The sequence below is a fragment of the Dendropsophus ebraccatus genome, chromosome 2 (assembly GCF_027789765.1).
Source record: "Dendropsophus ebraccatus isolate aDenEbr1 chromosome 2, aDenEbr1.pat, whole genome shotgun sequence".
In the NCBI taxonomy this organism is placed as follows: Eukaryota; Metazoa; Chordata; class Amphibia; order Anura; family Hylidae; genus Dendropsophus; species Dendropsophus ebraccatus.
In genome coordinates this window covers 91,095,680-91,239,858 of record NC_091455.1, presented here as the reverse complement: position 1 = coordinate 91,239,858, position 144,179 = coordinate 91,095,680, and the positions used below count along the sequence as shown (strand labels likewise).

At 44.0% G+C, this 144,179-nt stretch overlaps 3 protein-coding genes and 1 pseudogene across 14 annotated transcripts; 1 reads left to right on the top strand and 3 right to left on the bottom strand.

Annotated features, from left to right (window-relative positions):
- Nucleotides 1-2,698, bottom strand: part of LOC138784153 (thiopurine S-methyltransferase-like) — a 15,818-nt pseudogene extending 13,120 nt beyond the window's left edge.
- A 3,288-nt stretch (nucleotides 2,699-5,986) lies between these two features.
- LOC138783352 (thiopurine S-methyltransferase-like) lies at nucleotides 5,987-27,682 on the bottom strand. 3 transcript variants are annotated; one of them, XM_069957956.1, is made up of 9 exons: nucleotides 27,606-27,682; nucleotides 18,935-19,059; nucleotides 18,310-18,402; nucleotides 18,075-18,207; nucleotides 17,599-17,651; nucleotides 14,917-14,991; nucleotides 12,775-12,860; nucleotides 11,169-11,213; nucleotides 5,987-6,272 (listed from the first exon to the last, which is right to left on the bottom strand). In XM_069957956.1, exons 2-9 carry the CDS (start codon nucleotides 19,048-19,050, stop codon nucleotides 6,151-6,153), a joined length of 723 nt encoding a protein of 240 aa, XP_069814057.1. In that variant the 5' UTR covers nucleotides 19,051-19,059; nucleotides 27,606-27,682; the 3' UTR covers nucleotides 5,987-6,150. The 3 variants fall into 3 exon arrangements, with proteins under 3 accessions (XP_069814057.1, XP_069814058.1, XP_069814056.1); XM_069957957.1 differs by lacking the exon at nucleotides 27,606-27,682 and adding an exon at nucleotides 26,264-26,285; XM_069957955.1 differs by lacking the exon at nucleotides 27,606-27,682 and adding an exon at nucleotides 23,499-23,660.
- Nucleotides 27,683-46,881: 19,199 nt separating this feature from the next.
- Nucleotides 46,882-84,553, bottom strand: LOC138783351 (thiopurine S-methyltransferase-like). 4 transcript variants are annotated; one of them, XM_069957951.1, is made up of 9 exons: nucleotides 84,316-84,553; nucleotides 77,733-77,857; nucleotides 70,774-70,866; nucleotides 70,537-70,669; nucleotides 68,725-68,777; nucleotides 65,013-65,087; nucleotides 61,028-61,113; nucleotides 49,985-50,029; nucleotides 46,882-47,134 (listed from the first exon to the last, which is right to left on the bottom strand). In XM_069957951.1, exons 2-9 carry the CDS (start codon nucleotides 77,846-77,848, stop codon nucleotides 47,013-47,015), a joined length of 723 nt encoding a protein of 240 aa, XP_069814052.1. In that variant the 5' UTR covers nucleotides 77,849-77,857; nucleotides 84,316-84,553; the 3' UTR covers nucleotides 46,882-47,012. The 4 variants fall into 4 exon arrangements, with proteins under 4 accessions (XP_069814052.1, XP_069814054.1, XP_069814051.1 ...); XM_069957953.1 differs by lacking the exon at nucleotides 84,316-84,553 and adding an exon at nucleotides 84,189-84,276; XM_069957950.1 differs by lacking the exon at nucleotides 84,316-84,553 and adding an exon at nucleotides 79,307-79,397.
- On the top strand, nucleotides 84,342-130,559 carry KDM1B (lysine demethylase 1B). 7 transcript variants are annotated; one of them, XM_069957949.1, is made up of 21 exons: nucleotides 84,342-84,412; nucleotides 87,631-87,745; nucleotides 89,151-89,278; nucleotides 89,679-89,768; nucleotides 89,871-89,982; nucleotides 90,663-90,779; nucleotides 102,029-102,067; nucleotides 104,336-104,531; nucleotides 104,641-104,819; nucleotides 105,512-105,688; nucleotides 106,628-106,702; nucleotides 116,634-116,771; nucleotides 117,742-117,913; nucleotides 118,023-118,150; nucleotides 120,328-120,459; nucleotides 121,517-121,591; nucleotides 123,187-123,303; nucleotides 123,753-123,878; nucleotides 125,055-125,177; nucleotides 126,640-126,792; nucleotides 128,819-130,559. In XM_069957949.1, exons 2-21 carry the CDS (start codon nucleotides 87,653-87,655, stop codon nucleotides 128,900-128,902), a joined length of 2,454 nt encoding a protein of 817 aa, XP_069814050.1. In that variant the 5' UTR covers nucleotides 84,342-84,412; nucleotides 87,631-87,652; the 3' UTR covers nucleotides 128,903-130,559. The 7 variants fall into 7 exon arrangements, with proteins under 7 accessions (XP_069814050.1, XP_069814043.1, XP_069814049.1 ...); XM_069957942.1 differs by having other exon boundaries at nucleotides 89,673-89,768; XM_069957948.1 differs by having other exon boundaries at nucleotides 84,394-84,417; nucleotides 89,673-89,768.
- The last annotated feature ends 13,620 nt before the right edge of the window (nucleotides 130,560-144,179 follow it).

The window sequence follows — 144,179 nt, the reverse complement described above, 5'->3', positions numbered from 1 at the left end:
AAGCTCCTGTGTCCCCCCAGTCCTCCTCCTAGTCTGTAAGCTCCTGTGTCCCCCCAGTCCTCCTCCTAGTCTGTAAGCTCCTGTTTCCCCCCAGTCCTCCTAGTCTGTAAGCTCCTGTGTCCCCTCAGTCCTCCTCCTAGTCTGTAAGCTCCTGTGTCCCCCCAGTCCTCCTAGTCTGTAAGCTCCTGTGTCCCCCAGTCCTCCTAGTCTGTAAGCTCCTGTGTCCCCCCAGTCCTCCTCCTAGTCTGTAAGCTCCTGTGTCCCCCCAGTCCTCCTAGTCTGTAAGCTCCTGTGTCCCCCCAGTCCTCCTCCTAGTCTGTAAGCTCCTGTGTCCCCCAGTCCTCCTCCTAGTCTGTAAGCTCCTGTGTCCCCCAGTCCTCCTAGTCTGTAAGCTCCTATGTCCCCAGTCCTCCTCCTAGTCTGTAAGCTCCTGTGTCCCCCAGTCCTCCTAGTCTGTAAGCTCCTATGTCCCCAGTCCTCCTCCTACAGACTAGGAGGAGGACTGGGGGGACACAAGAGCTTACACACCCATACTCCCTATAGTGGGAACCTGTTATAGCCAGAAACTGTTCCAGTGGTGATATTAGGTCTGTACGTGCCCCCACTAGCTTCACTCTCCATTATTCATAAAGATTTAGGGGTATTGTACCGGACATAGGAATGCTCCCCGATCATACTCCCTTTTTATAACTTGTCATAAAACCTGATGCACTGAGTATAATGCACCAGTGATAATACCTGATAAATATAATTCAGTTAAGCCTTATAAGGAGAGGGGGCCCACTCTTGAGGTCTGTGCACTGGGTCCACCAGTGTATTAAAACGGCCCTGGTAGTATGCCAATGTTATCCATCAGCGGCCCTGTACCACCTATTACCACTTACATTGAGATTAATATGCAAGTGCAGTTTAGTTGAACTAACCTTAAATACTTTAGCTTCAGGAATCCCAGCTACAGCTTCTTCAGTGTAAGGAATATCATGTTCAGCAAAAAATCTTTGAGTCCTATTTCACGGACGTCCACCCCAACAATGTTATGGACCATGTCTGCCAGCCTAGGATAAGCCAGGGTCAAAAGATACTACTTATTAAAAGGATTCAGACTATTGCTTGATTTAAGTACAGTGGAACCTTTGATTATGAGCATAATTTGCTTAGGGAACGTGCTTGTAATCCACATCAAAGCATATTTTCCCCGCAAAAAATAATTGAAACGTAGTCGATTCATTCCACAGACCCAAAATAAGGAAGGTAAGGTCTTCTGTATCAATAAAGAACACTGCATCTGTAAAGAACTCCCTAAGTGGCTGAAAACCTGCTGGTGCTGGTGCCAGCAGCGTGGAGTAGCTGTAAAGGGGTTAATTTAGGGATCAGAGGAAAGCAGCAGTGATGTGGTCCGGCACTGGAGAAGAGCCAGAAGGCATCCAATCACCAGCAGAGTTGATCAGGTAGCAGTGAATGAGAGGGCTTTCTACCCAGTGCAATATAGCGATAGGGACAAAAAATGAATTACAATTTTTTAAAAATTGTTAGCTTGTCTTGCAAAAGCTCTTAAACCAAGTTACTGGTAATCCATGGTTTCATTGTACATGCTTTTTTAAGACCTTGACACCATCTGAATTTACCACTTATATCTACCGCTTTGCCACAGAGAGGGAAAAAGATGTTCAGTTTGTCCTACCATCTTGCATTTCATTTTTAAATTCTGCTTGTAACCTGTGTTTAAAAAAAAATAATAAAGTTACCAGGTTAACCATGTAATGTATACAATAATAATACTGCTAAGACATTCACTAGAAGTGGATCCATGACACCTATGGCGGCTTACACCTCCACTTCAACTTCACTATAAGAAACTTGATTTCTTAAAGTGTTACTGTCGTAAATTTATTTATTTTTTTTTGCAGAAATCAATAGTCCAGGCGATTTTAAGAAACTTTGTAATTGGGTTTATTAGCCGAAAAATGAATTTTTATCATGAAAAAGCAGTTTGAAGCTCTCCCCCCGTCTTCATTGTTCTCATATGGAGAGAGGGAAATAAGACACCAAAACAGGACAACAAAGAGTTAAGAGGTAATCACCTGGCTATCTCCTCTGACAGTCAGCACTGACCCCTCTGACCTCTGAATACCCTATCACCCAGCTCCATGTTTGTGTAATCCTTTGTTCTCTGCTCCCTGCTGCCGGCTAACTCCCTCCTTCCTCCTTCCCTCTCTATAGAACAGACAGGTTTTGTCTGATGCAACAAGTCACAATTTCCTGATATTTTGCAGTGGATGAGGGGGGGGGGGACATGGGAAAAGGCTTTTTGAATGCAGATAATGGCATATTTGCCTAATAAACCCAATTACAAAGTCTCTTAAAATCGCCTGGACTATTGATTTCTAAAAAAAAAAATTTTACGACAGTGACACTGAGTGCAAAAAAGGTTCCAAGCTGTTGCAAAGTCTCTAAGTACCATACTGATCAGGAAGTGCCCAGGACTCCCATGCAGTGTAACTATAACATTTATAGCTGCATAAAGTTATAACACACTGTTCTGAACAATCAGCGTCAGATACGGGTGTAAATTATTTTCATGAAACCCAATGTCTCTTGTCTCCCATTTCTTCTGGTCTTCATCTGAAAGAATCATGTTCTGTTTTGTTTCATTAAATTTAGAAGGATGAGACATAATTTAAAGCTAATAAAAATAAAGATAAAATGTTACCATGTAAAGTATTCATTCTGATAAACCTCAAATGAAATTTGTCTTGTAAGGGAATCAGGTTCCTCTGCTATGAAGGAAAAGGCTGTATCATTTGATGTGCTTTCACAAAGGATTTGCAGACCTACAAAAGCAGAGTTGCTTATATAGTGGCAGGAATGAGATTTTCCTCTGGGTTTCTAGTTTTGGGTATCTGGGCAGTGAATAACTTCCTTTGGTGTAGATTGAGTTTCACTGGATCTGTGCTGGGAGATACTTCAAGTGCTAATGCAGAATAGAGGTAAATATAGCGGTACTGGTGTAGCTTAGCATTGAGCAGTGGAGAAAAGAGGAGAGGAGTCTGTTGTGAGGGTCCCAACCCAGGGTAGTAATGTGCTCTGCTGGAACTTTGGAAAGAAAAATACTTGAGAGATACTTGTGCCTGTGTTTCGACTACACTGTTGCTGACCACTTTCTGCCCTGCAGTGTCGGGGTACCAGTCCTACCAGGGTGACAAAAGCCCCAGCCTTGGTTACCTGGGAGTGGCTAAGTGTCCGAAATTATCCGGCGTCACCCGCGCTGCGAGACTTTTGCTCTATCTGGGTCAGTTCCTCTGTCTTAGGATACCACCCTGCACTGTTTAGAGAGGTTTTCGGTGTGGGCTGGGATGATCTTCGACTTTTGGGGTCTAACACTGTATGGTGTAGATAGTTAGCCTATAAGAACTGAAAGTGTTTGGTTGCTCACTTCACACTAGACTGTCCCGGACAGGGGCCCTGGCTTACTTGAGCAGGGATGCCTACTCTGTGTCGTCCTTCCCAGAAACAGAGGGAAACTGACGTTACACTTCCTTCCACCAAGTGACAACTTTCTACAAGCGTGTGCAAGAGTCCCTGTGAGTTGTGAAAAAGAAAGTGTGCAGAGAAAGAAGCATAGGTAGAAGAGAAAGAAGTATCTCCATTGGGCCACAAGATCACACAATACAGAAAAACAGTAACCCTGTGTTCACTACAGCTGTGCAACAGGACACCACATATTTATTGTACCTTATTGCCAAGCACTATATCTTCTCCTTGTATTGCACTGAAGTCTACAATAAACTGTTCACTTGTTTAAGAACTGGACTCTGTGGTTACTCCGTCCTAACACCTACACCTGCCCTACCTTCCAAGACTAGTGGTATACCACTCCTGGCTACTGTGACAAGTGCCTAGTCGGTACACCTAACACCTAGCCCCCAGCCAACACCTTGTGGGTTACTGCACATAGATTGTATGCTGCCATCATATCACCTCCATTGTGCACCGTATACTGCCATATCACCTGCAGTGTGCCCTGTATACTGCCCTCATATCACCTGCAGTGTGTGCTCTATACTACCATAATATCAAATCATGTGTGCCCTGTATATTGCCATCATATCACCTGAGATGGGCCCTATATACATCCATAAAATCAGCTGCAGTGTGCCCCATATACTGCCATCATGTCACATGTTGTGTGCCTTGTATACTGATATCATATAACCCACTGTGTGCCCTGTATACTGATATCATATAACCCACTGTGTGCCCTGTATACTACCATATCACCTGCTGTGAACCCTGTATACGTCATCATACCACCATCACTTGCTGTGTGCCCTACTGTATATACTGCGATCATATCACATGCTTTGTGCCCCGTATATTGCCATAATATCACATGCCATGTGCTCCGTATACTGAATACTGCCATCATACCACCTGATGTGTGTCCCGTATACTGCGATTATATCACCTGCTGTATGGCCTGTATACTGCCATATCATCAGATGCTATTTGCCCATACACTCGTATCATACCACCTGATGTGTGTCTCGTATACTGCCATTATTTCACATGCTGTGTGGCCTGTATACTGCTATAATATCAGATGCTATTTGCCCGTATACTGCTATCATACCACCTGCTGTGTGCCCCATAAACTGTGTACTCTCATCATAGCACCTGCTGTGTGCCCTGTATATGGTCCTTGTAGCACACACTGTGTGCCCTGTGTACTACCATTATATCACCTGCATTGGGTCCCGTATACTCTCATCATATCACATGCTGTGTGCCCTGTATACTGTATATATTGTAGTTGTAGTACAATATCTGAAGACTTGGGGCCAGTCTTTTAAATTTTGCCCAGGACCACACTGAAAGCAGCCCTGGACATGCAGATGCACACACCTGTGGCTGTATGGTGTACAAAAAAAAATACAGCGACTTTTTAAACAAATTTTTTTTGTTTTATAAATGGCGAGAACATCGTCTAAAGTGCATGTCATCTTATTTTCATGTAATTTGGAACGCCTCTCCGAGTTGGGCTAATCCTGTTAAAATAATATAGCTGACAGCAGAGAGGGCAAAAATACCTTTTGTGACTGACAGACTTCTTTTTCCATCTCTGTCGCATATTGTACATATTAGATGAGTGTTCCCGAACATGTGGCTCTTTAGATACTGAAAAAAACTCCAGTATTTTAATACCAAAGACTGTTTGGGCATGTGGGGAGTTGTAGTCCTGCAGCATCTGAAGAGCTTAAAGTTGGAACAGTGTATTAAGACCCTTTTACACAGGACCATTATTGGCACTTCCCATTCGTTGTGAATCTTGCAATTCTTTTGTTGCCATCATGCACCATGACCAAGCCTTTGGTTTTGGCCCAAAAACAATCCCACTTGGGTCAAAAAGTACACCTCAACCACCAAACTACATGCTAAGGTTAAAACTTCCAGATTTAAGTTTTGTCACACAGTCTGCAAGTAGCTTCAGGTTTATCTGTCAAAATGACGACAGCTATAATTACGGATCCGTATTTTTTGCGGACGTCATGTACACAACGGCCGCAAAAAATTGGGTTTCCATAGACTTCTATTAGTGTGCCCATGCCTTTTTGTCCAGATATACCCACCCTACCATTGCTGACAATTTGTTGTTTAGGTTACTGATCACCACTGTGCTCTAAAAGCAGTGTTCGTACTGATAGAGTGTAAATATATAGGGATTTAGGGGGAGATTTATCAAACATGGTGTAAAGTGCAACATGGTGTAACGTGAAACTGGCTCCTGAAGGGGCACAGGGACAGGTAAGTATCACTTCTTTATTATGCTTCCACCACCCCCTGTCCTCCCTGTTTGTTTGTTTTTTTATAAATTTGGCTGGACACCAACTATCTTGATGTATTGTAGGTCATACGGATAAAAAAAATTATTTAAAAACAGACATAACAACATATCCAACATAAACATATTATAAATAATAGCCAAAACTGAGGAAATATAATTTATTGCTATTAAAAGTACCAGATGTGTGAGTTATGGTCTGCTTGTTGATCATCTTAAGAGGTAGTGACAAGGGGGTCAAAACAAGAGGTAAAAATTATAGCCTGGGCACCAAATTAACAGGTCTGTATTTAAAAAATAATTGTGGCTGATCAGGACTTCAATTTTTGTGTGACAAGGTAGAGGTTTTCAAAGTATAAATCTAGTCCCCACTGTTTCTGCTTATCGGTTAATGCATCAATCTTCTTCAATAGCTTAAAAGAACATGAAGGACCTGAAAAGTACAAAAAAAAAAAAAGAAAAACATAGTTTTAAAGGGATTTTCAAGGAAAATTCACAATAGGCCATCAACAGCTGATTGGGTGGTGGGTGTCTTCACTCCACCAAACTGAACAGCCATTCAGCACAGTGCCCAGATGTAAACAGCGTATAGAGGCGTAAGCCCTGGCTCCGTACATTCTGCAGTGGTGGTGCAGGGTTACTGCATCACAGCTCCTATTTGCGTCAATGGGAGGTGTGCTTCGGTAACTCGGCATGTGCACTACATAATATACAGAGTCAAGTCTTTTGGCTGTGTACATTGCTTACCTCGGAGAACTGCAGCTGTGCTGTGTTTTACTAAACTAAATAACCCCAATCCTTTTCACTTCATTCTGGTTGACCACCACTGAGCCCACTCAAGCTTTGTTTTTCTTGCACACTGGTGTCCAAAATAGCACAAAATGATCCACATGCATTCTGACTAAAAATAAAATTACTGAAATTATACATAAAAACTATCTGAAGGAGAAACTTGTTTATAGCAACTAATCACAACCCAAGGTAGCACTCGTCTCAGGAACTTCTGGATGGTCAGCCAGCAGGAGTGCCCATTGTATCGAGAAGACTACACCCCTAATGATTATATCAACAAGCAGGAAATAGATAACTGTTTATCTATGACTATCGAGAAGTTCTTGAGACAGCTGAATGGTGCACTCAAGACCAGCACGTCCATGTGAAAAAACGCCCTAATGTGAACTGACCTATATGTTCCTAAGAGGATTGTTTATTAAAACGGACTTTAATGATCAGAATGTCTGGATGAAATTAAGTTTTGCTCAATAATGAGTGTTTGATACATGTTGAAGAGATGTACAGTACAAACCGCATACAAATAGTGATGGTTGCGTTGGTGTTTAATAAAATACTAATTTTGAATGATGCATAAGTTTCTTATGACTATTTTCAGGGAACTCTATGTTAAGTGGAAGCAATAAGGGATATTTCTATCTGTGAAACTACCTGACACGGCTAGCGTTTTGTACAAACTATCATTCCTAAATTCTTTTAAAGGTCAGTATTTACAGTAACTTTACATTTCATTGTGTCAAACTCATTTGCAATGTAATCATCAGCTATTACTGTTGGCTGCACACCCAGTCTTTACACATGGCACTGGGTGGCTGATGGACCACCTGACTGAACCTTGTAAGGACCAGTGCACACTGAGCAAATTCGGCGGAATTCCGCTTGCCTCAGTGTCGAACAGACACTCTATGGAAGGGCTTGCACGCCTCCACTCTCCTCCGCCCTGAGAATGGACATGTCAATTCTTTGAGCGGAGAGTCTCTGTTCGACACTAAGGCAAGCAGAATTCTGCCGAATTTACTCAGTGTGCACTGGCCCTGAAGGGTCAGCAAAGAAGCACTAATTAGCAAAGTTAGGACCCTTTCAGTACCTCCCATTGTTCCACGTAAAAGAGCCCTCTTAAAGATAATATCCTGGAGTCAGGGGCGTAGCTAGGGGTTCAGCCTAGGGGGACGAGTGAGTCTGAGTGGGCCCCCAACTAATTATGTTACCCATAGGGAACCTTGGCAGACGACAATGTTTTCTGAATAACAAAGGCTATAGTCTACTACATTACTCATAGTGAATAAGGATTGAGAAAAGTTATAGAGGCTTCTACATTTCACATATAGAACCATGTAAAAATTAAAAGGGTTATCTAAGGTTAGAAAAACATAGCTGCTTTCTTCCAGAAACGGCACCTCTCTCTCTCTCTCTCTCTCTATCTATCTATGCCTCAGTCTGGAGTGCACTCTAAGTACTGGTGTAGGAGATTGGCTAAAATGTCTCCTCTTCAATAAAATTCAAGAAGTCGCAGCACATCCAAATCGTGCAAAATCCGTGTATTTATTTCATGGTAACAAAATTAGCCAGTGCAACGTTTCAGTCTCAAACGAAACGAAACGAGACTGAAACGTTGCACTGGCTAATTTTGTTACCATGAAATAAATACACGGATTTTGCACGATTTGGATGTGCTGCGACTTCTTGAATTCTATCTATCTATCTCCTATCTATCTATGTATATAAAATAGTGGGTGGCAAAATCCAGCACACCCAACCCTTAAGGCCCTATTCCACCAACAGATCTGACAACAGATTATCTGCCAAAGATTTGAAGCCAAACCCAGGAGTGGATTTGAAAAGAGGAGAAATCCAGTCTTTCCTTTATTACCTGTTCCCTGTTTATAGTCTGTTCCTGGCTTTGGCTTCTAATCTTTGGCAGATAATCTGTCGTCAGATCTGTTGGTGGAATAGGGCCTTTATCTCTACCTGGCTGGGACACAGAACGGCCGGTCTGTGAAAGGTTAATCCCGGATGATCTTCAGCGCCGCAGAGTTCTGATTCGGGGGCATCAGTGCGGCCAGAGCCAGGTGCTCCATAGCGTGCACTGACAGGGTTTCCTGCAGCCGCTATTCAGTGAATAGCAGCTGCGGAAAACTGACATGGGATCCCTTCAGCCTGCAGCACTACACAAGTTCCGTGGAAATCACGGCCGTTGTAACAATGGCCGTGAGTTCCATGGAACTTATTACGTAGTGTGAACATAGCCTAAGGGGAGGTAAAAGAGGGAGATAACACACTGGAGGTGACACTGTTAGGGCACAGATAGGACACATTGTATGTTGCTGTTTAGGGGGGTAGATAATAAAAGGACCCACCATGCTGCACTGAGCTCTGCACAGGGGAGGGGGGCAAAGTTGTTGGCAGAAACCAATAAACTTAGAACCAGTTGAGTGAAGCTGCTGCCTGTACAGAGATGCCCAGGCTCCAGCATCAGGACGGGGGCTCTCTGTACTACCCCTCACTCTGTCTGCCCTCTACCACCTACAGCACACAGCAGCAGCCTGACATACACACAGATGATGATGGTCACTCACTGTCAGCTGCTGCTGCTCCTCTTCAGTCAGCCATACACCTGCTGGCAGCCATCCAGTTGCAGGATCCTCCGCCTCTCCTCACATGGCTGCCCCTCCTCCCCTCCTCACACACAGCACTATGCAGAGCAGTGTGTAGCTGAGGGGGAGGAGCTACAGCATGTGAGGAGACAGGAAGAGAGGAGAGAGCAGAACATCCCCGGCCAGGGGCAGCATCAGGTGACTGAGTGGGGCCCCCAGGAGCAGGGGGCCCGCACCTGCCGGGCGCTGATGCCGTCTGGGGGCCCCTACAGACGTGTTAAGGCTGTCTGCAAAAGCAATAGCTTCTACAGACAGCATTAACCGTCTGGGACCTCAGTGGGCCCCTGCCTGAGTGGGCCCAGGGGCCACTGCCCTCCTTGCCCCCCCCTAATTTTGCTTCTGCCTGGAGTATCTCAGTACAAGTACATTTACAACACATCATATTGCAAAGCTTTGTAAGGGCTTAGGGTCCTCTTAGATGAAAAGATTCGTCAGCCGGGGGGGGGGGGGGGGTGTCGAACGTGCGCCAATCAGCACTTGTTTGCAGTGCCTTTACATTGCACAACAAATTGAGCTGCAGGCTGCACAGACGATCCTTGTTTCATTCGTACAGCCCTTAAAATTGACAGCACAAATATGTATATATCTATGCTGTCACTTTCTAGATCACAAGCAGTGTGAACTTATTATCCACACTGCTTATGATCCATCTGGCATGCCTCTACAGTCCTCTGGCTCCTGGCTGCATCTTCAGGCCCCACCACCTCCGGCTAACAATCATTCTGGAGAAGGCAGGCCCGATGATTTGGCAGCGGCCAAGGACGGGAGACATATGTCGGATCACAAGCAGTACGGATGGTAAGTATACACTGCTTGTGATCTAGAAACCCAGAGCACAGATATATACATATCTGTGCTGTCAGTTTCCTTTTATTGTTATCAGCACACATTATCCTGTTTACACAAGAAGATGTGCAGCAGATCACAATAAATTTCAAAGCTTGCTCAAAAGACTTGATTAGCCGAGGATCGGGTGTTTCCACAGTCCTCAGCTGATTGCTGTTACTTTTCCAGGGGCCTATTATTGGCCTGTGTAAAAGGCCCTTTAATCCTGTCAAACTAACCTCTCAGCTTGTAGGAGATAAGTTCTAGAATGGACCCAGATGATTCTTTGGACAGAAATAACAAAAGATTCATACTTCCCCAACCCATGCATTTAATCTTTGCCAAGGGTCAGGAAAAGGTTAAAAGGAGAAGTCCGGTTAAATTAAAAACTTTTTCAGCTGGCAGGAAAGAACTTAAAAGGGAACCTGTCACCCTGGGCAGCCCCACTGAACCCACGCCACTCCTGGACAGGGCCCCGCAGCATACATACCCGCTCCTGTGTGTCCCGCTCCCAGTGCCGGTCACGCCGCATAAATGAGTGGAGAGGAGTCTGAATCTGACTCATCTCTGCGGTGGGCCTGAGACACGCAGGAGCGGGTATGTATGCAGGGCCCTGTCGAGGGGTGGGGCGAGTTCAGGGGAGGCTGCTCGGGGTGACAGGTTCCCTTTAATAAACAAACGTTACTTATCCATCCTCATGTCTCCATAGCAATGCCTTACCTCTTTGGGACTCCAGACAGGCTACTGGATCTCCATTTTCTATAAGCCAGGTCATGAAAATATCAGAACTCGAGGGAAAATGAGTTCTGGCCGGGGTCCAGGAGCCTGTGATGTGGTGGTTTGGGGGCATGGGAGGAGTTAAGTAGCGCTTGTTTTATGTTCCCCCCTGCCTGCTGGAAATTTTTTAATTTTGCTGGACTTACCCTTTACCTATGGAAAGTCTTGTAGAATAAGTTGTTGCTACACAAATAAAGTAATTATTATTCATTTTATTACAGCGCACGGTATTGTCATAACCAATTACATATTTTATCAAGTTCACATACGGAATTACTCACCAAGTAAATTTTCAAGATCAGATTCAGGCACATAAAACGGAGGGCCTAATTGGGGGAGAAAAAGAAAGAAGACAAAATATGTTTATTTCTCCATCATGTGAACATGTGTGCCACTTACCTGGGAAAGAGATGGCAGAGATGCATTATGAATAGTAAGCAAGTCAGTGCAATGTTATATCTGTAAACCTTGGGTCCTAGCATTTAAGGGGATCTTACTTTGACACAATGCCTACTTTAAACATTGCAGACCAAGTACATTCCTCCATGGCAATGGTATTCCTTGAAGGCAGTGACTTCTTAAGAAAGTAATGCACCTTCCACATAAATATTAACGGGAACCTGTCACCGCGGGCACAGAGCCCGCTTGACCCCCCGGTTACTTACCCTTTCCAGCGACTCCCCCTCCTGGAGCCGGTCCCAGGACAAAGATATCAGGGCCTGAAGTCATGCGCACGCTGCAGAGATGAGTCTGATGCCCATAGAGAATGACGGCTCTATTCATTCTTTATGGGCATCGGACTCATTTCAGGTCATTTGCATACAGCGCGCGCACGGTTTTGGGCGCTGATATCTTCGTCCCAGGACCGGCTCCAGGAACGGGACTCGCCAGAAAGTGTAAGTATCCGAGGGCTGCATCGAAAGGGGGGGGGGGGGGGGGGGGGGGGGTCAGGCGGGCACTGTGCTCGCATCCCCAGTGACAGGTTCCTTTTAAGAAATGCCTAGAGAAACTCCATATTAGATGTGGTATCTGTTACCAATACATTAGCTTCAATGGATCGCAGCTGTCTTGGGAACACATGTGGACCCACATTGTATTTAGTGTATTGGGAGTTCATACTGCATTTCTGTGTGTGTATATATATATATATACATATACATATACATACATACATACATTTTATACTGTTGAAAGAAATACAATATAAAGCAATGTTCTATCTGTAAACCTTGGGTCCTAGCATTCAAGGGGATATTACTATGACACATAATGCCTACTTTAAACATTGCAGACCAAGTTCATTCTTTCAATAATATTTCTTAAAGGCAGTGGCCTCTTATTTTCAAATACTTCTATTGGTTTGTAAGTTACAATGCTATACAACTGTGGAGTAGTTTTTTTTTTTATCAGATACATTTCTATTGACATATTTCACATTGTAAGGTTACTTTTAGTTTGTCAAAGAGTACAGTGACAAAAATGCAAATTAAGTACTGTCAAAATCCCTAAGGACCATTATAAAACAGCACAAAAAACAGCATTAAAATTAAATCTTGCCGCAAAAATATTGAGAAATGGCTTGAGACACTCCACATGAGATGTGGTATCAGGTACCAAGACGTTAGCTTCAATGGATCAAAGCTGTCCTGGGAACACACATGGACCTACAGTGTATCAAGCTGGGTTCACATATATACATTGTATACTCTCGGAATACATTATAATGAAAAACTAATTGCAGTGCATACATTTTTTCTCTTGTATACAAAAGCCATGTTGATTATATTTTTCTAAAAGGCAAAAAAATAAATAAAAAAACGGTGGGACAGTTAATATCAGCCATATAATATCAGTCATAAAGAACATACAATTTACATGTGTTCTCACCTCCATGCAACTTGGGGTCATATTCAACAGTTACAAGTAGGTAATGACAGTCCTTAGCCATTAGTGACAACATCATTGTTGCATAACTGTGGAAGGAAGAATAAAGTAAGCATGTCGGATGATGGGACAGGAGCCAGCGCCCTTAAAATCTTTAAATAAAAAAAGATTCAGGTGTGCAAAAAATTTTTTTTTAACTCACTCACTGTACTTAACAGGATAACTTAAATTTACAGACCTAATTATAATGCTGTTCTAATACACACCTTTTCCTTTGCAAGACAGACACATTGTCACATTACCTCTGTACAGGCACAGTACAGCAGCATCTTCTCCCGCTGTACTGTGCATGCGCAGCATAGCAATGCCAGCCCCTGGGTGACGTCAGCATGCAACGCTTTCCAACACGCCCAGAGGGGCATGATTACAGCGCCAGAACCTGCCCAGGACCATGACTAGCTGACCCAGACACACGCCCGGATGACTACTTAGCTGGTAATTTAAATACAGTGCGGGAGATTATTAAACTAAGTTTGCGGTTTATATGTACATGGGAATCAGGCTACAAGGGTATGTTTGGGAAGCGTGCTTAGCTTTATGGTCCTTTTTAACGTGATTGGTTCCCTTTAATGGTGCGTTCACACCTACAGGATCTGCAGCTGATTTTCTGCAGCAGATTTCAGTTAAATAACTGAACACAGCATCAGATTTGATGCTGTGTTCAGTTATTTAACAGAAATCTGCTGCAGAAAATCAGCTGCAGATCCTGTAGGTGTGAACGCACCCTAAGAGCGTTTTGCAAGAAGATCTCACAGTTTTTCAAAATTGGTTGGTTTAAGAGCATTGCTTTGGTTTAAGAGCTCACTGTACTGCGTGGGAGGGAAAGTCGGGGAGGGGTATGGTCTTCATAGCGCAGTCTACAGCACTGTACTCTGACCCAGGAAGTCTCCCTCACCTTCCAAATCATAGCAGATCCACTTTAGGCTGGGGCTTGCATCAGGGGACAGGACTATGGAGGTAATCTCTTCATAGCTGTAACCCCTCTCTCCCTGGTCAGAGAGTGCTGCATTTATGTGCCCACATATAGCCTGATCATTCCATCATGCAGTTTCTGTCAGCCCTGGTGCTTCCAATACTCTCCACTCCTTTACTGAGCCTGCACTTACACTCAGCTATGCACACTGCTATAATGTGTCTGCACTCACACTCAGCTATACACACTGCTGCTAAAATCTGCCTGCACTCACATTCAGGCATTCACACTGCTGCTATTATGTGCCTGCACTTACACTCAGCTATACACTCAGCTGTTGGAATCTGAGATAGCAGGCACCTGAACATAAAAACTCTGAGCAGAGGTCACTGTGCAGATACAAAGTAAGCTTTGCCAACCAACCAGTAGCAGCTTAATGTAACAACAGTGACCTGTGTGTAAGGGCCCTATTCCACCGGACGATTATCATTTGCATAATTGTTAATGATTAACGATCTCAAACGACCGCTATTGCGAAAGACCTGAAAACGTTCACTCATTTCCATGGAACGATAATCGTTACTTATGATCGTAATTGCGATAGTTTTTCTTTGCTATTTATTCGCTATTGCGTTCGTATCTATTGCGAACGACCAAACGATGTCTTATTCAATGCGAACGATTTGCGAACGAGCGACGATAAAAATAGGTCCAGGTCTTACAAAATGATCAACGATTTCTCATTCGGTCGTTAATCGTTAACTGCATTTCAAACGAACGATTATCGTTTAGATTCGAACGATTTAACGATAATCTAAACGATAATCGTCCGGTGGAATAGGGCCCTAAGACAGAAAAAAAAATACAAATGGAAAATACAACCATGACTTTTATACAAGAGTATTTGTGACAAAAATCTTCCCCACTGTCCTCATTGCTGACTGATGGCTGTCATTGTACACAGGCTAATACAGAGGCTGATATCACTAAGCCATTTCTCCTACAATAGTAGTACTTTGGACCTCAGCTCTTGAGGAATGAATGCCCTGCTTACAATTCTGAGTTTATTACATTAATAGTTACCACAAAACAAGATGAATGAAGTAAAACACAATGCATAATTTAAATATATCAACATTGTAATAATGTTATGACTAGATATATTAACTAACCGTTCTCTGTCTCTCGGGTTTACAGCTACCATTGCTCCTCTATCCCACATTCCATCAAACTTTCCAATCACTGACCTACGAAAGACATATAGAATTTCCACAATCATGCATAAATATGTCCAATACAAAAAGAGAATTCACCAGGCACTACCTCTGCTGCCCGGGCAGTATGACACACTAGTAAATGAAAAGGTAATACTTAAAGCAGTACTTACAGTGCTCAGCGGCAAATACTAACAAGATAGCAATATAGCAACAATCCAAAAGTTAGAGAGAAGCCGCGGCAACTCACCACTCTGCAGAATCATCAACTTTTATTAGGTATTCTTACTGCAACAATACAAAGTCAGTGTAGGGTGAGGGACAAAAAACACACGTGTGCAAACAATGACGATTGTTTTGTGCGCCAAGCGCACTTCATCTGGCTGCTGCTGCCGTGGTTATGTTGTCAGCGTGTCTAAATAGGCGTGCTCTACAGTTAACCTAGCAACATGGTAAACAAATATAGTGAGACAATTTAAAAACATCTTAAAAAACAACAAAGTTGTCCCCATTATCTCTCAGTGGACAAACTATTCTGGCAAATTTCAAAACCCCTACATTGCTGCCATGAACCTCTCTTATGTGCTCAATTAACCTAGGGGCTCCATTTTCTGTTCTCAGTGCTCACGAAAACAGGTACTAAGCTGACAAATTGTTCTCTCTATATGATAATGTCCACACAAGAGAATAGATCACATACACCAGGTATGATGATTTACAAGTGATTAACAGGTTTTACTGGCCAAGGTTTACCTCCTAGCACAATATTGTTGGACATAGCATGCTGATTACACCAGGCAGATGAAGTTTGCTAATGCTGTGTTTACACAGAACGATCATTCAAATTTTCACGATAACGATCGCATTCGAGTAATAGTCGGCTGGTGTAAACAGAGCGAACGATCAAGCGACGAGCGAGAAAACGTTAATTTTGATCTTTCAGCATGTTCTCAAATAGTCGTTGGTCGTTCACTGAAAATTTGCAGATCGTTTTGTGTAAACAGTCTTTCACCAATTCACCCTATGTGTGAGATAGGCTTAAGTGATCTTAAAACAATCGCAATAACGATTTTTTCAAATGATATATTGTTCCTTCTAAACGCAGATCATTACAAAAAACAGTTATTTCAAAATCGTTAAACGTTCGATTGGCCGAATTATCGTTTCAAGTAAACGCAGCATTAGTGCACAAAATTATCGTCACTGCACGTATGTGTGTTCGTCCTCCCTCACCCTACACCAATTTTGTATAGTTCCGGCATGAATACCTAGTAAAAGAAGAAGATCCTGCAGAGTGGCGAATTGCCTCAACTTCTTTCGTCCTGGATTGTTGCACATAAATATGTCACATGCTTAACATAATTTATTGTTTTATGTATGAGTTAAAGTGTATCTGTCATGACATATAAAAAAAAAAAAAAAAAAAAAAAACACCCCCACCAACAAATATATAAAGGGGGGAGAAAAAAAATCACCTGCAGGCAGGAATGTGTGGGAACATACTAAAGAAGATATACTTACCCATCTCTGTGCCTCTGTAGCACAGCCCCCCCCTCCCCCGCAACAGCCTCTATTTTCTCCCAGCTTCCTGGTACATCACAGTCCAGCTCTGCACTGTCAAGGCTTGACTGATGGATTACCCACTCAGCCAGTCAGTGACTGCAGCAGTGTACCGCCCAAGTCACTGATTGGCTAACCAGACAATACATCAGCCGGGTCATGACAGAGCAGCAGCTGGAGCTGAAGGAGTCCGCCGACTGTCAGAGACTGCTGTGGGGGCACAGAGATGGGTAAGTATACATTCTCTATTATGTTACCACACACTCCTGCCTGCAGGTGATTTTTTTATTTTCATGGTACTACTCCTTTAATGCTTGAATTATGTATACTGTCCATTTTGATTTTAATTTAGCTGCTCATGCTTCTACATTATACCATAAGATGGTGGGCAAGCCCTAAGAGCTGTTGAATTATTCATCTGCACAGTTACAGCAGTGCACATTTGTGGACCCACTGACATCAATTCTTGCATTTGGTCTCTTTTTTTGCTGATACTAAAGACCAAATGGCCTTAGTGGTGAAGCCTTGACTGCAATTTTACAGTAAGTGAGACGCTTTGTTGTTAAATGTACAGGATTGTATAGAAAATATAAAAAAAACAGGCAGAAAAAAATTAATTGCAAAGATGTAAGGAAGTACATCACCTCCCTTGCTGACTTAAAGGTGAATTCCAGCCAAAATGCTAAATATAGTGCAGGCAGGGGGTTGCTAGAACATAATAAAGAATCAATACTTTCCTGTCCCTGTGCCCCTGCAGCGTCATGTCACAGGCTTCAGATTCCCCCGATGCTGATGCTGTCACGCCCCAGTCACTGACCGGCTGAGCCGGCATTCCTGAGATGGGTCATGACGTTGCAGGAAGTCTGTGGGTGTCTGTGAGCAGTGATGCAGGGCTGCAGGGGCACGGAGATGGGTAAGTATTTGATTCTTTATCCCTGTCTGCAATGTACTTTTTGCTTTGGCTAGACTTCTCTTTTAAAATTACTTAATGGTTATGACTGTGGCCACTTAAACATTTTACATATATATTAAAATAAGTGTTCAGACAGCCTGTAAATAATCTTATGGAATATTACTTACTCAGATATGTCGTAAATACTGCAGCAGTACAGAGAAATATTCCCAGATGCACTCTAAAAGCAAAAAATTATGGATATTATACAGTAAATAGAGTTTGCACATTGTGGAAGAATACTGTTGCTGACATCATTCTACATTAAAATGTGTTTTTTTCTCTCTCCAAGAACTGCCACTATCAGATGCCCAATAAGGGCAAATCGGTGATCGCTGACACAGCCTACTAAACATTGTTCCAGCCCTTGCTTTAAAAAGGTACTCCACCTGTTGTGTCTCTGGGTCCCCTGCTAATCGTAGCCACCAGAGACGACCCTGTCTCTGCAATGACAGCCCCCTCAGCCAATCACTTGCTAAGATGGGACTGCACCGCGATCAGTGTTTGGCTCAGCAGGTTGTCTGTTTTGCTGCCATTCATGCTGAACATGCACTGTAAAGTCAATTTGAACACAGCCCAACCTGCACAAAAAGGGTTTACTAACCTTAAATACTTTAGCTCCAGGAATCCCAGCTACAGCTTCTTCAGTGTAAGGAATATCATGTTCAGCAAAAAATTCCTTGAGTCCTAGTTCACAGACGTCCACCCCAACAATGTTATGGCCCATGTCTGCCAGCCTAGGGTAAGCCATAATCAAGATTCAACTTATTAAAAGGAATCAGAAGATTACATGACTTAAGTTCTTGATATTATGAGAGCGTCACACTTTCTGCATGTACCATTTCATATCTACCGCTTTGCCGCAGAGAGGGAAAAAGATGTTCAGTTTTGTCCTACCATCTTGCATTTCATTTATGAATTCTGCCAGTAACCTGTGTTTGGAAAAAAAAAAAAAAAAAAAAAAAAAAAAAAAAAGGAGATACCAGGTTAATATAATACTGGTAAAGGCCCTATTCCACCAACAGATCTGACGACAGATTATCTGCCAAAGATTTGAAGCCAAACCCAGGAGTGGAGTTGAAAAGAAGAGAAATCCAGTCTTTCCTTTATGACCCATTCTCTGTTTATAGTCTGTTCCTGGGTTTGGCTTCAAATCTTTGGCAGATAATCTGTTGTCAGATCTGTTGGTGGAATAGGGCCTTAAGACATTGACTAGAAGTGTATTCATGACACCTGCAGTGAGTTAAGGCCCTATTCCACCAACAGATCTGACGACAGATTATCTGTCAAAGATTTGAAGCCAAACCCAGGAACAGACTTTAGACAGAGAACAGGTCATAAAGGAAAGACTGGATTTCTCCTCTTTTCAAATCCACTCCTGGGTTTGGCTTCAAATCTTTGGTAGACAATCTGTCGTCAGATCTGTTGGTGGAATAGGGCCTTTAGACCTACACAGATACTTACGGGTGTATATTCTTTTCGTGAAACCCAATATTTTTTGTTTCCCATTTCTTCTTCCAGTCTTCATCTGAAATAACTCTGTTCTGTTTTGTTTCACTGATTTTAGAAGGATGAGACATAATTTGAAGCTATAAAAAAAAAGATGAAAGTTACAATGTAATGTAATGTAATTGCAGTGTTCATGGCCTACCGACAGGTCATGTTTTGAAGATGTTCCATAAAAAGAACACCTGTAACACCTGTACCTGAAGCACTGAGTATAATTATATCATCTGTGAAATACTAAGGAAATCCTCAAAACATGACATGACCATGGTGGGCCATGCGGAGTGGAGTTGAAAAGCATAGCTGTAAAGTATTTACACTGATAAACTTCTGATGAAGTTTGTCCTGTAAGGGAATCAGGCTCCTCTGCTATGAAGGAAAAGGCTGTATCATTTGATGTGGAATTAGCAGTGCATCAATCATTCCATAGTCTTTGTGCAGCGTCCCAGCTCAGGTGTGCCACTAAGATTTTTTAATGCACCTGGGCAAAGTAACTCACTCAGGTTCTCACAGTGGGATGAAGGAGAAATGTATTGTTTGTTTTTCCCCACCAGGTTTCACTGCTTTATTTACTGTCTATATTGTATTGAGCACAGCAGAAGGAAGCATTTAGTTAAAGGTTATTTGTCACATGTCGTGTTTTCTCCTGTCACAGGTGTAGGTCTGTTTCCCTCTTCTTTCTGCCCATTTCCTCTCCTCTCTCCAACACACACAGCCCCACTAATCCTAAACTAGGTAGGGGAACCCTATTAAAAAAAAAGAAAAAAAAAAAAAAGCTAGTTCCTGGTGGGAGGGTCTTGGTTCTTTTTTTTTTTTTTCAGTCAGTCAAGAGAGACACACAACGAGAGAAGTTCCTGCTGCAGTGGAGTCAGGGCCTGGCTCAGGCCAGGAGCCTTGTCAGGGAACAAGAGACTTACCCTATTCTTTGTTGCTGTTAACGATCGCTAGCATGCAGTGATAGACCCCTCAGGAGGGGGGACGTCCTCTAAGGCAAACCTTGTCCACACCAGGGATACCTTCTACACTACACAGGGCACTATACCTGAGTTAGGTACTGACCCCAGTAGGACAAAGCAGCAGTTCAGCCTACGTATTCTACTGTAATGCACGGCTATTCTGAAAAGTCTGCTCACCCCAGTGAAGGGACAGAGTACACTGCTAAATTGGACAGGGCCCTCAAAATGCTCCTCTGCTTTACCTTGCTGTTACATCTTCTCTTTCTACCTCCTGCCTGCACCTGCAGTCACCAAAAGTGTATCATCCTGCATTGCACTGAAGTTCTTACAAATAAACCGAGTTACCCTGGTTAAGTAATTATCCAACCTCAAGTGCAGTGCCCATTTGTCGGGGGGGGGGGGGGGTTAAAACACCAACCCTGGCCATAATGACAAGTTCCCAAGTGACCCTATATCCACAGAGCTGCCACACCACCACCCAGGCTACCCTGGCTCACAGCATTTGCCTTCACAAAGGATTTGCAAACATGTTGCTTATGTAGCATTTCTATCAGTGAAAGAAATCTGGTGTATCTGGTTTTAAAGGGGAACTCTCAGCAGGTTTGTGCAAACAAACCTGCTGATATCCCCCTGCAGCTGCGTACCTGCTGTTTTCAACGCTGGTCTTCTTTTTCTGGTAGCTCCTGCAGTTTATGAGCAGTTTGATCAATAGCAAATATGCTAATCATCTTTTAAAAGCACTGGAGGCGTTCACCACCCCACAGAGCACCCCCCTCCCTTGGCCCACTCGCCAACTCCCTATGCATATTGCTATATGCATATTCCAGCCATTTTTAATGCACATGTGCAGGATGCATATCATATACTGGGTCGAGGGGAGTGCTCTGTGATGCAGAAGAACACCTCCAGTGCGCCTAACAGCTTTAACCAATCTGCTCAAAAACAGTGAGAGCTACAGAAAAAAGCAGACTGCCGCTGCAAACAGCAGGTACGTAGCTGCAAGGGAATATCAGCAAGTTTGTTTGCGCAATCCTGCTGATAGTTTCTCTTTAAATGCAAAGTATAATTACTGTATGTAAATGCAAGACCATGTGATTTCTTCTATTTTATGTCATTTACTGATATGTACTGTACACAATTTATTGGTTTGATCACCTCTGCGTGGTACATCTCCCAGAAATCTATGATAATTACATGGAAATTAAAAACCATTCACAGTTTGTCACATTTACAATTCTAGTACAACCCAGTGAAATATAGGAATATGCCTATATTTTATAGATTTTAGTTTTTAGCACAGGATGCACTGACCATGGAAATAACATTGACAGTCTAAAGTACAACCGGTTCTGACCAATATGAATAGAGGGAAAAGCAGATTCATAGTTTCGACTCAAGTGGAGACACATAGCATCATAGAAGCAGATGAGGCTGTGGCCCCTTCATTGTAATATAGTGTAAATTATGAAACAATCTCAAACAATCTCAATCTATGGCATATGTTTAAAGCGCCATTTATATAATACACTTATGTTACAGTACTGGTTTCTGTTGTTCACTCAGTATCTACTATTGCCCATTAAACTTTGCCCTGCTTTTCTAGTTCAGTGGCTATACTGGTTTACTTAACCCTTGCCTCTGCAGCCTGTTTTGGCCTGAATGCCTAGGGCCCATTTTATAAATCTGACCAGTCTCACTTATGTAGTTTTAACTCTGTGATGCTTTTAATTATCCTGGTGTTGTTCTGGGATTTCCTGAAATATTTATCTTTGTGTTCTTGGTAAACTTCTGTTGATGCACTAGTTTTTTTGTTTAAAAATAAATAAAAAAAAAGTGTGAAAATTAGAAAAATCTGCATTTGTTTTTATTAAAAATTCTCTTAAATTCACTAAAAATGATAGTCATGCCATGGAAATGAAATATCACATCTACAACATGTCTTCTTTATGTTGACATCTTTTGATGAAGGTTCTTTAACTTTTTTAAGGATGTTAGAGAGCTGTGAATTTTTTTATTTTTATTTAAAGCAACTTTGTGTCCACAGTCTGTCCCCCCCAAACCACTTGTATCTTCGGATAGCTGCTAATAATCAAAGATCTGTCCTGGAGTCTGATGCGCCCGCATCAGAACTCTACGGCCATAAAGATCATCCGGCCGGTACTGCAGTATCTGCCAGGATGATCTTTGCAGAGACCGGATGCTCCATGGCCCGGTCAGGTTACGGAGCGACCGGACTCTTACGCCATGTGAACATGGCCTTATAATGGAAGAATGTGTATATTTATTTATATTTTTAAATGTTTTAATTTAATATGTATTTGTGTAGTGGGTTTTTTTTGTCCCATCATTGGACAAAACCATTTGATCAGCTGATCACATATAAATAATACATTACAGCACACAATCTGTGCTGCAATGTATTATATATGAGCTGTCAGTTTCTCTCACTGACAGCTCATGCTATCAGGCTCCTGCCTTAGTGCAGGGGCTTAATTGTTACTAAGGGCCCTATTACACCAAAAGATGTCTGACAGATTATATGACAGATTTTTTCAGCCTAAGTCAGGAACAGACTATACACAGAGATCAGGTCGTAAAGATAAAACTGAGATTTCTCCTCTTTTCAAATCCATTCCTGGCTTTGTCTGAAAAAATCTGTAAAATAATCTGACAGACATCTTCTAGTGTAATAGGGCCTTAAGCCAGCAACCCAGAGGCACCGGACGGCTTCTGGATTGCCATGGCTACCTTGCCCGAACTGCAACCGTGGCATCTATGGATTTACCTGGTGAGGAGTATGGCAGCCGCCTCCCACCACCTAATTGCCGACAGGTACAGCAAGGAGAGGGAGCACATGATGTGTCGGCACGTCATGACGCAGGAACTACCCGATTCTATGACGAACCAAAGCGTCATTTTGCGTCAAGGGATTATTCAGCGTTAAAAAAACATGGCCACTTTCCTTCAGAGACAGCACCACTCTTGTTTGCAATTGAGCTCCATTCTCTTCAAACTGAGTTGCAAATACCCACCCAAACTAGAGACAAAAGTGGTGCTGTACCTTAAGAAAGTGGCCATGTTTTTCTAACACCGGACACCCCCTTTAACAGTAGTGTTTAGAGAACCTGTCAAAATGATCAGGCAATGTCAGAACGTTAGAACCCAAATGCTCAGCTCAGGGAGACCTGGAAAACATTCATACAGCCTATGGCTGTATCCATGTTTTCATCGCAGCCCTAGGGTGGCATCCAACTTTAGCAGCCGCACGGAATCAAATTCCGGTTCGGGTTTGGACAACAGTGCCGAATTCTAACAGGTTCGCTCAACACTACTTAACAGCTTATAGCCTGGAACTTCTGCATTATTGTGGAAGTGATTAGATAATGTCACAGAGTTGGGAACTTCACATTGGCTCAAACCTGCCTACATAATATGTTGAATACTGAAAGAAGTTTCTATAACATAGCACACTGAAATCTATTATTTGTATGTGCACATCTGTTACATTTCCTCTACATATGCATTTCTGTCCACATCTCATATAGTTCTGGTCATCCTAATCCTACCTGTGAGTAGAGTGCAAGGATAAGCTGCTTTCCCAGCAGAGGACTTCCAGTAGTAGACAACAAATTACAGCATGACGACAAGATACTAAGTAAAATGCTAGATCCTTCCCCCTTCCCTTGGAATGCATGTAGTGAGCTAGTCACCATGAATAATCATTTTCGAAGTCTACTCAGGGTATAAAGGTTTTATAGAAAAAACGTGTTCCAGTGTACACAGGGAGTGTGCGCACCTGAAAATTACAACACTTTTCCCGGTTGGCAGCGCCTATGAAAACACGTTACCAACCCTTATCTAAGGATAAACACTAGAGATGAGCGAACCTTGAACATGCTCGAGTCGATCCGAACCAGAACTTTCGGCATTTGATTAGCGGTGGCTGCTGAAGTTGGATAAAGCCCTAAGACTATGTGGAAATCATGGATATAGTCATTGGCTGTATCCATGTTTTCCAGACAACCTTAGAGCTTTATCCAAGTTCAGCAGCCCCCGCTAATCAAATACCGATCGTTCGTGTTCGGATCGTCTCGAACCCGGTTTGCTCACCTCTAATAAACACTGATATGACTTGTTTCTAAAGTCACAGATGCACATACAGTGCCATGAATGACACTCATCCCCCGGGTACACGGTAATTATCAGTACTTTTATGAAATTTAAGAAGCATAATGCCATAACACAACTTGTGAAAACAAGGATAAAGAAACGCCTCTCTGAGTTGGGAAAGTTGAATTTTGCTAAAAATAACGTAGATAACAGTTGGCGGCTAAAGATACCTTTTCTGACTGATAGAAATCTTTCTCCATCTGTCAGATTCAGTACGTTAGATGGGTGTTCTCCAACATGTGGCTCTCCAGATGTTGCAAAACTACAACCTCCAGTATGTTCATGCTGAAGGCTGTTTGGGCATGTGGGGAGTAGTAGTTTTGCAGCCCATGGAGAGCTTCAAGTTGGGGAACATTGTATCGAAGTCCTTTTACATGGGCCAATATTGGCCAGCGATCCTTGGCTGATTGCATCTTTTGTGCAAGCTTTAAATTCTATTAGTATCAGTTAGGACTGGGAAATTAGGCAAAAAATAAAATGTCAGTTTATAAAAACTTTTGAACGACTCTCGATTTAAATCTCTTTTTTTTTTTTTTGCTAAATAAACAACATTTTTCTCCCTGCAGCGTCAGATACTATTTTAATGATATTTCAGACCACTGTATTGCTTCCCAGTGTAACAGAGCACCCCCCCATACCCCATATAAGTAGTTTTCCCAAATATGTGACACTCTGGGCCCCCATATGATATAGGAGATCTTGTTTGTGCCTCCATTTAGATAGGTTGTAGTAGAGGTGGTACAGTGGATAAGGAGTGTAGTAGTACTGGTTAAGATGAGGGTTGTAGTAGTACTACAGGTATAGATGAGGGTTGTAGTAGTAGTACAGGTACAGATGAGGGGTGTAGTAGTAGTACAGGTATAGTGGATAAGGGGTGTAGTAGTGGAGGCATAGTGGATAAGGGGTGTAGTAGTACAGGTACATATGAGGGGTGTAGTAGTAAAGGTATAGTGGATAAGGGGTGTAGTAGTGGAGGTAAAGCGGATAAGGCGTGTTGTAGTACTGGTTAAGATGAGGGTTGTAGTAGTACTACAGGTATAGATGAGGGTTGTAGTAGTAGTAAAAGTATAGTGGATAAAGGGGTGTAGTAGTGGAGGCATAGTGAATAAGGGGTGTAGTAGTACAGGTACATATGAGGGGTGTAGTAATGCAGGTATAGTGGATAAGGGTGTTGTAGTGGAGGTATACTGGAGAAGGGGTGTAGTACTGGTAAAGATGAGGGATGTAGTAGTGGAGGTATAGTGGATAAGGGGTGTAGTACAGGTAAAGATGAGGGGTGTAGTAGTTGTAGTACAGGTATAGATGAGGGGTGATTTAGGGGTGACTGGGGGAGACTGAGGGGCACTGGAGTGAGACACTGAAGGGGACTAAGGGGGAAGGGTAACTAAGGGGGAATGGGGTAAAACTGAAGGGGACACTGAAGGGGAATGGAGTGACTGGGACAGCTGGGGGTGATTGGAGTAGGAGAGCACATACACCTCCTCCTCTCACCTCCACACACACGTTCCCCTCCTGGCTAGACATGGAGGTCCCGAGTCTCTGGAGGAGGCCACAGGACTACATAATAAGGTGATCGCGTCACATACCCGTCATGCGGCCCTTAAGGGGGATCAGAGAGGGCTCCCGGCGTGAGCCCTCTCTGCAGCCCGCGGTCCCCGGTTGCTATGTGTAGCCAGGGACCATTGGTATTAGCCACCGCAGCCGATCAACGTGGCCGGCTAATTAACTATTCAAATGCTGCATTTGAATAGTGTATGTGGCCCCTCTCCTTGGTGTCTAGTGGGGGATCTCCCCCCCCGCAATGCGATCACAGAGGGGAGATCCGTTGAAATGAGCCGGCCGGGCCCAGCGTTGGAGTGACGCTGATCAGGACTCGGCAATCCATTTAGATGGTCTGCAGAAGACCATTATAATACCTATTTGAATCAGCAGTCCTTGCAAATGCGAAGAGTTACTGAAACACATTTGTAATCCTGTCCACAGTTGCAGGTCCGCCATTACAGACAGGGTTTCTGATGTGTGAATCTAGCTTTGGCTTTCAAGGCATGATGGGAACTGTAGTTTTGTAAGAGCTGAAGGGACTGAGTTAGACACCTGTGGTCTAGAATGTACCCTTTTCTTTGTGTTTCTCACAGCAGGGGATACAGTCTAGCGTGCTTACAATTAAAATGTCCAGAGTGTATCCTCTCTCCGGAGCTTCTCACTGCAGGTTCTGTATACAGGGGTGAGAGGATTGGTGCCTGTGTCCCCTGTATAGAGACAACAGATGCCACACACACACACACCAGTCCTCTCCACCTGTATACAGGCCACACACACACACCAGTCCTCTCCCCTTGTATACAGACCCCACACACCAGTCCTCTGCCCCTGTATACAGACCCCACACACCAGTCCTCTCCCCCTGTATACAGACCCCACATACACACACACACACACACACCAGTCCTCTCCCCCTGTATACAGACCCCACATACACACACACACACCAGTCCTCTCCCCCTGTATACAGACCCCACATACACACACACACCAGTCCTCTCCCCCTGTATACAGACCCCCCACACACACACACACCAGTCCTCTCCCCCTGTATACAGACCCCACACACACACACCAGTCCTCTCCCCCTGTATACAGACCCCACACACACACACCAGTCCTCTCCCCCTGTATACAGACCCCACACACACACCAGTCCTCTCCCCTGTATACAGACCCCACACACCAGTCCTCTCCCCCTGTATACAGACCCCACACACACACACACACACACACACACTAGTCCTCTTCCCCTGTATACAGACCCCACACACACACCAGTCCTCTCCCCCTGTATACAGACCCCACACACACAAAGTCCTCTTCCCCTGTATACAGACTCCACACACCAGTCCTCTCCCCCTGTATACAGACCCCACACAGCAGTCCTCTCCCCCTGTATACAGCCCCCCACACACACACACACACCAGTCCTCTCCCCCTGTATACAGACCCCACACACACACCAGTCCTCTCCCCCTGTATACAGACCCCACACACACACCAGTCCTCTCCCCCTGTATACAGACCCCACACACACACCAGTCCTCTCCCCCTGTATACAGACCCCACACACACACCAGTCCTCTCCCCCTGTATACAGACCCCACACACACACCAGTCCTCTCCCCCTGTATACAGACCCCACACACACACCAGTCCTCTCCCCCTGTATACAGACCCCACACACACACCAGTCCTCTTCCCCTGTATACAGACTCCACACACCAGTCCTCTCCCCCATATACAGACCCCACACACCAGTCCTCTCCCCCTGTATACAGACTCTACATACACCAGTCCTCTCCCCTGTATACAGACACCCCACACACCAGTCCTCTCCCCCTGTATACAGACCCCACACACACACACACCAGTCCTCTCCCCACTGTATACAGACCCCACACACCAGTCCTGTCCCCCTGTATACAGACCCCACACAAACCAGTCCTCTGTCTTACTGTGGATATTGGCGCTCCCTTTCCTCTGAGCAGACACCACTGAATAGTGCAGTAGATCACTGCTTCCTGCTTGTAACCTACACAACTACGCCCCTTCTTAAAGAGGCCCGCCTCTCTTTGCTGACATCACACTGAAAGGAGGGGATATACTCTAGCATCTTTGTGCTCTAGCTTGTAGGTAAATACAAGCTGTATTTAACCCCTTAAGGACCAGGCCTGAAATGGCCTTAAGGACAGAGACAAATTTTATGAATATGACCAGTGTCACTTTATTCATTAATAAGTTGGGAATGCTTTTACCTATCCGGCTGATTCTGAGATTGTTTTCTTGTAACATATTGTACTTTACATTTCTTGTAAAATGGAGTCGATACTTATAACGAATCTTTATGGAAAAAAAACAAAATAACGTGAAAAAATTTGAAAAAATGCATTTTTCCAACTTTGAAACTTTTCTGCTTATACAGAAAATGGTTATGCCACATAATATATATATTAAATAGCATTAGCAACATGTCTACTTTATGTTGGCGGCATTTATTAAACTATCTTTCATTTTTTTTAGACAATAGGAAGCTTAAAACATTAGCAGCAATTTTCCAAATTTTCAGTAAAATTTCAAAATCAGATATTTTTAGGGACCTGTTCAGGTTTAAAAGTGTATTTGAGGGGACTGTATGTTAGAAAGCCCCACAAAGCACCCCATTTCAGAAACTGCACCCCCTAAACTCTGCAAAAGCACATCCAGAAAGTTTTTTAACCCTTTAGGGGAGTCATTAAAATAAAAGCTAAGTGTGTAAGAAATTTGAAAATTTTAATTTTCTATGCAGAGATTTTAGTGTAATCCAATATTTTTCATAGTTGTAAACCTATTCCCAGAGAAATGCACCCCAATATTTATTGCCCCGTTTCTGCAGTTTATAGAAATACCCCATATGTGGACCTATTGCGCTATTTGACGCAATTACAAGCCTCAGATATAAAGGAGCGCCTAGTGAATTTCAATGCCTCCGTTTTTTTTGGTAATTTTTTACTGTACCACTTCAGGTTGGCAGAGGCTCTGGGGTGCCAAAACCTTAAAAACACCCCTAAAGGGACACCATTTAGAAAACTACACCCCTCAAGGAATGTAACAAGGGGTGCGGTGAGCATTTGGACCCCACAGGTGCTTCACAGATTTTCAGAACAATGTGGTGTAAAAAAATCAATTTTTTAACTAAAAGAAAAAAAACACCAAACATGTAGCGCAGTTTCTCCCGACGGAAATACCCCACATGTGGACATAAAGTGCCAAGCGGGCGCAGCACGAGCCTCCAAAGGGAAGGAGCGTCAATTGGCCAATTGGAAGCTGAATTTCACTGGAATGGATTTCAAGGGCCATGTCGCATTTACAGAGCCCTCGAGCTGCCAAAAAAGTAGAAACCTCCCACAAATGACCCCATTCTGGAAACTACACTTCTCAAGGAATCTAACAAGGGGTGCCTTGAGCAAATGGACCCCACTGGTGACGGGCACAAATGTGAAACAATGTGACGTGAAAGGAAAAATTTTCATTTTTTCACATTCAGGGTACAAATGTGCCTGTCATCAAGGGGTCCATATCCTCATTGCACCCCTTGTTAGATTCCTTGAGGGGTGTAGTTTCCAGAATGGGGTCACTTGTGGGGGGTTTTCACTGTCTTGGCAGCACGACAGCTCTATAAATGCGACATGGCGTTCATCATTCATTCTGGCCAAATCCAGACTCCAAAATCCAAATGGGGCTCCTTCCCTTTGGAGGCTTACCCTGCACCCGCATGGCGCTTTATGTCTACATGTGGGGTATTTACGGACTCAGGGAAAATTGCTCCACACATTTTATGTTTTTTTTAATCTTTTAACCCATTGTGAAAATGAAAAATCAATGATTTAGTGTAAAAATTAAACATTTTTTATACTAAATGTTGGTCTAGCCTTGATTTTTTCTATTTCCACAAGGGGTTAAAAAATAAAATGAACGCAAAACGTGTAGGGTAATTTCCCCTGAGTATGAAAATACCCCACATGTGGACATAATGTGCCATATGGGCGCAGGGCAAGCCTCCAAAGGGGCAGAGCGCCATTTAGAGGCTGGAATGGAGGATGGAGGCAATGTCGCAATTACAAAGCTCCTGTGCTGCCAGGACAGTAGAAACCCCCCACAAAAGACCCCATTCTGGAAACTACACCCCATAAGGAATCTCACAAGGGGTATAGTGAGCATATGGACCCCACTGGTGACGGGCACATATGTAGAACATGTGCCGTGAAAATAAAAAATCCCATTTTTTTATTTTCACGGCACAAATGTGCCCGTCACCAGGGGGTCATATCCCCATTGCCCCCCTTGTTAGATTCCTTATGGGGTGTAGTTTCCATAATGGGGTCACTTGTGGGGGGTTTCTACTGTCCTGGCCGCACATAGGCGTTGTAATTGCATCGTGGCATCCTCTAATGGGAATGTCGGCCATACCTATTTAGCTGGGGAAAAGGGACAATTCTAATTTATTTGGAGGTATTAGGCCAATTATTAGTTTATAAGGTTGAAAAGGACAGGAGTCCATCAAATTCAACCTGTGTTGATCCAGAGGAAGGCAAAAAACCCTCTTGAGGCAGACGACAGTAGCCTCATCACTGGGAAAAAATTCCTTCCTGACTCCATAATGGCGATCAGAATAATCCCTGGACCAACGTGACCCCTGAAATAGGAATAAGGGATAGAATTTAGATAATGTAGAACTCCAATGACGTGTGGTACGCCTTGAAGCGATCCTGTATGCAGAGGCCGGGGTGATCAGGACAGGTGTCACACTGGAAAATGGTGTCCTTCCTGATCCCACTGTTACCCCACACTCTGCACTTCTTCTGGGGTCTCCTGTTTTCCAATGTGGGGGACGTCATCTGGAAAATGTTTACCTGGTGCGATACGGGGTCCCACATATCCAGAAGCGCTGGGTCCGCTCCATGGCTGCTAAATATTAGGGCTCTATTACTGCTTCTGATATGTTCGGATTGTGCCGCAAGCTACAGTAGCTCGGGCACCGAAGGATCGGAAGAGGGGGTGCTGGTATAAAAGTTATCCCCGTACAGGCGGTAACCTTTATCCAGCAGTGGGAAGATCAGTTCCCGAACGATCTTCCCACTAATTCCGAGGATGGGGGGGGGGGCATCTGGGGGCAGGATTCGGGTGTCCCTTCCTTCATACACTCTAAGGGTACGTGCACACTGCGGAATGGCGAAGGATAACCCTTTGTGCATTCCGCAGCTGGCACCCACCGGCGGACTGATGCAGGTGTGCGTCTCCGCTCGTGTCACACTCCATTCTATGCACGGGCGGATGCCATCGTCTGCCCAAAGAATGAACGTGTTCATTCTTTGGACAGACGACGGAATCCGCCTGTGCATAGGATGGAGTCTATGACACAGGTGGAGACGCGCCTGCATCAGTCCGCCGGTGGGTGCCAGCTGCAGAATGCACAAAGGGTTATCCTTCGCCATTCCGCAGTGTGCACGTACCCTTAGAGTGTATGAAGGAAGGGACACCCGAATCCAGCCCCCAGATGCCCCCCCATCCTCGGAATTAGTGGGAAGATCGTTCGGGAACTGATCTTCCCACTGCTGGATAAAGGTTACCACCTGTATGGGGATAACTTTTATACCAGCATCCCCTCTTCCGGTCCCTCGCTGCCTGAGCTACTGTAGCTTGCGGCACGATCCGAACATATCAGAAGCAGTAATAAAGCCTTAATATTTAGCAGCCATGGAGCGGACCCAGCGCTTCTGGATATGTGGGACCCCGTATCGCACCAGGGAAACATTTTCCAGATGACGTCCCCCATACTGGAAAACAGGAGACGGTACTGGCGGAAAAGACGTGTCTGGGGGGCAGCATACGCTACTCTACCCCCAGACACGTCACCGGATGATGAGGATGAATGGAGGAAAGAAGGATCCCCCCATTCATCCTCACTGGCTGTTTCAATGTCGGAGGCAATAATAGCGTATGCGTCCGACGCCGAAAACACCCTGGGGGCCATCTTTATACGGGGACTAGTATATGGGGTATGTAAATGTGTACTGGTGTAGTGTAAAACTTTATTTCATGTAATGTGGTGTAGTGTAGTGTTTTTTTACGGGGGGGTTTTGACAGTAAGAAAAAATATACCTACGCCAAGAAAGGAGCTGCTGATAAATGCTGCACTTATGTGCGGCACTTATCAGCAGCCAGTGGCGGTAGGATATAGGGGGGGAAAAATGCCCTACGGCAAAAAGGAGGAGTTGCTGATCAGCAGCGCACTTACGTGCGATGCTGATCAGCACTCAGCGGCGTTAGGGAGCATAAAAAGGAAAATAAAAAATAAAATAAAAATTTAAAATCTTTTTAACTCAAAGCAACTGATCAGTGAATAATATTCACTGATCAGCCGCTAGGGGGCAGTAGAATGAAGCTGCCGGAGATGGCCGAGGCCCGCCGAAGCCCGAAGACCCGAGTACTTCCGAAGATTCCCGACGCAAGCTTACCGAACCCGGAAGCAAGCCGACGAAGACGCAAGGACGCCGTGGACCGCCGATCGTCGCTCCGGATGCCGGAATCAGGTGAGCATGGTGCACCTACACCCCACACACCTGTTCTGCACCCCTGCGCCATCTTTTCCCCTGACACTAATGGCGATTGGTGCTGTCTCGGACAGCACCAATCACCATTGCTTTCCGGGTCACCGGGTCACCGATGACCTGGAAAGCTGTTTCCAGCTGCTATCGGCTGATCTGTATTGATCAGCCGATAGCAGTGATCGTCGGCACGGGGGGGGGGGGTTAATCACCCCCCGTGCCGACGAGCAGAGATGGCCTGCATTATACATTATAGCAGGCCATCTTCCCTGAACCCTGTGTGTGAACACACAGCGATCGGGGAAACATCGGGCGTAAGTGTACGCCCCTTTGCGTTAAAGCCCACCCTGCGGGGGCGTACACTTACGCCCGATGTCTTTAAGGGGTTAAGTTTGTCTGTGTATGTGTAGTGTCTGTCTGTATGCCTGTAGCAGAGATGTTTGTGTATGATATGCTGTAGCAGCGGTGTGTGTTTAATGTAACAGAGCTGCATACCTCCCAAGTGTTTGGAGGGACAGTCCCTACTTTGGACCCACGTCCATCTGTCCCTCTTTGCCACTTACATGTCCCTCTTTTTAACCTAGGAATGAGGTTGGCATTAACCCTTAGAGGACCCGGCCAATTAAAATTTTTTTTCCTCCTTGTGCTTAAAAGGCCATAGCACTTGCATTTTTCCACCTAGAGACCCACATGAGCCCTTATTTTTTGCACCACTAATTGTTCTTTGCAATGACAGGCTGAATTTTTGCATAAAGTACACTGCGAAACCAGAAAAAATTCAAAGTGTGGTGAAATTGAACAAAAAAAACAACATTTCTTTTATTTGGGGTTTTTTTGTTTTTACGCCGTTCGTCCTGGGGTAAAAGTGACTTGTTATATATGTTCCTCAAGTTGTTAAGATTACGACGATATGTAACATGTATAACTTTCATTGTATCTGATGACCGGTAAAAAATTCAAACCATTGTTAACATAAATATGTTTCTATGTTCCTTACAATCGCTCCATTCCCAGGCTTATAGCGCTTTTATCCTTTGGTCTATGGGGCTGAGTGAGGTGTCATTTTTTGCGCCATGATGTGTTCTTTCTATCGGTACCTCTATTGCACATATGCAACTTTTTGATCGCTTTTTATTACAATTTTTCTGAATTTGATGCGACCAAAAATGCGCAATTTTGCACTTTGGGATTTTTTGGCGCTTACACCATTTACCGTGCGAGATCAGGAATGTGATTAATTAATAGTTCGGGCAATTACGCACATGGCGATACCAAACATGTTTGTTTATTTATTTATTTGTTTATTTTTATTTATAACATGGGAAAAGGGGGGTGATTCTGACTTTTTACTAATAACAACACTTTTATTTTAATTTTTACACTTATACTAGAAGCCCCCCCATTACGGCGCTTACCCCGGAAGGGGTAAGATTGTGGATCGCTCCTCCGGGACAACGCTCCCCACTAGACACCAGGGAACGGCTGCATTCAGTAATCAGATGCAGCTGTCAACTTTGACAGCTGCATCCGATTACTGTATTAGCGGGCACGGCAATCGAACCGTGCCTGCTAATACCCGTGGTCCCGGGCTACGAGCGGCACTTGGGACCGCGGTGGTTCAGAGTGCGGCCGCCGCGCGGCCCCGCTCTGAACGCAGGGAGGCAGCCCTGGACGTACGGGTACGTCCAGGGTCGCCTAAGGGTTAATAAACTTTTTATGTTGCTTTACAAATTGTCTGTTTTCTTACTGTATATTAGCCCCAAATTTGCATATTATTCCATCATGTAGTGCAAGTTAGATCCTAAAAATTGTTATAATCAGATGAATCAAAAGACATTACGGCCCCTTTCACACATCTGTAGGTGTCACCTATCTGACAGTGGGTCTCTGAAAATACAGATAGTTACTGAAACAAATTTGTAATTCTATCTGCAGTTGCGCATCCGCCATTACAGACAGGGTCACTGATGTGCAAATGGGACCTAAGGATGCATCCACACATACAGGATCTGCTGCAGATTTGCAGATATCTATGTAACTAAATGCATCAATCTGCAGCAGATGCTGTATGTGTGAATGCATCCTAAAATTTAAAAGTATAGAAACGTCTATAAAGTTTTCCTAGACTGAACCACAAGTGTCCCTCTTTAGCCGTCCAAAAAGTTGGGAGGTATAGAGTTATGTGTGTATAATCTAGCAGACAGGGGCGTAGCTAATGTCTCCTGGGCCCTGGTGCGAGAGGTCAACTTGGGCCCCCCCCCCTTTTCACGACCAAGACTGATATTACCAATAACACCAGCCTATAGGAAAAGAACATTTTATCACCATACATATTACCGCCATACTGTTATTGACCAAATCCTGTACACTGAGACCAATATTACCAGTATATAGGAAGGAAATATTACCGCTACACCACACCCACTACCATCACCACCATATTGTTACTGACCAAATCCATACTGAGACCAATAAAACACAGTACCAGATAAAAGTAACAAATATTACCACCACATACTGACTAACACCACCGCTGCTACTGAATAATCCATTGTACACAGATCACTATCACCTCATCCAGTCATATAGAGGCTGACCCAGCCCTACACAGGCTCTGTACACCATATACATTATAGTGCAGTTATATCAGGTGACTCACAAGGGGCGTCTTCTCTGATCAGAGTCGTTTTAATTTTCTCCTCCATCCGTCCTGGGCCGTTATGAGAACTTCTCCGAGCCACGAATCCACAGAATCTGCCAGACAAACATATTAGGCTCCTCACTCCATTAGGCACCATCCTTATCTCTCTACTAAATGCACATCTGTATTGGTCCCTATATGCCCTCATTTAGTGGGTAGGCTGACACTATGTGATCCCCCTTATAGTACATGCCCCCCTCTGTGTAGCCTCCTTATAGGCCCTCCCCCCTTACTTATACCCCCTTATAGATGGCTCCCCTCTCCCCCTCCTTATAGATGGCTCCCTTTCCCCCCTGCTTACAGATGGCCCCCCACTCCCCGATAGATGGCTTCCCTCTCCCCCTCCCTTATAGATGACTTCCCTCTCCCTCCCCCTCCCTTATAGATGGCTTCCCTCTCCCTTCCCCTCCCTTATAGATGACTTCCCTCTCCCTCCCCCTCCCTTATAGATGGCTTCCCTCTCCCCTCTTCTTAGATGGCTTCCCTCTCCCCCCATTATAGATGGCTTCCCTCTCCCCCATTATAGATGGCTTCCCTCTCCCCTCTCTCCCATTATAGATGGCTTCCCTCTCCCCCCTCCCCCATTATAGATGGCTTCCCTCTCCCCCATTATAGATGGCTTCCCTCTCCCTCCCCCCATTATAGATGGCTTCCCTCTCCCCCTTCTTATAGATGGCTTCCCTCTCCCCCCCATTATAGATGGCTTCCCTCTCCCCCCTCCCCCATTATAGATGGCTTCCCTCTCCCTCCCCCATCATAGATGGCTTCCTCTCCCCCTTCTTATAGATGGCTTCCCTCTCCCTCCCCCCATTATAGATGGCTTCCCTCTCCCCCTTCTTATAGAGGGCTTCCCTCTCCCTCCCCCCATTATAGATGGCTTCCCTCTCCCCTCTCCCCCTTCTTATAGAGGGCTTCCCTCTTCCCCCTCCCCCATTATAGATGGCTTCCCTCTCCCTCCCCCCCATTATAGATGGCTTCCCTCTCCCCTCTCCCCCTTCTTATAGATGGCTTCCCTCTCCCCCCTCCCCCATTATAGATGGCTTCCCTCTCCCCCCCTCCCCCATTATAGATGGCCTCCCTCTCCCCCCTCCCCCATTATAGATGGCTTCCCTCTCCCCCCCCATTATAGATGGCTTCCCTCTCCCTCCCCCCATTATAGATGGCTTCCCTCTCCCTCCCCCTCCCTTATAGATGGCTTCCCTCTCCCCTCTTCTTAGATGGCTTCCCTCTCCCCCCCTCCCCCATTATAGATGGCCTCCCTCTCCCCCCTCCCCCATTATAGATGGCTTCCCTCTCCCCCCCCATTATAGATGGCTTCCCTCTCCCTCCCCCCATTATAGATGGCTTCCCTCTCCCTTCCCCTCCCTTATAGATGACTTCCCTGTCCCTCCCCCTCCCTTATAGATGGCTTCCCTCTCCCCTCTTCTTAGATGGCTTCCCTCTCCCCCTTCTTATAGATGGCTTCCCTCTCCCCCCCATTATAGATGGCTTCCCTCTCTCCCCCCCCTCCCCCATTATAGATGGCTTCCCTCTCCCTCCCCCATTATAGATGGCTTCCCTCTCCCCCTTCTTATAGATGGCTTCCCTCTCCCTCCCCCCATTATAGATGGCTTCCCTCTCCCCCTTCTTATAGAGGGCTTCCCTCTCCCTCCCCCCATTATAGATGGCTTCCCTCTCCCCTCTCCCCCTTCTTTTTTTATATTCACTTTATTTTTCATTTTTCACCAAAGATAACAAATCAATTATCAAACACTATACTTCATATAAAATAGTATTTCAACCCCCCCATTCCACATTTCCCACCCCCACATCTGCAAAAAAAAAAAAAAAAAAAAAAAAAAAAAAAAAATATTTAATAACTTAACTTACTATTGTCCCATATTATGCCATCTCTCATATTTATCACTACATGCACGCCACATCCCAAATGTTGGTACCAATGATGTCATCCAATTTCGAACTATTAACAACCTTGCATAGAACATACTTCTAATAATTTTATTCTTTACTCTCCTCCCTTTTTTAATCCCAGTAGTATCTCCCAATACTGCCAACTCCGGCGCCGGCTCCAAATCATAATTCACATCTTTTGAAATTTGAGATATTACTTGCTCCCAGAATTGATTTAAAGCATCACAGGTCCATAGCATATGTATAAAGCCAGCTCCCATTACTCCACATCTCGGACATTTATCGTCTCTTCTTCTCTTTATTCTGTATAGAAATGAAGGGGTGTAGTATATACGATTAATAAGATTAAACTGAATTATTCTATGGTCACCAGACTTTGATACTAATCTAGTATTACGTATTATGTCTAACCATTGGTCGTCTTCTAACAATCCAATTTCTTCATGCCATTTTTCCCTATTTCTAACCCTTTCCTCCCCATCATTATTTAAGTACTCATATACCGTTTTTAGCTCTTTTTTTTTTATTAAATTTGTTCTTAACTTCTCCACCAGAATATGTGTACCAGAAAAAACCTTGCCCTTCTTACGCAGAGTGGTCATTAAGGCGTCCTTTAACCTATAGTAATCAAACCAACTTCGTTGTTCCAGATTAAATTCCAACTTAACCTCTTCCCAGGGTTTGACTCCTTCTTTTCCTCTCCTAATATCCTCTACTATATTTATCCCTGCTGTCTGTAACGAACTCAACCTCCCGATTTTCATCACTTCTGGAAGATTACAATTTCCCCAAATGGGCGCTAAATCCAAGACCCCTTCCAACTTTAAACACTTTTTTAACTCACCCCAAGTTTTAACAAGAGCCTTAATCATTATCATTTCCTGATATACCCTCTCCTCTAAACAACCAGATTCTAATATCTGGAAAATATCCATTTGTTCATCCCAATTTTCCCCTTTTATACATTTTAAGAGTTGATTATGCTCTGACCTAATAAGCCAATAGACCTGTGATGCCAAAAAATACTTTTTTATATCTGGAAGTCCTATACCACCCTTTCCCCAAGGAGGGCAAAGCTTCTCAAGTTTTAGCCGTACCCTTCTTCTTCCCCAAATGAGAGCATTAAAGATCACCCTTATCCTTCTCACATCTTTCTCTTCTAACCAAACCGGAGCCGCCGCAAACAGATATAGCAGCCCTGGGAGAACCACGGATTTTAACAAAATAACCCTGTCAGCTCTAGACATAGGCAAACGCTGCCAGATATTTATCTTTTTCTCCATAAGGTTTACTGCCTTTTTTATATTTAAATAGTTGAAATGTTCAATATTTCTAGATATTTGTATCCCTAGATAACGGAAACTCTCATCTTTCCCAAGTACATGTAGCGATCCCAATGACATTTCAAAATCATAATTCAAAGGCATCAACACAGACTTTTTCCAATTAATTAAAAGACCAGAGTATCCCCCCAACTCTTCAATAATAGCAATAACTCTCGGAACCGCCACTACAGGGTTCTTTAGGAACAATAGCAGGTCATCCGCATACAATGAAATCCTGTCCCCTCCACTCCTCGCCCCAAAGCCTTCTATAAGTACATCAGATCTTATCTTAATAGCTAACGGCTCAATCCCTAGGGCGAAGAGTAGAGGGGAGAGGGGACAACCCTGCCGAGTCCCCCTACTAAGCTTAAAAGACCTTGACAAAACACCATTTACACTAACTGCTGCTCTTGGATCCTTATATAACAGCTTCACCATGTTGATAAACTTATCCCCGATACCAAATCTTCTCATTATTTCCCATAAATAATCCCACTCCACCCTGTCAAACGCCTTAACCGCGTCCAAGGACAGGATGGAGTGGGATTCCGGTACTCTAACTGACTGCATGTTCTCATATACCCGTCTTATGTTGAACCTAGACATCCTCCCCGGTACAAAACCTGTTTGGTCCTCATGAACTAGAGTACCAATCACTTTTCCAAGCCTCAAGGCTAGAACTTTTGCATATAGCTTCACGTCTGCATTGAGAAGGGAAATCGGTCTAAATGATTCCAACTCTAATAGGTCCTTATCGGGTTTAGGTATTAAACTTATAATAGCTTCCCCCATAGAAACAGGTAACTCCCCCACTTCAATAGATTTTGTTATGATTTTATACAGTCCTGATATCAAAACGTCTCTATGCGCTTTAAACATCTCATACGGAATACCGTCCCCACCAGGAGACGAACCCCCCTTTACTCCGTCCAGGGCCTCATATAGTTCCTCTATTTCTATCGGAGCATCTAACTTCTCCCTTAAATCCGTTTCTAACTGCGGAAAATCTATACCTTTTAGGAAGATTTGTAAACTTTCCAAACTACTTTTATTCTCAGATGTATATAAGGCACTGAAATAATCTCCAAACTCCTCGGCAATCTGTAATGGCTGATTCATAACTTTCCCATCCCTCCCCTTAATTGCAACAATTCCCCTATTCCCCAACTGATTCTTAATTAGTGCCATCAAACTCTTGTTTGGTTTACCTGCTCCCAGAAATCTTCTCTCCTTCGTAAAGGATAGTTGATTCCTGGCTTTTTCAAGAAGAAACAACTCCAACTCACTTTGTGCAGTTTTTAACCTATTTTCCCAATCCACCGTACGACTATTTTTAAACTCTAATTCCATACTACTAACCTGTTCCCTTAACTTCTTCTCCTCCTCCGTGAAACCCTTTTTCATTTTACATATAATTCCAAAATATTTCCCTTTAATAAGTAATTTCATTGTTTCCCATACTGTGAAATCTGAAGCTGACCCCCAATTTATATCCCATAAATCTTTAAATTCTTTATCTATCCCCTCCTTCTCTTTAATTAAACTTAACCAATGTGCATTGATTCTAATCTGTCTAGGTGTTCCAACTATCCTTTTCCCAAACTCCACTAATACAGGTGCATGATCAGATATACATCTACTCAAGTGTTCCACTCTATATATTTTTTGTGCCATTAAGCCATTACAGATCGCCAAGTCAATCCTGGACATTGTCCCTGCAGATTTATTCCAACATGTAAATTCAGATTTTCCTGGATTTCTTTCCCTCCAGATATCTATCAACCCTAGTTCTCTTAATAACCTATAAAGGGGTGTATTTCCCCTTTCACCATCCCATGTTCCCTTCCGTATTCTGTCCAGGCTCTCATTCAATACCATGTTAAAATCCCCCATCACTAGGGTCGGACAATCATCTTTCGTCCTACAATACTTAAATAACTTTTCCAAAACTATTGGTTTAAATGGGGGTGGAACGTAAATAAATGCTAAAATATAAATTATACCTTCTACTTTACAATGAAGAAACACATAACGCCCTTCTGGATCGATTTTTTGATCTAGCAGAGTCCAGTCCATCTTGCGATGTATCAATACCGATACTCCCCTAGCATAATTAGAATAAACCGCATGGTACTGATATGAACACCAGAGTTTAGTCAAAACCCTGGTGTTGTCTACCACCAAATGTGTCTCCATTAAACAGATGATTGCGGGGAAAAAAGCCTTTAAATAGTTAAACATCGCCACCCTCTTAACCCTATCTGACAGTCCCCTAATATTCCATGCTATAACTCTTATCATTATTCTATCCTATTCTTAAAGCACCTGGGGGCAAACAACAAAAAAAAAAAAAAAAAAAAAAAAAAAAACCCATACCTGCAGATGACCCCTTCCCCCCCTTCCCCCCCCCCCATCTCCCCACCACCCACCCCACCCCCTCCCCTACCCCCTACCCAATACCCACCCCCCATACCCTTTTCGGTCTGGGGAATCACCCCCACTACCTCTTAACTGGAGCACATTAACAGAGCAGGACCGTGGCAAACAAAAACTAAATACTCAATATCTCACCTAAACCCCTTCCCCTCCATCCATTTTACTACTTCCCCAGGGGTATCAAAAAACCAACTCTTTGCATCATGCATGATCTTGAGTTTTGCAGGAAACATTAGCATATATTTGATCTTATTTTCTCTTAAACATTTTTTAACTTCCACAAATGACATTCTTTTTCTCTGCGTTTCAAATGCATAGTCGGGAAATATCATTACTTTCACGTTGTTGATCCTTAAATCCTCAATCTCCCTTCCCCTTCTCAAAATTACTTCCTTATCACTATAACAAAGTATTTTCACTATGATTGCCCTAGGGCGACTACCAGGAGGTGGTGCTTTATTAGGTATTCTGTGCGCTCTCTCTACGCAAAACATACTAGAGAGATGTTCTTTCCCTATTACCTCTAGCAACCACTTTTGTACAAATTCCACAGTATTTTTCCCTTCCTGTCCCTCTGGGATGCCAACAATACGCAAATTACTTCTTCTATTTCTATCCTCCATTTCTGTTATTCTAGCCTTCAATTGTGCATTCTCTGTAACCATAGTGCTCACTTCACTCCTCACTCCCTTCATTTCATCCTCTAAGTTACTGATACGTTGCTCTGCTTCTTCAAATCGCTCTCTGAATTTATTTAGATCATTTCTAACAATTGAGATCTCCGTACCAATACTTCCGACCTGAACCGCTAATCCTGCTATTGAACTGTCACATTTTTTAATGGCTGCAAGTACCTCTCCCAACCATTCTGGTGGTTCCTGCATTTCTTTCCCCTCCATCACCTCCCTTGTAACTAGATCTTGACTTTCCTCATTATTCCCCTTAAGCGATAATCGTCCCTTGTTAGGCATTGACGGTGAGCCAAACAGTTTATCCAATTTCCCTACAACTTTCTGTTCTTTACCTTCCTTGATGGGGCTTCCCCCTTTTGCATTTTTAGCAGCCTTTTTCATTCTCTTTTACTTTTTTTTTTTTTTTCCCTTAGCAAAACCCAAGCCAATAAACAAATAAATAAACAAACAACCCTCCAAATACAACCAGGCAGCACTGGACCCCAATTATTATCACAGTCTTCAGATGCTTAGTATGTTTAGCGTAATTAGCACGATAGTAAAATCCACTCTGCCTTTTGAAGCAAATGTTCCTTTGTCCAGAAATCTAATGTTAGTTATTTAAACTCTGCAAGGTATTTTGCTACAGTTAATATTTTACATCAGATAGGTTAGTTTGGATATTCTCTTCACATAACTCAGTCACTCCAGAATCAGAAAGATGGTTAGAAAAATCCATAACACAATTGCAAAGAGTAAATCCTCCCTTCTAGTGACTAGTAATAAAACCAGTCATATATGGGAGAGAAAACACCTTTAACCATCCGAGCCTGCACTTGAAAGAATCTTTGAGCCGAATTCAATCAGTCATATACACTTTTTAGTCTTCCCAAAGAGGGAAAGAAAAACACATTCAAAGACAAATTAATTCCAGGGCTGTAACACTGTTACCCTCCCATGGGCCGTTGCCCTGCCGCTTGGACGCTCTCCACAAAATTCTGCAACCACGCTGCTGTGGAATCCGCTCTCCCCTTCAGACAACTGTATCAAGGCGCTGCGGGCTCCTCCACGCACACTCCAGGTCAGCTCCAATCAGTCGCCGCCGTCCACCGCTCTCACCAGTGCCGGCTACGACCAACAACAGCCCACCACTTCAGTGCCTTTCTCCCTCGCAGCGCCTGTCCTGTCTTTCACTCTAGAAGCGACTAGACCATCGTCCCACGTGTATCGCTTCGGGGCAGCGTTCCACCTCTACGTCCCGAGCAGGCTGCACGAGACTCGGCTTTACGGCTTCAGCTGCATCCCGGATCATCCACTCCAGACCTCGCACGCGGTTACGTCCACCGCTGCCACCGGACGACGCTCCGCGCCCGGGGTCCGAACCTCCGCCTCAGTTACTCCGGAGAGCCTCACCGCCACCTAACACAGGACACAGAGAGCCTCCAGCGCACGGCTTGTGAATGCCTCAGAGGTTAGTAGAATCACCACAATTCACCGCCCGCCATGCACACCGGGATAGAGTTTGCGTGCACCACGGTCCTGCTAGCTGGCGTGACGCTTACTCACGCCTCATGCTCCTCTCCCTCCCCCCATTATAGATGGCTTCCCTCTCCCCTCTCCCCCTTCTTATAGAGGGCTTCCCTCTTCCCCCTCCCCCATTATAGATGGCTTCCCTCTCCCTCCCCCCATTATAGATGGCTTCCCTCTCCCCTCTCCCCCTTCTTATAGATGGCTTCCCTCTCCCCCCCTCCCCCATTATAGATGGCTTCCCTCTCCCCCCCTCCCCCATTATAGATGGCCTCCCTCTCCCCCCTCCCCCATTATAGATGGCTTCCCTCTCCCCCCCCCATTATAGATGGCTTCCCTCTCCCTCCCCCCATTATAGATGGCTTCCCTCTCCCCCCCCCCCCATTATAGATGGCTTCCCTCTCCCTCCCCCCATTATAGATGGCTTCCCTCTCCCTCCCCCCATTATAGATGGCTTCCCTCCCCCCCCCCATTATAGATGGCTTCCCTCTCCCTCCCCCATTATAGATGGCTTCCCTCCCCCCCCCCCATTATAGATGGCTTCCCTCTCCCTCCCCCCATTATAGATGGCTTCCCTCTCCCTCCCCCCATTATAGATGGCTTCTCTCTCCCCCCCCCATTATAGATGGCTTCCCTCTCCCCCCCCATTATAGATGGCTTCCCTCTCCCCCCCATTATAGATGGCTCCCCTCTCCCCCCCCATTATAGATGGCTTCCCTCTCCCCCCCCCCATTATAGATGGCTTCCCTCTCCCCCCCCCATTATAGATGGCTTCTCTCTCCCCCCCCCCATTATAGATGGCTTCCCTCTCCCTCCCCCCATTATAGATGGCTTCCCTCTCCCCCATTGTAGATGGCTTCCCTCTCCCTCCCCCCCATTATAGATGGCTTCCCTCCCCCCATTATAGATGGCTTCCCTCTCCCTCCCCCCATTATAGATGGCTTCCCTCTCCCTCCCCCCATTATAGATGACTTCCCTCTCCCCCCCCATTATAGATGGCTTCCATCCCCCCCCCCATTATAGATGGCTTCCCTCTCCCTCCCCCCATTATAGATGGCCTCCCTCTCCCCCCCATTATAGATGGCTTCCCTCTCCCCCATTATAGATGGCTTCCCTCCCCCTCCCCCCCATTATAGATGGCTTCCCCCTCCCCCCATTATAGATGGCTTCCCTCTCCCTCCCCCCATTATAGATGGCTTCCCTCTCACTCCCCCCATTATAGATGGCTTCCCTCCCCCTCCCCCCATTATAGATGGCTTCCCCCTCCCCCAATTATAGATGGCTTCCCTCTCCCTCCCCCCATTATAGATGGCTTCCCTCTCCCCCATTATAGATGGCTTCCCTCTCCCCCATTATAGATGGCTTCCATCCCCCCCCCCATTATAGATGGCTTCCCTCTCCCTCCCCCCATTATAGATGGCTTCCCTCTCCCCCATTATAGATGGCTTCCCTCTCCCCCCCCCCCCATTATAGGTGGCTTCCATCGCCCCCCCCCCTTAATAGATGGCTTCCATCCCCCCCCCCGCCCATTATAGATGGCTTCCCTCTCCCCCATTATAGATGGCTTCCCTCTCCCTCCCCCCGTTATAGATGGCTTCCCTCCCCCTCCCCCCATTATAGATGGCTTCCCCCTCCCACCATTATAGATGGCTTCCCTCTCCCTCCCCCCATTATAGATGGCTTCCCTCTCCCTCCCCCCATTATAGATGGCTTCCCTCCCCCTCCCCCCATTATAGATGGCTTCCCCCTCCCCCCATTATAGATGGCTTCCCTCTCCCTCCCCCCATTATAGATGGCTTCCCTCTCCTCCCTTCTTATAGATTACCCCCCTCCTCTCCCCCCCCTGTGCACAGCAGATAACAAAAAAAAAAAAAAAACTCACCTGCCATCCATTCCCACGTCGAACCTCTCGCCTCCTGGTCCGGTCCCCGACTGATGCGCGGCTGCCGGGGGTGTCCCGTCCTATCCCCGGCAGCGCCACGCATCAGTGAACTCCCTGTACGCCGGGGCTGGGACTTTTGGCACAGGAAGCGTCTCTGATGTGCGCTTCCTGTGCCGGAAGTCAGGGCCCCAGCCGGCATAGGGAGCTTACTGATTCGACCGCTGCGACCCTGGTAGCTACGCCACTGCTAGCAGAGCTGGGTGTGTATGATTGATATATCAGGTGTGTGTGTATAATGATACAGAACTGGGTGGACATAAGGTAGCCCTGTCATTTCAATAAACTTTGACCCCTTCACAGCCTTAGGGTCCATTTACACAGAAAGATTATCTGACAGATTTGAAAGAAGCTGCCAGGAACAGACTATAAACAGAGATCAGGTCATAAAGGAAAGCCTGAGAATTTTTCCTCTTTTCAAATCCATTCCTGGCTTTGGCTTCAAATCTTTGGCAGATAATCTGTCAGATAATCTTTCTGTGTAAATGGACCCTTAGGGTGCCTTCACACCTACCGGATCCGCAGCGGGTCTCACTTCTGCGAATTCGTAGCGAGAACCGCTGCGGATTCGGTACCATTCACCCCTATGATAGCACATACTCGCAGCGGGATTGACATCCCGCTGTGAATATGTGCTTTAACCCCCCGCTGTCCGCAGACCCGCCGGCGCATCCCCCATCCTCGGCCGCATCAGCCCATCCCCGGCCGCATCCCCCATCCCCGGCCACATCCTGCAGCCCGCCGCCGCCCGCATCCCCCATCCCCAGCCGCAACCCCCCATCCCCGGCCACATCCTGCAGCCCGCTGCCGAGAGCATACATTACCTGCTCGGCGGCGTGGCTGCAGTGAGGCTCCCGGCTCCGGTCCCACTTAGCCCCTGCGGCCGGGGATGGGGGATGCGGGCTGCTGGATGCGGCCGGGGATGGGGGATGCGGCGGCAGGGCTGCGGACAGCGGGGGGTTAAAGCACATATTCACAGCGGGATGTCAATCTCGCTGCGAGTATGTGCTATCATAGGGGTGAATTGATACTGGATCCGCAGCTGATCTCACTGTGAATCCGCAGAAGTGAGATCCGCTGCGGATCCGTTAGGTGTGAAGACACCCTTAGAACATCAAAGAAATTAAAAGGCATGATTTTTTTTTCCTGTTTTCAGTTGTCTAAATCAGGAGTGCGTCTTAAAAATTGAAAAATACTGTTGATGTATGCACACACACCAGTCAGTTATGGTTGGTAACCTAGAAAAGAACCCTAAACAAGGGGAGGAAACGAGCAGCATATCAGCAGAAGGAGACAAGTGTTCTAAATTAATCTAGTTGAAAAACTATTACATTTCACACGTCCTACAAGCTTAGCTTTATTAGTTGAGATGGCAATACTCCTTTAAGTACCTGAAATCATTCATATTTCTGTTCTAAAGTTAAAGGAGTACTCTGGACAAATGTAATAAAAAAAACTGTGAGGGCAAGGGGTGGGAGGGACATAATAATAGAGTTATATTTTCTCATCAGACTTTGGTTAAGCAGGGATGTGATGTCACAGGTCTCCGAACGCCAGGAGACCAACCAATGACTGTGTGTGGTGGCACTGTGGCACAGGGACAGGCAGGGCCGTATTTACCACTAGACACCCGTGGTCCGGTGCCTAGTGCAGCACCTTGCAGGAGGGCAGCACCAGGCAGCAGGGGGACAGAAAAAAACTAATTTTTTTGTTTTTATTTTTTTAGTTTCCCTCCTCCCGTTCAGACTTGCCAGTAAATCTGGTGTCTTTTCCAGGGGGGTGGGGGGTATGGTGGTATTGGTCAGGTCTGGCATCACCAATTGGAGCGTAAAGATGGGGCGTCTTCAGGTTTAGTGCCTAGGGCAGCAGCAGCTGTTAATACAGCCCTGGGGACAGGCATCAATTCTTTATTATATTCCCACCACCCCCTGCCCTCTTTGTTTTTGTTTTTTTTTAGATTTGGCTGAAATACCCCTTTAAACAACACTTTCACTGAGACAACAGCCATCTTGTAAAGCAAACAGCTTACATGTTTCTAAAAAAGACATGACAATATATCCACATTATGAATAATAGCCAAAACTGAGGAAATATACTTTATTGCTATTAAAGTACAAGATAAGCGACTTATGGTCTGAATCATCTTAAGAGGTAGTGACAAGATTGGGAAGATGTAAAATGAGGTAGAAAATGGCAGCTTGGACACCAAATTAGCAGGCTTGCACTTCTAAAACAACTACAACAATAACAAAAAACTGGTGTGGCTGATCAGGACTGCAATTTTCGTGTGACAAGGTAGATGTTTTCAAAGCAGAAATCTAGTCCCCACTCTTTCTGTTTATCAGCTAATGCATCAATCTTCTTCAATAGCTTAAAAGTACATGAAGGACCTGAAGAGTACAAAAACAAATAACAAAACAAATGTGAGAACAAGTCAGAAAGTAAATGCCTGTTAGGAGTATCCTGCCCTTTTCTGTTTTATGTACATGGCTGTTTCACCATCTCCCATTCAATCGTGTAAAGTAAATGTGCATCTTTAGACCTCACCTGGAGACCGCAATTTTATTGTAACATAGTTTTTAAAGGGGTTTTCACACGCTAAAATTCACAGCTGATTGGTGGAGTGGAGGCACCCAAACCCCCCACTGATCAGTCATTCAGTACAGCTAAAGCACCCAGATATAAACACAGTGTACAGAGACGTAAGCCTTGGCTCTGTAGGTTCTGCAGTGGTGGTGCAGGGTTATTTATTTACTTCAATGAGAGGTGTGCTGTAGTAACTAGGGCATGTGTGCTACATAATATACAGAGGCACATCTTTTGGCTCTGTACACTGCTTTCCTCGGAGCACTGCGGCTGTGCTGTTCTTTATTTCTAAGAACATCACCGTTTTTTTCTAACTTTTTTTATAAACTATCTGAAGAAAAAACTGTCTTTGTTGCCTATCAGGGGCTTCAGTAGGAATAAATGTCTGGGGCCCAAATTTCTGGGTCTCTGTATCACACTGCCTGCACCGGAAGATGAGAAAGGAGAATGGCAATCACCCGATCACTTGGGCACCCGCCACCAAAAGATGAGAAAGGAGAAAGCTGCGTGGATGCATTTTTTGTTTTCCCGGTGAGGGCATTGCACACTGGAGACTTTACACAGGAGGGGGCCATCTTTAATAGGGGGAATATACACAAGAGGGGGCCATATCTACTAGGGGGGGCTATACATAGGAGGGGGCCATCTATAATAGGGGGACTATACACAAGAGGGGGCCATCTCTACTAGGGGGGGCTATACATAGGAGGGGGCCATCTATAATAGGGGGACTATACACAAGAGGGGGCCATCTCTACTAGGGGGGGCTATACATAGGAGGGGGCCATCTATAATAGGGGGACTATACACAGGAGGCGGCTCATTTATATTTAGGGGGACTATACACAGGAGGGGCCATCTCCAATAGGGGGACTATACACAGGAGGGGACCATCTATAATAAGGGAGTTAAACAGGTGGGAGCCATTTACAATAGGGATATTACACAGGAGGAGGCCATCTACAATAGTGGGACAAGACAGGAGGGAGCCATCTACTATATAGGGTATGCACAGAGGGTGCACTGATGCGATCAAGCTCCGCCCTCTAGGGTCCAGCGTCAGTGTGCCTGTGCACTGGGTAAGGACAGGTTGGGTGGACAGCCCAGGTTACATTCAGAACCTACTAGATCGGGCACTATTGGGAAACTAACTGCTATTTATACCACTAATAGTAAGTATATTCTTTTTGTATTTCTTGTGTGCTGTATTTTTGGATAATAACATGTATTAGTGCTGTTTCACCATAGGTGTAGTTAGCCTTAAATGTTTTATAATATTGGATTGTGAAATAAATTAACCGTTGGAAACAGACCCTGCGCCTACTGTTGGTGTGCTTTTGAAGTTTGGATGATCCTGACATCACCCTGTCTGTGGAACCATGGCTGATATTTTATATGTGCTGTTAAGTGTTAAGTGGTTGTGGTATAACACAACCTGATTAGGTGAGCCTTGATTTGGGGTCACATTGTTTCATCAATATGGTACCGAGCATAAAACCCGATTAGGCACTCTCCCTGTTTCCTGTTTTCCTATCTCTGATAATCAACCAATCGCTGTCACTTTTGCATGGGCCTATTATTTGTCGCAGGAGTGTTTCCTGTGTAAAAGGCCCTTTAGTCCTCTCAAATTAACCTCTTAGCCTGTAGGATATAAGTCCTAGAATAGACCAGATGAGTCGTTGGGCAAAAGTTAAAAGAGATTTAATAAGCCGAGCGTTTGCTTGTTTGTTGGCTGATCACTGGCCCTTTAACATGGGACAGTATAAAACATAGTGGAGATGCTGAGCATCTAAACAGTTAAATAAGCAGCATCAGAGTCAGCATTACCAGTGATGCAGTTCATTACCGACGAGTGCCAGCTACAGACAGCAACTGGTACTTACCGGGTATGATGTAGGCCTGGCGTCATACTTTCCCAACCCGACTTGGCAATTCATGTATGCCAAGGGTTGGAAAAAGTCAGGCAAAATTGAAACTTTTCCAGCAGGAAGGGTAGAACATAATAAACAAGCACTACTTATCCGTTCCCATGATTTTACAGCACTGCCTTACTGTTCCTGGACTCCCACCTGGCTACTGGATCTCCATCCCTAGTGACATCACGACTCACCCACTCAGTCAGTCAGTGACTGAAGCAGGACATAGTTTCAGTCACTGATTGGCTGAGTGGGCAGTCCATCAGCCGGGTCCGGTATTTCCCCCGAAGTCATAACGACATATAAACTCAGGGAAAAATGAGTTCCCCCCTGCCTGCTGAGGTAAGAATTATGTTCCCCCCCTGCCTGCTGAGGTAAGAATTATGTTCCCCCCTGCCTGCTGAAAAAGTTTCAATTTTGCCTATGTAAAGTGCGGTAGAATAAGTTGGTGCTACACAAAGAAATTATTATTATTATTATTATTATTATTATTAGGGATGGTCTGAACCTGCCGAGGTTCGGGTTCGTATGAACCCGAACGCTCGGCAGCAGATTCCCGCTGTCTGCCCGCTCTGTGGAGCGGGCGGATACAGCGGGAGGAACGCCTGGAAAACTGGGATACAGCCTATGGTTCGTACCATCCATAATAATAATAATAATATTAATTATTATTATGTGCACAGTATTGTCATAGCCAATGACTTCCATTTTACCAAGCTCACATACGGAATTACTCACCAAGTAAATTTTCAAGATCAGATTCAGGCACATAAAACGGAGGGCCTAATGGAGGAAAAAAAGAAAGACACAACACACTTATTTTTCTATCATTTGAACAGCCAGGTGCAAGAATGTCACTTACCTGGGAAAGAGATGGCACCAGATTGCATTATAAATAGTAAACAAGTCAGGGAAACGTTTGAAGAAATGTTCTATCTGTAAACCTTGGGTCCTAGCATTCAAGAGGATATTACTTTGACACATACTGCCTACTTTAACCCCTTAATGACTGCGGGCGTAAATGTACGCCCCCGCAGCCCGTGCCTTAATGCAAATGGGCGTACATTTACGCCCGCGGTTTACCCGATCGCTGTGTGTAAACATACAGCGATCGGGTAATGATGGCTGCTATAAATCATAGCAGGCCATTATAGCGTGCCGACCATTGCTGCTATTGGCTGATCAGTTCAGATCAGCCAATAGCGGCGATCTTTAGTTTTGCGGGTCATCGGTGACCAAGAAAGCAATGGCAGTCGGTGCTACCTGAGGTGTTCAGAGCAGATATTGGCCCCATACTTGATCCTGGCGTCCGGATCGCTGTCTTCCGGGTCCCACGGCGTCCTGTTCTTCCCATCGTCTATCTTCAGCTTTTTTCGGCTCCAGCGTCGTCTATCTTCGGCTTTTTCCGGCTTTTGTGTCCTACTGCCCCCCTAGCGGCTGATAAGTGTATATAATACACTTATCAGTAGCTATAGGGTTGTAGAGAGTTTTGTAGAGAGCACGTGCGATGCTGATCAGCACTCAGCGGTGGTAGGGTGCGTAAAGCGCAGCTGATGGGCTGCTGATCAGCAACTTCTCCTTTTTGACGTAGGTTTTTTTTCTATATCCTACTGCCACTGTCTGCTGATAAGTACCGTGCATAAGTGAGGCATTTATCAGCAACACCTTTTTTGGCGTAGGTTATTTTTTTTCTTCATGTTAAAAAAAACACGTAAAAAACACTACATTACACTACACAAAATAAAGTTTTACACTACACATTTACATACCCCATATACCAATGCCCATATAAAAATGGCCCCCAGGGTGTTTTCGGCGTAGGAGGCATACGCAATTATTGCCTCCGACACTGAATCAGCCAGTGAGGATAAATGAGGGGGAACTTTTTTCCCTCCATTCATCCTCATCATCATCCAGTGACGTGTCTGGGGGTAGCATAGCATACGCTGCCCCTCAGACACATCTTTTCCGCCAGTACCTTCTCAATAAGAGATCACGGTATGGCGTGAAATTCTACAAACTCTGAGAGTACCTCTGAGGATTTAGGCTATGTGCACACTGCGTATCAGACCGGCCGTTCCGTGACCCCGGCCGGGTCACGGAACGGCCGGTCTGTGGCCCGATCATCGCGGCCGGTACTTAGGTGCCGGATGGATGATCCATCCGGTCGCAGAGCTCTGATGCGGGCGCATCAGCGTGCGCCCGCATCAGAGCTTCCCATAGTGCACAGTGAGCCTGAGCCTGAGCCGCTCGCTTCACTGTGTGAACTGACAGGGCTTTCTGCGGCCGGAATTCACTGAATTCTGGCCGCAGAAAACTGACATGTCAGTTATTTGCGGTCCCGTATGGGATCCCGGCCGGAGCGCATACGATCAGTGGCGGTCTTCGGCACCAAGCACCCCAAGCGATCGCTTGGGGCCCCCAACATCCAAGGGGGCCCCCAAGCCCCGCTCTTGTGCTCAAGACCGCTGGACAGCTGCCCCGCTCGCTGCTGCCATCTGAACTGTAACTATGAGCACTCGTAATGAGTGCTCATAGTTACATGCAGCAGCACTGACAGGGCGGGAGACATTGGCTCCCTTCCTGTCACTCACTCTTGTGGCCGCAGGAAGGGTTTTCCCTGCGGTCACAAGTGGCAGCTTTGTCCTTGTGGTGCCGGCGCTCCAGTGACATCACTGGAGCATCGGCGCCAGGACAAGGGGAATGTGGTCTCTTGTGATCGCAGGGAAAACCCTTCCTGCGGCCACAAGAGTAAAGAGAAGAGGAGACGCCTGGACCCAGGTGAGTATAAGTGTTTTATTGTGTTATATACTATATAGGAGAGGGAGCACACAGGGGTCTGTTTAACTGGGGGAGTGCACATCGGGGGTCTATATAAATGGGGGGAGCACACAGGGGGGCTATATAACAGGGAGAGCACACAGGGGGCTATAGACTACTGGGGTTTCACAGAGGGGTCTATATACTATTGGGGGCAGCACACAGGGGGTCTATATACTACTTGGGGCCACAGAATGGGGTCTATATACAACTTGGAGAGCACACAGGAGGTCTATATCCAAGTGGGGGAGCACACAGGGGGGCTATATACTACTGGGGGAGCACACAGGGGTCTATATATTACTGGTGGGGGCACACAGGGGATCTATATACTACTAGGGGATCATACAGGGGGTCTATATACTACTTGTGAGGCACACAGGTGGTCTATATATAACTGGGGGAGCACACAGAGGTCTATCTACTACTGGGGCAGCACACAAGGGGTCTATATAATACTGGTGGGGCACACAGGGGGTCTATATACTACTGGGGAACCACACAGGAGGTTTATATACTACTGGAGGAGCACACAGGGGTCTATATCCAAGTGGGGGAGCACACAGGGGGGCTAAATACCCCTGAGGGAGCACACAGGGGGCCTATATACTAGTAGGGGAGCACACAGGGGGTCTATATACAACTGGGGCAGCACACAGGAGGTCTATATACTTCTGGGGGAGCACACGGGGGAGCTATATATAACTGGGGGAAGACACAGGGGTCTATATACTACTGGGGGAAGCAAACAAGGGGTATATACTACTGGGGGAAGGACACAAGGGGTATATACTATTGGGGCAGCACACAAGTAGTATATATTACTGGCGGTAGTGCACAAGGGGTATATACTACTGGGGGCAACACACAGCGGTCTATTGTTTTGGAACGTGTGTCGAGGGGGGGGGCCCCAGACATAACTTCGCTTGGGGCCCCAGAAATGCCAAGACCGCCCCTGCATACGATGTGTGTATACGTTCCGGCCGGGCTCCCATAAAGAAACAGGCATTGTTCCACCGCGCCAAAAGTACGGTCGTTGTTGCCATCGGCAACAACGGCCGTACTTTTACGTAGTCTGAACATAGCCTTAGGGTAAGTGCACACTGTGGAATGGCGAAGGATAACCCTTTGTGCATTCCGCAGCTAGCACCTGCCGGCGGACTGATTCGGACACGTGCATCTCCGCCCGTGTCATAGTTTCCATTCTATGCACGGGCAGATTCCATCGTCCGTCCAAAGAATAAACACGTTCATTCTTTGGACGGAGGGCGGAATCCGCCCACGATCCTCTGGATCAACACAGGTTGAATTTGATGGACTCCTGTCCTTTTAAACCTTATAAACTAATAATTGGCATAATAACCTTTAAATAAATTAAAAATTGTCCCTTTTCCCCAACTAAACAGGCATGGCCCTCATTCCCATTAGAGGCTTGCCATGATGCAATTACAAAGCCCCTGTGCTACTAGGACAGTAGAAACCCCCCACAAGGGGTGCAAGGGGGATATGGCCCCCTGGTGACGGGCACATTTGTGCTGTGAAAATGAGAAAGAGGTATTTTTTTATATTCACACCACATCTTCTACATATGTGCCAGTCACCAGTGGGGTCCATATGCTCACTGCACCCCTTGTTAGATTCCTTGAGGGGTTTAGTTTCGAGAATGGGGTCACTTGTAGGGGGTTTCAACTGTCCTGGCAGTACAGGGGCTTTGTAATTGCGACATGGCCTCCATCCTCCATTCCAGCCTCTAAATGGCACTGTGTCCCTTTGGTGGCTTGCCCTGCGCCCATATGGCACATTATGTCCACATGTGGGGTATTTTTGTACTCAGGGGAAATTACCCTACACGTTTGGCATTCATTTCCTTTTTTAACCCCTTGGGGAAATGGAAACAATCAAGGCTAGACCAACATTTAGTGTAAAAAAAAATTAATTTTTACACTAAATCATTGATCTTGTCTTGATTTTTTCATTTTTACAAGGGGTTAAAAGATAAAAAAAAAACACACACAAAATGTGTAGAGCAATTTACCCTGAGTGCGGAAATATGTGGACATAAAGCGCCATGGGGGCACAGGGTAAGCCTCAAAAGGGAAGGAGCCCCATTTGGCTTTTGGAGGCTGGATTTGGAATGGATTTCAAGGGCCTTGTTGCATTTAAAAGGCCTCTGTGTTGCCAAGAGAAAAAAACACACAAAACACACAAAATGTGTACAGCAAAATACCCCACATGTGGACATAAAGAGCCATGTGGGTGCAGGGCAAGCCTCTGAAGGGAAGGAGCGCCATTTGGATTTTGGAAGCTGGATTTAGCCATAAAAGATGGTAAATGCTATGTCGCATTTACAGAGCCCTTGTGCTGCCAAGACAGTAGAAACCTCCCACAAGTGACCCCATTCTGGAAACTACACCCCTTAAGGAATCTAACAAGGGGTACAGTGAGGATATGGACCCCTTGATGATGGGCACATTTGTGCCGTGAAAGTAAAAAAAAATTAAAATATTCACATTCACGTCACATTGTTCCACATTCGTGCCCGTCACCAGTGGGGTCCATATGCTTACTGCACCCCTTGTTAGATTCCTTGAGGGGTGTAGTTTCCAGAATGGGGTCATTTGTGGGAGGTTTCTACTTTTTTGGCAGCTCGAGGGCTCTGTAAATGCGACATGGCCCTTGAAATCCATTCCAGTGAAATTCAGCTTCCAAAAGCCAATTGGCGCTCCTTCCCTTTGGAGGCTCGTGCTGTGCCCGCTTGGCACTTTATGTCCACATGTGGGGTATTTCCGTACTCGGGAGAAACTGTGCTACACATCTGGTGTTTTTTTTCTTTTATCGCCTAGTAAAAATGAAAAATTGAAGGCTAGAACAACGTTTTAGTGTAAAAAAAAATATTTTTTTCTTTTTCACACCCCATTGTTCTGAAAATCTGTGAAAATACTCACTGCACCCCTTGTTACATTCCTTGAGGGGTGTCGTTTTTTAAATGGTGTCCCTTTAGGGGTGTTTGTTATGTTTTGGCACCCCAGAGCCTCTGCCAACCTGAAATGGTACAGTCAAAAATGGCCAAATATAACAGAGGCGTTGAAATTCACTAGGCGCTCCTTTATATCTGAGGCTTGTGGTTGCATCAAATAGCGCAATAGGGCCACATATGGGGTATTTCTATAAACTGCAGAAACGGGGCAATAAATATTGGGGTGCATTTCTCTGGTAATAGATTTATAATTATGAAAGATATTGGATTACAGTAAAATGTCTGCACAGAAAATTAAAATTTTCTAATTTCTTACACACTTAGGGGGAGATTTATCAAACTTGGTGTAAAGTGAAACCGGCTCAGTTGCCCCTAGCAACCAATCAGATTCCACCTTTCATTCCTCACAGACTCTTTGAAAAATGAAAGGTGGAATCTGATTGGTTGCTAGGGGCAACTGGGCCAGTTTCACTTTACACCATGTTTGATAAATCTCCCCCTTAGTTTTTATTTCTGTGTCTCCCCTAAAAGGTTAAAAAACTTTCTAGATGTGCTTTTGCAGAGTTTGGGAGGTGCAGTTTCTGAAATGGGGTGCTTTGTGGGGCTTTCTAGCATACAGTCCCCTCAAATACACTTTTAACCTGAACAGGTCCCTAAAAAAATCTGATTGTGAAATTTTACAGAAAATTTGGAAAATTGCTGCTAATGTTTTAAGCTTTCTATTGTCTAAAAAAATTGAAAGATAGTTTATAGATAATTTATGTGGCAAAACCATTTTTTGTATAAGCAGAAAAAATTCAAAGTTGGAAAAATGCAATTTTTCATGTTATTTTTTGACAGAGACAAATTTTATAAATATGACCAGTGTCACTTTAGTCATTAATAACTTCGGGATGTTTTTACATATTGTACTTTACATTTCTGGTAAATTGGAGTCGATATTTATAACGAATATTTATGAAATAAACCCAAATAACGTGAAATTTTTTTTTTTAAAAAAAAGCATTTTTCCAACTTTGAAACTTTTTTGCTTATACAGAAAGTGGTTATGCCACATAAATTATATATTAAATAGCATTAGCAACATGTCTACTTTTTGTTGGCGGCATTTATTAAACAATATTTCATTTTTTTTAGACAATAGAAAGCTTAAAACATTAGCAGTGATTCTGTGCAGTAATTTTATTGTAATCCAATATTTTTCATATTTATAAACTTATTACCAGAGAAATTCACCCCAATATTGATTGCCCCGTTTCTGCAGTTTATAGAAATACCCCATATGTGGCCCTAATGCATTGTTTAACGGAACCACAAGCCTCAGATACAAAGGAGAGCCTAGTGAATTTCAATGGCTCCGTTATATTTGGTCATTTCTGACTGTACCACTTCAGGTTGGCCAGAGGCTCTGGGGTGCCAAAACCTAAAAAACACCCCTAAAGGGACACTATTTAGAAAACTAGACCCCTCAAGGAATGTAACAAGGGGTGCCGTGAGCATCTGGACCCCACAGGTGTTTCACAGTATTTCAGAACAATGTGGCGTGAAAAAAGAAAAATGTATTTTTTACACTATAAAGTTCTAGCCTTTAATTTTTCATTTTTACAATCGGATAAAAGGAAAAAAAAACACAAAGCGTGTAGCGCAGTTTCTCCCGAGTACAGAAATACCCCACATGTGGACATAAAGCGCCATGTGGGCGCAGGGCAAGCCTCCGAAGGGAAGGAGCGCCATTTGGATTTTGGAGGCTGGATTCGGCCAGAAAGGATGATGAATGCCATGTCGCATTTACAGAGCCCTCGTGCTGCCAAAACTCTGGAAACTCCCCATAAGTGACCCCATTCTGGAAACTACACCCCCTTTAAGGAATCTAACAAGGGGTGCAGTGAGCATATGGACCCCACTGGTGACGGGCACAAATGAGGAACAATGTTACGTGAAAGGGAAATTTTTCATTTTTTCACTTTCACGGCACAAATGTACTCGTCATCAAGGGGTCCATATCCTCACTGCACCCCTTGTTAGATTCCTTGAGGGGTGTAGTTTCCAGAATGGGGTCACTTGTGGGGGCGTTTCCAGTGTTTTGGCAGCACGAGGGCTCTGTAAATGCGACATGGCGTTCATCATCCATTCTGGCCGAATTTAGCCTCCAAAATCCAAATGGCGCTCCTTCCCTTCGGAGGCTTGCCCTTTTTTTTAATCTTTTAACCCCTTGTGAAAATGAAAAAATCAAGACAAGATCAATGATTTAGTGTAAAAATTAAGCATTTTTTACTCTAAATGTTGGTCTAGCCTTGATTTTTTCCATTTCCACAAGAGGTTAAAAAAGAAAATGAACACAAAACGTGTAGAGTAATTTCCCCTGAGTACGAAAATACCCCACATGTGGACATTATGTGCCATATGGGCACAGGGCAAGCCACCAAAGGGACAGAGCGCCATTTAGAGGCCATGTCGCAATTACAAAGCTCCTGTGCTGCCAGAACAGTAGAAACCCCCCACAAGTGACCCCATTATGGAAACTACACCCCATAAGGAATCTAACGAGGGGTGCAGTGAGCATATGGACCCCACTAGTGACGGGCAAATTTGTCGAACATGTGCCAGGAAAATAAAAAATACAATTTTTTTCATTTTCCCGTCCCAAACGTGGCCGTCACCAGGGGGGCATATCCCTGCTGCCCCCCTTGTTAGATTCCTTATGGGGTGTAGTTTCCAGAATGTGGTCACTTGTGGGGGGTTTCTACTGTCCAGGCCGCACAGAGGCTTTGTAATTGCATCATGGCATCCTCTAATGGGAATGGCGGCCATACCTATTTAGCTGGGGAAAAGGGACAATTCTAATTTATTTGGGGGTATTAGGCCAATTATTAGTTTATAAGGTTGAAAAGGACAGGTGTCCATCAAATGCAACCTGTGTTGATCCAGAGGAAGGCAAAAAACCCTTGTGAGGTAGACAACAGTAACCTCATCACTGGGAAAAAATTCCTTCCCGACTCCATAATGGCGATCAGAATAATCCCTGGATCAACGTGACCCCTGAAATAGGAATAAGGGACAGAATTTAGATAATGTAGAACTCCGATGACGTGTGGTGCGCCTTGGAGCGATCCAGTATGCAGAGGCCGGGGGGATCAGGACAGGCGTCACACTGGAAAATGGTGTCCTTCCTGATCCCCCTGTTACACCACACTCTGCACTTCTTCTGGGGTTTCCTGTTTTCCAGTGTGGGGGCGTCACCTGGAAAATGTTTCCCTGGTGCGATACAGTGTCCTTCATATCCAGAAGCGCTGGGTCCGCTCCATGGCTGCTAAATATTAGGGCTTTATTACTGCCTCTGATATTTTCGGATCGTGCCGCAAGCTATAGTAGCTCGGGCAGCGAGGGACCAGAAGAGGGGGTGCTGGTATAAAAGTTATCCCAAAGAGGTGGTAACCTTTATCCAGCTAAGGGAAGATCAGTTCCCGAACGACCTTCCCACTTGTTCCGAGGAGGGGGGGGAGGGGGCATCTGGGGGCTGGATTCGGGTGTCCCTTCCTTCATACACTCTAAGGGTACGTGCACACTGTGGAATCACGACAGATATCCCTTCACGCATTCCGCAGCTGGCACCCACCGGCAGACTGATGCAGGTGTGCGTCTCCATCCGTGTCATAGACTCCATTCTATGCACGGGCGGATTCCGCTCTCCGACCAATGTGTTCATTCTTTGGATGGACGATGGAATCCGCCCGTGCATAGAATGGAGTCTATGACACGGGCGGAGACGCACGCCTGCATCAGTCCGACGGCGGGTGCCAGCTGCGGAATGCACAAAGGGTTATCCTTCGCCATTCCACAGTGTGCACGTACCCTAAATCTGTAAGTGTACCCTGAGGTACTCTCACAGAGTTTGTAGAATTTCACTGCATACCGTCATCTCTTATTGGGACGGTACTGGCGGAAAAGACGTGTCTGAGGGGCAGCGTACGCTACGCTACCCCTAGACACGTCACTGGATGATGAGGAGGATGAGGATGAATGGAGGAAAGAAGGATCCCCCCATTCATCCTCACTGGCTGTTTCGGTGTCGGAGGCAATAATAACATATGCGTCCGACGCCGAAAACACCCTGGGGGCCATCTTTATACGGGGACTAGTATATGGGGTATGTAAATGTGTTCTGGTGTAGTGTAAAACTTTATTTTGTGTGGTGTAATAAAGTGTTTTTTTAAGTTTTTTTTGATAGTAAGAAAAAATATACCTACGCCAAAAAAGAAGCTGCTGATAAATGCCACACTTATGTGCGGCACTTATCAGCAGACAGTGGCGGCAGGATATAGGGGGGAAAAACACCCCTACGCCAAAAAGGAGGAGTTGCTGATCAGCTGCGCACTTACATGCGATGCGGATCAGCACTCAGCAGCGTTAGGGCGAATAAAAAGAAAAAAAAAATTTGGAAAAAAAAATAAAACTTTTTACCCCAAAGCAAATGATCAGTGTATAACATACACTGATCAGCCGCTAGGGGGCAGTAGAATGGAGCTGGCGGAGATGGCCAAAGATGGGGGCGACGGAAAAGCCCGAATAGCCGAAGATTCCCGACGAAGACCGAACGAACCCGGAAGTGGCGGCGACGAGGAGAAAAGGACGCGCGGGACCGCGAATCTTCGTTCCGGAGGCCAGGATCAGGTGAGTATGGTACACCTGCACCACACACACCTGTTCTGCACCCCTCAGCTACCTAGCTGAGGGGTGCAGAACCCGGCCGAACAATTTTTAACTGTTAGATCGCCGTGATGGGTCGGCCGGTACTGGCCGGCCTATCACGGTGATCGTGGGGGTGGCATCGGCGCCATCTTTGTTGGGGACATTAATGGCGATTGGTGCATTGGTGATCAATTGGTGCATTGATCGCCATTGCTTTCCGGGTCTGCAGGTCACCGATGACCCGGAAAGCTGTATTCAGCTGCTATGATAGCAGAGATCGTCGGCATGGGGGGGGTTAATCACCCCCTGTGCCGACGAGCAGAGATGGCCTGTTATACATTATAGCAGGCCATCTTCCCCGACCACTGTGTGTGAACACACAGCGATCGGGGAAACATCGGGCGTAAATTTACGGACTGGTGCGTTAAGTACCAGGCTGCGAGGGCATAAATTTACGCACGATGTCGTTAAGGGGTTAAAGATTCCTTATAAGTGTCGACTCCATCTTACCAGAAATGTAAAGTACCATATGTCACGAGAAAACAATCTCTGAATCAGCCATATAGGTAAAAGCACTCCCAAGTTATTAATAAATAAAGTGACACAGGTCATATTCATAAAATTTGTCTCGGTCCTTAAGGCCATTTCAGGACGGTCCTTAAGGGGTTAAACATTGCAGACCAAGTACACTCCTTTATGGCAATGGTATACAACATTGCAGAAACCTTTTCTTTTTGTGTGTCTGCATTTAACATATACAGTTTATACTGTTATCAGGAATGAATTATAATAAAAAATAAATTGCAGTGCATACATTTGTTTCTTGTATACAAAAGCCTAGTTAACTATATGTTTCTATACAGCAAAGGAAAAACAAAACAGTGAAACACAAAAAACAATCATCTAAAACTGTTGGACAAGTAATATCAGCCGTTACTGATCAATTGATAACAACATTATTCTTGTCCATATTTTTCTAGATTGCAAACAGTGTCTATTTAAATATAATTTAAAGGAATAAAAGGGGTTGTCCAGCGGTCAGCCTTTTCTGACTGCAGAGCCCCCACTTCTGAGATGAATTTATCTGTGGAGTGACAGCCCGCTCAGCCAATGACTGGCTAGGGGGCAGTCCCATCTCAGTCAGTGGTTGGCTGAGCGGGCTGTCACTCCTTAGACAAGTTCGTCTCTGAGGTGGAGACTCTTTAGTCAGGGGGGCAGAAGTACATAAAAAAATGGCCAACCGTCGGACAACCCCGTTAAGACACAAAGAACATACATTTTACATGTGTTCTCACCTCCATGCAACTTGGGGTCATATTCAACCGTTACAAGTAGGTAATGACAGTCCTTAGCCATTAGTGACAACATTATTGTTGCATAACTGTGGAAGGAAGAATAAAGTAAGCATGTTAGATGATAGGACAGGAGCCAGCTGTCTAAAAATCTTTAAAAAAAATATTCAGGCAAAAAAGATAATATCAACTCACTGACTGTGCGCACAGTGTTTTTGTATTATTTCTTGCTCAATAAGATAACTTGAATGTACAGACACATTGTCACATTACCTCTGTACAGGCTTTTGGCGAGTAAACATAAGCACAGGGCCGTATTTTCCACTAGGGAGCACCAGGGAGCAGGGGTAAGGAAACAACTTTTTTTTTATTTTTTCATCTCCCACCTCCCATTCAGACTTGACAGTAAATCTGGTGTCTTTTTGAGGAGGGGTTATGGTGGAATTATTCAAGTCTGAAATGGCAGTGTTATCCAGTCACAATATGGCGGTATTGTTTAGGGCTTGTATTGCAGTGGTAAATGTGAGCTATGACCTATCAATCCTGTGGTAAGAATTCCCTCAGACAATATGCAGACGACTCGAATCATTGATTCAATGTGGAAATTTGTTTATGTTTTAAGTAGTTAAAAACCATGAAAAACGTGATTCTGAAACCACTCTTCCCCATGGCCTCCAAGATGGGGCGTTTTCAGGTTTAGTGTCTAGCAGTAGTGGATTATAATAGGGGCGTTTCGGGCGGCAGCCCGGGGCCCCGAGCTCCTGGGGGGCCTATGACCACCCAAAAAGACTTATACTTTCAGTGGTGTACTGTCTTTTGGCTACACTTCCGCCATGATTTGGAAAAAAATCACTGTTTTTTATGGCAATTTTGCACAAATCAGGACATCATGACATTATCTGTCCTGTACTATGAACGCCAGGCAAGTGCTGCCATAGTTACAGTGGGGTGGGGGCAGGGCAGTTTCTAGGTCATTTTGGCAACAGGGCGAAACTTGATAAAAGCGCCCCCCCCCCCCCTCTCCCGGACCTTACTTAGTTCAGCCCTGGGGTAGGAAGGGGGGCATTTATCAAGACTCGGGTTGCTAGGAAGCAGTGTTCTATTGTGAATACAAAATCATCATACAGTGAGTCCAGGTGACGTCTTCTTTGATCTGAGGCGTCACTTTCCTTTTCCTCTCCATCTGGCCCAGACCACCATGACGTTTTCTTCCAGCTACAATTTGTCTCTTCAGAACCTGCCAGATAAACATTTCAGGCTCCGCACATTTCCAGAATTTCCTTTCTCTTTTCCAACTCATAAGGTCCCAAACTGTGGTAATTCTGCAGTTTGGTGCAGTAAAGTCAGTAGGTATGTGGGTTTCCCCCTGTGTGTAGGATTCCCTACTGTGCCCCATATAGTAATAATGTCTCCTGCTGTGCATCCATATAGAAATAATGTCTTTCTGTGCTCTCCCCCATTGTAATAATGCCCCCTGTGCTGTGTCTCCATAGTGATGATGTTCCCCTGCATTGCCCCAACACAAAAACAAACCAAAATTCTCACCTAATCCTGGTATGGAGCTGGTCTTCCTCTCGTCTGGCTCTCTGCCCTCCTTTCCAGCCCATCAGCTGGAGGATCTATCTGCTAGAGAGACTAGGAGGTGATGCTTGGGGCAGTGATGGGGAGATCAATGGGGTTTACAGGGAGGGAGGGTTTGGTGGGTGCTGGCTGGTGCCGACATTTAGCCCAGAGCTTAGTGGCGTCCGGGGGAAAGGGGCAGAGCATTATGGGCCCCTGGGCAGAGCTATGAACTGTTGCCCCCCCCCCTCCGCTGACCAAACACCCCCAACATTGCAATCCCTCCCATCTTCCCAGCTACGTCTGAAGCCACTGTACTTCTTCCCCTGGACCTGCCCCACATAGAAGCCAATCACCCCCAAAAGTGCCTCTTAAAGTAACCATTCCCCCCTCATAAAGCCCCATATAGTAGCCAGTCCCCCCATAGTGCCCCATACAGTAGCCTGTCCCCCCATAGTGGCCCATACAGAAGCCTGTCTCCCCCCCATAGTGCCCCATACAGTAGCTGCTCCCCCCCCATAATGCCCTCATATGGTAGCCTATCTCCCCCATAGTGTCCCATATAGTTGCCAGTCCCCCATAGTGCCTCATATAGTAGCCTATCTTCCCCATAGTGTCCCATATAGTTGCCAGACCCCCATAGTGCCTCACATAGTAGCCTGTCCCCCTTAATGCCCCATATAGTAGCTTGCTCCCCACATAGTGCCCCATATAGTAGCCTGTCCCTCCATAGTGGCCCATATAGTAGCATGTCTCCCCACAGTGCCCTATATATCCATACAGTAACCCCCCCCCCCCCCGCCTTCCCAATTGTGCCCCCACCAGGAAAACAGTAATTCACCTGTGCTGGCTCTCCAGCAGCTCCTCTTCCGGCAGCACAAGTTCTCCTGTCATGCTTCAGCAGAGACAGCTGGGTACAGAGACGCTGCCTGTGCCTGGGTGTCCCTGCAGATGAATGACAGAGGCTGCAGGTCATATCCGGCACAAGCAGCGTCCCTGTACCTTGCTGCCTGTGCCGGAATAGGAGAGAGGAGCCGCTGGGGAGCGGGACAGGTGAGTTGACCCTGGTAACCCCCCCCCCCCCAGATCTCAGCATAAGATTGTAGCGCCCCGGCCGCGGCGCTAATTGGTGGCTGAGGGCCGCCACCGGACTAAGCGGCAGGTAGTCTGGCAGTGGCCCTTAGCCTCCAATTAGCAGTGCTGCGTGAGTATGAGAGGACGGCGCTGGGTGAGTGTAGGAGGGCTGGGCGGTCAGCGCCCTGTGCGGTGGCCCGGCCCGCCCGGTCCTAGAAATGGCCGTGGGGGGCAGGTTTGGTGAACAGCCCGGGGCCTATGGTAAAGTTAATCCGCCCCTGGTGCCTAGGGCAGCAGCAGCTGTTAATACGGTCCTGCATAAGCAGTCATATGTGATAGACGTTCGATCATAATAAAATATATAAAGGGGTATACCAGTGAGTATGCACTATTTTTTACAATGGAGTTGGGGTACCATATATATACCTGCCTTGTTCCCCTGCTGCTGCCATTTCCTGCTTCTTTTAGCATGTTGACTCTCACTGAAATTCCTATTGAAACTTTCTTTTAATACAGAAACTTTTTGTCCAGCCTGTTGGAATCTAAGATAGCAGAAACCTGAAGATAAAAACTCTGTGTGCACAGGTCACTGTGCAAGTATGAAGTAAGCTGTGCCAATTATGAAGTGGCAGCTTAAAGGGGTTATCCAGCGAAAATATTTTTCTTTCAAATCAACTGGTGTCAGAAAGTAAATTAGAAATCTATATAACTTTCTGACACCAGTTGATTTGAAAGAAAAAGATTTTTGCTGGATAACCCCTTAAATGTAACGACAGTGACCCGTGTGTTAACAGTAACAATTTCCTTCTTTTTTTTTTTTTTTTGTTAATAAAATATGAGACAGATAAGAAAAGATTTAAAGTAAAATTGAAAATACAACCATGACTTTTATACCAGTGTATTTATAACAAAAATCTCCCCCACTGTCCTCATTGCTGCCTGCTGGCTGTCATTTTACACAGGCTAATACAGGGGCTGATATAACTCAATGCTTTGAGGCATTTTTCCTAGTAGTACTTTGGATCTTGGCTACTTTACTGCCAGTCACTCTTTTAATTTTATTTGTTATTTTATTATTTATATTTATAATTATAATTCTTATTTTAGATATAATTTTATTTGCTGCCAACATACTCTGCAGTACTTTACAACTAAGGGGGTACATACAGAATCAATAAACATGTAGCCATCAAGTCAAACATAAGGAACAAATTCCCTGCTTACAATTCTACATGAGTTTGTTACATAAATAGTGTAAAGCATGCAACAATACAAGATGAATGAAGTAAAACACAATGCATAATTTAAATATATAGATATTGTAATAATGCTATGACTAGATATATTAACTAACCGTTCTCTGTCTCTCGGGTTCACAGCTACCATTGCTCCTCTATCCCACATTCCATCAAACTTTCCAATGACTGACCTATGAATGACATATAGAATTTCTACAATCATATGCACATAAATACGTGATTCCCATTTCACATGATTAACATAAGTCATTGTTTTATGTATATAACTTAAAGTGTCACTGTCTAATTATTTTTTGCATAAATCAATAGTACAAAGAAGAAACTTTGTAATTTGGTTTATTAGCGAAAAATGCATTTTTTTTCAGGAAAAAGCAGTTTGAAGCTCTCCCCCCTGTCTTCATGATTGCCTATGGAGAGGGGAGGGGTTGAGGGAGATGAGGCACCAAAAAAGGACAACGAAGAGTTAATGTACAGCTACATCACCAGGCTATTTCCTTTGACGTCAGCACTGACCTCTCTGACCTCTGAATATTTGCTTCACACAGCTCCCACTGTGAAATCCTTTGTTCTCTGCTCTCTGCTGGTGACTAATCTCCCTCCTCCCCCTCCCCTCTTCATAGAACAGACAGGGCCCCTCTAATGTAAAAGAGTCGAGATTTCCTGATAATGAGCAGTGAATGAGAGAGAGGGGGGGGGACTTGGGAAAGTCTTTTTGAATGCAGATAATGGCATATTTGCCTAATAAACCCAATTACAAAGTTTCTTAAAATCGGCTTTTAAAGTGTACCTGTTACGAGAAAAAAATAAAACCGATACAGCAAATATATAGTTAAAGGAGAAGTACCAATAAAATAAAAAATTCACCTGAAGGCAGGGGTGTGTGAAAACATAAAGAATGTATACTTACCCATCCCTGGGGCCCCACAGCGCCGCTCTCTCTGCTCCCTGACAGCCACTGGATGTAATTTTCTCTCTGCAACATCATGGCCCAGCTGATGGACTACCTGCTTAGCCAGTCAGTAACTGCAGCGGTGCCCCACCCTATTCACTGGTTGGCTGAGCGGGCAATCCATTACCCGGGCCATGATGTTGCCACAGCAGATGCTGCAGGAGACCAGCAGCTGTCAGAGAGTGATAAGGAAGCTGCAGCGGCACAGAGAAGGGTAAATATAAATTCTCTATTATGTTCCCACACACCCCTGCCTGCAGGTGATTTTTTATTTTCACTTTGCTTTTCCTTTAACCCCTTAAGGTCAAAGCCAATTTTCGTTTTTGCGCTTTTGCTTATTCCATTTTAAGTTTAAAAGTCAACAGCGCTTGCATTTTTTCACCTAGAGACGTATATGAGCGCTTATTTTTTGCGAAACCAATTGTACTTTGTAATGACAGGCATTATTTTTCCATAACATATGCTGCGAAACCGGAAAAAAATCATTTGCGCTGTCAAATTGAAAAAAAAACTAATTTGTTTTGATTTCGGGGAGTTTTGCATTTACGCCGTTCGTCCCATGGTAAAACTGACTTATTATGCATGTTCCTCAAGTCGTTACGATTACTATGATATATAACATGTATAACTTATATTGTATCGGATGACCTGTAAAAAATTCAAACCGTTGTTAACAAATATACGTTCCTTAAAATCGCTCCATTCCCAGGCTTATAGCGCTTTTATCCTTTGGTCTATGGGGCTGTATGAGGTGTCATTTTTTGCGCCATGATGTGTTCTTTCTATCGGTACCTTGATTGCGCATATATGACTTTTTGATCACTTTTTATTACATTTTTTCTGGATTTGATGCGACCAAAAATGCGCAATTTTGCACTTTGGAATTTTTTTGCGCTGACGCCGTTTACCGTGCGAGATCAGGAATGTGATTAATTAATAGTTCAGGCGATTACGTGTGCGGCGATACTAAATATGTTTATTTATTTGTTTATTTATTAATTTATATTTATAAAATGGGAAAAGGGGGGTGATTTGGACTTTTATTAGGGGAGGGGATTTTTTATTAATAAAAACACTTTTTTACTTTTTTTTTTACATGGACTAGAAGCCCCCCTGGGGGGCTTGTATATAGACAGCACTGATCTCTCATAGAGATCAATGTTGTGTATATACACAGCAAAGATCCATGAGATCGGTCATAGATTACTATGGCCTGCTGCAGGCCATAGCAATCTATTGCCGAGCCGGGATCAGCGTCATTCCGACGCTGAGGCCCGGCACGGGCAGAAGAACGGATCTCCCCCCTGCGATCGCATCGTGGGGGGGAGATCCGACCCACTAGACACCAGGGATAGTGTGCATAAAGCACTTCAATGCAGCTGTCAGGTTTGACAGCTGCATTGAAGTGCTTAATTAGCCGGCGCGGCAACGGGACCCGCGCCGGCTAACAGAGGCACTGCCTGGCTGCACATGTCAGCCTGGATCAGCGCCGTTCAGAGCGGGGTCCCGCGGCACCATGACGTATCAGATACGTCATGGGTCGCTAAGGGGTTAATGCTTGAATTATGTATGCTGTCCATTTTTATTTTTAGCTCACTGCTCCATCAGTCCGATTAGTGCCTCATTGTGCTGTTCATGCTTCTGCATTTAACTCTGAGCCAATTGGCGGGCTCTAAGCAGTTAATTTACTCATCTACAGCAGTGCACAGTTGCTAGCCAATCAACATCAACATCAACTATCTTTACTAGGCCAACTGACATCACTTCCTGCATTTGGTCTCTTATTTTGCTGTTTCTAAAGACCAAATGGTCTTAGTGACGAAGCCTCGGCTACAGTTTTCCATTAAGTGAGACGTCTAGTGGCCAAATGTATAGCATTGTAAAGAAAAATATAAAAAAACTGACAAAAAATTGACAGAAGTTGCAAAGATGTAGTATATAAGCTCCCCTGCTGATTTAAAGGGGTGCTCAAGCATGGGGGCACTTTCTGGGGGGGACCGGGAAGGAGGTGGCTGAAATAAAAGACGTCCACTCACCTCCCCGGTTCCAGCAGCGGGTCACTCATCGCGGCGCTCCGGTCCCCGGTTCCCGGCCGCTTCCTGGTGTCTGACGCCGCCTGAGACGTTACGTCTCAGGGCCGCTCAGCCACTCAGTGAAGGAGGCGGGATCCGAGCGGACCTCAAACGGATCCCGCCTCTTCACTGAGTGGCTGAGTGGCCCTGAGACGTAGCATCTCGGGCGGCGTCAGACACCAGGAAGCGGCCGGGGACCAGAGCGCCGCGGTGAGTCACCCGCCACTGGAACCGGGGAGGTGAGTGGACGTCTTTTATTTCAGCTACCTCCTCCCCGGTCCCCCCCAAAAAGTGCCCCCCCACTGGATAACCCCTTTAAAGGTGAATTCTAGCCAAGACAATAAATAAAGTGCAGGCAGGGAGGTGTGGGAATATATTTAAGAATCATTACTTACCCATCCCTGTGCCCCTGCAGCGCTGCGTGACTTACTGCCGCTGTGCACCAGTTTTAACACTTCCAGTGTCATCACAACCTGGCAGGAAGGACCTGGTCAGTCAGTGACTGCATTCCTGAGCCGGGTTGTGATGCTGCAGAAGATCAAGGGGGACAGTGGGAGTCTGTGAGCAGTGATGCAGCGCTGTGGGGGCACAGGATGAGTAAGTATTAATTCTTTATTATGTTCCCGCACAACCTCTTTCTGCACTGTACTTTTTGTCTTGGCTAGGCTTCTTCTTTACAATTACTTATTGGTAATGACCGTACCCATTTAAATGTTTTACGTATACAGTATATAATAAAATGAGTATTTTGACAGCCTGTAAATAATCTTAAGGAATATTACTTACTCAGATATGTCGTAGATACTGCAGCAGTACAGAGAAATATTGTCAGATGCACTCTAAAAGCAAATTATATGGATATAATACATTAAACAGTACAGTTTGCACATTGTGAAAGGATACTGTTGCTGACCTAATAATTCTGCATTAAAATGTTTGTTTTTTTCTCTCCAAGAACTGCATTAAGCATAATGGGGGAGATTTATCAAACATGGTGTAAAGTGAAAGTGATCAGTTACCCCTATCAACCAATCAGATTCCACTTTTCATTTGTCAAAGAGTCTGTGAGGAATGAAAGGTGGAATCTGATTGGTTGCTAGGAGCATGTCATTTCCTCTTTGGGGGCTGGGTTAGCTGTCTATTGACTTGGTAACCTGACCCCCAGGAGATATCATCTGCATCATCTCCATGTACCTGTGCTGCTTCCATAGACTTTCATGTGTCCCTGAGCCTAGGTTTCTGTAACGTGAAAGTCATAGTTTTATCTCTGCTTGCTGTCAGTAAATGCAGGCATATGTACCTGTCTTTGTGTCACAGCTCTGCATATTATAAGTGTTATAGCAGTTCTTTTTTTTAAATCAGATAATTTTTTATTAAAAGTTTTTTTTTAAAGATGTTCTTATAGATGTTCTTAGAGTCTGGATGGAACTAGAATGTTTTCATTCACAGTCAGCAAGCAGAGATCTAAACCTACAGTAGACCCCCAGGTAAACACATGCCCTTTATGCAGCACATAGCTACACCATGCGTGCATCAGCTGCTACATCATCAGCTAGTATGGAATACATACTGGGGTGATGTGATGCAAAGTGATCAGTGGAAAAAAAAGTGAAAGTAAACACAGTACTTCTACTGTGTGTAGTAATGACAGCAGTGGGCAGGAAAGAAAGCTAAGGAGGCGATTGTGCAAACAGTTTAATCCGGAAAATGCATGATGGGAAAGGTAGTTTCCTATCTTGGATATAGATTGGCTTTGAGAAAAACGTGTAACTCAGGAATGGCAGCAGCTAGAAAGACAGAAGACGTCTCAAAATACTCAGGGGGACTTGGTGAATAAGACCAGATAGCATTTAATTTTTTCATTCTTATAGCCCTTTTAATATAAAAGTACAACTCAATTAAAGGGGTACTCCGGCGGGGGGCTATTTGGGGATCTGGCTGGGGAGGAGGTGGCTGAGGGAAACGACGTCCACTCACCTCCCCGGTTCCAACGGCGGGTCCCGTATCGCGCCGCTCCGGTCCCCGGCCGCTTCCTGGTGTCTGACGCAGGCTCGAGACGTGACGTCTCAAGTCCGCTCAGCCAGTAAGTGACAGAGGCGGGATCTCAGCCTCTGCCTCTGACTGGCTGTCACTGACTGGCTGAGAGGACTTGAGACGTCACGTCTCGAGCCCGCGTCAGACACCAGGAAGCGGCCGGGCAGCAGGGACCAGAGCGCCGGAATACGGGACCCACCGCTGGAACTGGGGAGGAGAGTGGACGTCGTTTCCCTCAGCCACCTCCTCCCCGGCCAGATCCCAAAATAGCCCCCTCGCCAGAGTACCCCTTTAAGCTAAAGCGGTAATTGTTATTCCAACAAGAAGAAAGCATGCTCACACTTCTTAGGACCAGACATATGCCAAAATAGTGTTTTTTGGGATACATATGCGTTGTATACATTAACATTTTTCCACTTTTTAACTGTACCAGAAATCATGGTCCTCTGTGGTTTTCAATACTTCGGCCTTTGTTTAGCCATAGGTGTAACATAAACCTTGGGAGACTTATGCACTGAAAAGTCCGTATGAACACAGCCCAACCTGCACAACTAACCAACTAACCTTAAATACTTTAGCTCCAGGAATCCCAGCTACAGCTTCTTCAGTGTAAGGAATATCATGTTCAGCAAAAAATTCCTTGAGTCCTATTTCACAGGCGTCCACCCCAACAATGTTATGGCCCATGTCTGCCAACCTAGGATAAGCCAGGATCAAAAGATCTTACTTATTAAAAGGAATCAGAAGATTACTAGATTTAAGTTTTTGATATTATGAGAGCGTCACACTTTCTGAACGTACCACTTCATATCTACCGCTTTGCCACAGAGAGGGAAAAAGATTGTCAGTTTTGTCCTACCATCTTGCATTTCATTTATGAATTCTGCTAGTAACCTGTGTTAAAAAAAAAAAAAGTACCAGGTTAACCATGTAATGTATACAATCATATAATACTGGTAAGACATTGACTAGAAGTGTATTCATGACACCCACGGAGAGCTAGACCTCCACTTCACTATAAGTAACCCCAGTGCACCAATCCTCACCACCCCTGGCCAGCCCGCTCCCCTGATATTCATTAGAAGGAGAAAACTGGTGCACTGGGGGTGGTAGTCCTGCCCCTAGTGCACCAAAATGCCTAATTACCATAAGGACTAAACTCTTAAGTTAAGCACCACATGCGCAGTAGGTACATGTCAGTAGGTTACATTCTTCTAAGCTGCTGATAGTTTCCTTTTAAATGCAAAAAAAAAAATGTTTCAAGCTGTTGCAAAGTCTCTATGTCCTATACTGATCACGAAGCGTCAACGACTGCCAGGCAGAGTGATATTTCATTTATAGGTGCATAAGGTTATAACTAGAGCTGAGCAAAGCAAATCACGCTGTCAATTTGCTTCATTTTGTGAAGCAAATTCACAGTGTTTCGTTAACAAAATTCAGTAAACATGGCGGCCACACATTAGGTTACAGTATTGTCTTTTGGAGGGAGCATAGGATAATTCATAATCCCTTTCGGCCCGTCCAATCACCTGCAAGCCCCACTGTGATGTCAGCACCTCTCCCTCACTTCCTATATAAGGTGATTCATTTCCTAGAGGCTGTATGTGTAATGGAGAGCAGGATTGCAGCAGGGAGTTAGTGCTGTATTATGAACATATTAACATATTAACATTTTACCAGCTGGAACAACCTAATAATAGGATGTGTAAAGTAAGCAAAACAAGTGATCAAGCAGAAAAGGAGAAAAAAAAAGAAAAGAAAGGAAAACAATAACAACAACAACAGTCCCATGTACGGGTCTCCAGGGGAGAGATATATAGGGGCCAAAAGTGTCCATGTATCAGGTGACGAGCCTCAAGAATATGAATACAAGTAAGATACTGAATATGAGTAAAGTTGATACTGAGAAGTAGCCATCATTTAACCCTTTAACCCTTAGGGGACACAGCCAGTTTTCATTTTTGCGTTTTCGTTTTTCCCTCCTCGTGTATATAAGGCCATAGCGCCTGCATTTTTCCACCTAGAGACCCAAATGAGCCCTTATTTTTTGCGCAACTAATTGTACTTTGCTAAGGCAGATGTAATTTTTGCCTAAAATGTGCCGGGAAACCAGAAAAAAATTATATGTGTGGTGAAATTGAAAAAAAAAACGCATTTCTTTTATTTGGGGGAAATGTGTTTTTACGCCATTCGCCCTGGGGTAAAACTGACTTGTTATGCATGTTCCTCAAGTCGTTACGATTAAAACGATATGTAACATGTATAACTTATATTGTATCTGATGGCCTGTATAAAATTCAAACCGTTGTTAACCAATATACGTTCCTTAAAATCGCTCCATTCCCGGGCTTATAGCGCTTTTATCCTTTGGTCTATGGGTCTGTGTGAGGTGTCATTTTTTGCGCCATGATGTGATCTTTCTATCGGTACCTTGATTGCGCATATAGGACTTTTTGATCGCTTTTTATTACAATTATTCTGGATTTGATGCGACCAAAAATGCGCAATTTTGCACTTTGGGATTTTTTTGTGCTGACGCCGTTTACCGTGTGAGATCAGGAATGTGATTAATTAATAGTTCGGGCAATTACGCACGCGGCGATAGCAAACATGTTTGTTTATTAATTTATTTATTTATTTTTATTTATAAAATGGGGAAAGGGGGGTGATTCAGACTTTTATTAGGGGAGGGGGTTTTGTGTTATTAAAAATACTTTTTTCTTTTACTTTAGACATATACTAGAAGCCCCCCTGGGGGGCTTCTAGTATATGCACTCTGATCTCTCATAGAGATCCATGCAGTATAGTTATACTGCATGAATCCATGAGATCGGTGTTCTATTACTTTTGGCTGCTGCAGCCAAAAGCAATAGAATGCCGAGCCGGGATCAGCGCCATTACGGAGCAGACCCCGGCCCGGTATGGATGCAGGGATCGCCCCCCCGCAATCGCGCCGCAGGGGGGCGATCCCCCCACTAGACCACCAGGGATGTATAACCGCAAGTATTTAGAAGCAGCTGTCAACTTTGACAGCTGCTTCTAAGTACTTAATTAGCGGGCACGGCGATCGGACCGTGCCCGCTAATAGCCGCGAGCCCGGGCTACTCGCGGCACCCGGGATCGCGGCAGTTCAGAGGGTGGTCGCCGCGCGACCCCCCTCTGAACTCCCATAGCGGCACGAGGACGTTAAATAACGTCCTGGTGCAGCTATGGGTTAAGGACGGGGCCACTTTTCGTTTTTGCGTTTTAGTTTTTTCCTCCTTGTGTTTAAAAGGCCATAGCACTTGCATTTTTCCACCTAGAAACCCACTTGAGTCCTTATGTTTTGCATCACTAATTGTACTTTGCAATGACAGGCTGAATTTTTGCATAAAGTACACTGCGAAACCAGAAAAAAATTCAAAGTGTGATGAAATTGCAAAAAAAACAAAACCGCATTTCTTTTATTTGGGGGGATTGTGTTTTTACGCCATTCCCCCTGGGGTAAAACTGACTTGTTATGCATGTTCCTCAAGTTGTTTTGATTAAAACGATATATAACATGTATAACTTTTCTTCTATCTGATGGCCTGTAAAAAATTCAAACCATTGTTAACAAATATACGTTCCTTAAAATCGCTCCATTCCCAGGCTTATAGCGCTTTTATCCTTTGGTCTATGGGGCTGTGTCAGGTGTCATTTTTTGCGCCATGATGTGATCTTTCTATCGGTACCTTGATTGCACATATATGACTTTTTGATCGCTTTTTATTACATTTTTTCTGGATTTGATGCAACCAAAAATGCACAATTTTGCACTTTGGGATTTTTTTGCGCTTACTCCGTTTACCGTGCGAGATCAGGAATGTGATTAATTAATTGTTCGGGCGATTATGCACGCGGCGATAGTAAACATGTTTATTTATTTATTTATTTACTTTTATTTAAAACCTGGGAAAAGGGGGGTGATTCAGACTTTTATTAGGGGAGGGGGCTTTTTACTAATAACAATACTTTTTTTTTTTTTTACATATATACTAGAAGCCCCCCTAGGGGACTTCTAGTATATACACTTTGATCTCTCATTGAGATCTTTGCTGTATAGTTATACAGCAAAGCTCAAAGAGATCGGCACTCGTTTGCTTTCGGCTGCTGCAGCCGAAAACAAACGAGTGCTGAGACGGGGACGGCGCAATCTTAGACACCAGGGAAATGCTGCATCCAATAATTGGATGCAGCTGTCATGTTTGACAGCTGCATCTGATTACTGTATTAGCGGGCACGGCGATCGGACCGTGCCCGCTAATACCCGCGATCCCGGGCTACAAGTGGCACCCGGAACTGCGGCGGTTCAGAGCGGGGTCGCCGCGCGGCCCCGCTCTGAACACCTCTTACGGGCGCATGACGTACGGGTACGTCATGCGTCCTTAAGAGGTTAAGAGATACTCTGGAGGGAGTGAGAAAGGGGGATGTGAGAATCAGTGAGATTGGGGTCCCGTGGGGGACACTGAATTTTAAGTGTACCCAACGATCCTTTCAGGTCTTCCTTCAGATACCACGTTGACTGGGTAAATGGATGCAGTATATTTTGAATTTCGGAGTGTGAGAAATAGGTGGCAACAAAGCGTCTCCATTTTGGCTGGACAGTATACCAAGTCAATGGGTGCTGGCTGGGCATTAAACCAAGTCAATGCGTGCTGGATGGGCAGTAAATCAAGTCAATGGGTGCTGGCTTAGCAGTACACTAAGTTAATGGGTGTGCATTATACCATGTCAATGGGTACTGGCTGGGCAGTGGATGGGTACTGGATGGGTTCTGCAGTGGAGTCTCAGTGCTGCCTTTCAATTGCTGACTTTCCTGACATTCCTCCAAAAGATCTTCAGGGTAGAGCGGCTGATACTCTGGGGGGAGTGCTAGGCTTGACAGAAGCTCTCTTGCTGATGGTCCTTGCTGCTGAGACATGACAAGACACAGGGCAGAGGAAACGTCCTGTCCTTGGCATTAATTGGTGTTGGCACTACTATGTGAGGACCCTTCTGAAGAGTGCTGACTCCGGAGTTGTCTACTGACAGCTGTCGAGCTTGAACTTTAAAAGATCTTTTCCACAATACCAGGCTGGCTAGTATTCTCCTGATGCTGGGTCTTACTAGAAACTGGAACCTTAATCCAAGCCTGTTGGGATTGCCACTACCATGACCACTGAGTCGTTCCTGAACTGTTACCAGACTGCAGGTCATGCTGGGTCAGTACATCTACATTAAAATCCAAATGAAATACATTGAAATCGAAATTACATTTGCACTTATATTGGTGCCACTTAAACTAATGACAAACAAAAATGTGCCAAACAGAAGGGCAGTCCTGGTGGAAATTCCTGAACAAACTAAAGCCCTTGTCCTGATGAGATCATAAGCCCTCCTCCTGATGAGGTCATAAGCCCTCCTCCTAAAGACGCCCATGTGCGAGCGAAACTAGTTGGGGGGCTATGCGACTTATTTTTAGAAAACCTCACTATTATTCCATTGAGTTAGCACTAATATATGAGATAGTCAGGTAGACTGCAGCTACTAGTGACTACCCTGTTACTTAAAGGGGCTACAAACATTATATTTAGCAGACTAAAGTTGGGTGTATTTTTAAATTCAGCAAGAATACAGATATACTTTTTATTAGAGAGCCAATAAAGGCTATGTTTTATATATGGAGGGCATTTTCAGGCTAGTGGCTCTTCATGTAATGGTGCGTTTACACAGATTTATCTGACAGATTTTTGAAGCCAAAGCCAGGAATGGATTAGAAAAGAGGAGAAATCTCAGTGTTTCCTTTATTACCTGTTCCCTGTTTATAGTTTGTTCCTGGTTTTCGGTTCAAAAATCTGTCAGATAAATCTGTCTGTGTAAACACACCTTAAGGCTATGTTCACACTACATATATTTCAGTCAGTATTGCAACCAAAACCAGGAGTGGTTTAAAAACACAGAAAGGATCTGTTCACACAATGTTGAAATTGAGTGGATGGCCGCCATATAACGGTAAATAACGGCCATTATTTCATTATAACAGCCGTTGTTTTAAAATAACAGCAAATATTTGCCATTAAATGGCGGCCATCCACTCAATTTCAACATTGTGTGAACAGATCCTTTCTGTGTATTCAATCCACTCCTGGTTTTGGTTGCAATACTGACTGAAATTTACTGACTGAAATATACGTAGTGTGAACCCAGCCTAAGGCTATGTTCACACTGCGTATATGTCCGGCCGCATATTTTCGCGGCCGGACATATACGCGGTAAACTCCGTCCGGAGATTTACGCTACTTGCGGCCGGCTACGTACGGACCGCGAACTTACGCCCGTAGTCTACTTACGCTTCCCGAGCGCCCTACGTAGCGATCTGACAGCGGTCTTTTACTTGGAAAGCTTTGCCTAGCCCCGGACACCCCACAGAACCTTTTGGATCGGCACAAAAAGCCGCAAAAATGAAGAAATCACCACTACGTACGGGACCGCATGTAACGCTACGGGCGTAAGTTACGGCATTTTCGTCCGCAAACAATGGTCATTTTTTACGGCACCACGTACGATCCGGGCATAAGTTCGTACGTAGTGTGAACTGTGCAGCCGTACATCGTATACTTTCCATTGTACGCAAACTACGTAAGTCTCCGGCCGCTTATTCACGGAACTCGCTACGGCCGGAAACTTACTTAGTGTGAACATAGCCTTAGTTTGCTCACTTAAACTAACGGGATACAAAGGGTGCCAAGGGGAGGTTAGAGGGTACTTGAAGAGGGATTGGAATGTGTTAAATGGTTAATTAGAAAGTTTATATATGTTATGCCGCTGTTCCACTAAGCTCCACTGTCCATGGCGGAAATTGAATGCTTGACTGGCTGATTGACAATTTTTTTAAATTGTCATTTCCCAATTTTTGACACTGTAACAACAACATCTATTGAAAAAAATTGCTAGTCTGTAATAGTCCCAGTATTGTAGCTACTATAGTTTGGTTGTTTTATTAAAGCGTAACTGTCATGTTTTTTTTTATTGCAGAAATCAGTAGTATAAGCGATTTTAAGAAATTCTGTAATAGGTTTCATCAGCCAAAAAAGCCTCCTTCTGTACTCAAGAAGCAATCTCCCAGCCTCCCCCCCTGACTTCTTATCTGTGCATTATCAGGCAAACACGTATTCATTACAGAGAAGCCTGTGAAGACGGCTCTGCTCTCTCCATTGTAAGCCTATGAAGGGGGGAGGGGCTGAGGGAGATGAGGGAGCAGGAAGAGGTGACATGAAGGTCAACTGTTTGTAGACTCTCTGGGCACCTAAAACGCTAAATTCAGGTGTCAGAAAGGTCAGTGCTTATCTATGAAGTTACTGAGAGAAGATTGCAGGGTGTTGTGCTGTGCAGGACTGCTCTGTGCTCAGTCACTCCTAACAGCCCCTCCCCTCTCCATAGCCACATAATTGAGACAGAAATCCTGCTTCTTCTGCAGTGAGGGGGGGGGGGGCGCTGGGAGATTGCTTTTTCACTACAGAAGGAAACTCTTTTAGTACATAAAACCTATTACAGAGTTTCTTAAAATCGCTTGTACTGTTGATATTTAATGTTTTCAGAAAAATGGCCCTGAAATGACAGTTACGCTTTAAACTTTGTTTGCTTTCAATTCGCAAAACGAGTTTGCCCAATATTTCGAGAACCGTGCAAAACTAATTTTCGGCTGCTTTGCTCATCTCTAGTTAACACTCTGCTCTGATCAATCAGCGTCAGATACTTACGGGTGTATATTCTTTTTATGAAACCAAATATCTTTTGTCTCCCATTTCTTCTTCCAGTCTTCAACTGAAAGAACCCTGTTCTGTTTTGTTTCATTGAATTCAGAAGGATGAGACATAATTTGAAGCTATGGGAAAAAAAATGAAATGAAAATGAAATCAGGTTCCTCTGCTATAAAGGCAAAGGCTGTATCATTTGATGTGGAATTAGCAGTGCATCAATCAATCAATAAATCAATAAATCATTCCATAGTCTTTGCTTTCAAAAATGATTTGCAGACCTACAAAAGCAGAGTTGTTTATATTGCATTTCTATCAGTGGCAGGAAGGTGATTTTCCTCTGGGTTTCTAGTTTTGTGTATCTGGGTTTAAACGCAAAGTATAATCGCTGCATGTCTTCTCTTTTATGCCATGTACTAATATGTAGTGTACACAATGGGGGACATTTATTAAGTCCGACATTTTTTACGCTTGACTTATAAATGTCCCCGCATCTCCGGCGCTACGGACTGCGTCGGTGCGCACAGCAGAAAACCTACGCCACCTGAAAGGTGGAGTAGGTTTTCGGCGTATCTTTTAGTTTAAACAATGATAAATCGCACGGACTCTGAGTCTGCGCCCCCCCGTTCTGCCCCCTCCACCTCCCCCCCCCCGCCCCCCCGCCCCCCCCCCCCCCCCCCCCCCCCCCCCCCCGCCGGCGCACCCGGCGGAAAGTGGTGATTTGCGAATATTTTATTCGCAAATCGCCCCTTTCTGCAAAAAAATACACCTTTTTGTGTTGATACATGTCCCCCATAGTATTTGTTAGATCACCTCTGCATGTTACAGAAATCTATGATAATTACATGGAAATTAAAAGCCATTCACAGTTTAAACTGAAGTGGAAACACATAGCATTACAGAGCAAAAAAAAGCAGCCTGTGGCCCATTCATTCTAATATAGTGTTACTTATAAAACATTCTGAATCTATGGCATAGATTTAAAGCACCATTTATATAATGCACTAGTATTACAGTACTGGTTTCTGTTGTTTACTCTACTATTCCCCATTCCACTTTGCCCTGCTTTTCTAGGTCAGTGGCTATACTGGTTTAGTTAACAGTAGTGTTGAGCGAACCTGAATGCTCAATGTTTTTTTCTGCCCTAGGTGTCCTGGAAAACATAGATACATCCATAGAAATAGGGCGGAATCCAAATTCTGCAGCCACGGGGAATCAAACGCTAAGCATTCGGGTTTGGATAAAATTGCCGGGTTTTGACAGGTTTGCTCACACTACTTAACAGCTTACCAACCATAGCAATCTCATTGATGTTATATACGCTTGGGAGGTTTAGGGCCGTCTAGGCATGAGTATACCATGGAACTGTAATTAGCTTCTGCATTATTGTGGGAATGTCACACAGAGCTGGGAACTTTACATTGGCTCAAACCTGCCTACATAATATGGTAAATACTGAAGGAAATTTCTATAAAATATAGCACACTGACATCCAATATTTGTATGTGTACAGCACATGTACACTTGTTATTCATTTTTGTCAAAATATCATACAGTTATGGTCATCTTAGTCTTACCTGTAAAGTACAGTGCAAGGATAAGCTGCTTTTCCAGCAGAGGACTTCCAGCAGTAGACAACAAATTACAGAGACAAGCCACTAAGTGAAGTTCTTGATCCCTCCCCCTCAGGGGCGGATTAACTTTATCATAGGCCCCGGGCTGTTCACCAAGCCTGGGCCCCCCACCCCACTGTAACTATGGAAGCACTAGCCTGGCGTTCATAGTACAGGATAGATAATCTCATGATGTCCTGATTTGTGCAAAATTACCATAAAAAACAGTGATTTTTTGCAAATCATGGCAGAAGTGTAGCCAGGAGACAGTACACCATTGAAAGTATAAGTCTTTTTGGGTGGTCATGGGCCCCCCAGGAGCTCAGGGCCCCGGGCTGCCGCCCAAAACGCCCCTATTAGAATCCACTACTGCTCCCCCTTCCCTAGCAATGCATGTAGTCAACTAGTAACCATGAATACTCACTTTCCAAATCTACTCAGTGTATACAGGTTTTATAGAAAAACATGTTTTAGACGCTCTGTTCGGTGTACACGGGAAGTGTGCGCACCTGAAAATTACAACTAAAGCTGGGTTCCTATTGCATTTTTGCAATCCATTTAATGGGAAAACAGATGCAAAAATGGATGCATTTGTGTACATCCATTTTGATCCGTTTTTCATTGACTTCCATTATAAAAAAAAGGCTCAAAACACTAAAATGTTGTTCACCAATTGACCTGTGGCTGTGTGGTGTACAAAAAAAGTCAGATTTGGAATAGCTTCTACATGGTCATTATTAGTACTTACAGGAGATTTAATAAGCAAAATGGCAGAACACAAATTGTGAAAAAAGAAAGATGTAGCACACAGCTCCACAGTGACTTTATAACAAAAATGTTTTGTTCAATAAATGGCGAGCACATTGTTTAAAGTGCTTGTCTTCTGATTTTTGTTTCATCTGGAGCAGCAGAACGCCCCTCTTAGTTGGAAAAATTTTATTTTGCTAACCCTGAAAAAGTATTATAGATAACAGTTGGTGGGTAAAGATACCTTTTTCCTCTTGTCAAATACAGTATATGTTAGATGAGTGTTCCCCAACGTTTGTCTCTCCAAATGTTGCAAACCTCGAACCCACAGTATGTTCATACCTAAAGCTGTTTGGGCATTTCGGGAGTTGTAGTTCTGCAGCATGTGGAGAGCTTTAAGTGGAGGAACATTGTATTAAGCCAGGAGTTCTGCTTACCTTCTGCAAATAATCTGTAGCACTCAGTAGAAAATGCCCGATCCTCGGCTGATGGCATATTTTGTGTTGCTTTTGAAAATTTATTGATATTGTGGTGTACCACACGGGTGTTGCTATTGGTTACGCCCTTCATAAAAGCCTGTACTTTTCAGAGTAAGTGGTAATGTAATAGTACCAGATTTTTGCCACAAGATGTTGTTATTGCAAGTATGTATACCTAGATATTGCATGGCTGTGATACACAAAGGGTTATTGTTTGTTTGTGTACCACATGGATCTGCACACCAATGAGAGTTCTTTCTTCTCTTCACCTATCATCTCTCTCTTTAATTTTTTATATGCACTCCTAACCCACTCAGAGCACACCTTACAAGCGCTGTAGAAAGGAAGTCACATGGGTAGAGGAAGTGTAGGGTCATTTGCCTTTAGACTCTGTAGAGGTAGGAGGCTCCTCACAGTTTTCTCTCAAGCAACCTCACGACACACTATGCAGTGTTAAGCTTCCACTAGAGAGGACAAGTCAGGGAGCATCCTAACCCATGCCGTGGACAAGGAAGAACTCAGTGCAGGACAGTATCCAATAAAGAAGTAAGGAGCTGATCCGGATAGAGCAAAGTTGCTAGAAGCCTATGAACTCTATCTCGCAGCGCGGGTGTCAGCCTCTCTACTCTTCTGATCCTCCCTTCTACTTCTCCTCACGCAACTCAGTCAGCATGACTGTACAACTCCTTCTACTCTCAGTGCAGATCCCATGCTGTTAGCAGTGTAATTCTTGGTCTGGAGCACCGTTAGGAGCACTGCTCCGCCCCCATAGCGCTTGATTAAAAAACCCTCCCCTAATAAAAGCTTGAATTACCCCCCTTTTCCCTTTTTTATAAACAAAAATAAATAAATAAATAAACATGTTTGGAATCGCCGCATGCGTAATCGCCTGAACCAATAAATTATCATATTCCTGTTCCTGCACAGTAAACGGCGTAAGCGCAAAATTGAGCACTTTTGGTCGCATCAAATCTAAAAATGACACCTCACTTAGCCCCATAGACCAAAGGATAAAAGCGCTATAAGCATGGGAATAGAGCAATTTCAAGGAACATATTATTTATTTATTTATTTATTTTAAAAGCCATCAAATGAAATAAAAGTTATGCAAGTTACATATCATCGTAATCGTACTGACTTGAGGAACATATATAAGAAGTAAGTTTTACCCTATGCTGAACGGCATAAAAACAAACCCCCGCAAATTAAAAATATTGTGTTTTTTTTTTTTTTTTAATTTCAGCACACTTATAATTTTCTTCTGGTTTCATGGCATATTTTAGGCAAAAATCCTGTCTGCCATTGCAAAGTACAATTAATGGCGCAAAAATATGGGCACATCTGGGTCTCTAGGTGTTATTAGTGTTGTTTAATTAAGCTGTATTGGATGTGCAGCCTTTTTGTGTGTGTATGCTGTTCTTGGGTTAGTGTTGTTTATATGCATAGGCTGCACTCGGTTATTTAGTGTGGTGCCCACTCTATTGTTCTTAGTTTTTTCTTGTGGTGACTGCTTTCGCTATACATACTGTAGCGTGTAATAGGTCAGTGGATTTAAAGCTAAAGATAGGTTAGAGATGTAAAATGTATACACTGTACTCAGGGCCGGCCTTAGGGTAAATGGCGCCCTGTGCAAAACCTTTTTTCGGCAACACCCCCAGCCATACACACAACTACCCCCCCCCCCCCCAGCCATACAAACAACTACTTCCTCAGCCCCCAGCCATACAAACAAGTAGCTTCCCAGCCATACAAGCAACTACCCCCCCCCCAGCCATACAAACAAGAACCCCCCAGCCATACAAATAACTACCACCCCAGCCATACACACAACTACTCCCTTAGCCCTAAGCCATACAAACAACTACCCCCCAGCCATACATCAAGTACCCCTCCCAAGCCATACAAAAAACTACCTCCAAGCCATTCACACAACTACCATCCCAGCCATACAACTACCCCCCAGCCATACAAACAAGTACCCCCACACACAACTACACCCCCCACACAACTACAGCCCCCAGACAACTACAGCCCACCCCATAAAAAAACTACATCTACCTAGCCCCACACAACTACAGCCCCCAGCCCTGCCGAGTTCTTACCAGAGGGTTGTCCGTGGCATGACGTCACCAGGATTGCTGATTGACTAGATTTGCATTCTGGGTGACGTCATGCTACAGCGCCGCGCAAAAGAGTGGAGGAGAGGAACTAAACACTTCAGGAGGAGGGCGGCCAGGGGCGCTTCGGCAGACAGCTGCACACCTAACTTATTCTGCGTTTACATGGAACGATTATCATTCGAATTTTTGCAATAACGATCGCATTTGAGCGATAATCATTCCGTGTAAACACAGCAAACGATCAAGCGACGAGCGAGAAATCGTTAGTTTTGATCTTTCAACTTGTTATCAAATCGTCGTTTGCTAAAAATTCGCAGATCGTTTCATGTAAACAGTCTTTTAAAGATTGACCATATGTGAAAGATGGGCTTAAGCAATCTTATAAACGATCGCAATAACGATTTTTCTTACGATTTTTCTAACGATTTATTCGTCTAAACACTGATTGTTATGAAGACCAAATTGTTGCTTCAAAAATCTTTAAACGATTGATTGGGCGAATTATCGCTTCATTTAAATGCAGCATATGAAATAGAAGTTAGATGTGCGGAAGGAATGCGGCTCCGTCAGACAGACAGCACATCTAACTTCTTTTTCTAAGTAAGGTGTGCAGCTGTCTGTCGAAGCGGTCCCTGCAAATAATAATGATACTACTACTACTACTACTAATATTTATTTGTATAGCACCATCAGATTCTGCAGCGCTTTCTTAAATACATAAGTACAGAACAGGTAATATTTATAATACATTATACAATAAATAAGTAAAATAAAATAGAATATGATACAACCAGTTATAGAGACCTGCTCACGAGAACTTACAGACTAGGAGGACTGGCGGTGACACAAGGGGCACAAGGTGCTTTATTTTTGCCAATGTTCCAGTCATTGAACATAGTTGCAAAGTGCCTATAAGTGATTGGGCGAGCCAGTCAAATGCTGTATGTGGACAAATGTGGACAGTTACTGAAACATTCCTAATCCGGGCTGCAGTAACATACAAGGTTACTGATGTGTGAATGGGGCCTATGGATGCAGTCACTTATGCAGGATCTGCTGCAGATATTCATGTAACTAAATGCATCAATCTGCAGCAGATCCCGTATGTGTAAATGCATTAAAAAGTGTAGAAATGTCTGTAAAAAGTTTCTAGGGTGAACCACAAGTGTCCCTCTTTGGCGTCCAGAAAGTTGGGAGGTATGAGATAGCGTTAGGTCAAGGAGCCACATTCACCTCATAGGAGGCACAGGTATATAGGTATAAGCATGCAGGAGCTGCAGCAGACTACATTCTCGTGTGCCACATACATAACATTTATGTTTGTGAAACCAAATGCAATAACTAATAGACTATGGGGGAAATGGATCATTGCTTTTGCACATTTTTTTCACTAAATTTATAAAGTAAAATTTGTATGCTAAAAGTGTCGTATGTGCAATTGTTTTATTATAAGTTTAAACATTGTACAGGGGGGCACTGTTATTTAAAAACAATTGTGACCTGTCCAGCTGTGATGGATGAGTGGGGTATACCAGCTGAGGCGCCCACTGGTGGCTAGAACTAGGCATAGCATCAGCCTGTAATAAGCCTTCCATGCACAGCATCAGCACTGTTTGAGGATTTTTACCGGGATGACGTAGGGCGCCGTACGTCGGCCGACATTGCCGTACGTGATGACGTCCCACGTTTAATGTAGTGGAGAAAGGATAAGCGGCAGAGGAGCGGTAAGGTGCAGGTTCTTTAGACGTTCTGCGGGGCGCAGCTGAGCTGTCCAGTATACTGCGGAACTGCAGGACGGCCCGCGGCGGTAGCTGTCAGATCGCCAGACTCCGTACCTAAAGCGTTAAGTAGTCGCCCCGCCCCCTGTCATTAGTGTTATGGGTCACGTGGTCACTATTTACATTCTTACCGCTGCCAAACCCGGAACATTTACTGTGACTGTAAGTGCAGGACTGAAGGGGCCGAGAGAGGCGTGGGGTGGTCTCTGCCCCCACTGTCACTATAGGTAACAGGAGGGAGAAGCTGTACACCTGAGAGGGATAGTCCCTGCCCCCACTGTCATCATAGGGAACAGGAGGGAGAAGCTGTACCCCTGAGAGGGATAGTCCCTGCCCCCACTGTCATCATAGGGAACAGGAGGGAGAAGCTGTACACCTGAGAGGGATAGTCCCTGCCCCCACTGTCACTATAGGTAACAGGAGGGAGAAGCTGTACACCTGAGAGGGATAGTCCCTGCCCCCACTGTCACTATAGGTAACAGGAAGGGAGAAGCTGGACCCTTAAGAGGGATAGTCCCTGCCCCCACTGTCATCATAGGTAACAGGAGGGAGAAGCTGTACCCCTGAGAGGGATAGTCCCTGCCCCCACTGTCATCATAGGGAACAGGAGGGAGAAGCTGGATCCCTGAGAGGGATAGTCCCTGCCCCCACTGTCATCATAGGGAACAGGAAGGGAGAAGCTGTACCCCTGAGAGGGATAGTCCCTGCCCCCACTGTCACTATATGTAACAGGAAGGGAGAAGCTGTACCCCTGAGAGGGATAGTCCCTGCCCCCACTGTCACTATATGTAACAGGAAGGGAGAAGCTGTACCCCTGAGAGGGATAGTCCCTGCCCCCACTGTCACTATATGTAACAGGAAGGGAGAAGCTGTACCCCTGAGAGGGATAGTCCCTGCCCCCACTGTCACTATACGTAACAGGAGGGAGAAGCTGGACCCCTGAGAGGGATAATCACTGCCCCTACTGTCACTATACGTAACAGGAGGGAGAAGCTGGACCCCTGAGAGGGATAGTCCCTGCCCCCACTGTCACTATACGTAACAGGAGGGAGAAGCTGGACCCCTGAGAGGGATAGTCCCTGCCCCCACTGTCACTATACGTAACAGGAGGGAGAAGCTGGACCACTGAGAGGGATAGTCCCTGCCCCCACTGTCCCCACTGCCACTATATGTTACAGGAGTGAGAAGCTGGACCCCTGAGAGGGATAGTCCCTGCCCCCACTGTCCCTATACGTAACAGGAGTTAGAAGCTGGACCCCTGAGAGGGATAGTCCCTGGCCCCACTGTCCCTATACGTAACAGGAGGGAGAAGCTGGACTCCTAAAAGGGATAGTCCCTGCCCCCACTGTCATCATAGGGAACAGGAGGGAGAAGCAGGACCCCTGAGAGGGATAGTCCCTGCCCCCACTGTCCCTATAGGTAACAGGAGGGAGAAGCTGGACTCCTGAGAGGGATAGTCCCTGCCCCCACTGTCATCATAGGGAACAGGGGGGAGAAGCAGGACCCCTGAGAGGGATAGTCCCTGCCCCCACTGTCATCATAGGGAACAGGAGGGAGAAGCTGGACACCTGAGAGGGGTGGTCCCTGTCCCCACTGTCATCATAGGGAACAGGAGGGAGAAGCTGGACCCCTGAGAGGGATAGTCCCTGCCCCCACTGTCATCATAGGCAACAGGAGGGAGAAGCAGGACCCCCTGAGAGGCATAGTCCCTGCCCCCACTGTCACTATATGTTACAGGACGGAGAAGCTGGACCCCTGAGAGGGATAGTCCCTGCCCCCACTGTCACTATATGTTACAGGACGGAGAAGCTGGACCCCTGAGAGGGATAGTCCCTGCCCCCACTGTCACTATATGTTACAGGACGGAGAAGCTGGACCCCTGAGAGGGATAGTCCCTGCCCCCACTGTCACTATATGTTACAGGACGGAGAAGCTGGACCCCTGAGAGGGATAGTCCCTGCCCCCACTGTCACTATATGTTACAGGACGGAGAAGCTGGACCCCTGAGAGGGATAGTCCCTGCCCCCACTGTCACTATATGTTACAGGAGTTAGAAGCTGGACCCCTGAGAGGGATAGTCCCTGCCCCCATTGTCCCTATACGTAACAGGAGGGAGAAGCTGGACTCCTGAGAGGGATAGTCCCTGCCCCCACTGTCACTATACGTAACAGGAGGGAGAAGCTGTACACCTGAGAGGGATAGTCCCTGCCCCCACTGTCATCATAGGGAACAGGAGGGAGAAGCTGGACCCCTGAGAGGGATAGTCCCTGCCCCCACTGTCATCATAGGGAACAGGAGGGAGAAGCTGGACCCCTAAGAGGGATAGTCCCTGCCCCCACTGTCACTATATGTTACAGGAAGGGAGAAGCTGGACCCCTAAGAGGGATAGTCCCTGCCCCCACTGTCACTATATGTTACAGGAAGGGAGAAGCTGGACCCCTAAGAGGGATAGTCCCTGCCCCCACTGTCATCATAGGGAACAGGTGAAGGGATGCTGATTTATCTCCCTTCCCTGGAGACTAACAATTCATTCCATACTTGTTATTACCTTTTCAGTCTCAATCCAGCAGTTCTAAGGCTACATTCACACGTCTGTTGTTCTGTCCGCAATTGCGGACAGAACATAAAATCAATGTTATTCAATGGCCCCGTCCACACGTCCGTACATGTATACGGGGCCCACGATATCCGTGCCGCAAAAAAAAAAACATGTTGTAATGCGGACCGTTTTTTGCGGCACGGATTGCTAGGGTACTGAAGTGTGAATGTAGTGCTCCGTGAAGCACGGAACACTACAGATGCACACTTGTAGTGCGGTCATCGGTCGCGGGCTGCACTACGGGTGTGTGAATATAGCTTAAGCATGCTGCTTTGTGATAAAGACACAAAAAACTGTGTGTGAGCTGCTCTCTATGTCTTCTCCTCCCTTCCGCTCCTTGGACGGCTCTTTCTACACTACTGCACGATATAAAGCGGAGAGGTTAATCACAGTAAGGTCACAAGTTCCCTGGGGGAAGGAGACTGAAAAGGTAATAACAAGTATGGAACTAATTGTAAGTATCCAGGAGGGAGATGATTCAGCATGTATTTTACCTGAGGGGAATACCCCTTTAAGCATTGTGCCATCACAGACCTGTAATCTCATCTCTTTTGCATGTGTGTAGGTGATCGGGGAATTACACAGCCATGTCTGGCTCTAAAGGCAGAGCGAAGAAAAAGGCCATTGTCCCGCCTGACCTGTCACCTGACAACTTTCCTGTGCGATGCTCTGGACGACAGGTCTCTTTATTTCTGATTCTATATGTATGGCTTTTCACAATTTTTGGTGTACCATCCTGTGCTCATAGTCTTAAGTCACGTTTGGCATGCGTCAGGAGAGACCCCAGTGTAATGGCTAACCATCTCTGTAATGTTCATTGTCCTTTAAACCTTCATTTGGCTGGTAAACACCAGTATACTGCAAAATCACAAAGATTAAAGCACATATAGTAGTAGAATATGGAATTCTAACATTTAAGGAAAGCATGCTTATTATATGGGTACCATATTAGCCAAAAAGTCTTAGAGGCCCTGTGTGGCCTTTGGCGCATGTATCTGTTAAAATCTATGTCATGAGGTTTTCATATGGTTGTTATGACATCTGAAAATGCCTTCTACTCCTTTACCATTGATAAACATTTCGCGGGCTTTCTTTTGTTGAATGAGCTTTAATCTGTAGTGCCAACAGGACAACAGCGCCTCGGTCTGGCACGTGTTTCACTATGATGGCCTTCCCAGCGATGCATACAATGTGGGGATTGATGGGGCATCCTGTAAGCACTACAAATTAAACCCTTTTTCAGCAAAAGGAAGACCCACAATTAACTGGCAAAGAGGCGACAGTATTACTATAACTGATGCCATTACAACCTATGAGTGATAAATGCACTTTGGTCACATTCAGCACCCATATACAATAACAGCATTTATTTAAAGGGATTGTCTGGGCAAAAGAACAAATTTCCCCCTAGATGGGTGTTGTAAAATTGAAGGAGAAGGCCGGCGAAAATTTTTATTAAACTATTGTATTGTCCTCCAAAAGTTATACAAATCACCTATATACACTTATTACAGGAAATGCTTATAAAGTGCTTTTTTCCCTGCACTTACTACTGCATAAAGGCTCCACTTCCTGGATAAAATGGTGATGTCACGACCCGACTCCTAGAGCTGTGCGGGCTGTGGCTGCTGGAGAGGGATGCTCCGTGCCCCTCCAGTGCCCTGTGTCCCTCAATGTCCCCCTGCCATTATCCTCTCCAGCAGCCACAGCCCGCACAGCTCTGGGAGTCGGGTCGTGACATCACCTATTTATCCGGGAAGAATTTTCGCCGGACTTTAATAAATAACTATACTGACCTCCCCTGATCCCCCACAGCTGCTACCCCACTGCTTCCAGGTTGTGTCATCCCAACCCCTGAGGACTTGCCCCCTCAGCCAATCAGTGGCCACAACAGCATCCTTCCTCAGTAACTTATGTGGGTGGGCTGAGTGGGCTGGTCCTGTGGCGTCAGAATTACAGATGAGCGGACCGCCGGACTTTAGGTCCGACGGCATGGGCGCTCTCTTGTCTTGTGAGATTTTCATGTTGTATCCGTTTGAGGCAACACATACATATAGATAAATTATTTAATATTGCTTGTTTTAGGTGAGGAAAAAGGCAAATGAAGTGATGATAGAAGAGGATGAGGATTTCCTGGAGAAGAAATACAGGAAATGTGAGAAGGCAGGGTGTACAGCAACATGTCCAGTTTGCTTTGCCAGTGCTGCAGAAAGGTAGGCTTCACCAAAGCTTGGCCAGCCACCTGCTTTCATTATTACTCACGAGTTACATCCTAAATAAAAAAATATGACGAGGGGCAGAATACCTGTAGTGGACTCCTCCCCAAAATATTGCAGGGTTTCTGTGTTTCAGGGAGTTATGCAGCATCTATTTCCCAATGCAATACAGGTATCAGTTTCCTGTTAATAGGACAAGGACAGCAAATCTGCCATCCCATCTTTGGCAATCTGTGCATATAAGAATTCACTTACTGTTCATGGGCATCTTGAGGGGTATGGTAAAGGGGTGTGGGTAAAATCTGATACTTCTGGATAAATGTGTGAAAGGTGTAGACTTGAGATGAACAAACCTTGAGCATGCAGATGTGATGTGACTTAATTTCATGAGTTTCAGATGTGCAAAGAACGGCTACACATCGAGATGGTATCACCTTTCTTGTGGGGAACATTTTTGCAATGAATGCTTTGATCACTACTATAGGAGGTAAGATTATTATTATTATTATTATTATTATCATTATTATTATTATTATTATCATTATTATTATTTAGCTCAGCTTCTGATGTTTCATTGTTTTTTCTTTAGTCACAAAGATGGTTATGAAATATATTGTTCTTGGAAGCGTATATGGACAAGTAACGGTAAAAGTGAACCAAGTCCTAAGGCGTTCATGGCTGACCAGCAGCTTCCCTACTGGGTGAGATACTGATTTGGATAATTTCCTAAACCAGAGATTGTTGCAGCTTATAGTCACTTTTGGGAAAAATGCCTCTTCAGCTGCGCCTTGTCAACAACTAGGGGGCACCTCACTGGTAAGGTGCATCTCACAGTTTAAGAGGCACTGGTTTAGAGGCTATTGACAATTTTTCAAGGGGTTTAAAGGTCACAGAGATAAGCTGAGAAATATTATTTTTACATTTCTTTCATAAAGCTATCTAATTTTGTAATAAAACTTTATTAAAGGGGTACTCCGGGCGGCATATGTTTTATAACTATGACTGGGCTTGAGACATAATGTTTCAGGCCCACTCAGCCAGTCAGTGGCTTTATTGGGGTCCCACCTCTGTCGCTGACTGGCTGAACGGGCCTGAAACATCGCTTCTCAAGCTTAGTGGACCCCTTTAAAGAAAATGTAAACCTTTCTTTTTTTCTATTTTACATTCTTATACTTTACATTTATATCTTATTAGATGTAATTTGAAGGTGGTGATTACTATTTGCTATATGGAATTGTGAAAAAAGTTAGTTGTCATTTTTTTGTGTTAAAGCTTCAAATAATTTTTACCTTGTTGATATAGTTTTTCAGTGGCTTGTTTCCGTTTTACCAAAAACTAATTTAGCATTTGGTTTATTTTAATATGTTTTCTGGTTTTATAGGTACAGTGTACAAAACCTGAATGTGGAAAATGGCGTCAGCTAACAAAAGAGATACAACTAACTATGCAAATGGCAAAGACTTACAGATGTGGTATGAAACTGAATAGCACTGTCAAGGTAATATGTCATTATATTGGGCTTCATATATGAAAACTAGTGGGGGCAAAAGTAGAGGAGTTGCTCAAAACAGCCAGTAAGATGCCAGCTAGAATTTGGAAATTGTTTTGAAAATTAAATGCCTAAGCAGCAACCAGTCTATGGTGGTGGCTAATCTGTCTGACCAGAAAGGGGTTTGGCAGAGACTTTCCATTACCCTCTCTCCACCAACATCATCTGTTAGTGGAGTGACGGCAAAGCCCCCTACACTGAATACTAATGGGAGCGGCACGTACAGCCAACAAAAGTATAAAATGTATGGGGACCTTCACAAGATCCTACATGATTGGTCAATAAGCCCTTTACAGGAAAATAGTGGGGACAGGTATACAGAAAAACAAACTCTATGGAAAGGTTGCAGTTTTCCCACTTATGTTCCCAAGCAGAAGGTGCTCCTAAATCTGCTGTTAGATAGTCTACTATTTGGAGACCATTGGCCTTACTTGACTGTTTGCGCATTATAAACAAGTATATGTGACGCATACGTTTTGTTTATTTAATGAAAGTCTATAGAGCTAGAATAAAGTACCTGTAAGAAAAATAGGTAATTTCATCCCACTGTTGTAACTTAAAGCGTAACTGTCATTTCAGGGTAATTTTTCTGAAAACATTAAATATCAACAGTTCAAGCAATTTTAACCCCTTCCCGCATTAGGACGTACCGGCACGTCCAAATCTGCAGCCCGTTCCCGCAGATGGACGTGCCGGCACGTCCTCTGAATGACAGGGGCGCAGGAGCTGCGCTCCTGTCATTCCCGGCGGGGCCCGGCTGTCAGTGATAGCCGGGCACCCGCCGCAACTGCCGAGATCCGGGCCGAGCCCGGATCTCGGCAGTTAACCCTATAGGTGCTGCGATCTGTGCGATCGCAGTACCTGTAGTGCTACAGGAAGGGAGAATCCTCCCTTCCTCCTCCATCGGGGCTGTGCGGTGAGATCGCACAGTCCCGATGGAGCTGTGACGTCAGGAGGCTTCCCCGAAGCCTCCTGGTGTAACAGCTACGGAAGCTGGTCAGGCTCAGCCTAAGGCTGAGGCTGATCAGCTTTGCCTTTTACAGGCATAGTGCATTGCAGTTGCAATGCACTGTGCCTGTAATCAGGCAATTTTACAGTAAAGTCCCCATGGTGGGACTAAAAACAGTGTTAAAAAAAACACACACACACACACAAAATACATTTATAATAAAATAAAATTTACACATAATCCCCATAGCCCCCAATACAATAATAAATGTAAAAAAAAAAAAAAGTACACATATTTTGTATCACCGTGTGCGTAATGACGCAGGCAATACAAATATTACATGAACCCCTTAGTGACCGCCAATACGTATTTTTACGGCGGTCACTAATGGGCTTTATTCCGATAAATCTGAATTCTTTGAGGGGTGCACTTTCCAAAATGGGATGACATTTGGGGGGATTCTATTCTGCTGACACTACAGGGGCACTGCAAACGCACCTGGCGCTCAGAAACTTCTTCAGAAAAATCTGCACTGCAAATGCTAATTGGCGCTCCTTCCCTTCTGAGCCCGGCTGTGTGCCCATACAGTGGTTTATACCCACGTATGGGGTACCGTTGTACTCAGGAGAACCTGCGTTACAAATTTTGGGGTGCATCTTCTCCTCTGTTCCTAGTGAAATTGAGAAATTTCAAACTAAACAAACATATTATTGAAAAAATTCAATTGTTTCATTCTTACTGTCTAATTTTTAATACTTTCCTCTAATACTTGTGGGGTCAAAATGGTCACCACACCCCAAGATTAATTCTTTGAGGGGTGTACTTTGCAAAATGGGGTGACTTTTGGGGGGTTTCTATTCTGCTGACACTACAGGGGCACTGCAAACGCACCTGGTGCTCAGAAACTTCTTCAGAAAAATCTGCACTGAAAAAGCTAATTGGCGCTCCTTCCCTTCTGAGCCCCGCTGTGTGCCCAAACAGTGGTTTACGCCCACATATGGGGCACCGTTCTACTCAGGAGAACCTGCGTTACAGATTTTGGGGTGCATCTTCTCCTCTGTTCCTAGTGAAATTGAGAAATTTTAAACTAAACAAATATTGGAAAAAGTCTATTTTTTCATTTTTACTGAATTCTTTTGAATACTTTCCTCCAATACCTGTGGGGTCAAAATGCTCATCACACCTTAAGATGAATTCTTTGAGGGGTGTACTTTCCAAAATGGGATGACTTTTGGGGGGGTTCTATTCTGCTGACACTACAGGGGCGCTGCAAACGCACATGGCGCTCAGAAACGTCTTCAGTAAAATCTGAACTGGAAATGCTAATTGGCGCTCCCTTCCTTCTGAGCCCCGCTGTGTGCCCATACAGTGGTGTATGCCCACATATGGTGTACCGTTCTACTCAGGAGAACCTGCGTTACAGATATTGGGGGGCGTTTTCTCTCATGTTGCTTGTGAAAATGAGATAATTTAATGTAAACAAATATATTATTGGAAAATTTCTATTTCCCATTTTTTACGGCCTAATTGTGAATACTTTCCTCCAGCCCCTGTAGGGTTAAAATACTTATGATACCCCTAGATTAATTCTTTAGGGTGTGTAGTTTCTAAAATGGGGTCACTTATGGGGGTTTCCAGTATACAAGCCTTTTAAATCCACTTAAAAAAAGAACTGGTCCCTAAATAAATCAGTTTTGGAAATTTCATGAAAATTTGATAATTTGCTGATACATTTCTAACCCCCGTAACACCCTAAAAAAGTGAAATATGTTTATGAAATGAAGTCAGAATAAAGAAGACATATTGAAAATGTGACTTAGTAATTAATTTATGTCATGTGACTTTCTGTTTTTAGAAGCAAAGAATTTCAAAGTTTGTAAAGTGCAAATTTTTCATGATATTTTGATGTTTTTCACAAAAAAACACACAAGACAGTGACCAAATTTTGCCACTAATATAAAGTACAATATGTTACAAAAAAACAATCTCAGAATCGCTAGCATACGTTAAAGCATCACTGAGCTATAAGCACATAAAGTAAGACAGGTCAGATTTTGAAAAATGAGCCTGGTCATTAAGGCCCAAATAGGCTTAGTCTTGAAGGGGTTAAGAAACTCTGTAATACGTTTTATAAACCAAAAGAGTTTCCTTCTGTACTGAAAAAGCAATCTCCCAGCCTCCCCCCTCACATCAAATGAAGCAGGATTTCTGTCTCCATTATGTGGCTATGGAGAGGGGAGGGGCTGTTAGGAGGGACCAGGGCCGATTCTAGCTTTTTTGCTGCCTGTGGCAAGATTATCATGCCCCCTGCCCTCCTCACATTCCCTGTAATATCACCATGCCCATAGTGCCCCTCACATGGCCCATACAAGAACTCCAGCACCCCCAGGTCCCCCCATTCAACATGATTAATGCCTCAGTTGAGTCTCCTATCCTGTGACCTGACAGCAGTCTAAACTGCAGGGACCTCAGAGCAATAGTCAGGGAGAGAAGATCCAGGACAGGCACAGTGCAGCATGGCAGTGTGTATGGGACACCACTATAGATAACCTCTGACCTCTGACATCAGGAGCCAGAGAAGAGCCATAAAACGGGCTGCTCTGTTAACTCTTTCAGTACTGCAGAATGTAGAGTATTACTGTGCATCACTTACATTCTGCAATACAGAAAGAGTTAACAGCAGAGCAGAACATTACTTTTATGCCTCTTCTCCTGCTCTTGCACTATACTGAGGTCAGCTCGGAGGTCGGCAGTGCAGAGAAGACATAATATAGCGTCCCCGCTGCTGTTAACTTTTTCTTTTCTACAGTGTGTAAGTGATGCAGAGTATAATAACTCTGCATTATTGAAGGGGTTAACAGCAGGAGACAATATATCTATGTCTTATGTGATGTGAATACCTGTGAATACGAGGCTTCCAGTGCCTCCTCAGTGCTTCTCATGAGGCAACTGACAGGAAACACGGCCGGGCACTGAGCCGTAACTAGTTGTAATGATAAGGACACAGGACGCTGATGCCGCCCCCCTCAAGGGCTGTGTTATCTGCCGCCTGAGGCGAACACTTCACCTCGCCTCATGGCAGATACGGGCCTGGGAGGGACTGAGCACGGAGGATTTCTGCACAGCACAACACCCTGCAATCTTCTCTCAGTAACTTCATAGATAAGCACTGACCTTTCTGACACCTGAATTTAGCGGTTTAGCTGCCCAGAGAGTCTACAAACAGTTGACCTTCATGTCACCTCTTCCTGCTCCTTCATCTCCCTCAGCCCCTGCCCCCTTCATAGGCTTACCATGGAGAGAGCAGAACCCGTCTTCACTGGCTTCTCTGTACTGAAGACGTGTTTGCCTGATAATGCACAGATAAGAAGTCGGGGGGAGGCTGGGAGATTGCTTCTTGAGTACAGAAGGAGGCTTTTTTGGCTGATGAAACCTATTACAGAGTGTCTTAAAATCGCTTATACTACTGATTTCTGCAATAAAAAAAAACATGACAGTTACGCTTTAAGTTAACATGAAAATCCTATGTAAGCTATTGGCATAAGCTATGTCTATGCATCCTGTGTAAGCTATAGAGCAAAAAGAGCAGACCACATTGGTATAAATCTTTATGGATTTTCTTGATTGGAATCTTTGGTCTCCCCATGCTACGGAGTCCAAGGAATGATGCTACATTGAGTGACACTGACCACTGGACTCCTTAACACAGAATGTGCAGGGAATTTAATCAACATGTAAAAAGTTATGCTGAATCTTTTCCCACAATTATGTACATTTACCTGTACAGCTACTCCTGCTCTATAAAATGTTGTTGATGGTGCGGCAAGAAATTTAATTAACATTATGCAGATATCGGTGCGTTCCTCCAGCGTCAAATTAGTTATAGCTGGCTTGGAAATCCAGTTTAATCACACCTTGCTGGGAGCGTACGCCCTCTGTGACGCGGCAGGCTCCTCCTGATTGAAGAGGCTATATATAGACTTGCATGTATAGGTAAGCAGGTCGGTTTATCATCCAAAACACCTCTTCGATTTACTGCTACACTACCGAATGGTGGGATTGCTACAGTGTTATGGCAATAATTTTATATTCATGTAAAAAATTTTATTCACTTCACTGGAAGATTCACCACAATAACCTCGCAAGCTGAAAACACTATGAGCTAGGACAAATATAGGGTTCAGACGATAAAGCCAACGGAATAAAACAGCCACAGAGGTGCATTGTGAGAAATTCATAAAACACATTCAGGGTGCCTTCACACGTAGAGGATCCGCAGCAGATCTGCAGCAGATCCGCTGCAGATTTGATGGTGCAGATTTGATGCTGTGTTCAGTTATTTAAATGAAATCTGCTGGGGATCCGGTAAGTGTGCATGTACCCTAAGGAAAAGCACTTAGCACTCGCCATACTTGCTGCAAACGATCCATTTATTGTAGAAAAGTTAATTCACATGAGAATGAGGCTGAAGATGTGTGCAGGTGCAACCACCCCAACAACCGTTTTCGCATCCACTGATGCTTCTTCCGTCCTAGGCCGGAAGAGGCATCAGTGGACGTGAAAATGGTCGTTTACCTGGACACACCTGCACACATTCCCCTCCCCCATTCCTCTCCCCATTTACTTTTCTACAATATATGGATCGCTTTCAGCATATTTGCTAAGTGCTTTACCTTAATGTGTTTTAATAAAAATTTTAAATTGTAAATAGCCACTGGGAAAACAAGGTATATTTTTGGGAGGTTTACTCCTTATTGTGTTTTGAGTATAATAATACCTCCCAGGTCAGCAAGGGTCAATTAAAAATAGCCATGACTACTTTGGCTCTGGAGGAATTCCCTGATGTCTACATATGGTTAATTTACATACAGTCCACTAAATTTTCTAAGTTAATTTTCGAGGGCTAGGAGGAAAGCTGTTAGCAATCACTTGCATGTTTGGGGACAGTGCTGGGGGCTTTCTGACACTATATGCATAGCTGTATGGCTGATTTGGCGGTGATTAGTTTAATCATGAAGGGGAAGTCAAAGTAGTAGTTGTCTTTTTTTTTTTTTTTTTTTTTTTTTTAGCTTCAAACATAGCTGGCATGTCTGCAACAGGCCTTTTTTTGTTTGTTTTTAAAGCCTTATTTATGCTGTACTCCTTCACATGACTAGCCGTCTGTTTTTAAAGAACACAAATTTGTATATGGGGCCTGATAACCAGGTTTTATAATCTTGAGATGACAAATGAATACGTTTGTAGGGCATATTTGATACATATATATTTTACTAGAAAATGTACCCGGCGCTGCCCGGGTATAAAGTGTCAGTGTGTTAATTAGATTTGTTCTAAGGTGCCCAGGAGGCCAAGCTAAAGGTATTGTTTCATCTGAGTTAATCAGTGTATACCTGTAGTGCATAGTTGGAGGGGTTCTGTATACCCACAATGTATAGTTTTTAGGGGTCTCGCATATCTGTAGTGCATAGTTGGGGGGCTGTATACTAGGGCTGGGCGATATTGGCCTAAATCAATATCGCGGTTTATCGCACATGTAGCCGCGGTAACGATAATTCAAAGATAATTATGACACGCCCCTTTTAGCAAACCCACTAGCCATGCCAAACTGGCGATATTTTGATTAGAAAAAGTAAAAAAAAGAACTGAACAGCAACCCATGGTTAGTCTATTATCATTATTACTATTTGTCATTATTAGGGGTCTCAGCAGAGACCTGGATGTGTATATACAGGTATACAGCCTCTACAGGATGTGTATACACAGGGGGTCATATAGGAATACATGTGTATAACTATATGGGGGGTGGATAGGTGTATATGACTATAGGGGGGGGGGATGGATTGGGGTGCATTACTATACAGGAGGTACATAGGGATAGAAGTGTATGACTATATGGGGGTGGATCGGGGTGTATTACTATACAGGAGGTACATAGGGAGGTACATAGGGATGGGGGTACTGAACTATACATGGGAGTACATAGGGATGGGGGTACAGAACTATACATGGGAGTACATAGGGATGGGGGTACTGAACTATACATGGGAGTACATAGGGATGGGGGTACTGAACTATACATGGGAGTACATAGGGATGGGGGTACAGAACTATACATGGGAGTACATAGGGATAGGGGTGTATGACTATACAGGGGGCACATAGGGATAGGGGTGTATGACTATACAGGGGGCATATAGGGATAGGGGTGTATGACTATACAGGGGGCACATAGGGGGAGGGGCAGATAGGGGTGTATGACTATACAGGGGGCACATAGGGATTGGCGGTGTATGACTAAACAGGGGGCGGGGCGGATAGGGGTGTATGACTATACAGGGGGGCGGACAGGGGTGTATGACTATACAGGGGAGGGTGGACAGGGGTGTATGACTATACTGGGGGATAGGGGTGTATGACTATACGGGGGGATAGAGGTGTATGACTATACAGGGGGGGATAGGGGTGTATGACTATACAGGGGGGGATAGGGGTGTATGAATATACAGGGACGACGGACAGGGGTGTATGACTATACCAGGGGGGGGCAAGATAGGGGTGTGTTACTAAACAGGGGTGTATGGCTATACGGGGGGACGGGTGTATGACTATACAGGGGGGACAGGGGTGTATGACTATACAGGGGACACATAGGGGTAGGGGCGGATAGGGGTGTATGACTATACAGGGGGGGATAGGGGTGTATGACTATACAGGGGCGGACAGGGGTGTATGACTATACAGGGGGGGCGGACAGGGGTGTATGACTATACAGGGGGGGGCGGACAGGGGTGTATGACTATACAGGGGGGGATAGGGGTGTATGACTGTACAGGGGGGGCGGACAGGGGTGTATGACTGTACAGGGGGGGTGGACAGGGGTGTATGACTGTACAGGGGGGGCGGACAGGGGTGTATGACTGTACAGGGGAGGAAGACAGGGGTGTATGACTGTATGGGGAGGAGGACAGGGGTGTATGACTGTATGGGGAGGAGGACAGGGGTGTATGACTGTATGGGGAGGAAGACAGGGGTGTATGACTGTATGGGGAGGAGGACAGGGGTGTATGACTGTATGGGGAGGAGGACAGGGGTGTATGACTGCAGTCCCCCCAGTAACAGTACAGGACTGTAACATAGGAGGAATGGATGTGCTGCAGCAGGCAGGATACCACACACAGCTGTAAGTTATCCTGCCTGCTGCAGCCCATTATTCCTCCTATGTTACACTCCTGTACTGTTACTGAGGGGATGAGAGGACAGGTCAGCTGCTCCAAAGTGCTGCTCCTCCACCTCCAGCTCTGACATGGCCGCGTCCCTGCACACACAGGACAACGTGTGCAGCGCTCGCCGGCCGGGAGTGGGGGAGCGCTTGGACGGGACTGGAGGGGGGACCAGCACAGTTCCGTCCGAGTGCCCCCCCACACCCGGCCGGCGAGCGCTGCACACGTTGTCCTGTGTGTGCAGGGACGCGGCCATGTCAGAGCTGGAGGAGCAACAGCACGTGAGGGCGGCTGTCCTGTACTCCCCTCAGTGAGCAGGGATGCCGGCCTGGACGGGTGGTGGGCGCATGGACGGTGCGGCAGGACGGGGCCTCAGAGAGGGCGGACAGGTGCGCGCACGGGGGGTGGGGGGAAGGTCGCTTGGACCAGACGGGGGCGGTGCGGGCGGTCACCTGGGCCCTGCTCCTCCTTCAGCTCCCGCACCGATACCGGCGTCCCTGCACATGACGTGCAGCGCTCGTGCCAGGCCGCGCGCGTGAGGCTCTGACAGGACGTGCGCAGGGACATAAAAGTACAAAAATACCGCAATTACCGTCCTGGCTAAGTTGAAGTCGGTTAACCGACGCCAGTGACGGTATCTGTATTTTTGCGGTATACCGCCCAGCCCTACTGTATACCTATAGTGTATAGTTGGGGGGGTCCTGTATACATGTAATGTGTAGTTGGGGGGCTGTATACCTGTAGTGTATAGTTGAGGGAGGTCCTGTATACCTGCAGTGTACAGTTGGTGAAGGTCCTGTATACCTGTACTGTATAGTTCGGGGGTCCTGTATACCTGTAGTATATAGTTGGTGCTGTATACCTGTAATGTATAGTTGGTGGAGGTCTTGTATACCTGTAGTTTATAGTTTGAGGGTCCTGGATACCTGTAGTGTATAATTGGTGGAGGTCTTGTATACCTGTAGTATATAGTTCGGGGGTCCTGTATACCTGTAGTGCATAGTTTGAAGGTCCTGTATAACTGTAGAATAGAGTTGATGGAGGTCCTGTATACCTGTAGTGTATAGTTTGGGGTCCTATATACCTGTAGTATATAGTTGGTGGAGTTCCTGTATACCTGGAGTATATAGCTTTGGGGCCCTGTATACCTGTAGTATAGAGTTGGTGAAGGTGCTGTATACATGTAGTATATAGTTGGTGGAGTTCCTGTATACCTGTAGTGTATAGTTTGGGGTCCTGTATACCTGTAGTATATAGTTGGTGGAGGTCCTGTATACCTGAAGTATATAGTTGGTGGAGGTCCTGTATACCTGTAGTGTATAGTTTTGGGGTCCTGTATACCTGTAGTATATAGTTGGTGGAAGTCCCGTGCACCTGTAGTGTATAGTTTTGGGGTCCTGTATACCTGTAGTGTCCTGTATACCTGCAGGGTCGTATTTACCATTAGGCACCCATGGTCTGGTGCGTAGGGTAGCACCTTGCAGAGGGGCAGTACCCTCCCGTTCAGACTTGCCAGAAAATCTGGTGTCTTTTCAAGGGGGGTATGGCGGTATTGGTCAGGTCTGGCATAGCGGTGTTATCCAGTCACAGTATGGTGGTATTGGTCAGGTCTGGTGTGGCGGTGTTCTCCAGTCACAATGTGGCGGTATTGGTCAGGTCTGGTATAGTGGTGTTATCAAGTCACAGTATGGCGGTATTGGTCAGGTGTGGTATGGTAGTGTTATCCAGTCACAGTATGGCAGTATTGGTCAGGTCTGGTATGGCAGTGTTATCCAGTCACAAAATGGCGGTATTGGTCAGGTCTGGCAGTGTTATCCAGTCACAAAATGGCGGTATTGGTCAGGTGTGGTATGACAGTGTTATCCAGTTACAGTATGGCGGTATTGGTCAGGTCTGGTATAGCAGTATTTTCCAGTCATAGTATGGTGGTATTGGTCAGGTGTGTTATGACAGTGTTACCCAGTCACAGTATGGTAGTATTGGTCAGGTCTGGTGTGGTGGTGTTATCCAGTCATGGTATGGTGGTATTGGTCAGGTGTGGTATGACAGTGTTATCCAGTCACAGTGTGGCGGTATTGGTCAGGTCTGATATGATGGTGTTATCCAGTCATGGTATGGTGGTATTGGTCAGGTCTGGTATGGCGGTGTCATTCAGACACAGTGTGGTGGTATTGGTCAGGTCTAGTATGGCAGTGTTATCCAGTCACAGTATGGCGGTATTGGTCAGGTCTGGTATGACAGTGTTATCCAGTCACAGTGTGGCGGTATTGGTCAGGTCTGGTGTGGCAGTGTTACCCAGTCACAGTTTGGTATACCTGTAGTGCCCTGTATATACATGTACTGTATAGATGGAGTAGGGGGTCCTGTATACATGTACTGTATAGATGGAGTAGGGGGTCCTGTATATACATGTACTGTATAGATGGAGTAGGGGGCCCTGTATATACATGTACTGTATAGATGGAGTAGGGGGTCCTGTATATACATGTACTGTATAGATGGAGTAGGGGGTCCTGTATATACATGTACTGTATGGATGGAGTAGGGGGTCCTGTATATACATGTACTGTATAGATGGAGTAGGGGGTCCTGTATATACATGTACTGTATAGATGGAGTAGGGGGTCTACCAGTTATTACTGTGGATGTTGTGAGGCAGCTTCCCTAGCAACCACAACTCCCTGTGAAAATGAAAGCAGTAATCCTATTGGTTGCTAAGGCTCCAATTGCCGTGTCTGCTGCAGCTAATTATATCACCTGTGTTTGCAGTGAGATTTTCCCATTCATCTCTATGGGGCGCCTCTCTTTCCCCTCCCCCTCCCCTCCTGTACATCTGGCGGGGACGGGACCTTCGCTAAAACCTTCCCGGGCACCCAATGTATCTATGTGCCAAATTTGGGGTCAAACAGTTCAGACGTTTGGAAGTCTATTTGGGACAGAAAGACAGACAGACAGACTTTCATTTTTATTATATAGATTTTACAGTAATGTGTATTTATAGTTGCTGTTTTATTATGTTTATATCTTAGGCTGAAGGGTCAGATCATTGCTCTTTGCCAGAAGACCTGGTAAGTGCCGATGTATAGAAGTTGTCATCATATAGGTCCACGTTAGTTAGGACTGGCATACCATGTAGGAGTGAAGTGCACCAAATATATTAAAGTGAACTTATCACTATTATAATGCATATAACTCTGTAAGCAGCTCCAAATGGAGCTGCTAAAGCTTTGTCATACCATACTTAGAGCCTTAGAAGCCTCTTTGCTTGTCAATCATCCCTGCAGAGCACACTGACAGACACGGCCCGGACACTGCCCAGATGACTAATTCCGGCTTCTCTCTCTGCAGCGTGCCGGAATAAAACATTGCTTTCTCGTATACACCCACTAGGAAAATGGTATGACAACACTTTAGCAGCTCTATTGGGAGTGAGTTTTTCAGCACCTTGTCCTCAAATTAAAGGAGAAGTCCGGCCAAAATTAATTTTTGATATGTTGTTACTTATGAAAAGTTATACAAATTTCTAATGTACATTAATTATGGGAAATGCACATATACTGCTATTTCCCTTAATTTAGTAGATCAGGAAGTGTTAGAAATATCTCTGAAGAAGTGACGTCACGACCCAGGGTGTAATTCCTATGGAGTGTCCAGCAGGGGGCGCTCTCTATATAGAAGTCTATGGGACTTTATTGTTTCTATGGGTTTCTATGTAATGTAATGTAATGTAATGTAGTGTACAGTGCTTTATTGAATGAATACATCTATGGAATACTTTGGGGAGCAAGTGTCCTTGCTCCCCAAAGTATTGCATAAATGTATTCATTCAATACACAGTAAGCCCGCCGATCCGCCGCATTTCCGCCGAATTTCCGCCGCATTCCCGCCGATCCGCCACACGCTGATCCGCCGCATTCCCGCCGATCCGGACCATATACATTGAACTACAGCTCCCATCATCTGCTTCTAGTATGAACAGGTGATGGGAGCTGTAGTTGGGTAAGGGATATGACATGCCGCCGGGCGCAGGGGGGAGCCGCTCAGTACACAGGAGCTCTCCCCCCTCCTCCTCCTCCTTCCGTGATAACTTCCGCCTATACCAATGCTGACTCCCTGCCTGGCCGCCGCTCCCCGCTCTCCCCCCCCATACATACCGGCTCCCGATGCATCCTGGTGTCCGCGCTGATGCCGGGAGCCGGTATATGTGAGCGGAGAGCGGCGGCCAGGCAGGGACTCAGCAGTGCTATAGGCGGAAGTTATCCCGGAAGGAGGAGGGGGGAGAGCTCCTGTGTACTGAGCGGCTCCCCCTGCGCCCGGCGGCATGTCATATCCCTTCCCCAACTACAGCTCCCATCACCTGTTCATACTAGAAGCAGATGATGGGAGCTGTAGTTCAATGTATATGGTCCGGATCGGCGGGAATGCGGCGGATCAGCGTGTGGCGGATCGGCGGGAATGCGGCGGAAATTCGGCGGAAATGCGGCGGATCGGCGGGCTTACTGTGTATTGAATGTATTGAATGAATACATTTATGCAATACTTTGGGGAGCAAGGACACTTGCTCCCCAAAGTATTCCATAGATGTATTCATTCAATAAAGCACTGTACACTACATTACATTACATTACATAGAAACCCATAGAAACAATAAAGTCCCATAGACTTCTATATAGAGAGCGCCCCCTGCTGGACACTCCATAGGAATTACACCCTGGGTCGTGACGTCACTTCTTCAGAGATATTTCTAACACTTCCTGATCTACTAAATTAAGGGAAATAGCAGTATATGTGCATTTCCCATAATTAATGTACATTAGAAATTTGTATAACTTTTCATAAGTAACAACATATCAAAAATTAATTTTGGCCGGACTTCTCCTTTAACCCTCCCAGCATTAAAAAGAAGCTACAAAATTGCAGATAAAGCCTGTCAGGGACTAGTTTAAATCAGCTTTCTCAGAAGGAAGGGGAGAGGAGAGGGGGATACAGAGAGAAAAGATCACACACAGATTTCTGTGTTTTCAGCAGAAAGCAGCAGCCGGGAACTGGGAGAAGCAACATATCAAAAGTTATGTTTGAGTGGAATACCCCTTTAACTGCAGGCTCATGTTTGGTAGTCATATAGAGACTGGAGTTGCAGTGTGCATGCTTGACTTCCACTGCATTGTAACTAAAAAATTTGGGCCCCTAATATTTAGGTTGAAGAAATAGGAAAATAACTGGAATGTACATATACGATTTCCTTTCTTCATTGAGTACATTATTTTTGGGTAGTGATGTCAAATAACTCTTCAGATCCTTTATGCTATTTAACTTTTTTTTCTACTCACTGTCAGAGGGTTTCAGAAGTATCAACTCAACCATGGTATGCAATGCTTATTCTACCTCCGCTCTTGAAAGACAGTCCAGCTGCTCCATTACTTGCAGCTTATTACCCAGACTGTGTAGGCATGAGCCCATCGTGTACCAGCACAAACCGTCTTCATCTGGAAAACAAGGTGGAGCAAACCCGAGGCACACCTTCCACTTCTGGTAAGCCTCCATATGCAGCTACCATAGTTATTATACACTAGCCGTTAGTGATAAGCATGTAGCATTAGTACAGAAAAATGAAGTTCTTTTCTTTTTCTTTAATTTGTAGGGATTAATCCATATTTTCAGCCATTCTACCAACCCAATGAATGTGGTAAAGCTCTCTGTGTCAGACCAGATGTAATGGAGCTAGATGAGCTCTATGAGTTTCCTGAGTACTCCAGAGACCCCACAATGTATTTGGCAATGAGGAATCTTATTTTGGCCTTGTGGCATATAAATTGTAAGGTAAGTTTCTTGTTAAATCTCCTCTGTTATATGAAGTAAGGGTCCTTTTACATGGCCCAACATGGGGCCATGCAAGGACGCAAACAAGCATCCTACGGCACTGCTGTGTGATCTGGCATTCTACTCTCCCATCCCGCCACTGTGTCTTTAGGCCACCCAGCCTCAGCAGTCAGAACTGGACAAAAGAGCTGGAGAGCAGGATGCCAGATCACATAGCAGCGCACTAGGTATGTATGCATAGTCATGCTGTCAGTTTCCCTTTGATATCAGCCACACATCCCCTGTTTTCCTGTTTACACAGGGAGATGTGCAGCTGATAGCATCTTTTGAGCCTTGAAAATTTATTGCTATCAGCCAAGGATCATTGTTTACCTGCTCCTTGGCTGATTGCTGTCACTTTTACATACAGGCCAATTTTAAGTTCAAGTCAATTGAGACTACACATTTAGTTTCATATTATTTCTAGCAATATTGAAAATGATACAATGCTGAACCAGTCTAGCAGTGCATCTTTTTCAATATTGCTAGAAATAATATGAAACTAAATGTGTAGTGAATGTTGCAATGTGGGGAAATGCTGTTTGTACTTCTGATGGTAGCATTGATAATAGCATCCTTACATTTTATCGCTATTGGGGTTAGGTATAATTAATTGTCTGTTTTACAAGGTTATGCTTCTGTTTTCATGATAGGAAGTGCTGACAGCACAGACCTGTGCTCATCACATAATGGTGAGAGGATTAGTTCGCATCCGCTGTGTACAGGAAGTGGAAAGAATTCTCTATTTTATAACAAGGAAGGGACTAGTTAACACTGGGGTTTTGTCTGTTTCACCTGGCCAGTTCCTTCTTCCAAAGGAATATCACAATGTAAGTAAAATACTTCATTTAATTTTTTTTGCAGAAATGAATAGTACAAGCGATTTTAAGAAACTGTATAACAGTTTTTATTAAGCAAAAGAGTCTTCTTCTGTACTCAAAAAGCTGTGTTGCGGCCCCCCCCCCCCCAGTCCATTTATGATCTATGGTGATTAGAGGGGTCGAAGGGGTGAGGGCGCATGAGAGAAGACAAACAGCTTGTGTATAGCAGAGAGCACAACACAACATCCTGCAATATTCTCTTGCCAAGTTCCCAGGTCAACCGACCAACAAAACACAGTTATCACTGAACTCAAGGAGAACAGTGAAAAAAATTCCAATGAAGTACTCAATCAAGAGTCTCCACTCATGCCCCTAAAAATTTAAATATGCAAAACAGGAGTCTGTGGAGCCTCGGTTGCAAGTCTCAAAACACGGGATAGCCAGATATCTCTCGCCTGTTGCCACGGGGTGCCTCCATGATAGGGAGAGCACCACACCACCCTGATAAATAGCCCCTTAAGTCCCACTCGGTTGCGAGTATTGGAACATAAATAGGGAAACACAAGTTCCCAGGTAAGCACTGACCTTTCTGACCTGTAAATCCAGTGTTTTCTGTGCCCCGACAAGTCTGCAAACTGCAGGAGCTGGCCCTGTCCTCTTCCTTTTCACTCATCCCCCTTAGGCCCTCCCTCCATAGGTTATGATGAACACAGCAGAACCCATATTCACTTTGCTGCTCTGTAGGGAAGACTGCTTTGCCTAATAATGCACAGATAAGAAGTGAGGGGGGGAAGCTGGGAAACAGCTTTTTTAAGACAGAAAGAAACTTTTTTGGCCTAATAAAACCTGTAAAGAGTAGAGCTTCTTAAAATTAAAAAAGTTAAACTTTAACTTAGTAAAATGTGCCACACACAGTTTTAACCTAGTCTATTCCCTCTTCCATTATAGAAATCTGTGATTATTGTTGGAGCAGGTCCGGCAGGTTTAGCGGCTGCACGACAGCTACACAATTTTGGCCTTCAGGTAAGAAACCCTTTTTAGTCTCTTAGTGACCAAGGAATATTTTTAGTTTTTCATTGTCACATGCCAAGAGCCATAACTTTTCATTTTTTTTAGTCAACACCTACATACCTATATGAGGGCTTGTTTTTTGCAGCACAAAACTTTTTTGATTGCTTCCTTTTCTTTTCTTTTGGAGGCAAATTAAGAAAATACAGGAAGTCTGGTGTATTTTTTTTATTTTTATAGTATGTGGGATAAATAATGAGATAGTATTAAAGTTCAGGTTGCTATGGAAGTGTTGATACGAAATACAAAAATGTATGTTTTATACAAAAAAATATTTTGTAAGGGAAAATTGTGTAATTGTTTTTTTTTTTTGGGGGGGGGGGTATTATTTTTATACTTAATAAAATAAAAAAAATTATAAGCTTAATTTTCTTTCTTTTTATTAGTCCCACAAAGGTACTTTTGAAATGCAATCTTCTAATCTAATACACTGTACCACTGGGATAGTATGGAGTTGTTTTTTTGTTAAACCATATTTTATTAAACAAACCATATCAAATACAATTTGTACAGTAAAAGTAATGTTTTACATTTTGCTACATATCTGAACACAATTAAAGGTGTTTGAGTTGCATACAAAACGTGCACGTCTCCTCCCTTTTTCTTTTTTCCTGAACAATTAATCATCACACAAACAAAAAGAACTTCAGTGATAACATTACCACTATGGTAGTGCGAAATTCATCTGCGTCCATGGAATTGCGTCAGCCCAATGCTTCCAGAAACCGCTTAAAGCAGAACTATCAGCAGATTCGGGTCAACGAACCTGCTGATATCCCCCAGTAGCTGTTTACCATATGTCTGAAGGGGTCGTTCTTGTTATTTCTTTGCTTTCCTGTATTGTTGAGCTTTTGTATGATAGAAGATATGTTAATCGCCAGCTTAGGAGCTGCTTGTTACGTACTGCTTCCTGCATATGCGTGGGTTGGCGGACAGTCAACTTCCAGAATGCTCCTAAAGGCCCTATTACACCATAAGATGTCTGACATCTCTCATTATCTTACAGATTTATTTCTCCCAAAGCCAGGAATGGATTTGAAAAGAGGAGAAATCTCAGTCTTATCTTTACGACCTGTTCTATGTTTATAGTCCGCTCCTGACTTTGGCTGAAAAATTCTGTCAGACATCTTTTGGTGTATTAGGGCCTTAAGTAGGCAATCAGTATATCTGCTATTATACAAAAGCTCCACAATACAGGAACACAAAGAAATTTGAAGAACGCCACTTCAGACATAAGGTAAACAGCTGCTAGGGGATATTGGCAGGTTCATTGGCCTGAACCTGCTGATCCGCTTTAAATGCCAGAGTCAGAGTTTTACCACACCATCTGAGGGGTTCAAATACAAGGGCTGAAGGTTTCTCAGCTCTTGATAGTTAGAGCAGGGGCCCTGCTGTCATGCAACATCCAAGTTCTCGTGATATTCTGCACAGGGAACCTGTGCCAGGCTCCTTTTGCCCCGACTGCAAAAATGTATTGTGGTCATTACAGGGTTAGTATTGTGTGTAGCTTTGTTTGTTTTCAAAAGGAGACTGGTTCTTTTTCTAGCTGTGAAAAGGTTGGATTTGGTAAACAGTGTTTTGCGATTCTAAGACTGCACAAATAAGTCAATAGATATAGTTTACTTAAGTAATAAAGCTAAATACAAAGCAACAAGTACAATAAGATGTAGAATAAGAGCTACAAGGTACAAAGAAGTAAACACAATAGAAATCTTAAGATATACTTGTCTATAAAGTCACAATCTAGGTTTCAATCCGGGCTTCATTTATTCGAATGACCCCAGTCACACGTCTATATGCCGAAAAAAAAGGGACAGGTCCTAGTGTGGTCCTGCATTTGCGGCATGGATCACTATCTTCTATGTATTGGTCTGTGAATTGTAGGGCACTACTGATGCACATTTGGGCTGGGTTCACACTACGTATATTTCAGTCACTATTGTGGTCCTCATATTGCAACCAAAACCAGGAGTGGATTAAAAACACAGGCTCTGTTCACACAATGTTGAAATTGAGTGGATGGCCGTCATTTAATGGCAAATATTTGCTGTTATTTTAAAACAACGGCTGTTATATTAAAATAATGGCAGTTATTTACTGTTATATGGCGGCCATCCACTCAATTTCAACATTGTATGAACAGAGCCTTTCTGTGTTTTTAATCCACTCCTGGTTTTGGTTGCAATATGAGGACCACAATACTGACTGAAATATACATATTACAGACAGGTGAATGAGGCCTAATGCTAGTGTCGTACACAGCAGTTTGTTTTTTAAAACAAAAGCCAGACGTAGACCCAGCAACGTGCGGATGTATAGGTCCTTCCTTTATATGTCCCATTCATTTTGAATCCAACATATATTGCTCACATTTGTAAAACCGATCTCTGACTTTGGTGGGTTTGTATTGTCTGCTATGCTAATGTGGCTTGGTTCTCACATTTACCAAACACTATGAAAATAACAGAATTATTCCTTGTGTATATCATCAAAACTAAATAGCAAAAGCATTACATTGTGAGTCAAAACTGATGTGTTGAACCAAATTATTAACCAGATTAATCCTTGTATATTATTAATAACTGTATTTTTCACTGCATAAGACACACTTTTTTTTCCTCCCAAAGGGGCAGGAAAAAGTTCGTGGACCGCATTGCTGAACTCTGACAGAGAGAGGGTTGATCAGCCTGAGACCCCTTTACAGCTAGTTACCTCAGTATATAGATGTTAGTATTTATATGCTGATACTCGTATGAACACCCAGAACTATATCTGGATAATAAGGATTGAGAACCGCAGAAATTAGCTCCTATCAACAACTTTATTATTCATATCGCCCAAAAGTTTTAGCTCACACAATACATTATTCTATGCCTCCTTATAAGGTTCCTAATTTAAGCATACATTCAGTAGACTGAACTAACAGCAACATAAGGATAAGAATATGATCATATTTACCGGCCAGCGGTCCTCCTGTCTACACAGCTTTTGTTATTCCTTCTTTGGATGGTTCCCTGATGCATATCATCATCTCTCTTGGACCTTTTTATACACCTTTCAACCACTGATTATAGTGTGGCCGGTCCTGATTGGTCATATCCTATCATGATTGTGTTTCTTTGGGAACGTGTTTGTATATGTCCAAATCAGGGAAGTTTAAATATGACATCCGCTATTCTGGTATTTATGGCTGTCCCCAAGCTATTACCAACAATCGGGATATGGGTTCTTGTACATGTACACAAAGAAGCTGGTCTGGTGGGTGATAGCGATCAGCTAACTGTGTATCCATCACAACTGCCTGACACATCCAACATCATACATGGGTTACACAAACACTTCCAAAGCTAAATGTACTGCTGTTCCATACATTTATATCAACTATCCACTATAACAGGGGTGGGGAAACTTTTCCATGTCGTAGGCCAGTCGGGCATTAATAAAATCATTCGAGGGCCGCATACTGTGCGCGGCAGTTAGTAGCGTGGGTTTGCAGCACCCAGGGTATTGTTCCCCTAGTGCCCCTGCTATTGTAGTTAACCCCCAGTGATGCCCCTTGTAGTCTAGTTTCCCCCCAAGTCATGCCCCTTGTAGTCTACTTATCACCCCCAGTGATGGCCCTGGTAGCCTAGTTAACCCACCCTGATGTCCCTGGCAGCCTAGTTAACCCCCCCCAAGTCATGTCCTTGGTAGCCTAGTTAACACCCCAGTGATGTCCCTGGTAGCCTATCTACCCCCCCTTCCCCCCCAGTCATGTCCCTGGTAGCCTAGTTGACGTCCTTGTGCGCGGCCAGCAGGAGACGGAAGACGTGTGCCGCTCTGGTGGGGAAGGAGACGGCACTCACAGAATCCTCCTGTGTCACAGATACAGGAAGATGCTGTGAGTGCCGGTTCCTGCCCCGCCAGAGCGGCGCGCACATCAAAGGGGAGACGCGGGTCGCATCAGGAGGTCTCAGGGGCCGGATGTGGCCCGCGGGCCAGAGGTTCCCCACCGCTGCACTATAACAAGAATCACCTACACATTTGACAACATAATTCCATTATTCCCCATGACATGGATTTATATCTATATACATCATCTGTACAATCTTTGTGTATCCCTGATAATTTTATACAAGTCTTCCATAGGAACACCCATACCATTTTTTTCTGCACTATTCCTCCTGGAGCATACACGGGAATATTGCAGAAATTTACTGAGCTGAGGTGAACATGCAAGGGGACTATTTATATCTGCACCTTGATATAAAGGTATTTATCAACTTTGTTAACAAGGGGAAAGGCATTTATGCAAAGAAAAAGGAATAAGCAATTATCAGTATTGCAACAGTTGCCCCATTCAATTCAATAAATAGCCCCATGTCTTTTTAGTAATTGTTTTTGCCTTTCTTCAGGCAACCATTGTAGTTTTCTCCTCTGTATGCAAAACAAGAGTGTGTGGAGTCTCGGTTGCGAGTCTCAAAACACGGAAGAGTCGGATATCTCTAGCCTGTTGCCACGGGGTGCCTCCATGATAGGGAGAGCACCACACCACCCTGATAAATAGTCCCTTAAGTCCCACTCGGTTGCGAGTATTGGAACACAAACACGGAAATACCAGGTTGGCCCCTTTTTGTCAATGTCTAACTCCAGGTACGAGTATTGCGATCATGACAAAGGCTTGCCAAGGCAGGCTTCCATCCACAGACAGCTGTTTCGGGGTATTTGCCCCTCGTCAGTGTGGAGTAGGATTCTGGCTAGTTGGGGCAATAACAAATCAACCAACAAAACACAGTAATCACTGAACTCAAAGAGAACAGTGAAAAAATTCCAATGAAGTACTCAATCAAGAGTCTCCACTGATGCCCCCAAAAATTTAAATATGCAAAACAAAAGTCCGTGGAGTCTCGGAGTTAGACATTGACAAAAAGGGGCCACCCTGGTATTTCCCTGTTTGTGTTTCAATACTCGCAACCGAGTGGGACTTAAGGGCTATCTATTAGGGTAATGTGGTGCTCTCCCAATCATGGAGGCACCCCGTGGCAACAGGCTAGAGATATCTGGCTATCCCGTGTTTTGAGACTCGCAACCGAGACTCCACGGACTCTTGTTTTGCATATTTACATTTTTGGGGGCATCAGTGGAGACTCTTGATTGAGTACTTCATTGGAGTTTTTTTTCACTGTTCTCCTTGAGTTCAGTGATTACTGTGTTTTGTTGGTTGATTTCTCCTCTGTAGTTTTAACATTTGCCTTAGATACAATATCTAATATTTGGTCTACTAGCAAAGAGGCATAGAATGACAATACATTTGAATTAATACAAGTTCTGCCATGTTCAATACAGCTGAAACATGGAAGAATAGATGTGGTGGTGTGACCACGAAGGACCCAGTATTGGTTTTGGATATTTGGCTCTTTATAAAGTGGTCATCGGTCTTGTTGTTTGGACAAGTGGTCGCATTATAGTAGGGGTTGTATTGCCCCTAGGCTTAACTTTTAAGTTGCTACTCATAGGTCCAATTTGCAGGGGCACTATTTGGTATTCGGGCATATGAATTAAAATGGTGAAGAGGTAGGTCCATTTACCTATAAATCCTCTATATGAGAAAAATTATGATTGATCCATTTTGAAAGGCTTGTACTTGGTCAAGGTATTTGGGGGTTTTTGTCTCCATTTTTCCAGGCTTTCTGCCTACCATGAAACTGATACTGCTGCCTTTTCATTGCACTGTACGGAATCTTGATCTATAATGACAGAAATCACTTGCTTCCAACTAGAATGGATGGGCATGACCGCCATGTAGGATATGAACAGGGTCACGTGTATATTGTTCCTGTGCAAGAAAAACATGTACCCATTTATCGTGTGACTACTTATGCTCGGTTATTCTGATTTTGTAATAAGATGGGCTTACTCTATCAAGGACCAAAAGGGTCCCTTCCATTTCCTACAAAGGGCATGATTTGTGGGGGAGAAAATCTAAAAGCATAACATGTTCTCCCACTTCCCATCTGTTCTCACCTTTCTCAAACTGAGCTTTTGTTTTTTCTTTGTGAATTTCCTAGATTATGGGCTGCAAAGTAGTGAATCTCTGTTACAGCAGCCCATAATTTGAGCAGGGATTGATCCATGGACAATCGGTCCACCGTTGAGGTACCCATTTCAAGCCACAAGTGTTCTGGCATTCTAATTTGCCTGCTTGTCATCAGTTCAAATATGGTTAATTGGGTAGCTAAGGAGGGAGTGACTCAGATTGCCATTGTTACCAGGGGCAGTAGTGCATCCCAGTTTTTCCTGTTAGGCTGCTTTCACATGTCCGCAATTTTGCCTTACGGACGGAGAAGGCAATTAATAGATTTGTTCCTTGCCCAGTATGATGTCTCAGTATCATGCCGGCAGTGGGGAAACTCCTTAAATCGCTGTGGCACTATAGTGACAGTGCTGCGCAGCTCTGAATATACTCCTTCCCCCATACTGTTAAACCTCTGAACTGTGACTTCCTCATTAGTGATGGAAAATGTGGGAGGTTTAAAGTAGACAGGGAGGAATCTTATGGACGGCTAGATCTTCATATTCATTATCGTTAGCCCAGCAAGTGCACTATTTATCTCAATAATTTCTGCTTGTGCAGCTTTGTAATTTGTGTTTCCTCTTATGAGGATTTAATCTCCTTGTTAAAAGTTATCAGTGAGATGACTTGATTCTCTAAGGAATCGTAACCTTTTTTTCTCTGAAAGGTTTCTTCTTTAGATGTTTGCAACGAATGTTCTAAATCATTTATTCTGGCATTCATTGCTAGGCAGGCAGCATATAAACCTGCAACTGCTATTCCCTTTAGTTTGAACTTATTTCTTTTTTTAAATAGTCCAGGAGTTCTCCAAGAGTTTTTGGACGTAGGTCCAGGCTTTTTCTTTTGTTTTGATATCAGAAAGTTTTTTTGCTTGGTGATATTGACTTCTACAAATCTAATGCTGAGGCTGTAGCCATTATTGCTCATTATGTTGCACTTAATCAATATTCTCAGACATGGGTTAATTGTTTAATGGCGTATATCTTTCACAATAAGTTGGCTAGCTCTAAAAGGTTCTTCTAATATACTGGCAACATACTGGCAGAATTAGTGCAGAATTAGAGTGGGGCTGGCTTTGAGGTCTAGCCTTCACTTAATAGCCTATCCCCCAGGAGAATAAGATGTTGTTAATTGGATACCTTATCAATGCAGTCCCTTCATGGTCACTAAAACTGTTTTAGATGTTTGTACTTATATGCTCATGCACATGGATCCCCACAACTCTGGATGTCTGGATAGTAAGCATTAAGAACTGCAGAAATTGGCTCCAATCAATCATGTTGCCCTAAAAGTTTTACAACACACAATACATAATACTATACCTCCCTAGAAGGTTCACTGTATCCACAACCTGACCCCCCCCCCCCCCCCCCAAACCGCTTGTACCTTTGGATAGCTGCTTTTAATCCAAGATCTGTCCTGGGGTCTGTTTGGCAGGTGATGCAGTTATTGTCCTAAAAAACTACTTTTTAAACTTGCAGCCCCATGTCAAATTGGCGTGGCCTAGAGTACCCATGCCCTAGCCCCTCCGTCCCTCCTCCTCTCCCTCCTCATCATTAGGAATGCCCCAGGTGCCTTAAGGCTCCAGCACATGTGCAGTGTTCAGATGAATCAGGTGATGAATAGGAGAAATTGTTCTAGGGGCATTCCTAATGTGGTGAGAAGGGCGAGGAGGAGGCACGGAGGGGTGTCACAATCCTAAGGCGTGGGTACTCTAGGCCAAAACTATTTAACACAGGGCTGCAGGTTTAAAAGTTGTTTTTTTAGTACAATAACTTCATCATCTGCCGAACGGAACCCAGGACAGATCTGTGATTAAAAGCAGCTATCTAAAGGTGCGACGTCGCTTGAAGCATTCATTCTAAGGAAAACACAATAATTGTTGGACACCAGCAGGGTGATGGTTAAAGTGACACTGTCACCCCCTTTGTGCATTGTGACATCTCTACACAGGTGTAAAGGGTAAATTTAGCGTTTTTCATACCTTATTTCATATCATACGTCATGGTGTTTGTTGAAGTAAAAAGTGTCCTTTTATCAACTGCAGATTGTATTAACTGGGCGTGGCCTCGCAACATTAGCGCCACTTAGCCCCGCCCACAACTGCACAGTTGGTCCCGCCCCCTTGACACCCATTGGTTGGCTGATGTAAAGGGGGTGGGGTCTAGACCTTTCGGCCAGCCTGTTCCAATGGCCGGCGAGGGGGCGGGGCCAATGGTGCCGTTGTGGGCGGGGCTATGTGGCGCTAATGCCGCGAGGCCACGCTCACTTAATACAATCTGCAGTCGATAAAAGGACACTTTTTACTTGAACAAACACCATGACGTATGATATGAAATAAGGTATGAAAAATGCTAAATTTACCCTTTACACCTGTGTAGAGATGACAGAATGCACAAAGGGGGTGACAGTGTCACTTTAAAGAGTTGTAGACCCCATTACAGCTTCAGATGTTGTACAGAGGAGGGGGGCAGGTTAAAGGGTCAGAAACGACACTGACCACCAAAGATTAAAAGTGCTTTCAAAGGAACATATGGTATTGCTTTACCAAGACCAATTAACTTTATCCCACCCTGATCATCCCCCTGTCCTGTTGCTGTACCTGATTGTCATCCGTTATCTTCCGTGCTTCCGAGCGAAAAATATGGTTTTTATTTTTTTGTCATAATGGTAGAAAAATATCTGTGTAAATTACTTTCATTTTAGTATTATTGGATGAACTCACTTCTGCATACCTGAAAACTGTAGACTGTTTAGATGTCTATGATACGTTAGTATGTATGTGTAATGGCTAACTGATTTGGTGGTCACATGGCTCAATAGGGGAAATATATTGTAGCAACATATCCAGTCTCTGGTTTGTTGTCAGGGACATTGCAATTGTGTTCAGTCACCGAAAACTATACAATCAAAAATTTTGTACACTGGAAAATGTGCAGTTGCAATTTCAACTATCATACCAGTAGCACTCACGAAAGTGTTTGGAAACAATTTTGTATCTTAGCATCACTGCAAACTAGATCCTGCAGTGGTAAGTAACATTTATTAAATTTCAATAATTTTGTGGGGGGTTTTCTAAACGATCCGCCCCAGGGGTATGTCACAGAGAAGGCACAGATTGTGGCCTTCTCTCTGGTGTATGGCTGCTGGAATCCCTGATGGATGGACAGGGGCGGTGCAGAAAGGCAGGGAGGAGGTATGGCCTCCTCCTGCGTGTCGTCAAGGTTTACGTCTGGAAATGAGTATAAACCAGGCAAAAAAATGTTTCACAATTCCTGCACCTAGCACAGGTCCAGGAAGGGGCACTCCAGTGGGGGGGGGGGGGGGCGGGGTGGCAGGCCTTTATCTAAGGCTGGCATACATGTACCATCAGGTACATCACTTTTTTTTTTTTTCACATAAGCAGATCGGCACAGTCCTTTTTTTTTTAAACGCCACCCGATTTCCGTGCTCAGTGACGTTCTTTCACTGGCTCAGCTGTTTGCACTAGGGGCTGCCCCCCCCCCCAATGTGACCATATCCCCTCCCCTCTGTGACGCAGCTTTATTGATTCTAATGGAGGCGCATCACAGAGGGGAGGGGATATGGTCACACTTGGGGGGGGGGGCGGTGACAGGTCCGCTTCCAGTGCGTAGAGCCAGGCTGGTGCACAGCAGTAGAAGAGGGCCGAGCCCGGGAACTGGAAGGCGTTTCAAAAAAAGGACTGTGTCGATGTGTTAATGTGGAAAAAATTTATGAACCTGATGGTACATTCGCTTTAATGATTCTACTGCATATATACATATAACATTTAGTCCATTATTTGAATAATTCTATTTTAACATTTTATTTTAGGTGAAGATACTTGAAGCAAGAGACAGAATTGGTGGTAGAGTTTGGGATGATAAATCATTTAAAGAAGTCACCGTTGGAAAAGGAGCTCAGATTGTGAATGGTTGCATCAACAATCCCATTGCAATAATGTGTGAGCAAGTGGGTTTCTGTGGTTAATGCGTTTGTTACCTTTAGTGACGTTGTAAGGGGAAAAAAGTTAAAAAAGATTAAAAAAAACAAACTATAATAATTATTTGCTTTGGATATATTACACCAGTTGTTGCTTTACACCAGGCATGTCCAAACTTTTTTCGAAGAGTGCCAAATTTGATGAAGTGAACAAGTGCGAGGGCCGACCATTTTACATGCTACATGCTATATGCTTTATAACACAGGCAGATAATAGCAAGCTGGATACCTGGGGGGCCGTAAAAGTTCGGAACGCGGGCCGCAAATGGCCCTCCGGCCGGACTTTGGACATGCCTGCTTTACACAGATTGATAAATCTGGACTTATAATTATTGAAGGATACGGAAAAGAATTGCTTATTAGTACTTGACTGTGTTTATTTCAGTCTTTGAAATTTTGCATTGCAGAAGATTTCAAATTTTATTTCCTTATTGATCTAAAAATATTGGCATCAGTCTAGTTAGCTGAGACATTTGAAGGGAACGTCTCATCAGAAAATAACCTGCTGTTGTATTTACAATTTTATGTTAAACATATGTTTAAAGAAAGTTTGTTGATGATTTTTCCAATTTTCCTGAAATCTTGCAGTTTTCATTTTGGCCACTCAGTGCTTCTCTTCTTGCTCTGTATCATGTGACCTGGACGGCTGTGTAATGCAAGTCTAAGGTTCCGTCCAGCTCACACAGACACTGAGTGGAAAGAGAAGCGCGTTGTAGCTTGCTCATCTACCTGCTGGTTCCCCTAATCGGTCGCAGTCTTAACACTTATCCTGACCGATCAAAACTTTTGACATGTCAAAAGTTATTTCTAATTACAGGTATGTGTCAAGTAACTTTCCCCTAAGAATGGCATATCTGTAATACCAGCATGCCGTATGGTCTATGATATCAGCTGCTTGTGGTTCTTTTTCTCATACCACGTTTTATTTATATAATTACAGATTGGAATTAAAATGCGCAAACTTCGGGATAAATGTGATTTGATTCAGGAAGGAGGAAAAATAACTGAGGAAGCTATAGATAAACGCATGGAATTTCATTTTAATGCCATACTGGATGTTGTTGCAGAATGGAGGAAAGATAAAAGTCAGCATCAAGATGTCCCACTTGGAGGTATCTCACATGTTTATCAGAGCGTTTTTTGGGTGGGTTCTGAAAATATCTGTTTTAATGTGTACTATTACATCCTATATATAAAGCTGTTTTTTAATTTTTGTTACAGATAAAATACAGGAGATCTACAAGACTTTCATTCAGGAATCTGGAATCCAATTTACTGATGAGGAGGAAAAAGTTTTACAGTTCCACCTCAGTAACCTAGAATATGCCTGTGGAAGTAATCTACATAATGCAAGTATCTTTAAAGGGTTATTCCGCTCAAACATACCTTTTGATATGTTGCTGCCCATAGTGAGACTAACAATTCATTCAATATTTATTATTTATTCAATCTCCTTCCCCCAGTTCTGAGCTGCTGCTTTCTGCTGAAAACACAAAAATCTTCAAGGTTTTCTCTCTGTCCCTCCTCCTCCCCCTTTCTTCTGAAATGGCTGATGTAAACAAGTCCTTTACTGGCTTTATCTGCAACATTTTAGCTTCTTGTAATGCTGGGAGGGATAATTACAATGGGGGACATGTATGAAAAAGCGTAAATGCCTTTTTTTAGGCGCAGATGGGGCAGATCGGCGCAAAAATATTCGCAAATAGTATTTTTGCAAATATTTTTTTTCGCATCTCCACCACCTTCGTCAGTAGGGCGGAGAGGGGGAATTACGGGGGGTGCCGCCTCTGCGTGCACTGCATTTATCATTTTTTCCATGGAAAAATGATACTGAAACCTTCACCAGCTCTGAGCTGGCGTAGAATCGGGCAATGCGTCTCTACATAAATCCCCTGAGCTCCGGAGCTGCAGTAACATTTGTAAGCCCGGCGTAAAAAATGCCGGACTTCATAAATGTCCCCTAATGAGTATACCAACTTGACTCAGAATAACCCTCCCAGCATTACAAACAATTTAATATGTTGTAAATAACACCTTTCTAGGGACTTGTTTACATTGTCTGTCTCAGAAGGGAGGGGGAGAAGGAGAGAAAAGCTCACAAAGAGTTTCTTGCGTCTTCAGCAGAAAACAGCAGCTGAGAACTGGGAGAACTAAATAGATAATAACAAGTATGGAAGCAGCAACATATCAAAAGTTATGTTTGAGTGGAATACCCCTTTTTAATATGTGTATGGCTGTCCTATACATAAAAAATATTTTTACAGTTGTATTTGAATTGCTTGTTTTCCACATGGTTTTTTAGACCCAGACCTTAAATCATCGGCTGCCGATTGTGCACCGCTACGTGTGATAGCGGCAATGGCTGACAACTGCCCAAACAGTTAGTACTTCTCCTGCGCTCTGTATGCATCCCAGCACCATGCCCTGTGGCTTCAGAGGAGCCTGTTTAAGCAGACAGGCAGCTTAGTCAATTACTGGCAATGGCAGTCCCGGCCAGTTATTGGCTGAGCGGCCTGTCAGCTCACACAGGCTGTTATGAAGCCACAGGGCATGGTGCTGGGATGCATACAGAGCGCAGGAGAAGGCTGAGAGTGTGGACAGGTAAAGTATTTACTGTTTGGGCAAGGGCTACATGAACATCGCTAACAATGCCCCGTGCAGCCCTTGCTAAACAATGATTGGGCTGTGTAGTAGGTCCAGTAAACGAGTGCGGATCTAGCAGATCGGCGCTTGTTTACAGTATTGATCGCACCTTCATTGGCCTGTGTAATAGGACTCTAACATGTAGTGTATTTTGTAATCCTTTAGCCATTTACACTTTACTGGACTTTTGTCCAGAACAGGATGCACATGTGGCAACATGTGGGGCCAGGAATACATATTAAGATGGCCTCACATGACATTGTTTACCCACCTTGGAGATATGTCAAAAATACTGGCATATATCTCCAATGGACGGGGTAACATGTTATCAGCTTATAATGGGATATGGTGCTCATGTATCCTCCCTTGGCAGAATCAGAATAAGGAGGGAAGGTAAGCTGCACGCCCAGTTAAGTTTGTCCTCCAGACTCCAGGGCAATGCCATATGCTGCCCAAGGAAGGCTTAGTCACACAGGGGCTTGTCTTTTTTCAGTGATAGATTCCATACAGTGGCATCATAGCCCACATTAAATATATAATTTGTTTGGTAATAAGACTGCTCTTGGAGTTATAGTGTAGTCCAATATATATTTTTTTTCCTTTCTTGGAATACTGCTTAGTACCAATAAACAAATAGGACACTTGTTTGACCTCCATGTAGCCTTGGAGCTCTTCTTATGTACATGCTTTGCATGCATCACAAACATGATGTGAATCCAGCCTTAACATTCAGCTGACTATGCACATGACATAGCAGTGCAGTCAACACCTATTTCAATATATAAAGATATTTATTTCGGTGCCGATATTTCAGCAAGGCACTTTTTACATCCGGTTTAAGGGCTTTATGTATGTTTTTTTCCCCCCCACATATTGTTTACAGGTATCTGCTCGTTCCTGGGATCACAATGAGTTCTTTGCACAGTTTGCAGGAGATCACACAATGCTGACTGCTGGCTATTCAGCAATCACAGAAAAAATGGCAGAAGGACTAGATATTCACTTCAAGTCACCTGTAAGTGAATTTATGCTAGTTGCTACAGAATTCTATTTTTGGGTATGTTGCTTGGTTCTGCTTGACTATTGCCCCTTATTTGTTCAAATCTATATTATCTCATAATTTCTAGATACTAGACAGAAGCTACACAGTAAAAAACCTCCAAACCATAGGTCAGCTTTACACTATGGGGGAGATTTATCAAACTGGTGTAAAGTAGAATTGTCTTAGTTTCCCCTAGCAACCAATCAGATTACACCTTTTCATTTTTCAAACTGTTTGTGAGGAATGAAAGGTGGAATCTGATTGGTTGCTAGGGGCAACTAAGACAATTCTACTTTACACCAGTTTGATAAATCTCCCCCTTTGTGTTGCGTAAATGCTGTACAGCAAAAACCGTTTTTTCGCAATAGATTTAAAATATACCTGTTTACCATTTTCAAGAGAATAAAAATGTGTATGTTAAATGTAAAAAAATAAATAAAATAATCACATTCATCACAACTGGGAAGTGAAGCGTGCAGCTCCGCCCTTTTCCCGGTGATATGTAGTGATTGGTATGGGGTCTAAACACTTATGTCTGTGTGTATATGTGTATAAACATTACCAGTTTACAGGTGCGGTGTTTTGTTCCACAGGCCATAGTCTGTGGGTACATGGTATAATGGACACAATATGGATCTGGTCTTATTTCCCATTTTAGGACTGTGTTACTATGCTCCTCAGGGCTTTGATGTGCAATGACCTGATTCATAACCAGTCACATCATCTACAAAAATGTATTTTTGTACTCAAGGATTGCACACTTACTTATTACTGAAGTTCCTGTTTTGTAATCACAGCCTAGCTTACACCTTCTAGGCTGGGCAGGTCTAGTGTTGCTTCTATAGAGAGTTCAGCCACATCGTAAATGTCAGCACTTATTATAGTAGGATTGAGGGTATAAAATATATATGTACATGATTAGGATGAATAAGGTAATGTGAGCTGACAGAACGGTTTGCAATATGCCATGACATGCACACTGTAAGAATTACCCACACATTTGGACATGTCTTTGTCTTCTCTGACACAGGTTAAAAGCATTGATTACAGTGGCCAAGAAATCTGTTTAACTACAGCAGATGGAAAAATGTACAGTGCACAAAAGGTATTGTTTGTTTCCAAGTATTACATGTAGACACATACATAATAGTCCATGTGGTTCCAAAGGTGGTGCATGCTATGGAATTGTCTTATCAGCAATTCCCAAATGCTTACTTAGTATTGAAATTGCCTCCTTTAAAACATAGTCGAGCTTGAGCAGGTTGGAAAATGGGCAACCAGAGTAATACATGGAATAGTAGGTCTATAGTACTCAGAAAAATTATCAAAATAGGGTTATTTAGTTTAGAAAAAAAGACAGTTAAAGGGGTGACCTAATAACTATGTACACTATTTATTTAGTGAGGCGGTACAAAGATCTCTCTCGTGATCTCTTTATAATCAAAACTTTTGCTATAATGGAGGCATCCTCTACATCTAGAGGAAAGAAGGTTTCTACACCAACATGGAGGAAGATTCTTTACTCTAAAAGCAGTGAGACTTTTTAACTCTCTGCCAGTAGAAGTAGGCATCCAGATCCCTAGAGTGTAATAAAAATAATACAGGTTATAGTGACTAGATTCTGCAGGAGGGTTGTTGAATCTGATTTCAAGATTTAGTTCTACAACATATTTAGGCCATGTTCACACGGGGTAAGACATGGGCCGCGGCTGTGTCAAACAATGGCCATCGTCTTACACCTGTCACACAGGTGATGCTGCAGTATCGGCCAGATGATCACTTTATTTTAATTGAAATGAGGGTGTGTCCGGGTGCTGTACTTTACACTGTGAGTACAGGCTAACTTGTGCGGCCGCTGTTCACTGAATAGCGGCCGCACAAAATAGACCTGCCAGTTATTTTGTGTGGCTGCAGAGAGAGGCCGTGATTCCATACAATGTAATGTAATTGATCAATATCATTAAACAACAGCTTTTGTTGAATGCCAAAATATACTGTGAGAACATGGCCTTAAAGTGTAAGTGTATGTTCACACTACGGAATAGGAGAGGAATTTCAAGCAAAATCCACACTGCGACATATCAATTCATGTCAATGGGACAGGCAGAATCCACAGCACTTGAAATTCCTTGCCTATTCCATACTGTGAACATACCCTAAATCATTTTAAACAACTTTTCAGAAATGAGTAGTGCAAGTGATTTTAAGAAACTCTCTAATAGGTTTTAATAGGCAAAAGAGCTTCCTTCCATCTTCACTTTGCTTCTATGCAACAGATAAGAAGTTAGGGGGGAGGTGGGAAAACAGCCTTGTCCATACAGGAGGGAGCTCTTTTGCCTAATAAGACCTGTTACAGAGTTTCTTTTCATCACTTTCAACGCTTGTTATTTTCACACAATGTACACAATGACCGTTGTTCCGTTGACTTGACAATGCATATCGTTTCAGTATGGAAAGAATGGCCTTTTTTTTTTAAATGGAAAACAACTGCCATTCTTTTCAAAAATAGTATGTTGTGTGAACGTAGCCTAAAGATTTCAGTCATGTGACATTAAAATGATTTTATAACTAACCTTTTTATTTTTTGCTATACAAGTGTTTGCTCAGGCTGTATTGAAATTTGACAATGACTGATGACAGAATCTTACATATTAGGAAAGTAGAAGTTTATTTTAACTTATGGACACTTTTTTTTTGCAGGTTCTGGTTACTGTGCCCCTGGCATTACTTCAGAAAAATATTATTCACTTTAATCCTCCTCTACCAGAGAAAAAGGTTAAAGCTATAAATTGCCTTGGAGCTGGAATCATTGAAAAAGTAAGTTTGTTGTCTTTAATTGAATGTTCTCTGTTGAGCACCATTTTTTATTTTTTTTAGCCAAAGAGATCCAGTATTCTAATGTGTTTAAAACAGTTGTCATATGACAGACGCTTTTATTTTGTGAATTAGAAACTTTTAAAAGTAAGATTGGTGAAGACCCAACTACTGGCCAACCCCAGCTGTGGCGGAGAGCAAGGAGCTCTTAGTCCATTTTCTTGGCTAGAGAAACAAGCCTCTTTCCTTAGACTTTTATAGGGATGAGTGAAATGGCAAAATTTGCACATTGTGCTCATTTCAAATGCCTTGTTCACTGTGGGAATGAAAATTGGAATATGCTGCATATTTTTAATTGGTTAATTACTTTGTTGGCTGCTATGTATACTTACTGTAATTAACTATTATTTGAAATGTCTAATGTAATCTATATTTGTGTGTTGTATTTTTAGATTGGTTTGCAGTTCCCCAATAGGTTTTGGGACAGCAAGATTTATTGTGCTGATTTCTTTGGTCACATCCCTCCAGACTCCAATAAACGTGGCTTGTTTAGCGTGTTTTATGATCTGGATCCACAGGTTTGAAGTCTTTATTATTTATTTATTAAGGGGTTATCCTGCGAAAATCTTTTTCTTTCAAATCAACTGGTGACAGAAAGTTATATAGATTTGTAATTTACTTCTATTAAAGAAATCTCAAGTCTTCCCATACTTATTAGGCACTATATGTCCTGCAGGAAGTATTGGTTCATTTTCAGTCTTGCACAGTGCTCTCTCCTGACACCTCTGGCCGAGACAGGAACTGTCCAGAGCAGGAGAGGTTTTCTATGGGAATTCATAGAAAACCGAGACCGAGTTCCTGTATCAGCCAGAGATGTCAGCAGAGAGCAGTGTCAGACTGAAAATGAAACAACTAGAGATGAGCGAACCTTGAGCATGCTGCTGAAGTTGGATAAGGCTATGTGGAAAACATGAATATAGTCATTGGCTGTATCCATGTTTTCCAGACACCCTTAGAGCTTTATCCAAGTTCAGCAGCCCCCGCTAATCAAATGCCAAACGTTCGGGTTCGGATGGACTCGAACCCGAACCTGGTTCGCTCATCTCTAAAAACAACATTTCCTTTAGATTTTTTAATAGAAGTAAATTACAAATCCATATAACTTTCTTATATATGTTGATTTGAATGAAAAAGATTTTCGCTGGATAACCCCTTTAACAGCATTTAGTCATATGCTTTACAGCAAGCTCCATTGACAAATGGGAAAGGTGTCTGGGCATGCTCTATGACCTTTGATCATGTGACCTCTGTCTCAGGAGGCAGGGGAAGACAGAGGAGTGGAGGCAGAGTGGACCAGATAGTGAGGAAGTGGCCAATTCATGTAATAGAAACCTATTACAAACATGATTAGATTGTGGGTGGGGATTGAACAGGGTTAAATTGTTCTTAACCGGAAATCCTCTTTCCCTTGTGTTATAGTGTATAAACTCACATCTGTCATTTTCTGTAAGTGTGAACATAGGACATAGCCGTGTGCAAGGTGCCGTGCGGAATAGCTGCTTCACCTCATTCATTTGGGAAGCAGTTAGTAGTCTAACACCTAACACTGTTGGGCCACCCAGACTGCAGAATACAAGGCACAGGCGATTTTTAGCAAGATGGTGCTGGAGCATAGTACTCAGAATATAGAACTGAGGAAAGTAATAGTTCAACTTAAAATCATCTTTCTGCTTAATGTAATTGTTTTGTTGCAGCGTAAACATGCAGTCCTGATGTCTGTCATCACTGGAGATGCTGCAACTTTCATTAAAGACATGGATGATAAGCAAGTGGTGAAGCAGTGTATGGTGGTGCTGAAGTCGCTGTTTAAAGAGCAGGTGAGCAAAGTAACACTCCTTGAGGACTTGTCACAGGTAGCGGATAAGTCAGATCACATTATATTGAAAGTCCATGCAAGCTGTTGACTGTACTGAATCCTATGAACACACAATTATCAGGAAGGACAGTTTGTAGGATGAGTGGGAGTGGCCCTTAAAATGAGTTTCTTTGGTTCAGTCTTGAGAGCATTCGGCATGGTTTTAAACGGTCACTAACAAGCCTCCAACTCTAAATTATGCTTCCCTGGCTAAAAAAATCAGCCAGCAGTAACATTAAAACCTGACTTGGACAAGCGGAAAGATCTGAATGACTTTGAAAGGCCTGAAAGGCCAAATTGTGATGGCTAGACAACTGCATCCGGTAACTTCCAAAATGGTAGGCCTTGTGGCGTGTTCCCTATATGCAGTGGTTAGTACATACCAAAAGTGGTTCAAGTATCAAAAACTGGCTTCCAAGGCTCACTGATGCATGATCCTTCAGAGGAGCGGTACACTGGATATGATTGAATGGTGTCAGAACATAAAGCCAAAAATGCCTGCAGTAGAAGCATGAACTGGACTGTGGAGCAATAGAAGAAGGTAGCCTGATTAAAAGAAACACCTCTTTATTTACATCATATGGACGCACTTGCCACTTTACTTGGTGAAGCGGTGGCACCAGGATGAACTGTGGGAAGAATTCAAGCCAGCAGCTTTTCTATATTTGATGTTTTCTTGGGAAATTGTGGGTTCTAGCATTGATGCAGATGTTATGTTGTCAAGTACCACCTACCTAAATTTTCTTTTACCAAAAAAGTATACATCTCTCTCATCGTTTTTTCTTAATAGAAAAGTGGTGGTGGAAAGAAACAATTCCAGAATTCTAGCAATGCTGTAAATTTTGAAATCCTTGAGCAATAATAATAATTATTATAATATTTATGTGTATAGCGCCAGCAGATTCTGCAGCACAATTGCACCTGTTTGATGGATATCCTTTTGGCAGGAGGATTTTCAAGTGCACGGCATGTTGATTCTGCCATGAATTTATTATGCATTTTCACTGTGGATTTTATCCAATGCAAAAAAGAGGATGAAATCCACAATTGATGATTTTGTAGTGGACTGGCAGCGGTATACGCACTGAAAACTATCTCTGAGGTCTTGTAGAATTCTGTGACCGCCGTATGGCAGCTTTAGATTCAAGTGCCTCTCTGTAAATCTGGTATGGGGTATGCCGGTGGGGATTTAGGTATGTCAGTCTTTATAAAGTCTCCCCTTTCTCATTTGGAATATTTCAAAGATTTCACACTTACTGATTTTGTTGTGGATTGGCAGCATAATAAAAATTGACAATCACATTTGGCTTTAGCCTATATAGAAATTCTGCAATAGTGAAGATTAGCCTGCTCATCTAAAGATTTTATTCGGTTTGCAAAATGTTACTTAACATTTACCTGTGCTAACCTCTTTACCCATCTAGAATGTACCATCCCCAGTAAAATACTTTGTCACTCGCTGGTCTAAAGACCCTTGGGCGCAGATGGCTTACAGTTTTGTCAAGACTGGTGGCAGTGGTGAAGCCTATGACATATTAGCTGAAGATATTCAAGGAAAAATATTTTTTGCAGGCGAGGTAAGAAACCAAATAAATTTTATATATGAATGATCTTATTGGTTACAATATTAATTGGTTCCTGGATGACTATTGTAAGTTGAAAATATTGTGTGAGACCATAACTAACATATGAAGAACTATAAATTTTTTCTGAAACACGAAAATATAACAAAATAGGAAAGTTTTGAGATTAAAGAATAAACAGATAACTAACACAGCTCAAGCAAGCCATTTCATATGAAAGAGTTGTTGGAAGCTTTAGATCACTTTGTGTTAAAGGACAACTCCGGCGAAAATTTTTTTTGGCTTATTTAACACACATTACAAAGTTATATAACTTTGTAATGTGGTTAAATACTCGGTCTGGCCCCCTTCCCCCACTTTCCGACCCCCCACCCCGGAAGTTAAAGAATGTATACATTACCTATTACGGTCGTCACGGTCCTCTTCTCTGGTGTCGGGTGACGTTAAAGCTGGGGGGCGGTCCGGGTCTTCTTCCTCTTCGGCGTCTTCATTGAGAGTGAATGGGAGAGAAAAGGCTGCTGGTGCACATGCGCACCAGCAGCCTTTTCATTGGCTGAGCTTGCTGGAAGCCATGTGATGCGCTCCAGCCAATGAAAAGGCTGCCGGTGCGCAAGCGCACTGGCAGCCTTTTCTCTCTCATGGACCCGGAAGCAAGAGACATCGCTGGACGGCGGAGGCAGGTGACGGTGAGGCGGATGGCGGGCTCATGGAGTGGCGATCGTCACCGGAGGGATGGTGAGTATGGTGTCTGTGTGTGTCTGTGTTTTTTTTTTTTTTGGGGGGGGTCCCGCCGGAGTTGTCCTTTAAGGACAAGAACTTCTTCCAAGACCTGTACAGTACACACAATACACTGGGCTTAAAATGATGAAGTATGGTAGTCTTAGTCACACCCCTCTTTCAGAAATGAGCCAGTTCTTGGCATCTGTTGGCTGATGTTGCAGAGCATTGGACACTGCATTTAGTGTGTACACAGTTATTTTGGGTGTTTTTTCTGCTTCCTTTGTGTTTTGGTACCACATTCCCAGCAGTTGCAGGGCTCTTTCCCATGCCTGAACACATATTATTTGCAGCAAAGTACTGACTGATGTCAGAAAGAGAGAAGTGTTTTGACTCCTGCTTGAAGCCTGTTCATATGCACTAGCAGTTGTTTTTATTCAAAGAGACACAGTCAATATAGGGAGGAGATGTAAAGAGCTAATTTGCTAGTGTGTCAAATGCCCCATGTATGTCCTTTAGTTGGTAGTATATGCCCAGAGTTTCACTTCAAAAAGGTGCCTGGTTTTCAGGTGTTTTCTCAGTTTATGACCCCACTGCCAGAATGTTTTAGCGCAACAGCTTTGGTTCCTAAAGGGTGTCGGGGCTGTCTGTAAATGATTCTTTTTTGTGCATATTCCCCAGTGGGAAATAAAAGTTGTTTGAGGAAGACAACACTAATCCAAATTTGGTTGTATGTACATCATAGAAGGAGCTCTATAGCTGAGGAGTCTCTATGACCAAACGTGTGGAGCTACTCTCTCCTATTGCCTGCCATGTCTGGCTGATGCAGTTTCTCCCTGCAATAAGAACTGATTTCTGAGTTATACAGAGGTCAGCCTCTATTTAAAAAGGGGTTGACTTAATAAGAAAACCATGTAAGAAGGCATTCTGTCACCTGATTTACAGACTTTAAACCAGTTGTGCAGTACAAGTCTTCTTGATAGCTTGCGCATGCCTAGTGGAGCTTCAGGATTTCACAGGCAAGTGATTCATGAAACCAGCACCACCTAGATGATAAATAAGTTAATAGTATGTGCTGTGTTATCACTTCTTTCTCTCATTAATACTACAGTGGAAAAAACATACAGGGTCATGTTTATAAAAGCATTTCTTAGCAGTGCCATGCTAGGATGGTGGTGTAGGGATCCAAAGTCAACTGACAGATTTTTGTTAAAGAGGTACTCTGGAACAAAGGACTGTTTTGAAATCAACCTGAAAGTTATACAGATTTGAAAAATATTTTATTTTTTGTGTTTTTATACAGGCCACAAATCGACATTTTCCACAGACAGTTACTGGGGCCTATTTAAGTGGAGTACGAGAAGCAAGCAAAATTACAGCTTTTTAAATCCAGCTTCAGATTTACCATATATACTTTCTGTATTGTTTTTCAGAGAAAAAAAAATGATGTTGTTAAACTGTATTTCAAAGCTGTTGTATTTGCATTATTATATGTTTGCTTGTAATGGGTGTAAGGCCCTTTGAAGATATGCCCCAGATGTACACAATTTTATACACAAATTTGTATACATCTGTCATTAATCTCTCACAAAAAAAAGTAATGTGTACACACGGAACACTATTTTTTTGTACAGTTTTGAAAGTGTATTCGTGGAAGGTTGGGCATAAATTCCTGGAGACCTCAAATGCAATGTGAACAGAGCCTTATTTATATCATGACTGTATATTAACCATTTTGAACTAATGTTGCTGTAAAAAATGTGAAAACCTTTTTAAAAGGTTTGTGTTTATGTAAATTATTTGTTCCTGTATTGGCCGAACTGTGCCAAGGCTTGTGTCAAAGCCAAACATAAATGTGGCATGGCCTATTTTTTATTTTTAAGAAATGTTGAAAATCCATAATTATTCTTCTACCAGCAGCTATGGAAATATGTTAAGGGCCTTTTCCACAGGCCGATTATCGGTCAGGAGCGTTGCAGGAAAAGCTTCTGCAGCTATTAATCGGCCCACATAAAAGTGACAACGATTAGCTGAGGACAGGGATAACGGCTGATCGTGTCTAATGAGCAGGTTTCAAAATTTATTGTTATCGGCTGCACATCTTCCTGGATGTGGGGCAAATAACAATAAAGGCAACTGATGGCACAAATATGCTTATATCTATGCTGTCAGTTTCCAGATCACAAGTAGTGCATACTTTCCTAGTGCTCTGCTGCTGTGATCCGGCATCCTGTCCTCTGGCTCTCCCGTCCAGTTACTGTATTTTAAGACTGCCACCTCCTCCAGAATGGTTGACAGCTGGAGGAGGCAGGGCTTAAAGATACAGCAGCTGGACGAAAGAGCCAGAGAACAGGATGCCAGATCACAGCAGCAGCTCATTAGGGAAGTATGCACTGCTGTATGATCTGGAAACTGACAGCACAGAAATATATATATATATACACATACAGTATGTCCATTTCCATGGCTGCAGGAACGATAGAATCATGGAATCATTGTTTGTGAAGTCCGGACGCTCAGTTTGTCGTCCTTTATAAAGGCATTGCAAATGAGCACTGATCACGCTGATCGTTTGCAGCCGCTTGGAGCCAACAAGTCTGTTATTGTAAAAGGACTGAGTTATCTTTGGCCTTATAGGTGCAAATGGTCAGATGTAGAAAACCCTTTTCACGTCTTGTAATTTATATTTGTAGGATCTATATATTATGTAAGTTGACTGATTTCACAAGTGTTTCACTTGATAAAGTGTATATTTTCTTGTAAATAGTTTTGTGTAAAAGTTGCATCCTTTTGAGTTTTATAACATTTTTTGATAAATGTAAGGACAATTTGATTCCTTATTTCACATTTTTGTGAATAATAATTTAGACCAATACAGGTCAAGCATGTAAAAATGTTACACAAAAGTAAAAATTAAGAAAAAAAACCATGTTACCATCAAGAGTTGTCAAGCCTGTTATAAAGCAACATTCATTATCTATCATTTATAAACAACCATTTTTGCCTTACATGTTTGGGGGGAAATACAGTTGCAATCAAAATTATTCCATTGTAAATTAGTTTTTTGTGTTTGTTTTTCTTAAAGTACTTAACTGAAAGTTTTTATTTGCAAAAGAATCTGTCAAGCAAGAACAATGTAATTAGCTCAACACAATTACACTCTTCAACATTGCAATTGCAACACCAAGAAAGAAATGTCATGGAATTGTGGAAATCTGAGTCAATCAACATGAATGAAATGCAGATGATAAAAAAATGGAAATAAAATAACATACATAGTAACATAGTTAATGAGGTTGAAAAAAGACAAGAGTCCATCAAGTTCAACCTATAAAAATCCTACTGTGCTCATCCAAAGGAAGACAAGAACCCTTATGAGGCAGATGCCAATTGCCTCATCACAGGGAGAAAATTCCTTCCTGACTTCAGTGGCAATCAGAATAATCCCTGGATCAGCATCCTATCACATGTAATCTAATGTCCATAACCTGTAATATCATATTTTTCAAGAAAAGCATCCAGGCCTCCCTTGAACTTATTAAATGAATCTGATATTCTGTCTGGACTTCTGGTTAAAATTAGGTCCAGAAGTGCCCCCACTCTTGTTGGTTCTTGCACTAGCTGGGAAAGATAATTGTCTATTTCCAAAAACCTGCATTATTTGCTGGAGCTGCAGATTTCTGTTTTCCACTTTATATTGGGGTAGTTAACGCCCCCCATAATAGGGACTTAATTCTGCTTTGCTGCCTCATCTGTTTGTCTTATAAGGAGATTTTTGGCTTCTTTCACTAGGAGACTTATAACTCCTATAAATAACTTTATTCTTCTTCTTCCCTTCCCTTATTTCCACCCAAAGAGACTCCACATACATCCTCCCACAAAATGGGCTTAAAGGGAACCAATCACCTCAAAAATGCATATATAGCTTTTTAAATGTGCTGTTAGAGCACACAGCACACTTTCCATACATGTTTCTATATACTCCCTGCCTCCCCCGTGTAATCCATAAAGTAACTTTATAAAACTGGCGCCCGGTATGCAAATTACATCAGGTAGTCACCTGGGGGGTGTTCGGCTAGATGGTAGTCACAGTCAGTCCGGGTCCCCTGAGCGTCCTCCGGCGGTAATCATGCCCCTCTGGGTGTGATTGAAATCACCCAGTAGCTCCGACGTCACTTGGGAGCGCGCCGTGCACGTCGTCTGCGCACCTACGTTTTACGCCACTGCGCATGCGCAGTACAGCCGCTTCCATTCAGGCTGTACTGCGCCTGTGCAGAAAAGCTTCAAACTCTGTGTTTGAGGAGTTTGAGGCTATTCTGCACAGGCGCAGTACAGAACTATAGATGGTATAACCCTGTAGATTAACCACCCAGTTATGGCTATCATCCAGCTATGTCTCAATTATCCCCACTATATCTTATTCAAAACATTTTTATTTATTCAGTATCGAGTATGGGTAGCTCTGTTCTGCCACATATGCATCTCAGAGTTGCAAGAGCTACATGCAACCTGGCGTTGTTAAAAAACTGCTCCTGGGATCAATGGCCGTACCACTGTGTCTATGACCAAATCAATGTAACACTGAGCTTCTATTGTACCTGGACTAGAAGGGTTTGTCTACTATATATTATGCCACTCCACACCATAGTCCCTGGAGTAGGGCTGTTTTGATGTTGCTTAATGACAGCCTTTTTATGATATTGAAAACATGGGGACATTTACTAAGGAGTCTTAATTTGTCCGACTATTCTAATGAGAATTGGTGTAAATTTTGTTGCAATATCTTGTGACTGAATTATTAAAAAGCAAAGATTGAGCATGCATATTTACCTGGTACTGACCAGATGTAGGCCTGCACCGCTTTGTGCAACTTTTGTTGCAAATGAAAAATTGGGCGCAGATTAAAAAAAAGTTGCATCTAAAATATATTTGTCCGTCGAATACTAGTTCATAAAAAAACCTTGATAAATTTCCTCCATGGTCGCTAGATAAAAGTGGGACTCATTGCTGAAAAGTACAGACCACCATTCCAGTCTCCATTTTGGTTTTGCTCTGCATGTTGCAATTTCAGTGTTATGCAGACATTCTCATGGGAACATCATGCCAGTCCTATGGTATAGTAGTTGGACCCCTCAAGTGTCCAGGTACACTAACAGGTTGGCGTTACATTGATTTGGTTGTGAAACCAGTGGAATGGCCATTTATTCTAAGTGCCCAAGGAGCAGTTTTTCAACATAACACTAGGTCACATTGCTCATCTTACCGTGAACCGCCTGAGTGACGTAAATGTGCTACCATCCCCTGCAGTGTCTACCAACAGGAATTTGATAACAGCATCTGATCCCATCTTGTTCCAGCCAAGGTGCTAGCAAATCCAGGTGTTTTTTTTTTTTCTTTTTAATTTAAAGCACTGATTCAGCTAATAGGGCCTATTTAAATCAGGTGTCCTTAAAACAAAACCTGATTTGCGACAGTGTGCCCTTTCTGATCACAGCCAGGAACCACCATGTTGCATTGCCTATTTTGCAACTCCATCATTCATACTAGTGAATAGGATAACATTATGACACACAAGCAGCCACAACTGCAAAAAGTAAGTGATGGAGTGACACGTGTAGCCTTAGGGCCCTATTCCACCTGATGATTATCGTTCAGATTATCGTTAAATCGTTCAGATCTAAACGATAATCGTTCGGTTGAAATGCAGTTAACGATTAACGACCGCACGAGAAATCGTTGATCGCTTTATAAGACCTGGACCTATTTTTATAGTTGCTCGTTCGCATTGAATAAGACGTCGCTCACAATAGATACGAACGCAATAGTGAAGAAAAAACTATCGCAAATACGATCATAAGTAACTATTATCGTTCCATGGAAATGAGTGAACGTTTTCAGGTCTTTCGCAATAGCAGTCGTTTGAGATTAACGATTGTGCGAACGATAATCGTCGGGTGAAATAGGGCCCTTAGCCTAATGACTGTTCATGGGGCTGAACAACTAAGGGTTCATTTACACAGAAAGATTATCTGACAGATTATCTGCCAAAGATTTGAAGCCAAAGCCAGAAGCAGACTCTAAACAGAGCTCTGGTCATAAAGGGAAGGTAATTTTGCCTATAACGAACAATTACAGTTTAACTTTTATATCTTGAGCACGTCTTCTGCTATGGAGAAAACCAGAGTTCTGGTTTCAGGTAGATTGATACATCTGGGCTTTTGTAGAGTTTAAAGAAGTTTCCTCCATGTTCTCAGCCAGCACAGATGGGGTATTCTGTACCCCTCACTTCACCTTGGGACTGCCTACCTACCATGATAAATCAACAAATTTACATAATTAGTGACCTCATAACAACCCTCTTGCACAGCTCACATTTTATTATGTCTTCATTCCACCAGCAGAACAGTGCTGCTCTCCTGCTCTTGTCCACTCTTGCTTTTCCTTGCTGCGCCGTTATATCTGGGTGCCAGTGAATGTTTCTGAATGGATTATCCAGATCTGAGTCATATAGTATTAGTGGGGGAAGTCCCTGGTCATTAGTACTCAGTTTGTCTGTGCTTGGTTTTATAGCGTACAGTGGCTTAAGGGGCATTTACATGTCCCATAAATACAGATTATGTACTGTGAAACGTAATCTGGAGTTCTGGATGATGTTGACAACAACTACGAAATGTGTAAACGCTTACTCTAAACACAGTGTGTAAAAAGTCTATATGACAGTGTAGTGTGTGGGGGACTCTGGTGTCCACAATGGGTGCCAAACTGCTATTGGGCCTCATTGTCAGGGGGGTGCTAAGGCCTTCACCCTGGTAATCAAGTACAAGCCATAACATGGGAAATGACAGATGCAGACCTCCATTTGAGAAAGACAGGTTTAACAGGCACAGCCAACTCCAGATGGATACATAAGTATATGGCTAATAGAATTTCTTAAAGCAAGGATACAGCACAATGTGTTTCCAGGCCAGACTGGCCTCTTCATCCTGCACTAGATAAACATAGTGCTGTATACTTGCTTTGATACATTTTTATTAGCCATATACTTACGTATCCACTTGGAGTTGGCCGTGCCTGTTAAACCAGTCTTTCTTCCAGAGTGGAGGTCTGCATCTGTCTATTTGCCCACTGTGGGTATATAGGAAAGACTACACATCAGTGTTTTGCCCTTACACACTTTGAAATGCGTGCCTGTTTCTTGCACAACTATATCAGGTGAGGAAATTTACTGTTAAACTCCCTACTTGATCCGCCTTGGATTTTGATGATCCTGCACCATGGAGCGCTGTCTTCTGTGTTTTCCAAAATGGGAATTGTCTCGGAAACAAACAACAACATGAGGAGCAAATACTTTGCTAGTATCAGCTATGTTACATGTTTGGGGTGGGAACTCCAGTATATAAATAAGACAATATTACCAGGTATATTGAATGCCAATGCAGGGTGCCCCTAGCAGTCGGTATGTTTTACATTTTTTTTTTTTTACAAAAACATTTGTTACTTTAAGCCAGGGGTGGGGAACCTTTTCCATGTCGAGGGCCGGTCGGGCATTAATAAAATCATTCGAGGGCCGCATACCGTGTGCGGCAGTTAGTAGCGGGGGTTTGCAACACCCAGGCCAAGGCAAAGTATTGTTCCCCTGCTATTGTAGTTAATCCCCCCAGTGATGCCACTTGTAGTCTAGTTAACCCCCAAGTCATGTCCCTGGTAGCCTAGTTAACCCCCCAGTGATGCCTCTGGTAGGCCTAGTTAACCCCCATCAGTCATGTCCCAGGTGGCTTAGTTAACCCCCATCAGGCATGTCCCTGGTGGCCTAGTTAACCCCCATCAGTCATGTCCCAGGTGGCCTAGTTAACCCCCATCAGGCATGTCCCTGGTGGCCTAATTAACCCCCATCAGTCATGTCCCTGGTAGCCTAGTTAACCCCCATCAGTCATGTCCCAGGTGGCCTAGTTAACCCCCATCAGGCATGTCCCTGGTGGCCTAGTTAACCCCCATCAGGCATGTCCCAGGTGGCCTAGTTAACCCCCATCAGGCATGTCCCAGGTGGCCTAGTTAACCCCCATCAGGCATGTCCCAGGTGGCCTAGTTAACCCCCATCAGGCATGTCCCTGGTGGCCTAGTTAACCCCCATCAGGCATGTCCCTGGTGGTCTAGTTAACCCCCATCAGGCATGTCCCTGGTGGTCTAGTTAACCCCCATCAGGCATGTCCCTGGTGGCCTAGTAAACCCCCATCAGGCATGTCCCTGGTGGCCTAGTAAACCCCCATCAGGCATGTCCCTGGTGGCCTAGTTAACCCCCATCAATCAGGCATGTCCCTGGTGGCCTAGTTAACCCCCTTCAATCAGGCATGTCCCTGGTGGCCTAGTTAACCCCCATCAATCAGGCATGTCCCTGGTGGCCTAGTTAACCCCCATCAGGCATGTCCCTGGTGGCCTAGTTAACCCCCTTCAGGCATGTCCCTGGTGGCCTAGTTAACCCCCATCAGGCATGTCCCTGGTGGCCTATTTAACCCTCCATCAGGCATGTCCCTGGTGGCCTAGTTAACCCCCATCAGGCATGTCCCTGGTGGCCTAGTTAACCCCCAAATAAAAAAAATAAACATCCCACTCACCTTACCTCCGTTCCCACGCTGCCCATGTCCTCTTCTGTCCCAGGTCCTCTGTGCCGGTCTTTCTCCTGCAGGCGGCGCGCGATGAAATGACGTCATCGCGCGCGGCCCGCAGGAGACTGAAGACACGCGCCGCTCTGCTGGGGAAAAAGCCGGCATAGTAAGCATCCTCCTGTGTCCGGCAGCTGTCACAGACACCGGAGGATGCTGTGTATGCCGGCTCCTTCCTCCTCCAGAGCGGCGCGCATCACAGGGGAGCCGCGGGCCGCATCGGGAGGTCTCAGGGGCCGGATGCGGCCCGCGGGCCGGAGGTTCCCCACCCCTGCTTTAAGCAGTGGTAGAGAGGAGTCAGAAATTTGCAGATGCAGAGGATGGGATAGATGGAAGTAAAACCTTGGAAACCTCACAATAATCAATATAACACTACATCTTTGTAGATAATGACACCCAAGTATTCAAATTTGTCCACCAAAAGCAGGGAGGATTTTTCTGTTATATCAGCTATATTCCAACCCTCTATGTCACACGGCTATTAATCAGCTATGAGAGGGCTCCACTACTAATGCATTAAAAATGCTGACACCCATGGTAATCAGGTGATATAGCTGGGGAGAGAGTGTGGAGCCAGCGCGATCCACTCCCTGGCCAGCCACTAAATTTAGTCAGAATTTGTAATGACAGGTACTTTTTAAGGGAACCAATCAGCACAATTTTGCTGATATAGCTAACCAACTGAACCCAATACACCTCCTGCCCAGCTCTCTTTCCATATCAGCAGTGTTTTATTCCTGTTCGCGGGGCCGGCAACTAGTCATCTGGGCGGCGAGAGAGCCGTCCGTGACTAGTCTGTCAGAGTGTTTCTAAAGGAAATGATTGACAGGCAGAAAAGGCCACTAACACATGGCCTTGGAGATATAAAGATACCGCTGCACACTGCTGATATTGTAAGGGAGCTGTGCAGGAGGTGTATTGTATGCAGCTGGGAGCTATATCAGCAGTCATACCGATTGTTTCCCTTTAAGAATGTCAATGGGCTGTTTGAACCTGAGACCTCCCATTGAATCAATGGGACAGGCAGAATTTCAAGCGATGTCAATTCTTTGGGCGGATGGTGGTTGGAGCTTGAGAAATTTAATCGAATCAATAGGACAGGCAGAATTTCAAGTAGAGACCACGACATGAACTGCGCTTGAAATTCCTCACCGATTCCATAGTGTCAACATACCCTTTTAGTAAATACTTGTATTCCCCATTAAGGGTGCATTCACACATACAGGATCTGCAGATTTGATGCTGTGTTCAGTTATTTAGATCAAATCTGCTGCAATACGGTGTATGTGTGTGAAGCTACCCTAAAGGGGAACTGCAGATAGGGAAATCGAAAGTACATTAAAAGTTATAAAGATGTGTCTATACAATGTATTACCATATCTGTGCAGTTCTGCCACATTGGTAGCTGATTGACATTCAGGAAGTGAAGAAAAATGGCCTCTGTACCAATTCACATGGTCTCCTGATCCCTCTGCTCTCCCCCCTTGGGAGACAGAGATTCCATGCTTCTGTCTCACATTGTTTATGTATGCTGAGCACAGGCTGATGATGCAGACAGGGGGCAGGCCATGATGTCACAGGAGGCTTGGCAGGGATCCCCTGAGTGATTCACCATATTTGACCTGCTAGAAGCAGGAGCTGAAACTTCACTGATTATGCTAAAGTCTGCAGTGAAATTAGGACTATGTTCACACATGTTGCAGTAACACAATTAAATGATGGTAAACGGCAGAGCAGATCAGAACCGGCAATGCCAATCCCACCTAGACAAAAATCGAGGCATAAACAGTATATCTCATGTAAGATAATGTCGGATAAAGGATAAAGTCCTTATTGTAGGACTCCACTTCAAAGATATAAGATGCTTGATTATAATATACGCGTGAAGATGAAAAGGAAAAAAAAAATTAAAAATGTTTTACTTTATTCCAAATATCAGCATTATAGGTAGAGAATACAGTGTGCTGGGTGGGTGGGACAACAATGAAATGATAAAGTACTGCAATTAATTCAGTAACACTGCAAAGTGTGAACACAGCCTAGATGTTCTAGAACAGCTTTGGGCGGGGAATGGGCAGGGTGGAGGACTGTGATGAACAGCTGAGGGAAAGCACTGCACTCTGGAACCCGTAGTACTGTGTACAACTACTCAACCAGGAAGTACAGCCACACAATACAGAACAAAGACCCCCTGAGCAAAATGGATTTTTGGTAGTTTCAAAACTGGGATAGACAGGTAAGTAATGCTATAAGCTTTGCAGCAGTTTTTTTTTTTTTTAACCTCTACCTGGAGTTCCCCTTTAAATAACTTTGGAACACCTTTTCTTATAGCTCTGTGATTTGTTGTTCCTCTGTTATTCTTATAACCATGCCATTATGCTATACCATTTGGAGTGGGATCAGGTCCTTTTTAAGGAGGTTATTGTATTTTCCTGCGTATAAGACTACTTTTTAACCAAGGAAAATCTTTTCAAAAGTCAAGGGTCGTCTTATATGCCACGTGTCGTCTTATAGGGCGGGTGCTAAAAAACTTCAGAACCAGACAGTAGGAGAAAATCTAAAACGGCCGCATCACCGCCATATGTTGCAATCATATGAAGAGCAGAACAAGCTGTGGACATCTGCGGTATGGAAAAAAGGGTTCTTTTTTACCTGTCTGGCCCGCCCTTGTATCTTACCAGTATTGCTGTACCTCTTTTCTCTGGCTTTTAGAACTCGCTACGGTCTGATTTTTATTATTAGTTTTTATTTCGTGTGCGTTGGAAGACGGGAAGTCTTATATGGGAGAGTATATCCCAAACGCTTGATTTTTAAATGGAAAAGATAGGAGTCATCTTATATGCTGGAAAATACGGTAATCAATTTAATCCCTTACCTCTTCAGCCTGTTTTGGCCTTTTTTTTTTTTTTTTTTTTTTTTTTTATTTAGTGGTAGGAATGAAACTCAGTGTGGGCTGGATGGGGTCCCCCCTGGGCACCGCAGACCTAAGCTTGTTTTTTTTTCACTTAGTACTTTTATTTCTCCACAGTGGCATAAAACATTATAAAAGACATTAAAACACCATTCCAGTCCTCTTTGTGCCTAATAACATCCAATACAAAAAAGCCGCTAAGAAATCATGCCTGTTTTAACAACCCAGAATGGCCCACGACTCTTGCTCTAACCATCCTTATGCAGTGTACAGTACCTTTTTCCTTTTTTTTTTTTCCCTTTTCTCTTCTCCCTCCCTCCCCTCCCCTCCCCCTCCCCTTCCCTTCCCTTTCTTTTTTCCTTTTCCTTCCCCTCCCCACCACCCACCCACAGAGGATGTAGAAAATAAGAGAGAAAAGAAAGAGAAAGAGAGAGAGAAAAAAAAAAAAAAAAAAAAAAGGAGGGGGGGAAACCTCATCAATTCATTTTCCTATTTTCCCATTTCACCCATATCTTACAGAACCTAGTCAGTGCTTTACATGATTGTTTTTTAACCAGAGATTTTTCATAATTGTACACTCTTTCCACTAATTGCTCCCATTCCCCAAAAGGAGGAGAAGAAGGACCCATCCAATAACGGGAAATTACCACCTTCACCAGAGTAGTAAGTTTATTTATACATCTACCATCTCCCACCTCAGAAGAGAAGGCCCCCATCAATAATGAAAAGGTATCCTCCTCAAACACCATGCCCATTAAGTTCTTCATAAACCCTATTACCTCACCCCAGAAAGTCTGAACTAGTGGACAATCCCACACCAAGTGAAAAAAATCTGCATGTTCTTGCTGACATTTCGGACAGATAGAGTCTGTCCTACAATGCATAATATGCAACCTTTCCGGGGAGAGGTAAACTCTGTATAAGATCTTAGCCGATATCAAGCGATGGGAGGCGCTAATCGAATTTATCCTACAATTCTTCTTCATTACCTCCCATTGGGAATCGCTAACATTTCCTATTCTAAGTGCCCACTTTTCCCTCATCCTGGACAGATATGGATTGCTCCTCTCACGAACCAGATACTTATAAACTCCCGACAATACTTTCTTCCCCTTCGGGAGTGACCTTAAATATTCAAAAAACGGATGTGACTCTATGTGCCAACCAGCCTCTTTAACAGAGCTTTTATAAACGTTCAACAATTGTAAATACCAAAAATAGTGCGAATCTGACAACATAAAAAGTTTTTTACAGTCCTCAAAAGAAATAAAATTCCCATCCACTATCAGCTGATTCAAACGTTTTAACCCTCTATTTTCCCAAAAACGTGCATTTGGAAATTTAAGGAATTCCTCAAGTTCCTCATTCCCCCAAAGTGACGAAAAATCAAAATAAAAAGTGCACTTACATATTTTCTTCAAGTGTTTCCAAATGTTACAATATTTTTTAACCTGTGTTAAACTTCTGCCACCACCAAAGGCAGCATCAGCCCCCACCAGTGCATCTGCATATTCCCACTTAGAATTTTCCAAAATATAACTTATAACTGAGAAAGAATCCCCCCTGTGTAAATCCTGCACCCCAATTGCTAAATAATAAATAAAAAAATCCGGCAATCCAAGACCCCCCTCATCCAATCTTCCAGTCCAATTTTTATACTTAAGTCTGGGCCTGCCCTTCCAGATAAAGGAGTTTAACATTGTAGACAATTTTTCAAACCATGATTTTGGGATCCAGATAGGGGCAGAATATAAGAAAAACAATACCTGGGGCAAAATAACCATTTTGATTAAAGCTAGTCTGTCTGCCATAGCGGATACTAACTGGGCCCATAGATTCAGCTTACTCTGAATCTTCCCCCGCAGAGGGGAAAGGTTCAGACCAAGGAAATCCCCAACATTACCCGAAATCCTGACACCCAGATATTCAATAGACCCCCCAATCGGTACCACCGACACCCTCAAATCTCTCAATGATTCATCTGGTTCGAGAGGGAGCAACGCCGACTTTGTCCAGTTAACTTCCAAACCCGATACAGCTCCAAACCTGTCTACCAAGTCCATAGCAGTCAAAATATCTCCTCTTCCCCCCTTAACAAATAATATAATATCGTCAGCATATAACAAAATCTTCTCATTTATACCTCTTAACCCAAAGCCCGATATCTGCTGTGAGGACCTTATTAGAGCAGCCAAGGGTTCAATATAAAAAACAAAAAGAAGAGGCGAAAGGGGACACCCCTGTCTAGTACCACGTGAAGGAGAGAACCAATCAGAGGGATTACCATTAATCATAACTCTAACCATAGGGAGAGAGTAAAGCAACTTCACCCAAAAAATAAAGTTCCCTCCCACTCCAAATCTCTCCAAAACTTTCCAGAGAAATCCCCACTCCACCCTGTCGAAAGCTTTAGTAGCATCGATAGACAGGATGGAGCGGGGACCACCGGAGTCTATCTGCAAATTCGCAAACACTCTAGATATATTATCCTGTAAAAATCTACCGGGTACAAACCCCGTTTGTTCTGCCCCTATCATCTCCGGAGCCACTTCCGCTAATCTCTGTGCGAGCACTTTAGCCAGAATCTTACAATCTGTATTCAATAGCGAAATAGGACGGTAAGAGTCTATTTTAACCGGATCCTTATTTTTTTTTTCCAATAAGCACGATGCTAGCCTCCCGCATAGACCGGGGTAGACATCCCAGCCTGCAGCTTTCCTTAAATACCTCTAACAGCTTAGGGAGAAGGATATCTTGGAATTCTTTATAAATTTCAAAGGGCAGCCCATCCGTTCCTGGTGTGGACTGACCTCTAAAGCTACTAAGTGATTGTAAAAGATCCTTCACCGTTATGGGTCTATTCAGCATAATCTTTTGTTCAGGATTCATAACAGGTAACTCTAGACCCCCCAACAGTGAGTTCGTCCCACCCTCATCCACTGAACTAGAGGAACTATAGACTTCCTGGAAATGCCGCAAGACAATATTCTGAATCGCATCAGGATCACGTATTTGTCTCCCTTGTTCATCTGCTAACATAGTAATGCATTTTTTCGGATCTTGATTCTGAACCAGTCTGGCAAGGAACTTCCCCGCCTTTCCCCCCTCTAAGAAGCGGGTCTGACCCTGAAAAAAGATCTTTTGTTGCGCCTTTAATAATAAAAACTCTTTCAGGTTATTTTGCAGCCGCTTTAGTTCCTGCCCATTTTCCCGAGATGGATTCTCTACGAACTCCGCCTCTGCGGTATTAAGCTTGGTTCTAATCAAACTCTCCTCACTATGATATTGCCTTTTTTTACGATTCACTTCCCTATAAAGTACCCCCCTCAAGAAGGCCTTAAGTGCGTCCCAGACAAACTGCAACTGCGTAGAATCTCTATTCGTATTCCAAAAAAATTCAATTTCTTCCCTAATCACCTGTTTTTGATCCAATAGGGATAACCAATAAGGGTTAAACCTAAACTCCCTTCTAAGGCTTACGGCAAATCCAGGAATCCCAATCCCCAGCACCAACAGAGAATGATCAGAGAGTGATTTGGGCTCATACCTAAGTGACCCCACCCACTTTATAGAGATACTGTTACAGAATACAAGGTCTATACGGGAGGCCGCACCATGAGAGGCACTAAAACACGAGAATACCGGAGTGAGACCATAGAGGCTCCTCCATACATCATACCAATCTAGTTCTTCTACTACCTTAGCTAAAGGGGTAGGACGTGAGAGTTCTTCCCTCATCCTACCTCTTCTATCATTATGGTTATCCATTGGGCAATTGAAATCACCAAGCACGAACAACGGGATATCCCCCTTCTCTTGCAGAAATTCGATCAATTTCAATAACACTTTATGTGAATATGGAGGGGGAACATAAACTGCGGCCAACACAACCGCAGCATCATAAATCCTACAGTGTAAAAAAATATATCTACCTAGGGAGTCAATTCTCGAATCCAGCTCCTGAAAGGGGACCCCCCTATGTACATATATAGAAACCCCAGCCGAAAAGCTGGAATACACTGTATGTTTTGGCCTTAAAGAAGCAGTTCACCCCCAAAAATTTTTGCCCCCACGGAAGATGATCGATGTCCAGCAGCATAGCTCCATTCCGGTCCCGCGATGCCGTTCAAATCCGGCGCACGCTCACTTCCGCCGGGGCTGTGAGTCTTCTTCTCTGAGCTGTCATTATAGGCCGGAAGTCACTCGCTTCCATACATTCTCTACGGAAGCGCGTGACTTGCTTCTTTAATGCCCGGGGCCTATTTTTCAAATCTGAACTGTCTCTATTTATGTAGTGATATCTTTGCGATGCTTTTAATTATCGCTGTTATTCTAAGACAGTTTTTTTCGTGACATATTCCTCTTTATGTTTTTGGTATACTTTGATTGATACACTCAGTATTTTTTTGGAAAAAATGGAAAAGATTGGAAAGATTTACATTTCTTTATATTCAAAACTCTCTTTTCCTAAGAAAGATAGTCATGCCACATGAACTAATTATTAATGCAACATCTACAATATGTCTGCTTTATGGTGACGTCATTTGGTGAACGTCCTTTTATTTGTTAGGATGTTAGAGGGCTTCAGAAGTTAGAGGATGTTAGAGGAGGCGGATCTTCCTCCGGCTGCTCCATAGACCCGGCGGTCAATGTCATTTTGCGGGAAGTACCTGCATCCCATGACGTTCCCGGAACGTCATATTGCGGCAAGGGGTTAAACTTTATTTATTTATGTGTGTAGCCAAACTCCATTTTTTTATTATTTTTAAATTGTGAAAACTATTTCGAAGCAGTTAAGCATGGTATGGCTCCCAAATAGATCATAACTATCCATTATCAGTCACTTATGTTTTAAAAAGGAAACCAGTATTTTATTTTTTAATAGATGTGTACTTTCAAGTTAGTTTTTTTGTTTTATTTACACGAGCCATAAAACAAAATAAAACATTTAAATGAAATACAAAAATCTTAACATCTACATGCAATGTATGAAACAAAAAACCAAAAAAAACCTACATGCAATATACAAATTAAAAAAAAAAAAATAGGATAGTTTAAAAATGAATTATTCTGGCAAATACGCTGCATATTTT

What these genes read in the sequence shown, in the direction of transcription:
- LOC138783352 (XM_069957955.1), bottom strand. Translation starts at nt 23,645, where the DNA reads ATGGTGACTAGCTCACTACATGCATTCCAAGGGAAGGGGGAAGGATCT. An exon ending in AAAGCGGTAGATATGAAATG is followed by an intron (nt 18,208 to 18,309) that starts GTACATGCAGAA and finishes GGCTTACCCTAG; the next exon opens with GCTGGCAGACATGGGCCATA. An exon ending in AACCCGAGAGACAGAGAACG is followed by an intron (nt 12,861 to 14,916) that starts GTTAGTTAATAT and finishes TTCCTTCCACAG; the next exon opens with TTATGCAACAATGATGTTGT.
- LOC138783351 (XM_069957951.1), bottom strand. Translation starts at nt 77,848, where the DNA reads ATGTCTCATCCTTCTGAATTCAATGAAACAAAACAGAACAGGGTTCTT. An exon ending in AACCCGAGAGACAGAGAACG is followed by an intron (nt 61,114 to 65,012) that starts GTTAGTTAATAT and finishes TTCCTTCCACAG; the next exon opens with TTATGCAACAATAATGTTGT. An exon ending in TGACCCCAAGTTGCATGGAG is followed by an intron (nt 50,030 to 61,027) that starts GTGAGAACACAT and finishes TTCCTCCATTAG; the next exon opens with GCCCTCCGTTTTATGTGCCT.
- KDM1B (XM_069957942.1), top strand. Translation starts at nt 87,653, where the DNA reads ATGTCTGGCTCTAAAGGCAGAGCGAAGAAAAAGGCCATTGTCCCGCCT. An exon ending in TTTGATCACTACTATAGGAG is followed by an intron (nt 89,769 to 89,870) that starts GTAAGATTATTA and finishes TTTTTTCTTTAG; the next exon opens with TCACAAAGATGGTTATGAAA. An exon ending in AGTCGCTGTTTAAAGAGCAG is followed by an intron (nt 125,178 to 126,639) that starts GTGAGCAAAGTA and finishes TTACCCATCTAG; the next exon opens with AATGTACCATCCCCAGTAAA.